The sequence below is a fragment of the Tachypleus tridentatus genome, chromosome 11 (assembly GCF_004210375.1).
Source record: "Tachypleus tridentatus isolate NWPU-2018 chromosome 11, ASM421037v1, whole genome shotgun sequence".
Taxonomy (NCBI): domain Eukaryota; kingdom Metazoa; phylum Arthropoda; class Merostomata; order Xiphosura; family Limulidae; genus Tachypleus; species Tachypleus tridentatus.
Genome location: NC_134835.1, coordinates 59,807,666 through 59,911,656, shown reverse-complemented (window position 1 = coordinate 59,911,656; position 103,991 = coordinate 59,807,666). Strand labels below are relative to the sequence as shown.

Sequence of the window (103,991 nt, the reverse complement as noted above, 5' to 3'; positions counted from 1 at the left end):
TTTTCAGTACTGAAATCTAACAAACACACACGTATATACATACATATATATATATATATTTTAAAAGGTTTAATATTTATGTTTCTAGAATTAAAACAATTTAGGATTCACCCTTTTACCTCTGTTGAGATAACTACATTAGACATATATAGTTAATGAAGACATCAGTAGACTTCAACAAGAAAACTCCTATGTTTTGAAACTAACATTATGTTCTTATGGATTAAGAAAGAGCAGTCTGCAGGCAGTAAAGAGTGATGTGGAATGTTGTGGGCTTGAGCACCCATATCTCACTCTCCTAATTTCTAATTTTATATCTGTTGCTTTTCTTTATTTCTTATGTGAGACTGGCAAATGGAGATTAAGACTGATAGACAGTGTATTTCTAGAGCTATGTGGGTCCTACTTCAGCAGTCACCTCCAAAACATAGGGCTCATTTTATAATTCCACACTGTAGCTTGTGCCCTGGGATCTTTTCAATTGATGCAGCATTTTGTATTTAGTTTGTTTTTGTTTTGGCTTGTTTTGAGTTAAAATAGCAAATTATATATATATATATGTGTATTTAGATGGTGCAACCCTTCTGATAATTTAGTTTGTCTGTCAGTTTTCAAGTTAAAGCTTATATAAAGTTTTTTTCCTGTAACCCTTGGACAAAAACTTCCAGAGGTGCCATATTGTAGGTACCTAATGTGTGAGGGTGGTTCAGGTTTTTACAGGGTAGATACTGAAGTATTGTACCTAAAATTTTAATCTTTTTGAATAATAGATAGAAGGGTTTTACCATTAGAATCACAATGTTAATTTGCCAGAGGTGTAATAAATAATAAATAAATGTAATAAGTAATAAATGTTAGAAAGTTTTAAATATTTTATTGCTATCTGAGGGGAAAATTTGAAGAACTGAACTATTATCCTAATTAAGTATAAGTAATTTTATAAAATTACATTACCTTCATTGGTGTTTATATTTAGCCTTTAGTTACTCTAGTCTCTATTGTCTTTTCCCAGTGACATATTTTCTGTTGTTACTTGCTTCCCATAAGAGACAATAATATGTATTTGCCACTAAGAGTCTCTCTTTTTCCTGAAGTACTTTGGACTTGGATCCAAATATAATAAGAAACAATAAAAATAAAATAGCTAAATGTTGTCTCTTACATATTGAGAATCTGTATTTATATCGATACATTCACTTAGGGTCTTATGTGTTCTTTAAATCCCCACATTTATTTGAGGCAACCCAATAATATATATATCTTTTTAAATCATTGCTTCTTTTTGTATGAAACTGTGTGTATCAATTTGCTCAGTTGGAATTTTTTTGTGTATTATACCTCTGTATTTGCATTAGACAAAATTCCACCCTCTATGCTTAAACTCCATGAGTGGGTGTTTCCCCTTGTAAATGTACCAAGGGCATCCTTTTAAAGCTGATGGCATCTCAGCAGTAGTTTTCTGCATGTTTGTACACAGATTAGAACTATTGGAAAGAAGTCTTTTCATAATATACATCTGGGTAGCTTCTTTGAGAACTTTCCTATTTATGCTACCACCTTGTGCCCCTCTGTTGACTCCACAAGTTTAATGTACCATTACAGCTCACATAATTGACTTCTTTTCCTGAATTAAAGGGCATTATCTGTGAAGTTGTGCCCTGTTGAGAATAATGAATTCTTTCTGAGCCATTTTATGTGGTTACTATACTATACTCATTCTTCCTTATTCCTCTATTTTCTCTAAAGTTCATCATGTTTTGGTTCTGGATTCTATTGATACTTTACGTAATTAAACATTTCTTGTAGTCTGAGTTATCTTTTAGCCATTTAATTTGTTGCTTTATATTTTTTGTTTCTTTTCACATTTGACAATTCTTACCTTCTTTATTATGTGGGTTTTCTGGCGTGTAGTATTTCAGTGGTAAGTCTACGTAATAAGAATTCTATGTTTTTAGAATTAAAATAAATTTGAAACAGGAAATTACCTTTGCAAAACATTCCCTCTTACTTGTCCACAACCAAATTCTCCTTTTGACTGCATCAATCAATAAATCTAAAGCACAAGAGAAAGCAACTTGTGCACATTCTCAAAGGAAGTTGTGGATTTATGGGCTGGTGACACATTTTCTGCAATGAACAAAGAACATGAAATTTTGAGTCATGTTTCTGTTTATGACGTTAGTTTAAACTTAACAAAGAAAGGCTTCAATATTTCAGAAGTACCAATTTAAAATTCATTTTACTTCTAAAACTGTTATATTTAAAACTAATGTCCTTAATTAGATTAATGATGATATACTGTCTCCAAGCTAAGTTTTTCTATCTAATTCAACAAAATCAATGAAGATTTGTGGTCACAGAACAAATTTTATTTTCCTTGTACCCCTGAAGTGAAAAGTTCCCAAAGTTCAACACTTTTCAAAAGTTTCTAAATTTTGCACTGCTTGGAAGAGTGACACTTACCTTAGTATTAATATCTAATAGCTATAGTAAACAATCAGTATAGGGAATATTTATTTTATTCATTTGGATAGGAGAATATTTACTGTGATTAAAATTCTTTTTCCAAAATGTATTTGACAAACTTGTGTTTTATTTTTTTTTACTTAAAATTGGTGGATTAAAAGAAGCTTGTCGTTCAAGAGTAGACAGAGAATGTAAATATGTAATGCACTGACTGAATGAGCAACAGCTCAGAGCTCAAATAACCAAATCAATGTTTCACTGAAGAGGTCTATAACACTTCTAAAAACTAAAGATTTATCATGCAGACCCTTCTTCATATTGTGTGTGTAATGCATACAATATTTTGGATATATAATAACACATCAATTGCCCTCTACACTCATAAAGAGCACTGTAGACAGTGTTGATTATACCAATTATCATTACGTCATTTTTAATATCCAAAAATAGAGCTACTAAACATGAACATGTATGTTATTCTATCTCTGCTTGTAATAGGTATTATCTATCAATATTGACAGTAAAAATAATTTTACTTTTAATTTTACAGACTACTCATAAACAAAATGAATGTTTAACTTGTTTTTTGGAGGTTGATGCACTAAGCACATTAAAGTTGTAATAAAATGTAAAAGAACATTAATGAAATAAGTTCCTTTTAATTTTTTAAAATGTTTCTTGGTGCATTTTACAATTAAAAGAGTTTTATGTCATCATTGCTACTCAGTTTGATCCATTTTGACAGTTATGAACAAAACTAGTCAGATATTGAAGCAATTCACAACATTGCTGATGGAAGATGTTAAATTTCTCCAGAGATGAATCAATAGAATATATTAGTGAGAAGAGTAATTGGCCATAAAGTTACAGCAAGATTACAGTTACAGAAAGCTGATTAAAAAAAAGTATCCATTGTATTTCTATTTAATTCAGTAATACACATATAAGTTGCACATGTATACATACCAGTGATATGTTTGATATAAAACTCTTGTATCATGTTAAGAAGCAAAAACTGGGTTGAGTAAGTTTGTCATATGTGATTAAATAAATGTATGAGAAACTTCAGGTATTTATTTATGTTACACTTGATCTTGTTTTCAGTTACTTATTTTTAAAGTGTTTTTGATAAATTGTTTTTGGAGATTTCCATACAACATTCCATTAGAACTGAACAAGTCCATTAATAACCATGTAATAATAAGCTTTCAGGACTGAATCTTATGCTTATTATATCCAAACAATAGATTTTACATAATAGGGAAGGGAACTCCATTTTTAGATTAACTTCAGCACATAATTAAGAAAAATAACAGGCAACACATACATATTTATATAGCTCTATCTCACTTTCTTCTACATCAAGGTAAATGTAAATTGTCTCAATGTATGCATAAAAAATCTATCAATGGTAAAAGTGCAAATACTTTTACTTTTTGTCTACTACCTCCCTCAATGGACAGAATTAAGTCCCCTTGGTGTGGATTCCTGTACTTGGTGAGGGGACCTCCCAGAGAAGGTTCTGTATTTTCAATTTTACCTACTCTGGGATCTAAACATCTATTCACATGTTTGCTGTGCATGGCGACCCATGAAAGGGAGGAGAGGATCCTGGTGGTTAAGGGAACCAACCATAACACACCACTTTGGCCTTGAATTCCTGTAGAAGGGTAGCCTTGGGGTGGTCCCTACTAGGGTCAATAAGCTGGTCTGTTTGGCCTTGGGTCAACCAAGTACCAGTGTTGGATGTTTTCAATGGGTGTTGTTGACATTGTATCTGATGCTGATGTTTGGGTACAGTGCTCACGAAACCATGGCATTGCTGCAGTGTCCTTATTTGGCATTATATTGCATCCCCTCGTAGAGCTCCATGGTGGGTGGAGTCAGTGGGCATTGAAACATTCTTTCTTTATCATGAATTCCCTAAATAAGAACTTAAATAAAATAGTGAAAAAACAGTCCATAGGCAAATGTCCACATCTTGAAGATTCTGAGCAGCAATCTTTGACATCTGTAGCACCTGTACCTCATTTTCTTACATTACATTCTCTTTCAGACAAATCTTTAGTGCAAATGTCTCCCTTTTTTTTTTTTCAGAAGGGACTAGGGAGACTTGTTGGCTTTCCAAAATCAGTCAAAAATCTTCCCTCTGGTGACATATTGGTGAAAACATTTACATCTAAACAGTGAACTCCTTTTACATTCAAAGGCAATTGGGGATATACCCATTGAGGTTACTCCCCATGCTACTTTGAATTCACTATCAGGAGTTATTTTTGAGAGGGATTTGAAGAACATTTCTGAGTTGGAGATTCTTGCTGGTTTCTCCACCCAAGGAGTTTCTGCAGTGAGGCATATCTCCACTCACATAGATGGAATTATAATGCTGACCAATGTCTTCATTCATTTTAACATTTACATAACTGAGTTCACCTGAAAACATCTAGGCAGGTTATCTTAATTGCAAGGTACAGCCTTGTATTCCAAACCCTCTCAGATGTTTCCAGTGTCAGTGGTTTGGTCACTTAAAAACATCATGTCATGGTTCTTCTGTATGTCTATCTTTACAGGAAACATTTCTGAAACCTGCTGAGACAGTCACCTTTCAGCAGTTTTCTTTGTACAGAAATGATAGGTTGTGTGATGGACAATTGTATGGAGAGGTGGTGTTGCTGGTTAATCAGCATGTGCCCACCCTGTCTTTGCCATTTGACACACCCTTGGAGGCAGTAGCCATCTGTATTTCCTTGGATCATATCGTCACTGTTTTTTCTCTATACCTGTCTCCTGAAGAGACCTATGATCAATCAGACCTAGATGCTCTCATTGAACAGTTGTCATCTCCATTTTTAATCCTGGGAGACTTTAATAAACATAATCCCCTAAGGGGAGGTACTGATATTGATGGGAGGGGTAGCTCCGTAGAGTTTATGTTCTCAAATCACAACCTTTTTCTTTTCAATACCGGTTTTTATACTTATTTTTTTGATCTAATCAGTCCTTTACTGCTATTGATCTCTTAGTTTGCTCCCCTTAACTATTCTCCCACTTTTCATGGAGGGTTTACAATAACCCACGAAGCAGTGATCATTTTCCTATCATTTGAGAAAGACTGGCCATGGTTGATGCCACCCAACCCGTGTGACTCGGTGGAAGCTGGATCAAGCCAACTGACTTTCTTTTACTGCTCTTGTGGAACTTGATCCCACCATTGTCTGTAAGCCACCAGTAGACGACTGTGTGGCAGCAGGGACTGACTGTTGTGTACAGGCAGCTCTTCAATGTATTCCTAAAACCTTGACACATTTTCCATGATATCCTCGTCCATGGTGGAATCCTGCCCGCCACATGGCACGGAATTCCCCAAAAATGTGCCTGGGATACCTTTTGTATGTATCCCACACTCTTAAACCACATTGCTATCCAACAGGTCCATGCACATGCAATAGTGTCAAGGGCTGGACAGTCTGAGCTCTGAAACATGAGTTGCACAGTTTTTCCTGAGTCCATCCATTCTAAGTGGTAACGTACCTGAAATGTTATCCCCTGGAACACTGGGAAAATGATCTGCATGGCCACACTAACATGGACCAGTGTGCCTGGCCAAATCCTCTCTCTCTCACGCAATCACAATTGATGCCAGAAGTAGATACTACTAATATTCTTAATTCTGGAAGGAAGCAATTCACAGGGACTCCTATGACAGTTTCTCTGCTATTTTACTGCTCATCGTTTAAATATGCAATAGTGTCAAGGGCCAGACAGTCTGAGCTCTGGACCAGAAGTTGCTCAGTTTTTTCCTGAGTCCATCCATTTCAGGCAGTAACAAAGTACCTGAAATGTTATCCCCTGGAATATTGGGAAAATTATCTGCATGGTCACACTAACAGGATCCAGTGTGCCTGGCCAAATCCTCTCTTTCTCATGCAATCAAAATTGATGCCAGAAGTAGATGCTACCAATATCCTTAATTCTGGGAGGAAGCCACTCACAGGGACTCCAACATTCCAAAAGTCCCTACTCGAGGTGGCTTGTTATACAGCTCCTCTCAACACAGGTATCATAAGCTGCTGTTGATGTCAACAAGACTGTAACAAACTTCACTGTACCTACATACTTTGTTGTCCAGCAACAAGACTATAACATCTTTGGCCAAAAAGTTATCATGGTCTTCACCCATGGATATCTATTACTTCATCTGCTAGATAAACAAACCAGCTCTGAATGGTGGAAATTATCTGCGAGTGACATGTCTAGGTTTTCAGTTCTTTAGTTGTTGACGTTCTTTACTAAAGTTAGTGCTGCTATGCTTTAACTGGTGACAGCCTAGGAAATCACTAATTATATCCATTTATGTTCTCATATGTGTCAGACACCAGTCAATTGTTGTAAACCATAATAATTCACACTTTCTTCCTAATGATATCAACCTTTATGAGTCTGAGTATATCAGTGCACCAGATTGGAACTTTATTCATGAGTCAGCAATTACAAGTTGACCAATGTCATAGACCTTAACAGCACTGGTGAAAGTCTTATGTTCAAGAGGAGTTTTCTTGTAAAATAAACATCTGTACAACCATTTGTATCTCCAAGTAAATTTTCCCTCTCAGTTGCGAGTATTTATATAACTGATAATACCATTGATGTGAGAAGTATTATTTTAAATTATTTAAACTAAACATTAGGTAAGGGTTAGTATGCAAAATATCATTTCAGAAACTATATAATAAAACCTTAGTGAGATGAAGGCAAAATTTCTCTTTTCTATCTATCTGTGGTATTTTCAGGTAAAAATAATTTTTCTGATAAATTTCAGATAGGTAATCCCTCTAATAACAGCAGATTGGATTAAAAATAAGGGAAGTATTTTGTATTTAATAATTTGACTGAGTTTACTTCAAATGTTCAGTAATGAGACTAAACAAGTGAGAACAAATGAACGAAATATTTATTATAACAAACAAACAGAAAGTGCAGTTTGTGTATAGTGCAGACAGAATTGCAATTGATTCTATTAGAGTGTATTTAGTTTCACAGCTGTTTTTTTCCTTCAGGATTAATCTTCATCGAACTAAAACTCTTTGATCTTATAATATGAATTTTATTGGACATACAATACTACTTAGTTTAATAGTTATTATTTAGCTCATCTGGTAATTTAATATTTACTAACAAGGGAGTTCAAAATAATTATTTTAAAGGCGATAGTTATGAAAGTTTGATTGTGTAACTCGGTAAGAATCGTACGTTGTGTGTGTAGTTCAATTATTATAGTGTGTGTGTGTTTTCTTATAGCAAAGCCACCTTGGGCTGTCATCTGCTGAGTCCACCGAGGGGAATCATCCCCTGATTTTAGCGTTGTAACTCCGAAGACTAACCGGTGGACCAGCGGGGAACAATTATTATAAAATTGTTGACGCAAGTTACTTGAATTTTAGGTATTTTACTCTTCATATAAAGTAAATATTGTACATTATATTGTCGCCCGCATAATTTATAGAAAGTTAGAGGCCTCGGTGAACGATATATATTTAGATTAGTTAGAAAAAGTTAGAAAACGTGAAGTTAATTGGAACGTGAGTGATCAGTCATAACGGGCAATATTTCAAAGTGATCTTTACAATTTGATAGAGATAATGAAAATAATTTGTCTTATCAAAGGGTGTTTTAAATTAATTGAACCTGTCTGTGTGGACCTTTACAAAATGGAGACCATTATTTAAATTTTGAGACACAACTGTGATAACCAACGAGGTAATGTAAGTGGATTTATCGCAGGTTGTGTAGTAAGAAACAGAGTAGAGAAAAAATAATTTGTCTTTTCAATTGGATTATAAAGTAATTTAATCAGCCTGTATGGATTTTTACAAGAAACTAGAATTGTTTAGTTCCAATACAAATGTGATATCCTTTAGTGTAGAGAATGTTTGTACAAAAATTTGACTCGTTTTGAGTATATTATTTTAAAACAAGAATATTGTGCCCTGTATGTTTATTGCTAAAATTTACAACATACACTTACTGTAGAAGAATTCCAACTATTCATATAAAAAACAATAAACAAAATCATTCGACAAACATCTAGTAGAACTGGCAAAAGAAAGCACATCTGAATTCGACAGATAACTTGCATTGTTTGTCCAGTCGACAGCATTACCTCGTAACTTCTGTTCTTTAACAGCGTTGGCTAGATCTTCCATTAAGGCAACATCAACTCGGCCAGAAAATGATGTTACAGCCTTGTCTTTTCAACCTATACGCTATATACTACTGTAATATTTTGTAAAGCAAGATAGATATTATCTATTATAGAAAACAAAAAAATAAAGTTACTAGAACTACTCAACGACCTTCTGGACCATATATTAAATAACTGAAAAGTGTATTAAACAAAAAAAATTATATATCTAAAGCAGGCAGAAAACGTTATACGCCTGAATATCATAATGATACATAATATTTCTCAATTGACCTTTTTTTCGAGTAAAATGCTTGCTAAATGATCTTCATTAAAGATTTTGATGTGATCCAAAATTTACGAGTGAATTTTGTATGTGATATATTAAATTACTCAAAGATAAAACAGTGGCATCGTTGTAAATAAAACATTTATAATGTGGACATTTAAAATTAAGACAACTTGTCTACTTGTGATGATGTGGGTTTCATTTTTTTCATTACAATATCAAGCTTCATTTGGAGATTAAAAACATGTAATTTTATGCACGGAAAGATAGTTTTTATCTGGAGAAATGTTGAAAGTTTGTGAGTTTTCACGTTTTTTTGCCTTTGTAGTTTCAAAAAGATCCATGTCTCTGAAGAGTGATTTAGGCTAATTGTAGCGTAAATATGGTAAAAGCATGTTTGTTTTTATTTATGTGTATATGACTATGTATTTTGTTGAACAGGACTTGTTTGTTTGTTTGTTTGTTTTTTTTGAATTTCGCACAAAGCTACGTGAAGGCTATCTGTGCTAGCCGTCCCTAATTTAGTAGTGTAAGACAAGAGGGAAGGCAGCGAGTCATCACCACCCACCGCCAACTCTTAGGCTACTCTTTTACCAACGAATAGTGGGATTGACCAGCCAATATTTTTATGACACAAGTTGAAACACAAGCAATTAACACAGCATTACATCCACCACTGTACTGGTACAGATATGTAGATGACACGGTTGCGGGATTCAAATCTACAGAACACATACTTTATTTTTTCAATCACATTAACTCTATACATCCCAACATTAACTTCACATGTGAACAGAAAGAAAGCAATCAAATATCATTTCTTAACCTCAAAATTACAAGAACCGAATTCAAAACAGAAATCCACCGAAAAATCACCCATACTGGACTATACATTCCTTGGGACTCAGCACATGAAACAAAACAAAAACTCAACATACTAAGAAACCAAATAAACACAGCCATAAAACTATGCTCACAAGATAAAATTAACGATGAATTAGACAAAACAAAACAACACTTCATCAACATCAATAAGTTTCCTCCACAAACTGTAGAAAACATTATACGCACACACTGAGACAGAAAGCAAAATCAACCAACAAAAGTAAATATATCTCACGAATCAAAAAATCACGAAACCATATACTGCTGCATACCATATATTCCTGACATCAGCAGACAAATAACCAACATTTGGCAAAAACTAGTAACAAAATATGACATTCCAGTTAATACCAAATTTATTCAAAAACCAGTCACAAAACTGAGGTCTATACTATGTAAAAACTACACTGACAAACACCACACCAACATTATTTATAAAATACAATATGATAACTGCCACGGCTTCTATATTGGAGAAACAAGTAGAAAAATGGAAACCAGATTCAAAGAACATAAAAAGTCACCTTCACACGTTTTCGAACACTGCAAGTCAGATAAACACAACATAACCAGAGAAAACACTCAAATACTAAATAAAGGAACAAACATAAACAAACGCAAATTTAAAGAAGCCTTACTTATACAACAACTTAAACCCAAAATAAACCAATATAAAGGAAAGCCTTTATACCTATATTAATAAAATAAATAAAATTATATATTCAAACATCTAACACCGCCCTCTACATTCCGACACTCAGTAACACAACCCCTTCCAAACATGTGGTCAGCTTTCGGTCAGTTACCTCTTTCTTTGTGAACCTGACGATGACCGAAGAAGATCGAAACGTTGTTCGCTTTTTGCATATATATTTCTCTACAAGTGGGTTTTCTCGACATAACTGATTATATTGCAAACTGCTTGCAACTTGTTTTGGAAAGACTGTTGTTAACTGTCAATAAATCTGAACTTCTATTTGTCACGTGGATACATCAGCAATGCAAAATATCATTATGAGGATTCATTATAGGCCAGAAACTACAGCAGATTTCGACACATCTTGCCACTATCTGTCTTATTCTAACGGTCGGCAGAAAACTATGCACGTATGGTGGTCGAAAAGGCAAACTAAGGTTTATCCGCGGAGAGGGATTCTCAGAAATGGTTAACAAGTATGTTAAAAGGATCCTGGTGCTTCAACAGCCTTTACAAGCTATTAGACAAGCTGTATATGAGCATAATAATTTTAATATGTAGTGCCGATATCTGCTGAGCATCTCTGGATTTACTTCTTTGCCCTTTAACTCGACTTATTAACAGTTTAATTTTTAGCTGGATATCATTTTAGTGTTTTTTGGCCATCATTTTCATTTTATTGTATTATTATTATGCCTCTCAATGCCATGAAGGAACATAGGGCCTCAATCACTTGCGGATTCATTAACAGGCTGGTTTTTCAAGTGAGCAGATTGTTAGCCAAGTGCACAACCCCCAACCAGGAGGAGAAACCTTAGCCGTCCCTAATTTTGCAGTGTAAGACTAGAGGGAAGGCAGCTAGTCATCGCCATCCACCGCCAACTCTTGGCTACTCTTTTACCAACGAATAGTGGGATTGAACGTAACATTATAACGCCCCCACGGCTGGGAGGGCGAGCATGTTTGACGCGACGCGGATGCTAACCCGCGACCCTCAGATTACGAGTCGCACGCCTTATGCGCTCAGCCATGCTGGGCACATTTTATTGCATGACTAATTTGTATTATATTTGATTTATGTATTTAATTTTAGATTATGTTCAGTTTGGTTTGTTTATAAGCAGTAAGTCGGAAGGCTTATAACACTAAAAACGTGTTTCGATACCTGTGATTGGCACAGTACAAAAACACATTGTGTAGTTTTGAGCTTAACAAAAACAAAAGTCTAAATGTTTGCTTTTCTTTCTGTTTTTATTTCAATTTTTATATTCATTTAGCTTCTATGGTTTATTTAATTTTTGTTTTTATTTTAGACTTATTGGAGTACGGTGAAATTTTATCTTTATTTATTGTATTGACTGTCCTGTCTAAGAAAGTCGCCCGACATGGCCAGGTGGTAAGGGCGTTCGACTCACAGTCTGAGGATCGCAGGTTTGAATTACCGTCCCACAAAACATGCTCGTCCTTTCAGCCACAGAGAATTATTAAGTTATGGTCAATCCCACTGTTTGTTGGTAAAATAGTAGCCCAAGAGTTGGCGGTGGGGTGTGATGACTAGCTGTCTTCTTTCTAGTCTTACACTGCTAAATTTGGGACGGCGAGCACAGATAGCCCTCGTGTAGCTTTGCACGATATTCAGAAGAGATGAACTAAGAAGGTTAATACTAAAAATTAAGGTCATATTAGTTAACCTTGTAATTTAGAATAGGAATGGTAAATTTTAAGGTTCAGACTTAAGAAAGGCCTATGATAAGAAAGTGAGAATTGTCGCAACATTTCGCCCTTTAATAATTAGTAAAGAATGTATATTCCTATAGGTTTGGTATTCTCATGCAAAATATGCAGGAATACAAAGGTATCCTTCCCTCTATAGTAAAATATAACTTTTCTAAATTATTAATTATTTACTTTCTTCACTGTCATAACAGTACAAGTGCTTCATTGTTGTTAACATTGTCCTGTTCTAGTTGTGTCCACCCATTTGTTTGTTTAATAGGTGACATCACCTGTCTGCAAGGATATTTCAATGCTGTTTTATGAGCCTGGGTTAAATGAGCTGAAATTGGAATATCCTTTACTGGACGATTGTAACGTCAACTGAAACTTATAACTGACCAATGGTGTCAATAAAGAAAGGTCACGAAGTAACACTTTCCACTAGATGAAGAAAGCAAGTTAATGTTCAAAATTCAAGCATTTTTCCTTCATGAAGTCCTCTTCTAGTCCGTAAATGGTAAATACCTTGCTTTACTTGAAGTAAAAAACTCCAACATTAAATACTAGTTTGGAAGAAGCAAGAACTGCCTGCTGTCGTCTGTGGGTGATTGTTTATCGAATAAAAATGTTCATTGTTTGTTTAAAACGCATCCACCCTCTTTATTCACACATTAAGAAGAACACTCAAGAAAAGTATTTCGGTCACAAGAGTTATTGTAAACTTCCTGGACGAAGTGTACCGTTATTTCTGAAAATTCTATCTTATACTTGTCGAAACATTGGTTTTTACTGAAAATAGGTTTACTGATAAATGAAAAACAAGAACTATAATTCCTGTAAAAAAAAATTAATCCTGACAAATTCGGAATAAAAACATATTTAATCAACATCAAACTAGCACAAGCCAAAGTCTTCAATGCGATCATACATGCGCATGAACACTAAAGTGGTTTTGTTCCTTTTTCTCCAAATGTTGAGGGCCTGGCATGGCCAGGTTGTTAAGGCGTTTGACTCGTAATCTAGGGTTACGAGTTCGAATCCCCGTTACACCAAACATGCTCGCCATTTCGGCTATGTGGTGTAATAATGTTACCGTCACTCCTACTATTCGTTGATAAAAAAGTAGCCCAAAAATTGGCGGTGGGTGGTGATGACTAGCTGCTTTCCATCTAGTCTTACACTACTAACTTAGGTACGGCTAGCGCAGATAATCCTTGTGTTGCGTTGCGCGAAATTCAAACCAAACCAAGTGTTGCGAAAACTTACGCCAAAAAAATTAATTTAGATAAAATTGAAAGAATCAACCAATTAATATATACGTATTTGAAAAGAGTCAAGCCTCTTATAGTATATTTATAACCCACAGCACTTGGCCATCCCATTAGAAAAGTCCCCCTCTCTCTCTCTTGTATAGGTAGTTGGGTATTGATGTTTGTCAACCCAGAAGAATATATATTCACTGGGGAAAGATGCTTAGGTCTATCCTCATCATGTAAACCGTACCTGTTAAGTTCGCTTACTAGTTCATTTTTCTCCAATTTTTGTAAAAATAGTTTATTGTGCTATGTAGGAGTATATCTGCTATTGTTTACATGTGTGCGTATTCATGCATGAATTCAGATGATGTTGTTCTGGGTAGTTTATAAGCTGTTGTGAGTAGTGTATTTTGTATTGTTTGTGGTTTTGTTTGAAGTACTGTTTTGCTTACGTTTATGGCCCGGCATGGCCAAGCGTGTTAAGGCGTTCGACTCGTAATCTGAGGGTCGTGGGTTCGCATCCCCATCTCGCCAAACATGCTCACTCTTTCAGCCGTTGGGGCGTTATAATTTAATGCCAAACATAATTTCGGCCCGGCATGGCCAAGCGTGTTAAGACGTGCGACTCGTAATTTGAGGGTCGCGGGTTCGCATCCAGTCGCGCCAAACATGCTCGTCCTCTCAGCCGTGAGGGCGTTATAATGTGACAGTCAATCCAACTATTCGTTAGTAAAAGAGTAGTTCAAAAGTTGGCAGTCCCTAATTTTGCAGTGTAAGACTAGAGGGAAGGCAGCTAGTCACCGCCACCCACCGCCAACTCTTGGGCTACTCTTTTACCAATGAATAGTGGGATTGACTGTAACAGTATAACGTTCCCACGGCTGAAAGGGCGAGTATGTTTGGTGAGACGGGAATTCGAACCCGCGACCCTTGGATTACGAGTCGAGTGCCTTAACCACTTGGCCATACCGGGTCCTCCCGCTGGGACAGCGGTAAGTCTTCAGATTTAAAATGCTAAAATCAAAAGCTCAGTTTCCCTCGGTGGACACAGTAGATAGCCCAATGTGGCTTTGCTATAAGAAAACACACACACACACCCATTAGCAAAACTAGAAAAGAGAGAGTCTTCAGATATTTTTAAACCTCTACACACCCATGCAGCTGGAGATTATATTAGTACGTGTCTAAGGAATTGTCCAACAACATCTTGGATCCAAAAGTTAAAAACAGATGTTAGAAAAAGAATAAACTCACTACATTCCAAAGTTAATTATTTGCTTATTAAATATACGAAACGTGTGTCGGTATACAAAATTTAAATGTATGTCAAAGAGAAAAAAAATGCCTAGTATGTTTCACATACCAATTCATACCCAACACTGGCATATTCTTGTAAGTTTTTTAGTTAGTTGGCATCCTTGTAAACAGACAAAGATTACACTCCATAGATGAGATATCTACTTGACCGATTTTGTTGAAAATACACGTTAATATCTCATGCCACATTAAAATATTGTGATTTTAAAGAGTTATTTTATCAATTTTCACTACTTGCTTAATTTGAAGGAAGTGGAAAACCGATGAGATAAGTTTGAAACTATCTCGTCTAAGATAAACAGGTAGATCCATGGTATGTTTATTTTTATTGGAGTTGTTCAAAAATTGGATTGACTTGGAATGTGTTTACCTGAAATAAAGCAGTGCTGTATATTCAATGCTCTTTTAAGAGTGAACTGTAAGGCTCGTGACAGTTTGTCTCCCATGGGGAGAGAGGGGCTTCGTATAGGAATATATACACATGCTAAATCCACTTGTCATAAATTATTACTTAAACCCTCACAGAGCTCAATCCAAAATTCACCTTCACGAAACAACTGTGGAGCAATCTTGCTGAGTTTAGACTCTTATCCAAAAATACCTAGAACACTTACTTAGATTAAGATTTCTTTGAAAGTCATTCAGATGTGTTATGCCGTAACAGAGAGATAGAATTGTGAAAAAATAATTATCATAGAAACGTAGAAACATATAGCCTGAGTATTAGCAATGATTAAAGATACTATATCACTTTCCGATCCATTTCCGTAAAATGCACAAATCCAAAATCCAAAATCATAATCAGGCATTGTATTAGGGTAGTTTTTCCAGTTGCATAGCTCGCCTCCTCTACTATCTTATTTTTCTTACCACATGGTATAAGTGGGCATGACAATACAAAGTTTAAAACTTGGGTTCCATCAAAGTACTGGAAAATGTGGAAGTCCTATTAGGGTAGTTTTTCCAGTTGCATAGCTCGCCTCCTGTACTATCTTATTTTTATTACCATATGGTATAAGTGGGTATGACAATACAAAGTTTAAAACTTGGGTTCCATCAAAGTACTGGAAAATGTGGAAGTCCTCAGGAATCAACTTATTCCTAAACTCCTTCTGAACGAGAGGTTTATGTTTTGTTTCTTAACATTGCAGCATTTAATTTTTAGAACCTCAGGCACGTTGTCATAAGTACGATGAATGATGCTACTACACTTAGAAATTAAAGCTCAGATGTTTACCTTAACTTCCTTTAAGTACAGAAAGATAAAAATATGAAACTGTGGAACGGGTGACAGAAACTTACAGGCATTTATTTGATACATCTCATATTAAAATTAAATGCAAATCTTCTTCACACCAAAACATGAAAAATGCAATAGTAGATTGTATGATAACCAATCTATTTACTGGGGAATACCGACACTTCCCAGTGACACATCGGTATGTGTTCAGATTTACAATGCTAGAAACTGGAGTTCGATACTCGTGGCAGGCAGAGCACAAATAGCTTGCTGTCTAGCTTCATGCTGAACAGAAACAAGGAATACGGACAGAAGTTTACTGTATGTATACTAAATGTTATTAATCCTGCTATTCTACTTGCTTGACAATGTTTCCCTGTCACGCCATCCTGGAATGAGATAGTATACATTTCAATGGGTAGTACAGAAACTTGCTAAGTTAGCATAATATGGTGGTTTATTTCTTTCGAAATACATTGTTTTAATCTACACTTTCAATGCTTTAATTCAAGTGTTAACTAAAAGATTGGTGACTCTAAAATAAAATGTTTGTAAAAGTAGCCAGAGAATAATCAGAATTTTCTAGATGGCGTCATGAAAATATTTGGGTTTGGTTTGAATTTCGCGCAAAGCTACTCGAGGGCTATTTGCGCTAGCCATCCCTAATTTAGCAGTGTAAGAATAGAAGGATTGTTTTGGTTGTTTTTGAATTTCGCGCAAAGCTACACAAGGGGTATTTTCGCTAGATGTTCCTAATTTTGCAGTGTAAGACAAGAGGGAAGGCAGTTAGTCACCACCGCCAACTCTTTTACCAACGAATAGTGGGATTGACTGACACATTATTATACCACACAGCCGAAAAGACGAGCATGTTTGGTGTGACAGATATTCGAACCCGCGACCCTCAGATTGCGAGTCGAACACCATAACCACCTGGCCATGCCTACACAAAAATATACTAATATTCACAAATATCAAGAAGTGAGACATCGGATAGAAATAATAGTTAGTTAGTTAGCTAGAAGTGAGCTTTGTTTCCTGTGCTACACATACAGTAATTTATTTTCGTCTCAGTGAAGTGTTTGGTTCAGTCTCAGTTGTCTATTAAATTCAGCAACTTGATTATTGGCTGTTAAAATGAACAACTAAGTTTGTTTTTATATTAGTCGTACTACAATTAGAGATGTATTGCCATTTGAACGTCATTATTAAACTTGGGCTCTAAGTTACAAGTGAAGGCTGCTTGTAAGAATGTTAAGGAAGAAATAAACTAGTTTATTAATGCTACGTGGGCTGGACCTCATATTATGTTCTCCAAGAAGCCACCCAACGAAAGAATGTTGTTGCGACAACAATATAATGGGAATAAATGTTGATGTAGGCAACCCAGACTCGTAGGATGCCACACAAGGATTTTCATCTTCTGGGTTGTAGGAAGCAGTAATGTCAGTCAGAGCATAGTCTGACCACTTTATTTTTTTATAACATGTATAGCCACAATTTATGTATTAAGACATGCTTCTTTTAATTCAAGAAATTAAGTATTTGTAGTTAAAATGAGTCAAAATTCAATCTCACAGCAATAAATTTTCCGAGGGCATGTCTCCCACTTCTCCTCTCCAGGAATAACAATGTGTCATTGACTTGACCACTCAAATATTGTTTCCTACGACAATAAAATTTAAAGTGTTGTTTGATCAGAAATCTTTCTCTTGCCTTTGTCTCATTTAGACCTGTTTCTTATGTGCTTCAGATAAAAACATAATGGGAATTAAAATTAGTTAATGCAAAGTGGCGGGCACAATGTTCAGCAAGTATTCCTTTTTTAAGGCATTATGATATATATCATGAGATGCTTTCTTTTATTTTATGGACAGGAATAAGCTTGGTTGGACCAATAGGTCTCTTATTGACCGTAAACATTATGTTATGTTAATTCATGCGTCATTTTGGTGGGTGGTATTTATTACAAAACTAAGCTTCAGGTGATAAAGAATAGGGGCGATGCCATGTCTCTCAACTGTCATTTCTTTCCTGAAAGTCTTTCGTCCGCCGCTTTACAATCCCAGTAATATTTTCTTTGTGTAAATTACACTGTTTAGTTTGTTCTTCATTCACGCGTTTGCTTCTTTTCTTTTGCTTAACATTTTCAAAATCTAATGTTATTTACGAATACTTGATTTTTCTGTTGGAAATTAGTGGACGTGAATAGCACATGTGCAAGTCGGCATTGCATTCAAATGTATTACTGAAATCAAATATTTTAGGAAGGCTGATTTTAGCAATTTTACGTGTTATGTAAACTGTCTGAGTTTCTTTGTCTTGTTGAAAATGTAAAGTTTTTAAAATTTAAATGTGAAATATTATAAACCAACAAAAGCAAATATTATGTATTATTAAATCTAAGTACTAAATTATTCGCCCCCTATGGGGTAGCTGCTTTTGCACAGGTTACTTACCTTTGATGAATAGGCCTATTTATATTACGAATTTAAAGTGAGATATTAAACTCTTCGACGTCTAAGTTTATAGACGGCAATAAGAATTGAGGTGTGTTTTCGGTATAAGTACATCTCTAAGTAAGTAATATAAATTATTTGTGTGAAATTTGCTTCTGACAGTACGTGTATTTATTTTTAGAATAAAATTCTTAAGCTTTACTCTGCTAATACTGTTGGTATTATTTATTAGATTAGGACTTTTTACGAGTGATTTTCTGAAGTTTGTCGAGTGTGCAGCATACGTAGAAGTTGTTCTACTACTAGTCATAATTAATTTTCGGGTAATTGCAACAAAAATTGCATGTAGGTTTTAGAATTAGTACCCATTGTTTCTCGATAAATAACGTAATATTATTTATGTTAGTAAGAATATCAATGTTATATTGTTTGTACGTTAAAATAAGGCGTGAAGATCAATTGTACAATCCTCTATGTTGTAATCCACTTTTAAACTTTTAATTTATTATTTGAAATAACATTGCTATTTACACTTTAGTACGTATAGACTTAGGGCGTGACATTATTGTTAGCTGTGATTGGCCTGTATAAAGAAAAGAGAACAGTTGTCAGACACACGTTTTAATTTATTGTTATAAATCATTGTGACTTTTAAGACACTCAGTTGTAATTATTGTCATAACATTCTTTTCAAAGATACCATATCAAATATATATTTGTTTGTAGTAATACTGCCAGTGCACTCTTAAAGTTTAATAAGAGTGATTTAAACTTTAAAAGTAGTGTCAGTAACAATTAGTTAAGAGTTATGGTAATGTGAACATTCATACCAGTTTATGTTTGTTACATTGGTCTGAGAATTGTCATCAAGTTTTACATTTATAATAGTTATGTATGTATCTTTCTTAGTGTTATATTTATGATGAGTTATTCAAATTTAGCTTTTGATTAATTCAACTTTAAGTTGGTTTCATTGTGTTGAAATGGTTGAAAGCATTTGAAATGTAATAACTGAAAGAAATAACTTGTAAGTGGGTGTGTGATATAATTTCACATAATACTAAGGTTTGATGAAATAAGTATGTGGTAATTGAGGTTGTAAGAAGTATTAAAACATTGGGGTGCACTTCTTAGCTGATAGTGGTTAATGAAATTATGGTTTGGTTTCTTTTTTTAAACTGAAACTGAACTGCAAGAGGAAGAAAAAATAATTTCTCCATGTGCCATAATTACTTGTGTGAAGAAATAAACTGAAATTCTTCTAAGAAAAACCTCTTCAAAAGTTAGTGTTCATTATGAATGAGAACCTAGTTTAATCTATTTTCACCCAGAAGATTTATTTATGCATATCATGCAGCACTGATGATTAGCAATATATTTAAAACAGATAATGAAAGTTAAAGTTTATTTTAGAATGGACATTTAAATTTAGCCTTGATCATCACAGCATGGCCAGATGGTTAGGGTATTTGACTTGTAACCTGAGTGTCATGGGTTTGATTCCCAATCACATCAAATTTGCTTGCCCTTTCAGCCTTTGAGACTCTACTCTTACACTGCTAAATTAGAAATGGCTAAAATGTCTTCCTCTCAATGTGAATTCCTGTATGTGGTGAGGGTATCTCTTAGAGTGGGTTCTGTCTTTTCAATTTACATCCTCTGGGATCTAAATATCTACCCACATGTTTGTTGTTCATGGCGACCCATGAAGGAGAGGAGAGGATCCTGCTGGTTGAGGGGTCCAACCTTAACATGTCACTTTGGCCTTGAATTCCTGTAGGCAGGCAGCCTTTGGGTGGCCCTCCAGGGTCAATCAGCTAGTCCATTTGGTCTAGGGTCAACCAAGTACCAATGTTGGACATCCTCAATGGGTTTTGGGGACATGGTGTCTGATGCTGGTGTTTGGGTATAGTGCTCATGAAATCCTGGTGTTGCTGCAGTGTCCTTCTCTGGCATTGTAGTGTATCCCCTGTTAGGGGTCCATGGTGGGTGGGGTCAGTAGGCACTGACATATTCTTTCTTTATTACGGATCCCCCAAATAAAAATCACAGTAAAATAGTGAAAAACAGACCGTAGGTTAACAATCATATGTTGAAGATTCTGAGCAGTAATTTTCAACCTCTTCAACACCTGTACCTTATACTCTCTTTCAGAGAAATCCTTTGGGCAAATGTCTCCTTTTTTATTCAGGAGGGACTAGAGAGGCTTGCTGGCTGTCCTAAGTTGGTCAAAAAGCTTTGTTCTGGTTACATGTTGATGTAAACATCCATTTCTGTACCTACTGAGGTTACTCCACATGCTACTTTGAATTTGCCACAAGGCATTATTGTTGAGAGGGATTTGAAGAACATCCCTGAATTAGTGATCCTTGCTGGTTTCTCCTCCCAAGGAGTTTCTGCAATGAGGTGTATTTTCATGCAAAGATAGAATTATGTCCACCTGCCACTATCAAGGCAAGTGATCTGAATTGCAAGGTATGGCTGTATATTCCAAACCCTTTTGAATGTTTCCAATGTGAGTGGTTCAGTCACTCAAAGACATTGTGTTGTGGTTACTTGGTGTGTGCTTGTTGCGGTGGCAAGGATCATGATGTTTATGAGTGTGAAATGGATCCTCATTGTGTTTAATTGAAGTGGCTCTTGCCCATCTTACTTTTGTTCATGCTCTAGGTAGTTGGAAATAAAGGAGGTACAGCATTTGAAAACGGTTTGCAACATTTCTTACACTGAGAGTTGAAAGTTAGTTCATCACTCCATCTTGGAAATATGCTGCTGCACTTTGTTCCACTGCTACAATGGGAGTGCAGATGGATCTCTCCGTGCTTCCAAAACAATTGTTCTCAAACCATGTGAAAAGTCTTTTGCCCTCCATGGTTAAGAAAGTTTATGAATCAGTGTCAACACTCATCTCTGTCCCAACTATTCCTTTCAGCAAATCCCGAGATGCACTTCCTGTGGTTCACTTGGTTCTCTTGGAGGGTTGACAGTAACCCATAGGGCAGTAGTCATTTTACCTGTTATTTTGAGAGAGACTGGCTATGGTGAATGCCACATGACCCATGTGCCCCAGTGGAAGATAAACCAAGGCAACTGCCCCTCTTTCACTGCTCTTGTAGAACTTGATCCTGCTGTCATTTGTAAGCCATCGATAGATGACTGCATGGCAGCAGTGATTGCCTGCATTATCCAGGTAGCTGCTCAATGTGTTCTTAAAATCTTGACACATTTTCCAAGGTATTCTCATTGCACTTCCTATGGTTCACTTGGTTCTCTTGGAGGGTTGACAGTAACCCATAGGGCAGTAGTCATTTTACCTGTTATTTTGAGAGAGACTGGCTATGGTGAATGCCACATGACCCATGTGCCCCAGTGGAAGATAAACCAAGGCAACTGCCCCTCTTTCACTGCTCTTGTAGAACTTGATCCTGCTGTCATTTGTAAGCCATCGATAGATGACTGCATGACAGCAGTGGTTGCCTGTATTATTCAGGTAGCTGCTCAATGTGTTCTTAAAATCTTGACACATTTTCCAAGGTATTATCATTTGTGGTGGAATTCTGCTTGCTGCATGGTATGGAAGGCTGAAAAATAGGCTTGGGATACCTTTTGTAGGTGTCCCACACTTTTAACTGTACCACTTTTCAGTGGGCCCATGCATATGCTCGACAGGTAAGACGTCAGAGTCGGAAGGAATCTTGGATTAAATTCACAACCAGTATCTCTTATTCCACCAGTTCCAAAGCCATATGGGAAAAGAATTGGAAGGTCAGTGAGCAGTGTATAATTCTGTCCCTCTTTTGATCTTTCTGTCTGATGGCCAGGAAGTTGCTGATGTGTAGAGCATTGCTGATACTTTTGGCAAAAGCTTTTGCCAGGTATCTAGCACTTCTGCTTCATCTTCCACCTTCTTAGCTATCAAGACTCAGGAGGAGTGATCACTTCTTTCCTTTTGGGCTGATTGTCTCTTTGACTGTAATTCCCCCTTTATGCTGGTGGAGCTCAAGTTGTCTCTTCATTGATCTGGCTGTACATCAGTTGGATCTGATGATATACATTATGAGATGCTGATTCATCACTCTCCTACTTCTCTTCTTGTTCTTCTGGTTGTTTTTAACCAGATCTGACAGGAGAATGTATTTTCTGATTTGTGGTGCCAGGCTATTGTCCTACCTTTCTCTGATTCTGGGAAGGATCTCAAGATTATTTCAAACTACAGTCCAGTTTCTTTGACGAACTGTTTTTGTAAGACCTCAGAAGGATGGTTAATGCTTGTCTTGTTTGGTTCCTTGAATCAAACAACCTCCTTTTGCTCACCCAGTGTGGGTTCTGATAACAACACTCCACTGTGGACCACCTGATTGTACTTCAAACTCCAATCAGGGAAGCCTGTCTCAAGCAACAACATCTTGTATCAGTATTCTTTGACCTTGAGAAGGCTTTTGATACTACATGGAGATATGGCATTTTGTGAGACCTCCATTTATGGGTTGTGGGGACTCTTGCCCATTTTTATTAACAATGGACAGGCAATTCCAAGTTTGTGTGGGTTCAACACTTTCCCATTCTTTTACACAGGAACTTGGAGTCCCTTAGGGCCATGTCTTCAATGTCACATTTTTCAGTATAAAGATTAATGCCATCTCTGAAAAACTCATTCTTACTGTTGCAAACAGGTTCTGTGTTGAGAACTTCCACATCTTATGTCAGTCATTGAACATGAGGTTTATTAAGCAGCAACTACAGACTCCCCTCAATCTTTTACTGAAGTAGATTGCAGCAAGCAGTGTTATCTTTTCTTTCTCTAAAACCGTTTGCATGCACTTTTGCCACCAATGGGGTATTCACTCTGGTCCTGAACTCCGTATCATTGAACTCTGTGTCATTGGTGATAGTGACACTGTTCACCTTACAAATGTATTTAGGTTTTTAAGGGTTATTGACCTTTTAAATGCTATTTAAGTTTTAGTCTGCAGCCAAGAGGTCTTATCTTATTAATATCCTGGAGCTTCTGGCTGTATGTTTTATTTTGGTTCAATTTCTTATTCTCCTTACAAATTATCTAATATTAACCAATTCTAGATATTCCCTAGTGTTTGCTTATCTCAGTCACCAGTATTACATCTGTTTTTGATCCCTGTGTATTTATACATTGGATCTTCTTGGGCCTGCAAACTTAATATTTATATTATTGTGTCATGTTCCAGATGCTTTTGGTTGTGTCACAAGTTGGACTTGTGTCCAGATAAAATTTATCCAGGAGAGTGGTCTTTCAATCTTTTCATTTTCCAATGGCTCTGACTTGAGTGGATTTTTCCTTACATCAAAGTTTTTGCTACATCCTTTAATCCAAATTACCTTAGTTTTGGTCTCCAGCCTTTCATCTTATTGTTCTGGCTATTGGCATTTGTCTTTTTCATACCTTGGAGGCACTTCTTCAGTTTGGCATGTGGACTTCCCATGATATGTTCATCTCTTGCTATTTGCAGTGGACTGTGGTTACTTCCATCTGCAGATTTAAGTGAGGCTTTGATTGGATTAAATATTTTTTCATATTTCCTTTTGAGGGGGCCATTTTCACTTCTATTATTGCTCAATGTATGGATTGTGTTAGTATTTAGTAGAGCAAATCTACACCATATAGCCATGTTAACTTAGTATAATATTTGCATGACCATGTAAGACCACTGAGATGGAGTGTTCTGCAAGATTGCTTGTAGGTTTATCCTTGTAGTGAATGTTTAACAAAAACTGTCCATTCCTGATGTGCTGTTATGGATTACCTCTGTAAATCAGAAGGGGATAGCTGCCCATTTCTGCCATGCCTTGTATTAAATAAATTAGTATGGTCTACTTTTAAAAATAGGGTTTCGTGAGCACTCATTGCACTGACACAATTCTTCTTTCCCCTCTCTTTTAATGGAGCTTGAGAGTTCCTTATCACTTTCCAATTCCAAGCTTCTGGTGTGGTGAACCATAGGGGCATCTTGTGAATGGGTTAATTAAATGTGACAGAGAAATTATTATAGAACTATTTGTTTGAGAGTAGGGCAGTGCCATTCTTCTGGTTATATAGCATGATGTAAAGCTTTCAAAATTGCAGTTCACCCGTTTCATTTGAATTCCTTATCCTACCTTCATGTGGATGTTGGTTCTCAGTTGCTGGGCTTTGGATTTAAAGTTGAAACAATCAACTCATGTCTTCACACATGTATTATAGATGTATATATTATTTCTTCAGTTACACACTTGTTGCTCCATCCATCTTGTTGGTCATAACAGAGAGTATTATGATTCTTCCTCTCCCTTTATCCTTTGATGCTTATTATTCTAGGGTTGTTATCGTGCTTGGGGCAGTTCCTGTAAATTTCACTTTTGTGGCAGATGGTTTACGTTATATCTTTTTTGATATCAGATGTTGGATTCCTGGATTGCTCTGTTCATTTCTTATATTAATGTGCTTTGTTCATAGTTCTGGGGGTTGCTAATTCCCTCTAGCCTTATGTGATCCTCATTCCTACCTCCACCATATATACATGATTAGTTCTCCATCTACCCCTGTGTAGATGTTGGTTTCCAGCAGCATGGGTTTGGATATAGTTGTCTTGCTCTGTGCTAGTTCTCCCATCAGATCATAGAATCTGGATGTTTCTTAGGGATTGTACTTTGGTTTCTTTCAAAGGATACTTCTTTTTGTCCCCGGCACTGGTCCCTCCACCTGTTCAGTGTGCAATTCTAGCTATTTGAGTGGAAGTAATGTACTGCAATGGTATTTATACTTTTCCTATACAGAAAATGTATTTCTGATAGGTATTTACTTCCTCTAACACTTCCCACCCTTTGTCTCTACTGAAAACTGGTGCTTTTATCTTCTGCCAAAAATCAAAGTGATAGTTTTTTTAGAATTCAATAGAAGGAGTTGCATGCATTATCAGAGTATGTCACACTTATTGGTGGAGGGTTGACATATGATTTGCATGAGAAAGGCACTGGAATCAGTCATTTCTAATGAAGAGTAGATAAAAGGCTTGTAGTAGGTGTAGGAAAATGTTTTTGCATATAGAGGGCAGGATTAAATGAGAATATCTGTTTGTGTGAGATAAGCATTTATAGGAAATACGTTTTCAGGATAGGAAAGTTATAACCTTTTTTTAATTTGCAGAATGATTTGTTTCATGACTCAGGTGTATATGCAGGTACAAATAATTCTGATAGTTTAAATTTTGTTGGATAAATACATGAATCTGAAGGACTATATTAGTTTTTTTTTTTGATGACTGATAAACTAAGTAGCCTGTTTGTAATCATGCTTTTTCTTATGATAAATGAAAAGTCTTCTGCAATATCTCTTGGAAGAATGTTATTTTACATGTGGTACATTTTGTGAGTAGTTATAGAATTTAATATAGTTTGCATATAGCAAAATAATATTAAATAATTTATCTTCAAGTGACTTTTTTTTTTCACAAAAAAGAAAAGGTAGTGGAGTTCTGAGGATGATGGAGAACCACAATTTAGATCTTCCCATTGGACCATCACAGAATGAAAAATTTCTTGACACACAAAGGTAAGATTAAATTAACTGAAATGTTTTTTATTTTGACCTTTTAGTTATTTGTTGAAATGGTGTTTTAAGTGAAAATTGTGTGTTTGTCTGTTAAAGTCCAGTGTTTCAAGCCTTTACTTTGTAATTTTTTGATACCATCTTATACAGAAAGTTTGTCCCAAAAAAGTTTAGTTTTAATTACAGTTCTTAAAATTCTGCTCTGATAAAAATAATTGGAATTCTATAACATTTGCATTTAGTTATTGGCAGTAATCACTATTTCATATCTATGAGTAGTAGATCTGAAATGAATGTCCATGAAGGGTAAAAGTTGTATATATTTTGACATAGAGAATTTTGTACTTTATGGAAAAGGTTTTTGCCTCTTGTTTTGGATTTTAATATTTCTTGAACAGGTTAGAAATAAACTTAGGTGAAAATATTTGGATAATTTATGTATATTTTAAGTTGAAGAATTTCAAGTTTCATTTTAGAGCATCTTAAGATTGTCCAAATTCTGTTCCCTGGTGAGACGGTTACTTGGCTTTAGATTTACAAAGCTAAAATCAAAGGTTTTATTCTCCTTGGTGAATGAACATGACAGATATCTTGGTGTGACTTTGCTATAAGAAAACACTGCTTCCAAGTTCCAGGCACCTTGGTCAATGTATTGTTTCCCATTATGGGTGCAGCTAGTTTTCTTGTGCACCACCAACTTATCCCTCTGCTGAAACTGCTCTAACTTGGTGAAAGTGACAATTAAAATGTTATTAGTTGTGGTGGTAAGGAAAAGAAGTTTCATTATTTTAAACAGCTCATCTGCTGACTAATTCTGAAGAACGAACCTGTGGAGACAGGCCAGTCAGTTTCACCAACCTTGTAACTGCAATGTAACCATGAAAGTTAACATTTTATAATTCTGAGTATACTAAGTGTATTTTCAGGAAATTTGGCAAGCTTTTAGTAGATGTTGCAAGTATATTGTACAAGTAACGTTTGTTTTTTAACAAAGTATTTTCCAAAATATATTTCTACTGTACTTTATCACTTATTTTCTGTACCCAAACACCAACTGCAGCAATGTAGAAACTGTAAAGTAAAATCAAAAATATTTTTGTATAGAATGACTGCAGATTATAAAAGTTATTGTTTATTTTGAACAGTTTGAGAACTGCTGTAATTTAATTTTATTACTCTTAGAACTAGAAAAAAATAGAATTTTCTATTGAGAGCTTGTGGTAAACTATCGAGTTCCATCAACTGGAAAGTCATACATTTTACAAGAGACTTTTATCAAAGTTTTTAAATGTTTAAGTTAACTAGCTAAATAAATTTTATTCTTATATATGAGTTTCTTGTGTTAAAAAATTATATAATTATAAATATATATAAAAACCAAGCAATTTAACACTATCTTTCAAGCCTTTTGCACTTGCATGTGTGGTTTATTTTAGGAAAAGCACTAGAGTAGAATATCCCAAAATGACTAATTTAATTAGGCTTTCTACCTAACCACTTGCAATACCAGAAACCAGGTTTTGATACTACTGGTGGACACAGTACAGATAACCCATTGTGTAGCTTTGTGCTTACACACAAACTAACTAAACCATAAATAAGTTAAATTTTATTACTGTTCAGAGAAACATCTTTAAGTACATTATTGTAAATTATGTAAATTGTAATCTGTAAATTATTTAGGAAAAAAACAACAATTATTTATGTAGATTAGAATATACTTTTTAAATTGGTTATGAAATGTCTACAAATAAGGTTGGAGAGTATTGTAGATATTTCTTAAAAGACAAAGAATATTGGGAAGATGTGTTGGTTGAACAAATATAATGATATTTAAATAATTCCAAGGGGATAGAATTTTATAATCTAGTCTCTCAGTATCAATAATGTTTTTAATTAGTTGATAAAGGGAAGAGAAAAATCTATAATTCAGTGTGCCACTGTGTTATGTGACTCGTCGGAAGAGATAGAGAAATTTTATAATTCATTTTGGTTTAAAGTTTAAATACATTGATAAAGAAATTCCAGTAAATTATACATGTAACTGTAAAAAGCTCGTAACATGCACACCTTGACCTTACCTTGTCTGCAGAGCAAGATTTCTGGAGTTACCTGGACATTTCTGGATAACTTTAACAAAATTCAGTCTTGAAAATCAGTTATTTTTTTTTAAATACTTTTCTGGATACTTTTTAATTAACTTGTTACATTTACTTTTAAGTCCCTACCCTTTATAAGTATGTTGGATATGAACTAACTCAATTTAGCTCACCATTTTGCCAGTCAAGTGTATTCTCATTGGAGTTTAGTGTTTGCCAGAGTTGGCTGGTGATGCTGCAGCTTAGTAATGGTTTAGTTCACTGTATGTTTAGGTTTTAAATATACTTTAAATTTACACACAACTTTCAGACAAGTGGTTTTTTAATGAAAGATGGCCAAAGGTTGCATTTATGTAAATTCTATATTATGTATTCTAAAAATTTTAACAAAACACAAATGTAACAGTGCTACAATTATGTCATATATAACAAAACCTATTGGTTCAAATTACAAATGTTTTTCACTTAATGCAGCATGAAAAACTTTCCAAGCATCATCTTTAAAAAGTAAAATCTCAAATAAGTATATCCAAAAAAACAAAACCTATGGATTAAAACCTGTTGCTGAACATACTTGCCCTTTTACCCATGGGACTGTAAAAGTGTGCAATCAATTTCACTACTAGATAGTTGGTATAGATAACCTTAGTAGCCTTACTACAAACAAATGTGTTTTTTAATGTTGTCCTATTAATCCTTTTAAGTTTTCAAACTTTCTAAGGTAAAGCTGTAAAAAAGTTCTTCTAATTATGTTATTTGACTTTAAATTTATATTACTTGTAAAATATCCAAAATGTTAGGTTTTTAGTTTAGATAAGCATTTGTTTGCTTAATAAACAAAATGAGTCATAACACTGGTTTACAAAAAAATATTTTTTGTCTGAGGCAAGAATGTGAATAGGTGTTTTTTACTAATTTGGGTGTGCTGAATTCAAATTTATAAACAGTTTTGCTCTATCACCTTTAGTTTTCTGGCTTTTAAATAGTCTCATTTTAGTATATACAGAGTATATACGTGCTTATTTCAACAGTTGCAGCAGGTTATTACAGATAAAACAGGATTGATAAAGAACATTGACGGAATAAATATACTTGGATGACACAATGTACACAATTCATAGTACCGCAGACAGTTAGAAGTGTGTTTTCTTAGATGATCTGGTGTATTTTGCCTCCGGGATGTCACGCAAGAGCATCCAGCAGAAGTCTCCCATCATGCTGGGGTTCTACTTGCCTTGGTAGTTGCTCTCCATCTTCGTAATGTCTTGGTGGAATCTTTCTCCGTGCTCATCACTCACTGCTCCAAGATTTGGAGGGAAGAAGTTGAGGTGGGAATGGAGAAAATGAATTTTGAGTGACATTTGGCATCCCATATCCTCATAAGTCTTTAGCAACTTCTCAATACAGGCTTGGTAATTTGGTACGCGTGTGTTACCAAGGAAGCCACTACAGACTGACTTCAATGCTTCCCATGCTCTCAGTTCCTTTAAGGTAAGAAGCTCCTCAAAATCGGTATCCTTCAGCATTTCTCGGGATTTGAGGTCCGACAAAGATGCCCTCTTTGAGCTTAGCAGCACTGAGACCTGGGAACACAGTAGACAAGTGTTGGAAGGCAGCACCATTTTTGTCCATGGCCTTCACGAAATTCTTCATCAAACCAAGCTTGATGTGAAGAGGAGGAAGAAGCACCTTCTTCATGTCAACCAGAGGATTCTCCTTGACGCTGTGTTCTGCCAGGAACGAAAGTGCTTCTAGACCCCAGTCTTTCTGCTTGTAATGCTGGGATACAGCTCGACTATCCCAGAGACAGAGAAAGCAACAGTACTTTGTGAAGCCCGCTTGAATACCCATAAGAAGACCAATGACCTTGAGGTCCCCACACAGACTCCACTGGTACTGGTTGTACTTAACAGCTTCTAAAAGAAGCTCCATATTGTCATAGGACTCCTTTAGATGGACAGAGTGTGCAGTGGGAATGCTGGGATATTTATTCCCGTTGTGCAGAAGCACAGCCTTGAGACTTCACTTGGAAGAGTCTATGAAAAGATGCCAGTCTGAAGGATTATGTGGCAAACCAAGGAAAGTGAACAAGCCAGGTACATTTGTGCAGTAGCACAACTTGTTTTCCATGTCGAAAAATGAAGCAAGGTCTTTGTTCCGATTCCTGAAACTGGTGATCCTTACATCTTCCTGGACTAGGTTCCACTGTTTAAGCCGAGAAGCCAAGAGCTCTGACTGCTGTTTTGACAGATACAAATCACGAGCAAGGTCATTTAGGTCTTCTTGCGTAATCCAGTGTGGCTCGTTGCCACTTGTTCCTGAATAAGAAGAGTCAATATCTTCGGAAGAGATTGACTTGGCAGAATCTTCCCTTGGAGGCGTTTCTTCATCTGATGAGGAAAGAAGATCCTTATTTACTGGAGGTGTTGGGACAGGAAGATCATCTGAATGGGGAATGGGTCTCATAGCAGATGGAAGGTTGGGATATTTGATCTTTTTTCTAGAAGATTCATTGAAACCAGTTATATTTGTTAGACAAAAATAACAATCATCTGCATGGCTTCGTGGCTCTCTCAAACCATCGGACTGCAAAGTTGAAAGCCGCTTTCTTGCCATTAAACCAAGCAGTTAGTCCATTGTAGCAGGGTTTACAACAGATGTGTGGAGCCCAAGATTTGTCCTGATCACCAATTTTACAGTCAAAATAATGAAAGTAGGCAGTTCTGAGGAGGGAAGTGATGGTTCGACGCTGTGCAACTGTCGTGAAGTCCCCACACACGTAGCAGAAAGAATTGGCCTTGTTGAGGCATCCTCGGTGTTTTGACGAGCTTGAAGCCATTGGAGAATCTGAAAAAAAACAAAGTAAAATTAAATCATATGTGAGGCAATAATAATTATGTGCGTCGTTGGAAATTGTAATACAAATATATACCCAAAAGATTGTGTAACACAATTGTCAAGGGACACCAACCTCCTGCGCTGACTGCCAGTGCACTACTGGCTGTTGATTGAGATGTGTTGGCTACGCTTAACTGCCAAAATCCGTCTTGATATATATATATATATATATATATATATATATGTAATGCTATCACTTACATTTATTGCATAATAACTAACAAAGAAGACATAAGTCACACAATATTAGAAATTAACCCTGAATGCATATACACCTTTATGTACAGTATGTGTACAAAATGTACAGTATGCATATCTAAAACACTAGAGGTGATGAGTAAAAACGGATTTCAAATCTGAATTCAGCACCCCCAAATTAGGTTAAAACAGCTATTTTTGTGCTTGCCTCAATTTCTTTGTAAACCAGTGTAATTATTCAATTTTCTTGGTATAATTAAAGAAATTTTTAGGCTGAAATAATGTGTTTAAATGACATTAAAACTTTTTTTCATTTGGTTGCAAAATGTGGTTATACATACAACACTCGGGTCTCCAGTATTGTCATAATTACTTATGAACATATAAAATATTACTAAATTGTCTGAAATAATGTTAAAAAAGTTTGTTGTTGAAATTTGTTATCACAAATTTTAGACCTGTTGAGATAACACTTCTGTAAAAGTGTACTTTATTTTTGCAGTAGATGACTACTAAACATTCAATAATACATAAGCTTAATTTATTTAACTTTATAGATGCTGAATAAACTTTTGTTTTACATCATAACAGAAATGGTAAATCTTTTAGAAAACTGCAGTATATGCAAAATTAGGAGATGTGTAATACAAGAAATTCACTGTGAAAATAACAAAAAAAAAAGCATGTTTTTGGTGTCAAAAGTTTTTTACCAGAATGTCTTATGTTGTAAAAGGTATTAAATTATCATAGTAAGCCTGATGAATAGCAGTTTTTGAAAGGTTTTTACATAAAATAAGCATTTTTATTTCATCTTGTTTTTACCATTAATTTTATTTTATTAGATTTAGAGATATCCAGTATCCTTCATACCACTGCTGTTTAAACACTGAAAGCCCAGATCTAAAAATTAAGATGAATGGGTTAACAAAAATACATGATTTACTGATTTTTTTTAATCATAAATTTAAGGTATTTTGGTTTCCAAAGTTTTTGGATTATTGCATAACACTATTTTTTTGGTCCTGGAAATATAATGTCTGATCGTGAAAAGTACTGCTCATGATTTCACTTGTGAAAGTAACAAACCATGGTAAGGTTATTAACAGTAACACTTCAGATTTTTAAAGTACCTGCGTAAATACAACCTCAATGAGGTGGTCGTAAAGCAATGCTCATGCCAAATATGTATTCTGTGATTTAACAACAAAACAGAGGTAGTTCAGATAATGTTCAATCTTTCACTTCATTCTACAGTTGTAAGCTAAAATTTTCCTTTTCTCATATTAAAATCGGCTTTTATTCCATCCAACATGATCCATCTAAGTTGCATTTGATTCAGAACAAGGTGTTAGGTGTGTAATATCTGTCATCTAATCTTATCTACATAACTTGTTTTTATATTTTACAAAGTTCTGAACAATAGTCAATCATACTTGTAAACACTTAGAAAATAATACCAGCTGAAAATCACATGCACAAATTATATTCAATTCTAATAATTTTTTTATATTGCATATTAGGCAGATGACAACACATATGGGTAAATCATAATTAATACATTACTGTAATGTTTCTCATTTTTGTCAGAAAATGAAAGGCAAGTGAAAGAATGTTTTAACTCCTTTCTTATGGGCACCTTTTTCTGTGCATGTTACAATATCTTACTTGGTGACATTCAAAATTTAACTAAGTTATATGATGATCAGTGTTTGTCAATGAAATCAGCATTAGATTTTAAATCCTTTAAAAGAAACCTTGAACAAAATTCTAAAAGTTTAGCTTTATTCTCACATGGTCCACAGGCTCACAGAATGTTAACATTGTTTTAGTAACATGAGAAAGCCTTTCTTTACACTGTACTTTCATGGATAGAGAAGAAACTGGTTTAATTATTTTATTTACACATTCTTCTTTCAGTCACCTTAGGGTGTGTTGATAGAAAGGAAAAATAAATTTATCTAAACTCTGTTTTGAAATTGGCACAAACAGTTCTATAGAGAACTTGTTAAGCCACTAAGCATCATCACTGTTTGTTTCCTTCCTAGAAATACATTAGTTACAGTTGCATTTTATTTAGGCTTTAGATTTATAATTTAGTTATTTATGTGTCTTTTACATTTTAAGAGGCATATTTTAAAAGATTAATAACTTTTACCTATATAAGCTGTCACCCCTTGGCATGGTTAGGTGGTTAAGACACTCAACTCATAATCTGAGGGTCACCGATTCAAATTCCCATCCCACCAAACATGCTCAGCTTTTCAGATTTGTGAGCATTATAATGTGATTGTCAGTCTCACTGTTCATTGGTAAAAAAGAGTTGGGGTGGGTAGTGATGACTAGCTGCCTTTCTTCTAGTCTTATACTGCTAAATTAAGGACAGCTAGTGCAGATAGTCCTTGTGTTGCTTCATATATGTAAAAATGGCTGGTTTGGATTGAGAAAATTTTTATGTAGAGGAGCAAACAATGTTTTGACCTTGTTTGGTCATCTTCAGGTTCACAAAGAAAGAAAGAAAGAACTGACTGATAGCTGATCATATGTTTGAAGGGGGTTGTGTAACTGAGTGTAGGAATGTAGAGGGTGTGTTTAGATGTTTGATTATATTTATTAATATAGGTATAAAGGTGTTCCTTTGTAATGGTTTATATTGGGCTTGAGTGGTTGTATAAGTAAGGCTTCTTTAATTGTGTGAAATTCAAACCAAACCACCTAGTTTTACAAGGGTTAGTGTAATACATGAATGGCAAAAAATTCTGCTGAAGGCTAAAGTTTCTCTGCTCACAAAACCGAAATATTTGTTGCAGGTTCCAGTTTATGTGTTGCAATAAATAACAATGTGACATAACAGGAAAGGATTATAAAACATTAAAATAAATTTTGAAAACATAAAAAGATATGCAATTAAGAATATAATTAAAAGATGTTTAAGACTGTCTGATGAAAAATTAAAAGATGTGTATCTTTTTCTGTGTCTTAATTTTAAACATTTCATTGTACAATAGTATAGTACAGGTTGATCATAATATCTGTGGTTATTAATATCAGAGAATATACATATATAAGAATTTAAATTAACTTTTGATATTTTATTAGCAGGTTCTTGTGGATATGTAAATGAAATTTGACAACTTTAAGATAAAGTATTTTTATACTTATGTTGTTTTGTTAGTTATGCAAGATGCTCCTTAAGTATAGACCAATGAACTTAGAGTTAAGGAAAATTTGCTTATTAATTTTGGTTAAAAAATTTTTTTTTTGTAATTTTCAGTGGAATTGCAAGCACCAGTACCTTACCTGCTTCTGATGAGAAACTGCAAACAAAAATTTCAGTTGAAGTGGACCTTCCCCGAAATGAAACCAAAACAAGGAAATTTAAGTCCACTGGATTATCTTCCATCTTTCTCAGAGCCTCCTATATTTGAAGAAATGCCAGAGCTTGAACCTCATGGAGAAACAGGTATTATAATTTCTTTAGCTAGGATTATTTTAGTTTCTGCACTGTAAAGAAAATCCAGCATGCAAAAGGTTATTAAATTTGCAGTAGAAAGTAAACTTCAAGAGAAATGTTGATATTTGAATAACTTTCCATTTAGTTATTATTCTGTTTCTTCATACTGTTTGCTAATGAATAAGATACTTTAATTTGCCCAAATAAAAGTTTTGTGGTTCCAACTGTAAGAAATACATGCTAACTCTAAACATTTTAGTATTCTTTTCAAAAACACATAATAAATCAACCTGTAGTTATAACAGGATATAGAAAAAAAAAAGAAATTCAAGAAGCAAAATGAATGTTTGTATATTAAATTTGTTTGTCTGTACCAACTAAAATTATAATTCTGTCCTACCAGATGTCTTTTTAAAATATGGACCTTTTCAACTTTATCTATAAAAACTGTGAAGTGTGTGTGTAATGCTTTTGAATTTCACCTCCTTAATATTTAAAAGATACTGAATTTCCCCTTAGTGTGATACTCGTGACATATTGTCTTTTAGCATATCATCTTGTATATTTTTACACGGTGAGGAGACCTCCCAGGGAATGTTCTGTTCTTTCAGTTTACCTACTCTGGGATTTAAACATCCACCCACGTGTTTGCTGTGCATGGTGACTGTGAAGGGGAGGAGAGGATCCTAGTGCTTGAGGGGTCCAACCCTGACATACCATTTTGGGCTTGAATTCCTGTAGAAGGGCAGTCTTGGGGTGGCCCCTCTAGGGTCAGTTGGCTGGTACACTTGGGTTAGGGTCAAATAAGTATCAGTTTTGGATGTTCTCAACAGGTGTTGTGGTCACTGTATCTGATGCTGGTGTGCTCACAAAACCCTGGGATTGCTGCAATGTCCTTGTTTGGCATTGTAGTGCATCCCCTTGTAGGATTCCATGGTGGGTGGGGTTAGTAGGCACCAAAATATTCTTTTTTTGTTATGTATCCTCCAAATAAAAACTTAACTAAAATAGTGAAAAGCAGTCCATAGGAAACTAACCACGTCTTGAAGATTCTGAGAAGCAATCTTCAACATCTTTAACACTTGTACCTCATTTTCTTTTACTACATTCTCTTTCAGACCAACCTGTAATGCAGACGCCTTTCTTTTTTCATTCAGAAGGGACTAGAGGGACTTGCTGGCTATCCAAAGTCAGCCAAAAACCTTCTTTCTGGTTACATATTGGTGGAAATATCTACATCTAAACAGTGAACCCCTCTTGCATTCAAGGCAGTTAGGGATATACCCATTGAGGTTGCTCCCCATGCTGCTTTGAATTCATCACGAGGAGTTATTGTTGAAATGGATTTGAAGAACATTCTTGAGATGGAGATTCTCACTGGTTTCTCCACCCAAGGAGTTTCTGCTGTGAGGCATATCCACTCACAAAGATGGAATTATGATGCTGACCGATGTCTTCATTCATTTTAACATTTACGTCACTGCATCCATCTGCAACCATCAAGGCAGGTTATCTTAATTGCAAGGTACAGCATATATTCCAAACCCTCTCAGATGTTTTCAATGTCAGTGGTTCGGTCAGTTAAAGACATCATGTTGTGGTTTCTTGTTCATGGCAGTGGCAAGGACCATGATGCTTATGAGTGTGAAACAGACCCTAGTTGCATCAATTGCAATGGCTCTCATCCATTCTACTTTTGTTCTTGCCATAAATGGTTGGAAGAAAGAGGTACAGCATTTGAAAGTGATTCAAAACATTACTCACCCTGAAGCTTGAAAGTTACTGTCCACCACTTCACCTCAGACATATGCTGCTGCACTTTCTTCCACTACTACAGTGGGAGTGCAGACGAATCTCTCTGTGCCTTTGAAAGAATCATTCTTAAACAATATGAAAAGTCGTTTAACATCCATGGGTAAAAAAGTTAATTAATCAACTTCAACACCCATCTCTGTCCCTTACATACATTCCAGCAAACCCAAAGATCCACTTCCTTTGGTTCCAGGTATGGGAATTTCATTGGGTACATCTTCTTCCACTGCATGATGCAAAACGATCATTTGTTCACATCCTCAATTGCTAGAATCCTCTTTCAACAACAAAGTCCTGCTCAATTGACCCAGAGCAGGATCTATGTAGGTCAACAGACCTTCCTCGAATAAAGACAATAAAGAAAAAAAGACATGGTCATAAATAAAAGGGCTTTCCACTCAATTTGCCTACACATAAATAAAAATGGCCACATTGATACAATAGAACTGTCAAGGTTTACATTCTAATCTGGATGACATCAAAGCACTGATTGCTTCTTACTGTCCTGTATGTCTTTCATCACAGGAAGGATTTCTGAAACCTGCAGATACAGTCATCTTTAGGAGGTTTTCTTTGTACAGAAATGACAGGCTGTGTGATGGATAAGTGCATGGAGGGGTGGCACTGTTGGTTGATCAGCATGTGCCCACCCTGTCTTTACCACTCAACACACCTTGGGAGGCCGTAGCCATCTATGCTTCCTTGGGTTATACCATCGCTGTTTGATTTCTCTACCTGTCCCCTGGAGGGACCTATGATCAATCAGACCTTTATGCTCTCATTGAATTGTTGTCTCCCTTTTTAATCTTGGTGGACCTTAATGGAATACATCCTCTCTGGGGATGTACTGACATTGATGGAAGGGTTGCTCTGTAGAGCATATGCTCTCTGATCACAACCTTTCTCTTTTCAGTAGTGGTTCTTATACTTATTTTCATGCACCTAGTCAGTCCTTTACTGTTGATGATCTCTTAATTTGTTTCCCTTCGTTATTCTCTCACATTTCATGGAGGGTTCACAGTAACCCACAAAGCAGTGATTGTTTTCCTGTAATTTTGAGAAAGACTGGCTGTGGTTGATGCCACATGACCTGCATGCCTCAGTGGAAGCTAGATCATTCCAACTGGCTTTTCACTGCTCTTGCAGAATTTGATCCTGCCATCATCTGTAAGCCATCAGTAGATGACCGTGTGGCAGCAGTTACTGATTGTATTATACAGGCAGCTACTCAATGTATTCCTAAAACCTTGACATGTTTTCCACAGTATCCTTGTCCGTGGTGGAATCCTGCCTGCCACATGGCATGGAAGGCTCAAAAATAGGCCTGAGATACCTTTTGTAGGTATTCCACACTCTCGCATCACATCGCTTTCCATCAAGCTTGTGCACATGTTCAGTGGATAAGTCATCAAAGCCAGAAGGACTCTTGGATTAAGTTCACAACCAGCTTATCTTCTTCCACCAGTTCAAAGTCATATGGGACATGATTTGATAAAGGTCAATGGGCAGTATCGTTCTGTCCTCCTCTCGACCTTGTTCTCTGATGGCCAGGAAGTAGCCGATACTCTAGGTGAACGCTTTTGCCAGATATCTAGCACTTTTGCTTTGTCCTGCACCTTCTTAGCCATCAAGACTCGGGCAGAGCGATCACCTCTTTTTTTTGAGCTGATTGTCTCTATGACTATAATCATCCCTTTACTCTGGTGAAACTCAACCTGGCCCTTCATTGGTCTGGCAGTACATTGGTCGGACCTGATGATGTACACTATGAAATGCTGTGCCATCTGTCTCCTGATTCTCTTGCTATTCTTCTGATTGTTTTTAACTGCATCTGTCAGGAGAATGTTTTTTCTGATGCCTGGTGCCAGGCTCTTGTCATACCTTTCTCTAAGCCTGGGAAGGATCTCAAGATTCCTTCAGACTACTGTCCAATTGCTTTGACAAGCTGTCTCTGTAAGACCTTAGAGAGTATGGTTAATGCTCATCTTGTTTGGTTCTTCAAATCAAATAACCTCCTCTCACCTATCAAGTGTGGGTTTCAATCACAGAGCTCCACTATGGACCACCTGAGTCGACTTGAAACGTCAGTCGGAGAAACCTTTCTCAAACGACAACATCATGTATCAGTATTCTTTGACATTGAAAAGGCTTATGATACAACATGGAGGTATGGCATTTTTGAGACCATATGTATTGGTTACATGGCCATTTGCCTATTCTTATTAACAATTTTTTAATGGACAGGCGATTCGAAGTTTGTGTTAGTTTGTCATTTTCCCGTTCTTTTCTACAGAAACTTGGAGTCCCACAGGACTGTGCTTTGAGTGTCACACTTTTCGGTATAAAGATTAATGCCATCACTGGACAACTCTCTCTTACTGTTGCAAATGAGCTCTATGTCGACGATTTTCACATCTCATGTCAGTCATCGAACTTGAGACATATTGAGTAGTAGTTACAGACTGCCCTCAGTTGTTTACTAAAGTGGACCACAACAAATGGTTTTAACTTTTTTCTCTCTAATATCATCTGCATGCATTTTTGCTGCCAATGGAATATTCATCCTGATCCTGAACTCTGTATTGGTGAAGTTGTGCTAATTGTGGTCCCTGAGACAAAGTTCTTGGGGCTTATCTTTCATTGTAAGCTGATCTGTATACCATAGATCAAACAGCTACATGTCAAATGTACAAGAGCACTGAACATCCTTCGATTCTTCTCTTCCACAACTTGAGGAGCAAATCGATGTTGTATGCTAAAGATGTATCGTGCTTTTATTTGATCAAAACTAGACTATGGATCACTGATCTATGGCTCTGTCAGGACCTTGGCCTTAAAGATGCTGGACCCTGTTCATCATCAGGAACTTTGGTTCTGCACCATGGTTTTCTGCACTTCACCAGTTCAGAGCTTATATGCAGAGTCTCATGAACCTCCTTTGCACCTCTGCCATTTGCAACTGTCTTTACTAAATGCTTTGAAACTTCATTCTGTACCAAAGCACCCCACCTGGGGTTTTGTTTTCCTTCCTTGGTTAGCCATGCATTTTCAGAACAGACAATCTGCCATTGCTCCTTTTGGTCTTTGTATCGAGAAGCACTTGGATGAATTGTCTGTCCTTGGATAACATTGTTGTATCCACTGGTCAGCCCATCCCACCATGGCTTCTTACAGGCCCCAAATGTGACGTTTTTTTAAGTCATCTGAGAAAAGCAGACCCTCCTGATTGGAAATACTGTCTGTTATTTGCTGAACATCTTTTGAACCATCCTTCCATTCCTATTTATACAGATGGTTCAAAATTAGGTGACTGTGTGGGCTCTGCCATGGTTTGTTGTGGGTTCGGTGGTTGCGCACAGAATCCCCTCTGCAGCTTCTGTGTTCACTGCTGAACTGTATACTATTTCTCTTGCCCTGGATTACATAGAAGCTGAGTAGTATTCAAACTGCATTATTTATACTGACTCGCTTAGTTCTCTACTGGTCCTGGAATCGTTTCATGTTGGTTCACACCCTGTTCTTGTCTATATTCAAAACTGCCTGGCCCATTTCTCTTTAACATCTACTTCTATACAGTTTTTGTGGATACTGGGCCATGTTGGTATTCGCGGGAACGAGCTTGCCGATACTGCAGCTAAGTCTATCTGTTCTGGCACTATCACTGCTGTGCCTGTTCCATACATGGGCTATGGTCCTGTATTTAAAGCTTGGCTAAGTGCCAGCTGGCAGTCGACTTGGAGTGAGCAATGTGAAAACAAGCTTTTCCAAATAAAACCCTATATTGGACTTTGGCCGTCTTACTTCCGTAAGGATGAAAAAGACAAAGTTGTTCTAACTAGACTAAGTATTGGTTGCACTTTTTTTAACTTATTTTCTTTTATCTGTAACTGATGCACCAGTGTGTAGAAGGTCAGTGTCATGTCTTCCTTGTTGGCATTTCTAGAACTCTTCTAGAAAATGTTCTACTGAAATTTCCATCATCATTAAATTTCTTTTGGTTGTTAACTTGACCACTTTCCTTTTATTTGCCATGGGAAGAGTACCAGGAGAGGGACATGTAGTGCTGCATAGGCTCACTTACAAAGTTCTTGAGAAACATGCCCATTGGTACATATTTTTGAGCCATAGTTGCTATTCCAGAATAAGCCTCCTCATACAAGAGATTTAAGAGATCTGCATATTTATAGCTCTCTCCTTATGAGGCCATGCTTTTAACCTTTGTTTCAACTTGACAGTATGAGAGGTTTTAGGTTGCACATGTATCTCACTATTGAGGACAACTCTTAACCTTTTTTTTTTGTAGAAGTCTCTGATTGCACAGTTGCACTTCACATTTATAGATATATTCTGATACTAGTGGGTTTACTGACCTCACTCTTATTGCAGAAGCTACCTCCTCTTTTTGGTTACAAGTTAAACATCTTGGAATAGGTAACAGTGTGTTCAGATTTTGGTTTTAATGAGTACAGGAGAATAAAAAGAAGAAAATAAGTGTTAAATTCTACAATAAGTTTGCATTATTTTAAAATATAACTGGCTAACAATTAAATAACATTATAATTGAAAGTTTGAGAGATTTGATAACTGAGGGAATTAGATTCTGTGCATTGCACAGAATAGATACAACTCTTTATTCACACAAAATAAATACTCTAAGTAAGAGACACATACTTAAAGAGTATGTATAATACTTTTTTGACTCTGGGTTGATTAACAACTTCATAGAAATGATAGTCAGTTTTACTTTATCCAGAGATTACATCAAAATAATAAAACACTGAAGAAGAAAAGTTTGAAACATGTTAAAGAAAACCAAGTCTAAGTCAAAGAACATTTGATTTTAGATAATATCGGAAAAGAAAATCTACCTGACAGAAGCAAAATGTCTGTCATAATAATCCTTTCACAATGGGTCAGCATTCAAAGGCATGTTAACTTGCATTTAAAAGTTTATTGAACTACTATTTTATGAATTGATGTCATTAAGTTTGGAATCAAATTAAAGATTGTAATTCAAACTTTTATATAGGAGTTAATTTCTTAACTTAAAAGTGAATATTAAAAGAACACATCTAAATATTGATTTTAGTGAGTTACGTGGTATGCTGAATGCAACACTGCTTAAAATTAGATGCTTATGATGTCAAAATACTAAGTCTAGTTTTGTACAAATTAGGAATGCAAATTACTAATGTTATCAAGCTATAGTATAAAATAAGCACATTGTATGTTTTTATTTTGTTGAGATGTGGCTTATGTACTGAAACAAATGCAGTGGCCCTGTGCAACTCTTTCTGTGTTTTGACATGGTCCCTTTTATACTTTGCTACAATACATGATGTTCTCAGCCATTTGAATCTGTGAAAAGGCTACCATGTTCTTTTGATCCAAGTTTTCAAGAATGTAGATTGTGTCTTTAGTCTGCTTTATGTTTTGTGTGTGTCATTTTATATATATAATGATAAAACTTAAATGCAATTTAATTACTAAGCTTAAATTATAGTGGAATTCTATGGTATCAGTATAGTTGTTCATGATTTTTTTGGTTATTCTATTTTATATATCAAAACCTAAAAAAATTTTGTTTGATATTCTTCACATGCAAAAATTTAAAAGGCTTAACAACCAATGTTCAGCAGCAACCAAGCTCACAGGTCGTAGCTGGAATAAATAATTGTTTGTTTTACTTCTTTATTTATTACTCTGTATTTCAGGAAAAATAAGTTAAATAACTTATTTCTAAATATTAACAATCTACATACATGTATAATAATTTAATTGTTTCTGTATAATACAAAATACTAGTCCAATAAAATGCAGCCAAGATTTTGTCAGTTTTATATTATTGGATAAGGAAATATGAGTCCATGTGCACTGCATCAGTGCAAGTTCTGTAATGTTTGGTAGACATGAGTGGAAGGTCAATATAATAACAAGTATGTATGTTTGTATATAGCATTATAAGACTTAAGCTACTCAAACTAAGCATTTATATTTTTGCATTATAATATGTAGTCATTTAGCACAAAAAAGCATTTAATACTGTGCCTAAACAATCTATCAAAGAATAAGCATAATTTATATTTTCCTAATTTTTTCAAAATGGTTATAAGATTTGTTAAGTGACGTACACCACATAGAGTATAGAAAATAACAAAATATAAAGTCTTACTGAAAACAAGTGTTTGAAATGTATTTCTGAGGTTTTAGAGATTATGCAAATAATATTTGAGATTTTTGGGATGAAGAATAGTTGTTTAATCATAACATGAAATCTCTGCACTCAGCCTAGTAACAAAACATTCTATATTCACAAACAAATGTTTAGTAAAAATATTTCAGTAAAAGATTGAATTTTTTGGTTCAAAATACTTGTAATTTTTACTAAAAGCCCCCCAAAATTTTGTAAAGATACAGACACTGTATTAAGAAGTATAGTATGAATGCTTAACCTGTGGAAATGTGTAGATGAACTTGTCTATGTTATACCAAATCCATTGAAAAATGGTAAAAGAAATTTTGTTAAAATTACCATGTTTTTATAAATGTGGTGTTTATGTTTATACTGTAAGACATGTTAGATCATTTTTGCACACAATTAAAAGGTTGTTATGTGAAAAAAAACATTCTCTTTTACTTTGGAATTATGTATTTCATATGTCTTACAAAGAAAAAATATTTGTAACAAATGAATTAATATTTTATTACACAAAACTCTCTTTCAGAATTTTTTGCTATTCTTCAATATATAGATAATTTCCAAACAAAACCAAATTTGTAACTTCATTCTTTGGTGTAATGTACAATTTTAACAATATAATTAGTCCATTTAAAAACATATATAGTTTCAGCTCCTTGCTTCTTAATTTATTTCATACAATATTTTAGATATGAATGTGATTTGTTTTTTTGTAAAATTTAATTTACAAAAGATGAGATGATTAGATTCATATTTAGTACTGTTGAAAAACTTCTACTTTAAAATTAATCACACTTTATAGAATAGATGTTCCAGGTGGTCATACTCAATATGGTGCATGATTATGCACTGTTGCTTAGCCACTCTTTCTACAGACTCAACTGTACTTAGACTTTAGATACCAGTTCAAACTTCCCATTATAGAAACACCTGAAACAATTGTAAACCAATATAGACAAAACTTGTTTTTATATTTTGTACCATATTAGACAGTCCTTAATTTTCTAGTTTGTAGCAAATATTTTCTTATTATAGTTTTATAAGTATACCTAAGTCCAGTTTAGTGTTGGAACAAAATTTTATTTTTATATAAAAGGCAGTTTCCCAAGTTTTTTTTTTTTCTTCCCAATTTATCTTTCACTAATTATTTGGAAAGCAATAATATATATGCTCATGGCTTGCTTCTTTTCAAGGGCAAGAGATTTGTGAATTATTTTTTGTGTAGTTAATGGGTATATGTGCATTATATTAGGAATTATGGCTTTGTGAATGAACTATCATGCAAACTTTAGTAATGGTAGTTTTGCATGGTATAAGATGCTGTTCAGGTGGTTTTTACCTCCTGATCTGGATGCTTTATTCTCTTCTCATCAGTGCTATTGATTGTAAGTTCTACTGGTAGTAGTTTTTGGAAAAGGTGTATCCTGGGATTCCATATATATTGTTCAGCTCTGTGAATATCTTCCATTATTTTAATGTTAAATAGTTGAGAGTTCCCTGTAACACAAACATGTTGGTGCTATAAACCTGCTGCGTGTAGTGCACAATGTTCTTAAAAAATGCTATTAGTCCTCTATACAACATTTATTTAGCCAAAAAAGGCTTAAGATTAGAAGGTGGAATCTTTTCCAAGTGAAAAGTACTAGCTTTTCAATATTAATTGTTTTTTCTTTTGTATGCTTAGCACATTACACAAGTCCTGTGGACCCTAACCTGTTTTCTCCAGGTTTGAATCTGACATCTGATAATGATGTTAAAGGTAAGATTTAAAGGTTTTTTAACATATGATTGTACTTGCAGCTTATAAAAATGACATATTGTGACAAATTAGTGTTATTTCATAGTAATACATGTTCTATAATTTGTTCTTTGATAAATTAAATCACTTCAATCAAACTTGAATAAAACGTATCTTGGATAGCTTGTTTGAAACATTATTACTTAGGGGTAAGTCAGCTGTTTATTTCTAATAATTTCACTCATTTTAAACTTTCTTGTAATTAACAATCTGTTTACAAGTAAGAAACACTAACCTGTATTTAACTGTTCATTAAGATTTCTATAGGAGTAAAATGTATTTTTTCATCTCTTACTCTTTACCTTAATCTTTTAAATAAATTTGTAGTCCATGTTTTACTGTGATGTCTTTGTTACTTTTGTCTACTGAGTAAAACATTGCTCGAGTTAACAACTTTTCATGTCTTCATTGTACTTGACTTTTGCTGTAGTTGCTATAGTAGAGCAGATTGTGAAATATCACCACTAATAAAAGCTTTTAAGATTTAAATGTCATTCTTGGGGCTCTTGTATGTTTAATGTAGCACTGGTTCAAATTAGATATTTAAGATGACAAAATAAGTCTATAGTTTTGTATGAATTAGGAACTCAAATTATTAATGTTGAGAAGCTAGAACATATAAGTTCATTTTATTTTGATGAGATAATGCTTATGTACTGAATCAGACACAGTGACTCTGTTTATCTCTTTCCATGTGTGGAAACAGTCCCTTATATACAATTACTTTGATGTATGATGTGTGGATAACCAATCAACAGCTTACAATATCCACCTATTTACTTTCTCAGCCATTTTAAAGTGCTTGGAGCCATTTTATTCTTTCAAACCAAGATTTCAAGGAGATAGGTTGCATCTTTAGTCTGCTTCAAATTTCATGTTTTCTTTAGTTACTAAGCTTGTAAATTATGGTAGAATTCTGTAGTGTGAGTATATTAATTTTTAATTTTTTGCTTTACTTTTTTGATTTACTGTTTTATATTTTAGAAATAGGTTTAATAACTTATTTCTAAGTAGTAATAAGCTATACACTATAATGTATAATAATTGAAATGTGACTGTATATTGCAAAATATTAGTCCATGAAACACAGCCAAGACAAAGTCACTTTGTAAAGGTTAAAGGTCAGATTAATGCTATTGGATATTGTAACATGGATGCATGCAAGTCACATCAATGCAACTTTGTTAGCCAGGCACATCTGGAAGGTCAGTATAATAAAAAAAAAAATAAAAAAAAAACGTTATGAGACTTAGTCTATTTAGACTAAAAATTTACATTTTCGTGTTATAATTTCTAGGCATTCTAGAATGAAAAAAGCATATTTATTTTTTAATTTTGTTTTTTGAGGTAGTTATGAGGTAAGTCAAATTGACAGCCCCCAGGTAGTTAAGGTAGAGAAAATAATTTTTATATTAATAATAGTATTTTTTCTTTTTGCTATTATGCTATTTTCACATTTCATTTGCATAAAGTCTAGATCTCCAAAATGAATATGAAATGCTATTTTTCAGTCAAACTGTTATTTCTTGACCCTAATACTAATTGTAGTGAAATTGTCAGTGTTGTGGAGAAATGTGAAATTGAAAATATTAAATAAACAGTATCCCCCCTTTTTTGATATATGATTTTGTTGGATTAATTATCTTACTTTCACAGTTTCAGTTGTTAAGCCTTTCATGTCTGTTTAATTTTATGGTTTTATTGCTTCAGTTAGAACTCATTTGAATGGTATTTTTCTCATCAAAAGCAAAAAAATTAACTCATATCATAAAAATCACAAGTAAAGTCTGTGACTTGCATTGTTATTTTTTAAGTAAGCATTCAGTGTAGTTTTTAAATGTGTATTTTAGAACAAAGAATATATCAGGCACCAGAACTGAATATTCAGAAGCTGCCATAATTTAACTAGCTTTCTAAAACTAAGTTATAAATAGGTTGAATGTCTTTTAGCTGCTCGATGCTGAACTGAAGTGGTAACATGTACCCCTTTTTATGTAACTGTTTCTATCTGTCTGCCACAAATATATAATTGCAATAAAATTGTTTGCTGTAAAATTGATCTTTCTTTCCTTTATAAAGGTGTGTATCTATAACAATTCCTCATTTGATAAATTAATTCAAAGCTGTGATGCTGTGTAAAAGATTTACTTGGTGTCCCAAATATATTTGTCTTAGCAATTCAAGAAGGTAGAAGGTTCACATTTTTTATTCTGGCCTATTAATACATTAAATTTATGTTGTTTTTTTATAGATTGTAAGCATTAGCAGCCTACTTTGACTTTAAAATATTCAGTGTTCTGATGTCATGTGGCATGGAAAGAGTGAATGTTTAAAAATTTCATGATTTTGCTAATTCATCATTTGATTAGAAAATATTGGTTTCCAGCTTGATGTGTTTAAACCTGTAGTTCATGAAATGGCCATAATAGTAGTGGAAAAGTAACTAAACCATAATTAAAACCTGGTGTTCACATTTTGGAAAGATTTCAGAACTGATTTGTTTCCTTCTAACTTACAGTGGATTGTTTTATATTTATGGTTAAAAATTATAGTAAAATTGATTATGTGGCTAAGTGCCATTAATAAGCACATATAATTAAAGTTTTATCCATGTTACTTCTTTTCCAGTGTTAGGAAACTGTTGATAATCGACACATTAGAATATCTTATTTCAGTTGCTGACATGTTCTGCATCTTACATAAATATGTTATTGTTATTACCAGTATAAATGCAACTTTTTGTTAAGAAGCTATTAATTCTTAGTTCTTGTAAATGCTTGATAAATGTCTAGAAGTTACTGATGCCAGGCAGTTGTTTCTACTGCACTGTGTTATTTCCTTAATGCCTGTACTTACTATTCTTTTTGCACTAGGCTTTTAGCCAGCAACTTATCCACCCTATTTTGGATGGGCAAATGTCCATTAAAATGTATAAAGACTTGAACAAATAGATGACAAGATGAACAAATATATCTTCAGCAAAACTACAATATCTTTATATGCAGTATATAAAAACAAAATTTTGTTATCCTTTGCAACTTACTAAACCATTCAATTCCTTTTGTTATTTCTTTGTGTGTTGTTGACAAACATCAATGTCAGTTATTACTTTAATTGCAGGCATTTCAGGATATGAAACAGTAACCTAACCATGAATCAGCTAAGTGATTATGAATCATAATTTTTGAATGAGAACTTTAACCCTGCCTTGAATAGAGGTATGCCACTGATATAACCTAATTTTTCTTCTCACAGCGGTGATACTTAACGAAGTTGCATGAAACTTAAGTAATATATAATTTTGGGTTAAATAAAATAATTTATAATTCTATACAAGGTTTCCATGATATTTTAGGTTATGAAATTTCTGAACTTTTGATATGAAATATTGTACAAGTGTTAAAAATACTCATTTTTCATTTTAGAATTTTTTCTTTGATTATAAAGTTTCCATTTTATGTTTCAACTAGGTTGGTAGTTATTAGTTTCTTTCATACATTATTTTTATGATTAGAATAGCTCTCACTTCTGTTTATAAATAATAATTAAAAAAAAAATGCAAAAACTGACATGGATGTACTGATGACCCTACCTGATTTTTTTTCCCAAAATGTTGTTGTTACTTTTATTAGACAAGATACTCTTGGTTGAGATTATTTTTATCTAACAAATAGTTTATTTTCAGTGAATTATTAACTAATTTATTTGTACATGTTTGAATGTGATACACTTAAAAAATATTCAATACATAAGGATTTGAATCAATGTTTTGAAGTTGCTTTCAATACATAATGAACCTAAGCTTACCTGATGTCCTCTCATCAAACAAAATTTGTGTAGCTTTCAAAGAGATGTTATTTAATACTTAAACTAAAATGAATGTCTAAAGAAACTAAAAACTTCCCTGCTGTGTAGTTTATTTTGAAGTCTTGAAGCTTCCCATTGAACGCATTTGATTGATGCTGTATGAGCTCCAACAGTAACTTTTTCCATGAAATTGTACACTGATGCTCACATCATCTCAAATGCTTGCTCTTGTGATACACATTTTGTGTTCTTACCATTTTTTCAAAAAAAAATGTCATTAACAGTTTTCATATCCTGGTGAATACCCTATTATATGCCTTTCTTTAAAGGTAAATTCATTGAGCAAAGTTAGGCATTTTTAGATCATTTGTAACTTGTATACAAATTTTAAGTTGATTTAGTCATCATTTTTTATTACTTGTATATTCTTTACTTGATTTACTAGATCTTACTGTGTTTTTCATGAATACTGTTTTTGCTGATCTGGTGGTGTCTTTTCTGAAAGTTTTCTGTTATCCACTGTTTTTATTACTTTTTTTTTTCATTCCAAACATTCTACTTTGAGGCATTGCATTATTATACTTGTTAATGTTGTAACTGAGCAATCTATTCAAAAATATACTTCTCCTTTCACAAGACAGCTATTGCTCATCTGCCAGGGTTTCTTCCTTTGCTCATCTAAGCATTAGTCTGATTTTTTTTTTGTCACTTCAGTCTTTTTCACCCCTCTGAATTGTCTTTAGCAATATTTGTCTTGTAACACATTCTACCTAATTTAATGCACCATTTATCCTAGTACTTTTTTTTATGGCAAAGCATCCCTAATGGGTTTCCCAGTTCTATGATTGTTCAGAAATACTTTGAGCATTATCAATGTTACCTAACTGATTTTTGTATGGGGGTGGGAGGTACTGGGGGAGTGATTTCCTGTGGTGGATACAACAGATAGCTCAAAGTTACTTGCTCTAACAAAACAAACTTAACCAACTAAACATTGTTCCAATTGGCAGCAATTGACATAGTCTTTATATGCAATGAAAAGCAAAAGGAGGCTACTTTAGAATAAGCTACTTTTTGGTATGTTTTCTTCAATTAGTATGTGTGTGATGTCTTGGGTCTTTCACAATTGCTTGTGATTTTGCACCTGACTCTATGGCTGAAAGGACTGGGAGAGTGAATATTTAGTTTTCTTTCCATTCACAGATATTGTGGTTTGTGTAGGGTGGTTTACTTCTCAGCTGAATGAAGGGACAGTACTATCATATTTGACACAGTTGTGAGAACCTTTGGCTTTTGAATTTAATCTTCCATTACCAGGTGGAAACATATTCTGACTCTCAAATGATGCAATGTATTTGCTTCTTGAAATTAGGGGTTCTGAGGCAGAACATTGTAGTTAACCTGGATAAACTAATGTCATCTGATGTGACAGGTTAAGTCTGTGGACTTGTGTTTTTTAAACTAATCTTTGTTGGAAGACTCTTGATTTCCAATTTCATTGATGATGAGGTGGAACCATTATTAGCAAGTATATTGGTGTAGTTGTTGGCTTCTATATTCATCTGTGTTGTTTTTGTTCTACTCCTGTTTAAGGGCTATGAACCCTGACATCAGTCTCTTAGTACATTGGTATACAAAGTAGATTTTGTTTATATCCATGGGCTCTGGTTCTTGGTTGGATTGCCACCAGCAGTGTCAGTGATTATTGTATATGTTAAGTCTATGTGTGCTCAGCTTGTAGAATCTCTGGATGTGTGGCAATTTTAACCAAGAATTCATGAGCACTACAGATTCTTGAGTTGGGATAAGATGTTTAATTTACTTCCACTGTAATCCACCCAACCTGAAGGGTTTCTGCCCCCTGTCAATTTATGTAATTTGTAGCTTAGTTCTAAGGCTATCAGAGTTTTGTTGGTATAATGATAGTGAGAGAATCATCCTCGTTCATTTGGGGTTTTATTCTTTTTGATAGTTGAGCCTAAGAAGGCAGGAGATTGGTGACCAGTCCATTAGTTGTTCTCATCTATATCAATACCTAGATTCTCTAAAGCTCACTAGTTATTCATTCTTCAATCTAAGTTGGCATTCCTTTACTAGGACTGTGGATATCCAAGTTCATTGTAATTGACTTCTATCTTCACCATTGCCACAATGGTGATGTCCCTCCAGTATTGCTGTTTTTTTGTGCACTAAGGTCAGGCACTGCAGTTCAGAGCCCTTAACCTTTGGATTAGCATTAGCTTCAATGGGTTTTGTTGAATTATACATGTTTTTTTGTCATTATCTTCATTCCATAGCATTGTGTACACATCATTCCATTAATTACTGCTGACATCAACTTGTCAATATTTGGTATGTCAAACCCTGATTTAACTTTCAGAAACAGCCAAGGCAGGCTTCATTATTATAGCTGAGGCATTTGTTCTTGGTTCAGTTCTATATGTCATCAATCTGGATTTTTTTTTTTCCATCATGTCTCATTGTAGGGCTGAGCTGAGCCCTATCCAGCTCTAAAATATGGAACAGGAATCTTGACCCTTACTCAACTCTCCTCCTCTTACTGCACAAATGGTTCTTTCTCTTTTGGGAACATGGGCATCACTTGAATTTCTAATGTTTTTGGGACAAGAACACAAGATTCTTTCATTATGTGACTAAGTGACTATAAACATCAATTCAATGGATTCCTTAGTTTCCTTAGTTAGGATAATTTTTAATCTTGAGGGGGTTGTTACGTCAAGACACTATTAAGATACCACTTTGTTTAGAATCCCATTTCTACATGAATTTCTCATTTGAGGGATTGGGTGCATATACCAACAGTATGGAATTTCAGGCTCTATGCATGGATGATGAGGTTTCCCTACACAGTGAAGTCAATCCTTCATGGTGTGGGCCTATCAAGGAGAAAATCATCAACCTTCACTCTGATAGTTCTGTGGTGTTGTATTGCATTTTTCATCAAGGAGGCAGTTCATCTAGGGCTCCTTGTTTTTGAATATTGGACTTCCTTTCTCGGGACCACTCTTGTCATGTTGCCCTACTATCTTGTCATGCTTCATGGGTGATGAGTGTGGTAGCAGATCAATTGTTTCAATTCAGATTCTTGCAACAGAATAAATGCTGCATTGCAAGTTGAGTCCTGTTGATAGCACTGGATTGGCAGCTACAGCCACCCTGATTTTTACTTCTGTAGTACATTCAGGAGCATCCAGTTATTCTTAGGCCATCTTTATGGAAGGAGCCATGATTTTTTGTGATATATTTGGCCAACCAGGAAGTTGAACTATAGACATAGAGATCATGCAGTCATTCTCACAGTATCTGGGTTTAATTTCTATGGTTGCCATTTATCTGACTTAGTCTTTGCTACGTTTCATAATGTATATTTATTAATGGAAATGACACATATCAGCAATAGTTGTTGATAGGAGGAGGTTGAACTCTCTTTGATCAGAAGTGCCAACCATAACTTTTTGACCTGACTCTTTGGCAAAGGTTTCTGCATCTTCCACAATCATCCTGTATGAGGTGGCCTAATCAACTGCAATTCGATATTCATGACAAAATATTCAGCCCCACTATGCTGTGGATTCCTCAAGTTGCTATAGATCCTTTATCCCAAATGACCATTCCATTTACTTACCTGATGTATTAATGTTTGATGTTGCTGATCTTCTTATTTTGATTCTGGTGGCTCAAAATACATCACTCTATGGCTACAGGTTGGGATCCACTCATAAGTGTGAACGTGTATTTGGCAGTCCAATTGCCCTAGCCACCAATTGAACATTTTCTTAAGTTGAAAATGTATTTTCAATAATACTCTACTCTCCTACCCTATTTTCATATTAAGAGTCAGTCTTGAATAAGGGATAACATTATTTGAATGAAGTGTTTATATACAGTACCAAGACAAGGGTGCATTGGTCTAGATGGAGAGTGTCATGATATGAATATTGCTAAGGACCATTACATGGGGTGTAAAAGACTTGCACAACTAAAAACAAAATGAGACCATTGATTAGATGGACAAAGAAAATTCCTGACAGTTGAGTAATAGCTGTAATATGAGAAAGGTAAATGCTATTGGAAATAAATTTTTGATTAAAAAAAAAGTTAACTTATGCTAAATTGATCTGTGTAAGATCTTGTTATAACTTTGGCCTAACAAATGAATTTTAATCTATTTGTTAATGATATTTAAAATAGTGCAAAACTCTCACATTTTTCTGATATTAATGGATTTTTATACGTTATTGAAAAAATAGGGTAAAATGTAATAATGAATTTATTCAGTGAAAATGAAATGTTAAGTGTTTTGTTGCTTTCTTTTTTTCTATTTATTTGTTTGTAAATTTAATTATAGATTTAAAGGCAGTCCCTGGTCTTTGTGGTCTAAGAAATTTAGGAAACACCTGCTTTATGAATGCTGGCCTTCAGTGTCTTTTCAATAATAGACAGTTACTGGAGTTTTTCCTGGAAAAGTTTGATGCTGATGAGACCTTGAAAGATACCCTTACAGGAAAATTTGCTCATTTGATAGCCAAAGTTTGGAGTGGAAACTATACTGTGCTTCATCCTTCTACATTTAAACAACTTTTAGGAGATTACCATCCACAGTTTAGAGATTTTAGACAGGTATATTAAATTTTTTTCATATTTATAGCAAATGCCTAACTTGAAGTTGTGTGGATTTTATAAAATCAAAAATGATAAACACAAATACAGGTGAAATTTTATTTGTGCCACAAAAATTAGGAAGGTCTGTAGCTGTGACTGAATTTTATTTCCATCCTCTGAGCTGCAATTTTAGATTTGTTGTGCCAAAATTAGAATGTATGTCTATGACTGCATCTTATTTCCATTAATACAGATTGTTGGATTGTGTGTCACTGTATCAATAAGAGCTTTTGATCAAAAGGAAGTAGATTTATAGATCGGTAATAAAAAATATCATTTATAAATGAAGCCAATTCTACATATGTGTGACTAGTAGTAGTTAATTTCATAATTCAGTATATAGGAATACTAAAATCTGCAATTTTGATTTTTTTCTTCAAGAAAACAGCAGTACCTCAGCTGCTTGGAAATTTGGTTTAGGGAGAATGTTATGGTTTGTAGGCAATGTTCCATGAATTCACATTTTTTGTAGGTTAACCACCCAAGATATTATTAAAAAAGATGTGTGAAATTTTTCTTAACTATGGGAAGCATTACCCCTGTTGTATCATTGGTTTATGTGGCAATCAAGGGATATTAAAGTCTGGATTCTACATGGTTAATTAGAATATTGCTTCTGCTCAAATTTGTTTCAGGTAAATTAGTGGGAACTTTGTAATGTTGAGGTTGCTGGAAAAATTGAAATGCCACCAAAGAAGACAACTGTGTCTTGCATCGTGTAAGTTTACTTGACTGGATAACCTTTATGGGTTTTGAGTGGCATCTGTATTGATTTTTGTGGTGGTGGGTTATTAGTTATCAGTTGTTTCTCGGTTTTGACTAAAAGTTATTGGTGCTGTTGTGGTGGATGATTAGAAGTAGTTTAATCTCTGGAACAGGAAGCTCTGCTGTGGATACTTGAGACTTGAAGTAACAAGATGTCTCCTCTTTAGGAAACAATATGAGGATCTCCACAGTTATTGTATTGGGTTTTCTTGCATTGTTTAGGATGCTAGACAACAGATTGATAACATTAACAGCTGGTGTACTTGCTGCAGGTGTTTGTGGCTACTCTAGTGTGCTTGTACCATTGGCAGTTAAAACACTGCAGAACTGAATTCAAAGTGAAGTTGAATTTTTCTGTGCTGTATCTTGCATAACACAGGACCATCTCAGTCTTGATGAGTTGCTTGTGAAGTCTCTTGAGAAATAACCCATTTGAGAGGGTTTTGAAGGATTTGATCCTAGGTAACTTCACAGTGACATATCTTTGACTGGACATCTGGTTTTTTAGAATTTGTCACTGGTGATGTCCAAAGGGACTTCATGAAGAACAACAGTTGTCTTGAATGGGGAAGCTAGGCACTTGGACAGTGAGCATTATCTTATTAAAAGTTGAGACTGGTAAGAACTTGTTGGTGTCTTGAGATAAACATAGTTGTGCAGCTTGAAAAGAACAATTTATGGCTAGTTAGGATTGTTGTTGGTGTCCAGAGGCAGACAGAATTATACAACTTGAGGCAGTCAGTGTTGTCATTTCTGTGAAATGAATTTACATCATAGTTAGGGATGTTGTCCAGTGATATTTATAAAGCTTGGAGCTACTGATTCTTGACATGATGAAATTATTGATTTGGTTTGAAATCCCTTACTGCATTGTGGCTTTCTTGAAATAGATTCTTTTTCATTTTTAGAAAATATACTGAATTGAAATTCTGTTATAATTGCATGTAACAAAAATTGTATTTTTCTGGTATAAGTGTGAAATTAGTTAGTGGAAAGAGAAATTTTTTATAAAGCTTAAATTTCAACATCCATGTTTGATCCATTTGTAAAGAGAAAAATGTTGTCAAGGTTGTATTAGATTATGATTTAGGTTTTGTTAGTTACTTGTAAATTTCTCAATTTTTTGTTCTCTCACTGTGTGTGAAAAATAAGTATGTATAAAATTTCTGGTATTCTATCGTTGTTGGTCGTTATAGTAACATTCAACTTTTGTATATTTACTTGTGATTGTTAATGGTAATAAGCATTTATATTTTTTAAATTCACTCTTGTTTTTTATATTAAAACTAAAGTGTACTGTTGTAAGTATAACACAGTTTAAAGTAATATCTGTGTTTTTCATGGGGATATTAGAAGGTAAAAATATTTAGTGCAGATTAACATTATACTTGTGGTTATATAGGAAGCTGAATTGTAGCTCCTCGTAATCAGAATGACAGACCTAAAAATGTTGATAAAATTCACATGTTTTGAAACCTACATTGAATAGTTATCATTCAAGTTTCAACTCCCCTCTTAGAACTCTTTGTTTCCTTTACTTCAAAATAATAAAACTTTATTAAGCAGTTTCAGTGTACAATATAAAAATTTTTAACAAATCAAAATAATTATTTAATTTTTGTAGTACATATTGGAGTATAAGAATACATATTAACACAATAAATAAATGACCTCATAACACCAAAATGTTGTTTTTAATTAGACACTCAATGTTTTACTTTTCAGTTTCTTCAGGGTTGTCCACTAAAACACAAACAAAAAGTCAATGACTATCATACAGTCGTTTATTTCTAGAACCAAAATAAACATTTCTTCTTGAATAAACTACTTAAAATGTCTCTGAAAAAATATACAAAAACAGTACTTTAAATTAATCAGTAAAGTAGTTCTTTAAAAATATAATAAACAAGTACAATAAAGAGCATTCATGAATATCAAAGACACTACAATGTAAAGTCCAGGCACTGAATTCTAAAATAAAAGCACATTAAGAACTTACTATTTAAATACCTTAGATATCTTGGTTATGATATATTTGTGTTAGCAGTTTGTGGTAATGATTTTGAATTTTATAATTTGACTTGCATGATTATATGTAAGCTAATAATTAACTTGTACCTATCATATTCCTTCTTTGATTCATTAGCAAGTAAAATTAGCAATTATTATTTTAACAGCATGACTGCCAAGAGTTCCTAGTGTTACTTCTGGACACTCTCCATCAACAACTAAATACTGCTTCCAGCAAGAGTATTCAATCAGATATTTCAGTGGAATGCAGTCAGTCAATGGGTTCTGTAGATGATAGGACAGTAGAGGTGGATCCTGATGAACAGAGGTCAGATACTGAAAACCAAGAAGATACTGAAGAACAAGAAACTAATGAAGACAGTCATGTTATGGTTCAACCACTTGAAGTTCCAACAACTCAACCTCACCTATCGGAAAGCAGTTCTCATTCCGCTTCTCCTCGTAGCACTGATTCATTCAGCTCTTGGGATGCAGCAAGTATTCGTTTGCAACCTATTCCTGAAAATGTCAAGTCTTTCAGTGATGTAAATATTTCAAGCAGCTTAAATTCATCTCAATCTGAAAAGAAGCTTAAGGTAATACAGGAGTCTTCTGAGTATGGTGACTTCAATCAAACTTCACTTGAAAACTCAAGTAATAATATTACTGACAACTCTGTCAACATTATACCTACAGAAAACTTAGTTACTACCTTGAAGAAGTCTGAAACAGTTGACAATATTCATGAAGAGAAAAAAGAAAAATTAATGGAAAAGAACATTCTTGCTAGTCAACTTAACTACAGCAGAAGACTTCCAAACTTTGAAGATTTTATTAAAGAAACCAAAACTCTGAATACTAATGTACTTGTCACAGAAGAAATTAACAACCAGTTAAAGTTTGACAGTGAAAAATATCCAAAACTAGAGCATATCAGACCTCGTGAAACTTTAGATAACCTTAGTTTTATAAACTTTGATCCTAAGGTTAATAACTTAAAGCGGGTGAAAGAAACCAATGTTCTGTTAGAACATAAAGAACTGAATACTTGGCAAAACTCGACTGGGGAATGTAGTAGTATTGTAAAGAGACAAAAAATGGAAGAGAATCTAAGTAGCTTAAAAACCAAAGAAAATAAAAACCCTTCAGAACTGATGGAAACTGAAAATCATAATGGAGAAGAATCAGAGACATCAAGCCAATCAGGTGATGTCCCTCTTCCTATATGTCAACAGGAGGGCCCATCCCTAGTGAATGATGACATGTTAGCTTCTAATGAATGGGAAAAATATTTGGATAAAAATCAATCGGTGGTGGTAGATGTTTTTCAAGGCCAGTTCAGAAGCACAGTAAGTTCAAATATTCCTTACATTAGTGTTATGGATTATTACTCAGATATGTACCAAAACAAATGCAAGAAAAAGTAAAATACCTTTTGATATGAGTAGTAATGTATAAAATTTCATAAGATGTAACTTGCATCAAAAGCTGGGTTACTCATTTTAAATTCGTTTTTGTTTTTCAGTTTATTCGACTTGTTATTCTTAGTAATTTGTTTATGCATTTTTTTCCTTCAAGTTTTTTGATTTAGTTGTTAATGTTGTATATTTAATCTTCAACACATTTTTGTGGCATGTTATGACATGTCTATTAAAGTTAATGTTTTTAATCTCTCAGTAATGCATCCTTTTTTATTACAGTAAGGGTTTGTTACATCTTGTTTTTGGTAGGTTTAGTTCTTTGCTAATTTTCAGTTGCTTTTTTTGAAAACTCTTATACTTGTGTAGTTATGTGTTTTATGGTTATTATTGTGTTGAAAAGTAACTTAAGTAGAAATGAATTAAATTTACAAAACATATGTACTTCCACTACATTTGTTACTCAGCTGCCAGGGTTTCTTTCTTTCCCGTCTAAGTATGGGTCTGATTTTTTTTGCTTTCTCCAGTCTTTTATACCCCCATTTAATATGGTCTTGAAAATATTTGTCTTGTAACACTCTCCACCAACATTGTGCACCATTTTTCCTGGTACTGCATATAAGCACCTTAATCAGATAGTGTCAATTTTTCTCGACAGAGCAGTCACTAAAGTTTCTCAGTGTTATGATTTTAAGGAGATTTTTTGAGTGTTCATGTTATCTAGTTGAGTTGCATGAAAAAAGAAAAAAACTTTTTGTTTTGTTTGACAGGCCGATACATGATATTAATAGTACAATTTGACATTTTTTAATTACTGGTCAGATTAAACGTTTTCATTACATTTGACCTGAGTGGATTAGTCAGTGTGTGTGATTATCCGTGTAATATAATTTTTGTCCAATAGCCAGTGTTTATTTAAATTGGATATTTGGTTTTGTATATGGCTGTATTTTATTGAGATGTATAGTGCCATTGGATAAAAGTCCTACAAAAGTTTTATAGCTGATAACTGATAGGTTTTTTTCAAACTTGTGGTTAATTAGGATACAAATTATTTATTTGTACCTTTACAGGTGCTAAAAACCATTAGTATCATCTATGAAGGGCATTATTTCACTTTCTACTTGTTAAAACACATGCTTTGCAGTGTTTTAATGCACATATTCTTGAGAAAGAATAAAACAGAAAAAATTGTGGAAGGCATTCTGGATTAAAATAATTATTTAAGAATAGAAGTACGTAGTTAAACTGTATTCTATATTTTTTTCCTATTTACTAAAATCACAATAGACTGACAAAAAAGGAATCAAATGTATAATTTAGCTACTGGTAAGTTTAAAAGGTCTTGTAAATGCTTAGTGGCCCTGGAAATCTCCTCAAAAATGCCTTTTAATTTTATAAATCCAAAGTTGTGGGAAACAATAAACCTAGCTCTAGAACACAGGCATATTAGGTATAAAAATGACTCAAAATGAGTAAAACAAAATAAATGAAGCTTATGGGGTTGTGTAAACTTTGGAACAAAGCTGAAAGAAGATTGAGTAGGGAAATGCATACATTGTTATTGCAATTTCCATAACAAGCAAAGTTATTGTGAAATGTATATACAAAATTAGAAGATTATATGCTCAAAAATGAAATGTACTAAATGTTATTTGAATAAGTGCATACATGAAAAAAATCTAGTCCTGTGATATGACAAAAATATTTTAAGATAAAGAATGTAGAACATAAGGCTTCACTTTGTACATTACAAATATTATGATATTTTAATTACATTAAATGCACATAAATTACTATTGCATGGATACTTTACTGTTTAAACTCTATTTGACTTACCTAGACTCTAGAAAAAAGTAACTTTCATTCTTGTTATTATCAACAGTTCCTTTTACCTTAAATAAATGTGCACTTTATTTTAGTAATGTTATACATCAAACCTTCATACTTCAAGCATAATACCGTGTAGACTGGCTGCCTCATGGGAGATGGGAGGTAGAAGAGCTTCTTTACTGATGTTACTTGTGACCTGGATATATACTGTCTACTTGGTTCTTCATCTATTGTTTTTTCTAGCTACAATGTTTTTTCTTTTAGTGGGGGGTCTCTTATTTCCTTTTGAATTTTGATAAATATTTTTCATTGTTTTCATGTTTTTGTTTTACTAGCACAGAGGAGATTGATATTCTGCTGACAAAGCTGTACTGGATTTATTATAAGTGATTTTTGTGTAAGTTTTCCAGCATCTATATCCTTATTTCAGAATAGCCTGTCATGTACATTCAGGTGGTGGTCTTACTATGCAGGTGTTTTTTGTTATCCATGTGAGAATGAATCATTGTTGCAATATTTACTGTCTATGAGTCAGTTGCAAATATAATGTTGGTATCATTGTCTACTTCTAACTTATTGCTCTTGGCAATCCAGAGAAAAGCTTTTATTATAGTTTTAAGTTATGTCTTTGTGTTGCTTATAGTGTTGGGAAGTTAGAGTACTTTAGTAGTGGATATAAGAATTGAACAAGGCACTGCTTATAATTGTTTTATTGTAAGTGACTCAAAATACTATGAAAATGTTGAACAGTTTTAAACAAGTCTTTCAAAAATATTGAAAAAGGAATTGCTGTTTTAAATGATTAATTAAATGGATAATTTTAAACTAAAAATCAATTTTGGTTATGAGAAAATGTTATTCATGTTTATCATAAATATATAACATAGTTTTGACTAAAACTAAACATTACTATTTTTTGTTATGCTTTTTTTTAATTATTATTAGACTGTTCTTTGTACATTTGGAGGATTAATTGTAATTATATATTTTATGATATTAGTCTAAAAACACAAATTTTTGTTATAATGATATTTCATTCATAAATACTTAACAGGTTATTTGTTCTGAGTGTGGACATGTTTCTGTTACCTATGAACCTTTTATGTATCTTCCTGTGCCACTCCCTTATGCTCTAGAACGACAGATAGGTAAGTTAATTAAATAATAAACTTATTAACCAATGACACTTTGAATTATAAATGTGTTCTTGAGGTTAAAAGCTATTTTATTTGTAATTCTTTGTTTCATTTTGAGGCAGTGCATGTGTGATAAGTTTGAAATTCTTTAGTTCTTTGATATGGCACAAAAACTAAGTGCTCTTTACTTAATTATGGATTTTGAGATATGTTTAAGAGAAGTCATGAGCATTTTGGGACTATTGAACTCTTGACAAAAATTTCAATAATGGTTTTTTTTCAAAGCATGCAACTGTCTTTCTCAGTTGTGTGTGTGTGTGTGTGTGTGTGTGTGAACTTTTGGAAAACATAACTCCTTGAAGTTGGAGGATGGATGATCATTCTTTATAGGTACACTAATAGTGTTAACTGATGTCTTTGTTTTTGAGAAAAAAACACAAAAATACTACTTTCTCTCTCCTCTATTCTGTATTTCAGTTGGTTAAAATACACTTTGTGAATTTATGAAAAATAACAAACAACAACCATAGGTTTGATTTTTGAAAATAAACTACAAACATGTTTTATATCAGAGATTCCTTATGGATGATGATGTTTGTTTTTCCTTTGCTGGCAAAGATAAGTCAGTTTTTATGGAAGATATTTAGATTTACTTATACGTGCATGAGTACCTATTTTGACAAACATGATAAGCTTGGCTCTATTCCCTCTATCTCCCATCATCTCTTCACAAATATTAATTTCAAACTTGAAAGTCTATATCGTATTATGTTCTATTTCCTTTAATGTAAATTTGAAACCTTTTTTTTTTTTATAAAAGTTATACTGTATTCACATGATGACATTGATGTATCAAATATGCTACAAACAAAATGTAATATTGTATATGAATGCATAGAGAGGGAGAGAGAGGGAAATAAAATCTATTTACAGGTATTGAACCATTTGGAGAGAAAAAGCAGAATAAAGTACATTTACAAACTTGTTTTACACAAAAGTATTATAATTTTAGCATTTTACATTTTACGTAGTTTATGGTAGACAGCGTAATTTTATTTTATATACTAGATTTGCTGTTTGTTTTTTTTTTTTAAATGCACCATTTTAATTCTATATATATTTCTTTTGTGTGGGGATTTAAATATATTATGTATTAATAGTTGTTTACAATCTATAACTAAATAGGCCTATATATAATGCTATATTCTAACTTAAATGGTAACTGAAACTTACCAAAAATTGTGAAGTATGCATAGAATTTATTTATGTAATGTATACTTTAACAATAAAATGACTGAATTTGCTAGAAGATGATCAATTCATATATCAGTGAAAAACTGTTTCCTGCACTTTTATATAAGGGAAATGTGATTTGTGCAGTGAAAGTGGCAGGCAAACAAGCGAAGAGACAGTCAGATGTTTATTTTTATATATAGTTCCCTTTTTTGGGAGAACTATTGATTTAGAGGTGTTAGGATGTGTTAATTTGGACACTTGTATTTATTTGAGACTTAGATGAGAAAAAAAGAGTTTGTGGGTATTAGTTTCAGAATCTCTGTTTGTCAGAGCTGCCAGAAGTATACAAGTTATAGTCACTAAAACTGACAATTAATTGCAATTAAAGGTGTCAATAAACTTTTAGAAATAAATAATTTTTTATGTTGCTTGTATGATTTGGTATACTAAATTATGAAAAAGTCCAACATAAACATTGACTTAGGATGTGTTTGGAATAAAAGCTGAAGCCTCATTCTTTAAATAATTTCAGAGTATTATGTTAACATTATTAAAACAAATGCTTTTTAATAGTTGCACACTCTTCTTCAGATACAAACAGGCAGTTTTTGAAAGTGCTTGTGTTTTTGAATGGTGTTTTGTGATTTTATAGTCATGGAGTGGTTTTCAGTGTTAAGTTGTGGTAGTTATTGTTATTTGTATTCTCATGACAAAAGTTACCCTTTATACATAAAGAAATAATCTGTTGTATAAATCATATTACTGCATATTTTTTGGCAGAAACTCTGCATTTATTAAATGAATGTCAGATACTCAAACTTTTCTAAAAACGAGTTTTTATTTGTATATTTCATAACACCAAAATATACAGAACATATATTTTAGTAATTAAAGAAATTGTTTTTATTTTGTAATATTTAGGATTAAGTTCATTATTTACACAAGTATGTCAGTTCCAGATTTAATAGAATTGTCTAAATGTGGTATATATCAAATAAAACTTGCTGTGCATTTGCTTTCAGGCAATGTTTTGTAAAATTCCATGATATTAATATTTAGGGATTTTCATATAATATTGTAAACTATGATCTTCAAAATATAACAGTTGAATTATCTTCCATTATTTTTCTGTTCTTCATAACTTCCATTAGAAGATAGATATACAATTTATTGTAATGTTAGTCACCAGTGTTAAGTGTTCTTAGTTAGTTAGACTGTGTATTTTGTTTTACCTACTGTTATGCCCCAAGTTGAACAAAACAAAACAACAAAAAACAAGTGACTTGGGTAACTAATGAATGAATAGTTGTTGTTAACCTCGTAACAATGCTATATGTGTAGCTATCAGTTTGGTCCAGGTTTTGAATTAATTCCTTTAATCTCTTTTTGGCTGCATCTATTTTTCACACCAAAGTGTTTTTGATAAGATGTCATAATGTTTTGTCAATATTCACCAACAAACTGCAGCAAGTAAGAAAGTGATGCTTGATAGTAACCAACTTTAGCTTTAGGATTACAACTGTGTTATTCAGAATGAAACTATACAGAACTAACTGGATTCTTTAAAATATATGGCAGTAGTTTTTACTTTCTAAAACAGTGTTAACTTCTTTTATAGTAATGTCATGGAAATTACATTAACAGTTTCTTGTCATCACCCATATGCACTCAGTATAACAGAATAAAGTATTATAAGTTATGCTAATGTAATGTAATGATTTATCAAAACAAATGAAGAACCTTTTGTGTCAAGACTGCAGTTTTGATTTTCCATTTGTAAATACAGTTACCAAAGTTGCATGATTATCTGTTGAATTTTTGAATTGTTAGTGAAAGAAGTTTTGCTGTCTAAAGTGGTTAGATTATTGTGTTTAATATGTAATTTTCTGTTACTATATGCATTTCAAGTATTACAAGTTAATTTTTATTTTGATACACCTGAACTTTCCTTTTGCTAAAAGTCAAACAACTTTTTAGATAAAGAATTAGCTGTTATGCTGGTTTGAATTTATTTCTCTCTCTTACTTGAGGACATTGTGCAAAAAACCCATTGATTTTGTGTTTTGTCTACTTTAATATTTCTTATTGTATAGTTTTAAATTTGAGCTATTATAAGAACAAGCATAACATTTTAAGTTTGATATATCTTGCCTCCTTTCACAGAAAGCTTTCTTGATTTATATTGCCCTCTTTTGGCATAAAATTTTGCTTGTCACTAACATTGATACTCCCACTTATTCTTGCATTTGTTAATGTAAGATGTCTGCATGTTAACATGGAAGTGATTATGCAGCAATCCACCAACAATAGGAGTGACACTACCAATGTTGTAACTGGCTCCCTCTTTAATCTTTGAGCTATTATCCACATCATGATTGAAAGTCTTATTGAATAGACATGTTTTTAGTATGATTCCATTAACTTATCCACTTATCCCTGTTTTGGATTCACAGCATCTAAAGTCACTTCTTCCTTCCCTTTGTGAAATTTGAATCCTGACACTTTCTTTTCCCACTGCAGTTTTCCTATAATTGTCTTACACTGACCATTCTTCTCAATTCTTTATCCAACCTTCACCTTTTCTCTAAGGCCATTTCTGACGTCTTTCCAAATGATGCTCAGAATCTCCTTTTTTGCTACCATGATACACTTTTCCTCTTCAATCTTAACATTACAGTGTGGCTACTATGTTTTTGGTATCATCATGGTCAAGACACTATTTTATCTCCAGTTTGTTTATCTTCCAGCTTACTGGGTGTCTCATAATGAGAAGCTTTTGGAGGTATCTCCAACTCAAAGTCTAGGATTGAATTGGCTGATCTGCATACCTCCCTTTCATCCCTGTATCTTTTCTTCTTTCTAGTTTATTACTTGTTCTGATTGCTTGGGTCTGTTGTTTGTCATAGACATGCTGACGAGCATAATTTTCAGGGAATCCAATGTTAGTGACAATATATTCAGGTAAAGAGTGGTGGGGGCCAAACTCTTTCAATTTGTCCACATTTTGAGGTCTTTTTCAGTTGTTGATCCACAGGTTCTGAATATCATCTTGAGTCTTCTCACACCCATACGATATTTAGTTCATCTCGATGTGTTTTCACCTTCTGCGTTAGTTAAGTCCAACCTTCTCAACTGAAGAGTTGTTGAACATTTCATGTACAGTATTTCATACTCTTGTTCTACGACTGCACAAAAGATTCTCTCTTGGAAATGTGGGCTTTTCTAAAAGCCCTCATTCCTGCTGGTTGAGGCCACATGTGTCATCTTCAGTGGGTATTGATAGACCAATGGAACATTTTTCAGGATTCCTCAAATGCCTTTTTTATTCTTCCACTTTTCTTACAGACCAATTTTGCCTGGTGGTTGAATTGGAATGATATTACTGTGGGCGTTCCCCTTCCCTCTTCTCATCTTGAATGTCACCTTTTTATGAATGCTTATTTTTCTTTTTGTGACGTATCTTGACATTCAGAAGGTTTTAGAGTGTTACTTTTTTGACTTCTCTCTTTATATCCACCTTTTGGACCTTCTTGCTGTTCATCAAACTTCATTTCATTATTTCATTTTTTGTATGATCTTCATGTCATGTTGATAATGGTTTACTTCAATAATTTTTCAGTGGTCTGGTACCTCTCCAGGCAAAGGGGTACTTGTCAAGCAACCTCTGTTTTCAAACATTGGAAATTCTGTATCGGGTCCACAGCCATCAAGTCATTTTGGTGGCATATCATAATCTGCATGCTCTGAAACTGGTCAAGGATTGATTATGCTGTCCCAACAAGATTTTCCTTACAGAGTGGAATTTGAATCCTTACATTTTTGGTCATTGTTTGTTCTGTTGACTTTGCCTCCCATCTCAACAAATATTTTTTTCTGATTTTGGTCTTCTGCTCCTCATTGTTGGGCAGGAGCATTTGATGCTCTCTGTCAGGATTGGACAGGTTGGTACCTATGTACATATCCTTCTGTTTGTCTCTTCTCAGACCATTTTGTTTCATATTCTGTTGGTGGCTCTGTATTGGCTAGCTCAGACGTGGCGCACTAACTTTTGGTGTGTCTCCTTTCTCTTCAACATTCTTTTATCATCTGTTCATTACCATGGTTTGTCTTCACATGTGGCTTTTATCCAGTCCCTCAACAGAAGGGCTGGACTTTCGAGATGAGTAACTTCCTTGATTTACCATACAGTTAGTTCTTTCTCCATGGCAGTATAACAGTGTACCACTGTTGACCTGTCTGGTGGGGTTATCTTTCCTGTCCTACTCTTCCACACATAACATTCTTTTGGGCTTTTTGACAGGGTCTTTTGGTTTCCCTCAGTTTCAAGCTATTGGTGGTGTTATCTGCCACATTTAGTTTTACCAATCTGCTTGTGCTTTTCAGTTGTCAGTCACTTCCTTATTGCTTCATTTTTTCTGATTGGAACCTCAATGAGGTCCTACATGCTCTTTCTTGCCTTCTTCTTAAGTCTGTGTTTCTGCTGTTGTTGGTGCATGGACATTGCTATTCCAATATGTTTGTGATTGCTGCTTGCCATCTTTTGTTTTGTAATACCTGTGTTTTCCTCTTTCCTTATCATTTCTTTATTTTCAAAACTGTGGCTTCTCAAGAAGGCAGTTCTACCTTTCACACCTGAATTCATTCTTTCCATATCCTACCTTTATGACTGTTCTGATCCCAAATGCCTCTTTTGTTTGGGTCATTGATGGTATATTACATGCCTGCTGCCTTCCATTATTCTTGAGTCCATTTGTTTACTCCATTGAAACCTAACCTATCTCATGATCTTTCTCTCATTACTCTTGAGGATTGGACGTGCCTAACCCAATCTTCCTTTTCTTTTGATGATTGTTGATTTTTCAAGTTTTTTCCATCAAATTCATCATCTTGCTATGTTCCTGATTGCATGTTTCCATTTTCTCTTGAAAAACATCATTACTGTTGGTATTTGGACTACTGCAACATACCTTCACAATGTATTCTCCATCATGTGGTTGTTTCATGCTCTTTGGTGTTATTCTCACCTTCTATTGCTATGTTGTACTCTATTTCTTCAGGGAGTGGTAAGTCCTATCAATATTTTTTATGATATATTTGACCAAGTATGCTTAGTCTTAAATTTACACTGAATGATCTGTGATCATATACCATGCAAGATGAGTGTGACTTTGAGGGTCTTCCTACCACTGATCTGATGTACAATTCCAGGGACTACCAGGTGTTGGTTGACCAAATGTCACCCTGTTTTCTATGCTTTTAAAATTTGATTTTCAAACATTTCCATTGAGATAGTTTTCTGCAGGGACCTCTCATGTGATTCTGGTCTTTTGCTTCATAAATATGTTCATCCTGGACTGTATACTCATGGACTAATGCAAATAAAACAGATAGGATTGCTTTGATTTTCCATGACATTTGTTGCACACATCCCACTGCAGACCTGATGTATAATTTCAGATGCTTCTAGGGGCTAGATTATGCACTATGTCAATAAGCTCACTGTCCTTTTTAATATAGGGTTTTGCATTGACTTGTGCTATCTCTGGTGTTACAGTCCTTCAGACTCTCCAATGCATTATTTTCCTCCTCCTCCTAGTGGAGTGTTGTAATCCTTGTCACTTACCAGTTCCTTAGTGATGGGGTGGTGGACTTTGGAGGGCTGTCCTCTTGAGTGTTCATAATACTAGTCAATGAGAGTAGGGTGGTGGCATTCTGTCAGTGTAGATGATATGAAACCTTTGCTACCAACAACCTGATGTATAAATACAAATGCTGCTAGGTGTTGGATTACCACTCTGCTGTATGTATATTGCAGTTTGCCCCTCCAGGGTGTTGGTTTGAGCTGAATCAGCCAGATAAGTCCTCATGTGATGGATGTTTGTCTTCATCCTACCAGGGACTCTATGATAAATTTCCAATGCTGTCAGGAAGTATCAAGTGTAATGGTTAGCAAAAGTTTGTGTCTGTAGATGGTAGTATAAATAAGTTTTTCAGTTGAGATTTCTATCAGAAATGCATCTGCAGCTTAAGAAAATGTTAACTTTTTTACTTTATCAAATACAAAAATTATGTTCTCTTTCAGCTATCACCTACATGCCTGTTGGAATTTCACCACCTGTTAGGTATTTGGTGACAGTTCATAAGAATGCTAGAGTCCAGCAGCTTCGAGAAGTGCTACTCTCCATGATCCAACAAGATGGTCAAGCACTTGATGATGTAATTCTAGCTGAAGTATTTGATAACCATATCTCCCGTATATTAGTAAGTTGTTATTGTTAGACTTATTTTTATACCAAGTTTAGCTTTAAGTATTTTTTTTGCAGAAAATATTTTTTATCTTATGTTAAGTGTGGTAAAAAATAGTTTTGTTTTTTCAACCTCAGTTTTCATAAAGAGAAAAAAAGTATACATACAATTATTATTTTGTGTCATAGAGGGATAGAATTTCTCAAAAATATTTAAATAAATATGAATAGCTGTTGTTGAAGTATCTGTTTGAATTTCTTTTCAATGTTAAAGTATTTGTTCAATTTTAATGACAATTTGACATTTTTTAATGCTGTTAAATGTTTTCTTTGCTTTTCTTGGCTTATACAATTTTCATTCTTATTGATACATTATAGCCAAAAATCTCTCATTCAGGTGGTCAAGTCAATTTCAGTTGTAAGGAATGTATACTAATATGCTACAATTTTGTCTTACCAAGAAAGAGTACTTGTGACAATATACGTGAACCATAAATCATTATTTATAATATTAATATGCTTTGTAGGAAAAACAATAGAAAAACCTATACAGAATATAAAGTGGCCCAGGTCTCATACTGCTAAAGTGAAACTGCCTGATGTATTGAAAATACAAGTTCATCGTTGAGTGCTAATGATTCATTATTATTTGTCAGTTTCCAAATTATTAGCTAAACATAAATTTTTGAAAAGCTCTTCAGCTACTTCTGTTCCTGGAGCTGCAGTAATTATGCAGTGTATTTACATAATACACTTAGTCTTAAGAAAATATTTAAAACTTCAAAGACTTTAGAGCCTCTTAAAAACATTTAAATAAATCATTATAACTTACTTAAGGAGATTAAGAGAATGCAAATACTTATTGTAACAAGCAAGATGTATTTGAAACTAAATTTGAGCCAAAGAAAAGTACTTTTTTTAAAGATATTTTATCCATATTTATTTCAATTTTGAAAATAGTCCAGTAGAGCTAAATATGTATTGGAGTAATATATTCTAAAATTAATTTGTATGTAAATAATTACTGCTTTATTATAAAAATGTGTTTTTTAGGAACACTTACATATGCATACAAATGTCATTTGTAAAACAGTGTTCTTTGAAACTTAAATGTTACTTTGTGATTTTTCAAATACAGCTTACACTTCATTAGTTCTGAATGTAATATTTAATACTTTATTTGAAGCTTTGCAATTTTTTTCTTGTAAGTCATTCCTTAAGAAGTTTTTGTGAATGAATATTTTAAAGATAAATTTTATGTTTAATTATGATTAACTTAGCTGCAGAAAAATGTATACATTAGTATATCATTAGTTGCTTTGTGGTCAACTGGGGAGTAACATGAAGAAAGTTATTGAACTGTATTTACATATTATTGTCTGCGAATTGTACAAATGCACACTTTGTTATGGAAAACTTAATGGAGGACTGAAAATACATTTTTTTTTTTTTTTTGCTTTTAAGGAGGACAATATGTTGGTTCAGTATATCAATGATACTAACAGGATAGTATATGGTTTTCAATATACATCTCCTCCAAAGATTACATCTCCAACAGAAGTTTGTAACCTAGAACTAATGCCTTTATCACATGGTACTTCTGATGATGCATCTTACACAGTGGTTAATGCACAAAGAAGTGAAGATCTTGAACCTGATAAAGGTGGGGGTGATGACAAGTCAGATGAATATGATAGTAGATCTGCAAGGAAAGCAAAGTGTAATGAAGTCAACAATGGAAAGTGTGATGAAAATAAAGTGAACAAGCAGTCAAATGAAAATAGTCAAAAACTGAAACAGTGGTCTTCCTGTACTATCTGTTTAGAAGAAATGGCTGATAGTGACCTGATGACTCATCCTTCTTGTCAATGTATCTTGTGTCACAACTGTATAGAGGTAAAGTTTATAAGTTTTAGTTTCAGTTCCTTTTCATCATAACTGCATTAAATTAATGCATTGTTGACATGTTAGTTTTGATGTTGGAACATCCTCAAATAAATCATTTGTAAAAACTAAAACTGTTATTACAGTAACTGAAATTTTAATTTTGATAAGTGTTATAAAACCAACATGAAGAATGATGTAATTATCATAATTTACCAAAGAAATTCAAAATACATCATTTAAGCATCATCCGTTTTGTGAGAGTAATTTCTACACAGTAAACTAGTTTATTGAAACCATTAATTACAAAGTAAATTGTTTTTTACAAACTAAAGAGTTATTAATAAAGTTCTAGTTTCTAATGTTCAAATAGGCATGATCATCTGTATTGTTGTATTTAAGAAGGTTATTGTACGACAAACATTAAATTCTTATGTTTATTGTGCAATGTACCACCACAGTTCATTTATGAACATTATAAAGTTAATGGTGAAGGACCACTGTCTTTTTCAGAATTACCTTTTCTCTACATATTTCATGAAATGGGCTAGGAACTCTGTTCACATTATTATTTAATTTTCTAATCTCCAAGTTTTTATATTTTTATTTAAAGAACAATGATGTTTCAAGCTAGTGCTCTTTAGCTTACCAACAAAGGCATGTGCTTGGAATTCAAAGAAATTTTGTGCATAGTATTTAGAACATTGAGCATGAATTTCTATGCAGAACTACATCTGTTGCAGATTGCAATTAAAATTTAAATAGAAACTGGTAAAACAGAAATGTATAGGAAAGAAAAGCAATAATTTAATCTACATGGTTGTAGGGACCCCAGACTGTGTATTAATCTCCTTTCCAGTTATTCTCTCTTATGAATGTATGTTGGAGTCTGATAAGACAGTTTTTTTATATGTTGTACTTAATGTATCATTTACTGTATAATTAGCAAAAAATGGACAAACAGCTCATTGACACTGTTCAACCACAATAACATCTAAACCATAATAAACTGCAGAACCAGACACACCATAGGTAACCATCAACAACCATACAGTTGATGCATTTTTATTCTTCATCTTATTAGTGCTGCAACTAGTCCTCAAATTGTTAATATTTTTTGTAGGTTAATTTCAAAGCCACTTTCATATAAGTGTGCTGTATAATCACACATTTGGAAAATATTTGAAAATAATTTCCTTACTTAGACTTCCATTACTAGATTATTTCAAGATATTTACTTTATACAATATTCTTTTCTATAAATTTAAGTTTACTCTCTCAAATAGATCAATGTTATTGAAGTCTGCATGTTTGCTTAACTGACTTGTATAGAAACTCAAGTCTGCCAGACAGCACACAAGGAAAATTCATGACATCAAACTGTGCGTTAAAAAAAACAACACAGACACTAAAATAAAGGAAGCTTTAAAAAGTTTGAAAAGATTAAAACTAAGGAGTTAAAAACATTCAGAAGAAAACTATCTTTAGAATGGAACACTGAAAACGATGTATATTCAGCAAAGACTGTCTTGCATGTACATAGTATCTAAAAACCCTAGTGACATGTGGAATCTTGTTCTATTCCCCAATTACTTTAATGCTAGTGTAACTGACATAATTTGGTGGATTAAGATATTAATGTACAAAGTGTTGAAGGCAGTTCCAGCAGTAGTCCATGGTATTTACACTAAAATTTTTTATTTATCAGTCCATGGCTGGTATGGTTTATTATTGAGGGCAATCTATCACAGTTCTAAAACTTGAAATACAGAATATTATACAGTATTATAACAAGTCCAATGCTTCCTCAGACCTCCCTCAAAATGATCATATTCGATAATGTATGGCTATCACATACAATCTTTACAACAAAACATGTAAAATGACACGTGTTATGCTTTATTTTAAGTTGTGTTAATATATTTATTCCAGACTGTTATAAGTTGTTTCTTTAAACTTTCATGTAGCAGTAGTGAAACACTTGTATACCATGTGTTATCAGAATATTAATAATACTCAACATGGTGTTAAAAAGTTGTATCAAATTGAATGTGTATTTTGGTAAATACATTTAGTTAGTTTTATACATGTTGCTAATAGGTGTATATAATGTAATTGAACTAATTCACAACCGTTTCTTTATTTTAGATTTCTTGCAGACATTATGGTGGAGATTCACTGATATGTCCAGTAAGTATGCAAGGTGATAAGCTCTGTTATGTGAACTTGTTTGGGTGTATGTAGGTATAGATAATTAAAAAACGTATGCATTGGCCTGAAAGGTGCGTTTTCAAAGTGGTTAAGTTAGTGACAGCTTTTACTTCCAGCTTACTATTATGTTCTATGGTCTTGCTGTAATAATAAATAAAAAGTTCTTAGTTAATTAGTTAGTTTTCACATTTAACATTTTTATTTTGACTTACTGATTAGAGGAAAAGGAACACGCTGGCATCACCTGATTAATTGGTTAAGAAATACTCCTAAGTGCTCAGCTGCTCTGTGAAATCTGAGATCTTAATTCACGTAAAGGCTCTATATTTTAAATACATGAAAAAAATATCCTTTCCTATGACTTGGAAAATATAAAACAATATAAGTATAATAGCATGTTTTTCATATTGAAGTGGAGAAAATATTCTGTTTAATTTGGCACAAACCCTCATTCACTTATCTGAATCTTTTTTTTTCTCCAATATAAACCTAAAAAACTTGTTTAGCACTTGCATCCTAGTGTTATTACTGTGGATTGTTTATAAATCTTGTATATATTATGTTTGTTTCATCTAATATCAATGCCATGCAACATCTGCCACAAGTTGCAGTACCACATATGAAATATTTGGGGAAAAAGATTAATTCGATAAATATTTTTCTTTTAAAAAGTACTTCTGTATTTACTATATGAAAAAGTCCCAGATGCTCTTATTTTCTAAAGCATGAAATATGACCAGATTTATTTGTAATTTTACAGATGTCTCACAGAATTAGCACTTTTTTGTCTTAAAAAATTATACTTTGAAGGAAACAAAGTTTATTTTAGTGTGGTATATTTATTTTAGGAGCTGAGGCACACCATAAAGGTATGTGTAGATAATTTATATTGCACAATATATAGCAGAATTTTGTAAGAATATTAAATGGGAACAAAGAAGAGTTAGGCATAATAGTGACAGAGTATTGGTATATTAGGTCTAGTTTTTTTTAATGAACAAATTAAAGTGGAGCCTTTTCTTTTTATTTGTCTTCTAACCTATTAAGCTGTTTTATTTAAAAAGAGGAAGTTTCATTAATTTGATAAGTATTGAAAAGAAATTTATTCTGGTTTATTTAAATACAAAAGTAAACATCTAGGCACTGAATTAGACCCATGCAAGCTCAATGGATAACCTTGACAGTTTCATAATTCTTCCTAAGTATGTATGTGCTGTATTAGGTAACAAAAAATGCAAGAAAAATGTATATTCACCGAGATGAAATATGGTAGAACATAAATGAAAATGATTTCTACTGATTTGTTTAGCAATTTTTCTAAGTAGTTACAACAGAGAGAGAGAGAGAGAGAGAGAGTGTTTCAAGAAAAGTTTTAAACCTTCAGTTCATTAGTCAATTGGATGACAAAAACCCAAAATAATAAAATAAAGAACTTAAGTCCAAATAATATTTGTTGAAAATGAACAATAAAAAGTTGAAATTCAATAACCACTGAATTATTTTCTGAACTTGTGTTTTTGTTGAACAAATTAACAGGTGGTGTTATAAGTTAACATGCCTTTTCACTGTTAATTTCTGTTCCTATAGACACAAGCATTGTGTACACCATGAAATGTGTAGCATAGATGATAAAAAAAAAAAAGGAACATTTTTGAATCTCAGTATAGAAATTGTTTTTGTTTTAAGAAAGAGTTTATAAATATAATGTTTGTTGTCCAAAATTCTTGTGGATTAAAAGTAGATACCCAAAAATTGCTCAATATTTTTTTCTTATAACATTGTACAGAAGTTAAGAATCATGTTTCACTTAATTGAACATTATGGTTTTAGTGAAACATCATTTCTGGTGGAGTACCAAAGTAGATATTGCAGCATGAGTAATTGTCTTCTCATGCTGGAGCATTGTAATTTTGGACATTTTGTACTTACTTTTATTCTTTATTGAGTATCTTGTGTCATTTAATTGAACAGTAGTATAATTTTTTTTAAAAGTTTGAAATTCATTTTTTTAAATTTATTAAGAGTTTCATTTTTGTATTTTTGTTTAAATTTATTATATGCAGGTTTGTAGTGTACCTGTTAAACCAGAAGAAGAATTTGTTCCTAACAGCGTAGCTTCTGACTATAAATACAAAGTTAGGTGAGTTTTGAAAGTTTATCCACATAATGCATTTTCAGATTTTTTTATAGTTTTTAGGTAAAACTTAACTTTCTAACTAATTTATTTCCTTATTTGTAGGGTATTAATACTGTTCTAGGTTCTGACATGTCTGGTAAATGACTTTGAAACTGGAGAGATAGATTAACTTATGAAAAATAAAGTGCAGCATCTTCAAAACACTAGAAAAAGGTTCAGTTTATCTGGATAGCTTTTAGGTTTATATCTGATAAATGCAATGTATATGTTAATAACTTAGCTGTAAAAAAAATGTTAAAATAAGTAAATCAGGAAGAGTTTTTTGCTAAATTAAAAGTAACTGTGTAGAATTTGATCTTTTTTTTAAACTGTGCTTTTGAAATGAATTTTTTCCTTATGTCATTGAAGATACTACAGTTTTATCACCCAACTGCATGTTTACTGTGTTGCAAGTTACACACATAAATTAAATAAATGTTTCATTGTCTGACTCCCCTTGAAGTGGATTCCTGTACATGGTGAGGTGACATCCAAAAGAAGGCTCTGTATTTTCAGTTTACCTCCTTTGGGATCTGAACATTCACCCACGCGTGGCATATGAAGGGAGAAGAGGATCCTGGTGGTTGAGGGATTTCATTGATGGGTCAGTTTGTCAGTGGCACTTAAACAACACTTTGGTTTTGGGGTGGCTCTTCTAGGACAGTTGGGTTAGGGTCAAATCGTGTACTAGTGTTGGATGTTCTCGGTGGATGCTATGGATATTGTTTTTTAATACTGGCATTTGGGTATATTGTCTATGAAATTGGGATTTCTACAATGCTCTTCCTTAGCATTGTAGTGCATCCCCTTCTTCTTGTAGGGTTCCATGGTGGGTGACATCAATGGGCACTGAAGTTTCTCTATTTTGTATGGATTTTGCACCCAGTGACACGCACCATCCCAAAAATCAAAGCATGCTGATAGGAAAGCAACTATGGTTTGGAAAAATCTGAACAGCAGTTTCCACCCCATTCTACACCTTTAGCTCATTTTTTCATCATGCATTCCTTGTCAGACAAATCTTAGAGCAAATGTCTTTTTTTTTTTATTCAGAATTGGTTAGAGGAGCTTGCTGGTTCTTTCAGAGTCATTGAAAAATCTACATTCTGGGTACATCTTGGTAGAAATATCTACACCAAGATACACTGAAATTCTTCTGAATTTGAAGTTCATTGGGATATACCTGTTGAAGTTAATGTGTTACTTTGAATTCCTCCTGAGGAGTGATTTTTGAGAGAGGTTTATGAAATATATCTGAGTCAGAGGTCCTTGCTGGTTTTCCAGCCAAGAAGTTTTTGCTGTGATATTTATATACACTCACAAAGAAAGAATTATGCTGCCTGTTTTTGTATTGATTTTTACATCACCACATATGTCAGGGCAGGTTATCTGAACTGTGAGGTATGGCCTTATATTCTTAATTCTTAAAGGCATCTTATCATGGTTATTTGATGTGTGCTTGTTGTGCTGGCAAACACCATAACACAAGTGTCAACTAGATCCTCATTGCATCAATTGTAGTGGTTTCCACCACTCTTGCATTTGAGCTTTCCCTAAGTGGGTGGAGGAAAGAGATAAAATGTTTATATACTGTAGACAATATTTCTTACCCTGAGGCTTGGAAATGAATTCCCTGTTCCATCTCAAACATATTCTGCTGCTTTCCATTCCATTTCTACAGTGATAGTGCAGACACATTTTCTGTGCCTCCATCAGCTACTGTTTGTTCCATCATTACTTCCACTTGCCACTGCCATTGCTTTCAGTGACTGCTCAGGTCACCAAGGGGCAGGACCATTATTCATTCACACCCTAAATCACTGGAGTCTTTCTTCCAACAGAAATTTGTCCAGTTAATCCAAGGCAGGTTCATGGAGGTTAGCAGACCTCTTTATACTGAATAAAACCATGGTAACTCAGTCCTTCACATGAATAAAAGTGACTAATTTTATACATTGGAACTGTCAAGGTTTTAGTTCTGATTTGGATGGCAATAAGGCCTTGATCAACTCCTATTGTCCTATGTCTCTCTCTTTACAGGAAACATTCCTGAAATCTGCTGATACTGTCACCTTTCAAAATTTTATTTTAGAATGCAGTGACAGGTTGTCTGTCAGGTGAGTTCATGGAGGTGTGATGACCAGAATGTACCCATCTTGTCCTTGTCACTCAATACACCCTTAGAAGCCATAACCATCTGTATCTCTGTGGGTTAGACCATCACTATTTAGTCTCTACCTCTGTGCAGGAGATACCTTATTGCTCTCATACAACAGTTGCCATCTCCCCTTTTCCTTTTGGAATGCTTAAATGGTCACCATTCACATTATGGCAGTGTTGATATTAATGGGAGAAGTTGTTCTGTTGAGCATAAGATCACAGATCACAAAAATACTGGTTATTTTACCAATTTTCATATACATAGTCAGTGTTTTATTGCTATTGATCTGTGTATCTATCCTTTCACCTTCATTTTTTTTTTCTCAATTTTCTTGGACAGTTGACATTGATCTACAGGATAGTGATAATTTTCAATCATTTTCAGGGAAATTGACCATTGGCAATGCCACTCAACCCAAGTGCCACAGTGGAAATTCAAGCATGCTGGTTGGTTCTTCTTCACCATTCTCTTGGAACTGGATCCTGCTGTCATTAGTATTCCATCTCTTAAGGACTATGTGGAAGTAATAACTGATTGTTAATTGTATCCCCAGAACCTCAACATGTTTTTAATACTATTTTCATTCATAGTGGTTTCCTGTCTGCTAATAGACACAGAGGTTCAGTAATGGGCCTGGGATACTTCTCCAGGGTATCCCACTCTTTTGAAATGCATTGCTTTCCAGCAGGCCTGTGCCTATGCATGGTAGGTTAAACATTAAAGTCAAAGGTGATCTTGTATTAAGTTCACCACCAGTATCTCTTCTACGACCAGTTACAAAATCATTTGGGACAAGTTTTGAAAGGTCAGTGGGAAGTATGTTTCCCATCCCTTTTTCATCTTGCTTTCCAATGGCCAGGAAGTTGCTGATGTAAAACAGTATCTTTCCAACACTTCTGTCTTTTCTTCTGCCCTCTTGGCCATTAAGTCTTATGCTAAGTGATCACTCCCTATCCCTTTGGGCTGATTGTTTTTATAATTATAATTGGCCATTAACATTGGTGGAACTTAAACTCATTCTTCATTGGTCTAGTAGTACATAGCTGAACTCGATGTTCACTATGAGATGCTATGCCATCTCTCTCCTACTTCTCCTTTTGGGTTGGTTTTAAATAGATCTGAATGTAGAATGTTTATCCAGATGCTTGGTGAAATCCTATTGGGCTTATCTTTGACCATAAGCTAAATCTTATTTCTCACATCAAACAGCTTTGTGTCAAGTGTATAAGGGACTGATTATTATCCTGTATCCTCCCTTTCACTGTTTGGAGAGTAGTGTGGCGTTCTGTGTTGAGCTATCATGCCCTCAAACATTATAAGCTGAACCATGGGTCTGTGACTTATGGTACTGTAAGGCCCTCTGTCTTGAAAATGCTGAACCCTGTTCACCATTTGAGGCTTTGCTGTTTGCAATTTTCTTTACAATATGCCACTAAGCTTTGATCATTACTGCATCATCTCACCTGGAATTGCCTTTCTTCCTTGTTGGGCTGTCCTCTTTTGGAATAATGTTCTGCCATTCATCCTTTTGGCTTTTATTTCCAGGCACAGCTGGCTGAGTTGAGTCTGTCATTGGATGATGTTGCTGAGTTTGATCAGCCCATCCTGCCATGGCTTATTACAATCCCCACCTTTGACCTTTCTTTAAGTCATCTGATGAAGGCAGATCTTCTATTGGAAGTACTGTTTTCTCTTTACTAAACATCTTATCTTACTAATAGTTCTTTGTTCTTATTTTTATGGATGGTTCAAAATTAAGTGACTCTGCCATGGTTTATTGCAGCTCTGTGATTGCTTACAGGATCCTCTCTACAGTTTCTGTGTTCACTGCCAAGTTGTATGTCATTTCTCTTGCACTGGATTACACAGCAGCTAAGCAGTACACTAACTGTACTATTTACATTGATTCTCTTAGCATTCTATTATCCCATAATGTAAGTTATTCCTGGCCATATTGGTATTTGCAGGAATGAACTTTGACACTGCAGCTAAGTCTATCTGCTCTGGTTCTGTCACAGCATTCCTGTTCTGTATGGGGACTATGGTCATGTGAACAAAGCCTGGCTTTGCAACAGTTGACAGTCAACTTGTGGTGACCAACTTCACAGCAAGCTTTTCCATTATCAAACTTACTGTAAGTTTTTAGTTTCTTAGTTTCTTTAAGATTTAATAGGAGGAAGTCACCCTATGTAGGAACTGATACATAAAGGTGTGGCTTTTGTGACATTTAGATCACAATTTTCCCACATTTTACTTTCATGCTACTGTTGTGAATGCCAGTGGTGGAACTACTTTAGAGACATTTTTAAAGGTTTACCCTTGATACTGGACTAGGCCATTGAAGATAACTGTCCAACTTGACTGTGTTTTTAGTTTTTATATGTCATTAACATTTTAAACTTTTATGTAGATTTTTACCTAATATTTGGGTATTGTTTCATTTTTAACTTTTTTTTTACATTACTTTTCTTGCAGCTTTTTTACCAGTTGTTTAATGATAGCCTAGTTGGTTTGCACAAATAAACACCAACCAACCAGCCCACCAAACATTGTGTTACTAAACTTATATTCAATGGGAACTTGGTTCATTGTTTTATAAGTGTTTTGTACTAATGAAATAAATAAATGATACTTTGGTATTTACTACAATTCTTAGGCTTTATTATTATTGACCCATCTGCAGAGTACTTTGCCCTGGTTGCATGCACAGATGAAATAAATAAGGAGAGTATAACAAAATAAAAATATAAAAATCATATAAACTATGTTAGTAGAGAAAGACAAAAAACTTTATATTTGGTATCTGAGTAAGATGGAATGACATTTAAGCATGCCATAAAGTTAAGAAATAATGTGTACTGATCTGTTACTTGTAAAGTCCTGGTTGGTATGGTTACAGTTTGTCAAGCAAAGGTTATGTCTATCAGTTTTTGTTATGTTTCTGTTTTGACTCAACTGTAAGTTGATAAGGATAAAAGTACTGAAGTGTTTACTTGTATTCTAGGTCTGTTCTTGTTCCCGTTGTGTTTCGAATGGACACAATAGAAACAGATGGTATGGAAAGGAAAAAGCTGTTTACACATCCAACTGTGTTAAGCCTTCCAGCTCTGGTACCTGCTAATACTTTGTATAAACATATCCAGAGAAATGTGCCTTTTTTTTCTGATTCTTCCTCATCCTTGCTTTTTGTAGATGGTCAGGTAAGACATGAACTTCTCTAACATATCAGTTGTATGGCTTATGCATTGTAATAATACTCTTTTTTTGTCTGTCCTGAAAATGCATGTACACTTCATTTCAATAGATTTAAAAAGAAACAATCCAACGTGCGCGCATGTGCACACACACACACACACACACACACACACACACACACACACACTTGAGTAAACATTATTTATAACATTATGTTAAAAACTTGCAGTTTTTAAAAAGATCTGATGGTAGGTCTTCGAGTAGTATTATAAGTTTATTTATTGATAGTGTTAAGTAAAGCTCATTTCTAACTAAACTAAGTCAGTTTAATTTAACTCTTAAAGGCTTAAGGCAAGTGTACTTAGTAGATTTCTGTGTATCGAATTACAATTCTTTTGTTTTGGTCTAAATTCTGTATTTAAAGAAGTACTGTTGCAAGAAAGGTGCCAGTTTGGCTTCATGTTTTCTGGATCTCTGCTAATTGTTTAACAATAGTCAAGACTTGTATCTCAATATAAAGTAGAGAACTTGCAAACTCTCTTTGTTAACCTGAAGATTACCTAAGAATGTTGAAATGTTGTTCTGTACTTTTTATTTTAATAAAAGTTTTAAAATTCATACCGGCCATCTTGAAGATACATTGTTACTTCAGGTAGATTTTTCATCATCACGAATAGTCAAGACTTCTTTGTTGACTGTTATTTTTGTAAGCTTTAAAAACTTTTACATCATCACTGTTTTGTTTAAGATTCTGTGAAGTGAAGGTACAATCTGAATAGTACAATTGATCCTTTCTGGAATGTGAGGATACAGAAAGCATTCCAACTGGTCTTTTAAATGTTCTTAGTGAAGACATTTGACCATGTTGCATGAAACTAGGTTTAAAAAATATTTCCTTTCTACTTAGACTTCTGTTGAGGATTGAGTATAAGAAAGTTTCATTTTAAATATACACTCAGTTGTTACTTTAGTACTTATTAAAGCAATTATGTTGATACTTTATTATGTCGACTTTTTGCTGTAAATCATGTAAACACAGTAAGTGTTTAAATGTAACTGTGACTAGTGATCCCACGTTTCACAGTGGCGTCACTTGTTTCATAAATGCTTGTCATAGCATAATAGTTTAACAACAGTGAATTAGGTTAAGATCAGTCTTAACCTGTTGACTGCCAAGTATTTCAGCTGTTACAGGAGCTGTGCTGGGTTTTTTTCAGAAAAATTGAGTAATTTTTAAAACAAAGGAAATAAGCAACAACTACTATTTTTTCTCTAAGCCAAACTTATAGTAGTACACAAAATGAAGAAATATGAACAAAACATGAAACAACTCGTCTGTGGCACTGTGTTACCGATCGGCTTGCATGAGTTATCTTGTGTACGGCACTAAACAGGTTAATTATGTGTTTTTGATGATTAACAATTTCTTGTATTTGTGTGTGTCATTTGAAAACAATGAAATGAACAACATATTCAATAAATTTGAATCTTAATATTTTCTGTCACAAACCTAGCCTAACATACTCCCTAAATGTAAGTGTTCTTACCTGAGGTACTGTCATAGAAGATTATTCCTGTAGTTATCCAACAGTCATAATGTAACAAACACATTTTCTAGTATGTAAAGAACATCATCAGGAACAGCTATGAAAAATCTGAATTCTAAGTTTTTTGGAAGTATTTAAAAATTTTGCTTTTAGATTGCTTTATCTAAGTTTACTGCAATATATTCAAGTTTTCAAAGGTATGACTAATTTCAACATTGTATTATTGTATTCTTAACTACAGGGCTTAAATATCAGTCTTCTCTTTCTGACAGTAGTTTAAGATAACAGTTCTTTTTAAATTTAATAACTATTTAAACATTTTCAAGAACTTGTGTAATGGTACAAAAGAGTTCAACCAAAACCCAACCCTAAAAGTATGAAATTTACAGTTCAGACATCTAAGCATACTACAGAAATGAATGTTTGAATGTTTTGTACATAAGATAAACCAAGTTAGTGTTAATCTTAAATATAAATTCTACAAATCATGAGTAGAAACTTGTTGAAATAGAAGTAGAATTATATTTTTATTAAAGTTTTTAATGTTAAGTTTTCATTTTATACTTAGAGAAATCAAAATGATCACTTAGACTGGAAATGGTAAAAGGTTAATTATTTCTTGTATTAGCAGAACTTGTGTCTGAACCTGGCAGTTCAGGTTCTACTTATTTGCATTTTCTGTAACAAAATACAGTTCTTGCACTGAGTAGTGGATATAGAGTATTGTATTTAACTCTTTCTTATAAGAGACTATTAAGTACAGTGTTAGTTTATTTGTAATCACTTTGTTTACTTCAATTTTTTCAATATAGGGTAAGAACTGTTCACGATGCTTGTTTGCTCAACAATGTCCTGGCTGTGAAGTGGCAAAAACAGGAGACATAACTTTTCATCCCGGTGATAGCTTAGCAGTTCAAATAAAAGAGCCTCTTCCTTCGAGTGTTGACATTAAATCTGTTGCTGACCATCAGTCATTTAGGTTGTGGAGAAAAGAAGAAAGCCTTACTCTATATGACTGTTTAAAAGCCTTTAGTGAATGGTAAGAATTATATAAGAAAAAGTCTTACATCCATAAATTGTCACTACAAATGGGAAAATTGCTTAGATTGTACTTGCTCACTTATCCATGTATAAAGCCATTAGTGATCAGTATGTTTTTACATACTTTGCAGGATTATATTTCATCATTATTCATAATTTTAACATATTTTATAACATATTGACTATGTACTAACTTTGTGATTATTAAATATGGTAATGTAGTCATGTTTAGTTTAGAATTGTATTATTTCTGTTTTGTTTTTTTTCTCTTGTTTTTTCAGCCAATAGTCCTGTCACTGTTAAATTTATTTTTTCCCTGTAGCAGCCCAGTGACTCTTATGTCATTTACAACTAGCTTAATAACCAGCAGCAGTTTGTTTTGATATTTAAGCACTGCTATTGTTTCCAGATACACATATGGCTGCTACATCATCTGCTTATAATTTACCAGTCAATAGCTCTACCAACTGCACCTTTATCTGCTATCTATCAGTCTGTTTTAAGTATTGCAAGAGTTGATGATTGTTTAATTTTCTGCTTTTAATAAATATAGCAGCCAATAGCCATATTTCTTTTATACTCATCTGGTTCTAGTGTAGCAGCTGATATATTTATTATGACATTGTTATGTCACAAACAATGTTTTCATCTTAACAACCAAATAACACTGTTATATTTGATTTCTCCTGCCTTTATTATTCTACATTACATCTTAGTTGCTAGCAGTACTTTCATATTTTCTTTTTGCTAGTTTACCAACCAATTGACCCATCACCTGTTAGTGTAGCATCCATTAGATTTAAATCTAGTTTACCAACCATTAAACTTGTTGACTTTACATTAACTTGATATAGCAGGTAACAGCATTGTTGCTGCTTTATCTGTTTTTTGTTTATCAGCCAAAAATGGTACGACTACTATATTCATTTGGTTGTTTAACAGCCATTGGCACTGTCAGTACAAAATCTACTTACTGCTTGTCTAATATAAACTTTTTCTTAAACCAGTTTTGTTTACCACCAATTTCTAGATGATATAACTCTCACCACTTAATTCTTGGGCTCCTTGTGGTTAAATGGTTGACAAGCTGACTGAATTTGAGGATATGATTCCTCAAATTCCATCACCATAAAGTATAACTCTGCACTTGTGGATCAGGGTGCACTGTAACAATGATGCTAAAATCTCATTATTTGATTAGAGAAGCCAAGAATTAGTTCAGGATATTGTTGACTAACTGCTTTCCATCTGGTTTGTCAGTTCCAAATTAGAAGTGGCTGGTGTAGGTAACCTTTGCATAGCTTTGCTCAAATAGCTGAAACAAAGCTTAGCTGTGGCTATTATGAACTGAGTTAATTAAATGATAATATATTTTCACCTCATTATCATAACTTTCCCCTTAATTGCCATTTTCCCACTGTTAATGTTGTCAACAATGTGACAATAATGTAAAGATCAGTTCTAACAGTGTCATAACAATTTTAATTGCATGAGAGATGTCTTTAAATTATCCTTCCTATTAAATATAATCGTTACACATCCAGTAAGAACTTTGCACAACAAGAAAAATTATCCTGAAGCTTGACCCCTTTAATGGTATGCAGTGTTTCCAACAAATATGGCTTTAGAAGAGCAAAATGCTTTTTATGAATGGTTGTATCAAGAGAAGGGGGTGTGGAGCAGGATTTGGATTGGGTTATAGTTATTGTATAACATTTTATAATTTATCTTGGATGAGTCTCCAATTTACTATGTTAGGTATATTATGTCATACAAGTTTCAAAATGTTGTAAATTTGATTTGGATGTTAACTGAATTTTTATGTATCAAATTTATATTTGCCAACAAGGTTGATACACACAATTTTCTTTCTTAACACTAATATATTTTAATATAAAACAACAATACAATTTATAATAACAGTTGTTATAAATAATTATTTATATACAAAAATTTTTATAAACTTGCAAATGGTATACTGTTTTCTGTCTGGTATGGAACTGAATATTTTATCATCAGTCCAAGTCCATAATGAGCAAATTAATTTTATGTTGATGCTCAGATATACTTTACTTGCTGGGGATACTGGCTAGCTCTATTATTGTTTGGCCTTATACAATTTAAAAGCTAACTTTTTGCAGAGGAAGACATATCTAATGTTTTTGTAGAAATACTAATGTCCAAAGTTAATTCACTGAAGTTTGTACCTTTTCGAAATGTATAAATGTTTCTGGTCAAATATCTGTCACAATTATAGCTTTATGAGGCTTTTACTATACTGACTGTAGTTAACCAACAGTATTTTATAACTGTCTCCTGGCTAGCGTTTATACTCTAGGTGAGAATTTCTAACGTTCAACAGTATTCAAAGATATGCTATTGTTTTCATAAAACGTATATTGTTGATTCTTACACTCAAGAATCTTCTGCAAATTTAGAGAACTGGTGGGACTTGTATAATACACATTTAATAATATATGTTGCATGCATTAAACTGAAACAGAAGTAGATATTAGAATAAATGTACAACACTAAATCCATTACATTTATCAAGTTTCAGAGAATACACCTCTAAGAATGTTTCTTCTGATTTTGAAATTTTTTCACATTGTGAACAAGAAGAACATGTATCAGGAAACTGTACTATTTTGAAATTTTTTAAGACTTTTTTATTTATTTTTATCCAGTTTATGATAATAAGACCACCATTAACTATTTCTGGCTCTGATCAACTTTCAGGTGTTTATTGCACATCTGCCTAACAGATTTTAAAATTTAAGTTAAAAATCATAATTCTTTTTCCATTTCAAACATTACTCACTCAAAAATATTTTACAATTGATTTTTTATCACATTTATTTAGTACAATTTGAAAACAAAAATTTTCGAAGCTTGAACCTTTCTTTCTGCTAAGTACTAAGGAGTTTTGCCTGTAAACAATACACTTATTGATTTTGTTTTTAGAATTTTTCTTCCATTCATAGAGCATATATTTTTCTTTACTTAAAAAAAACAACAACTATAATTGCATGAGAATACCATAAGGTCTTTTGTTATTAAATGGTGGGAATGCCTATTAATGAAGAATCACATTGAAAATAGCTATAGGCAAAGTTTTAATACCTTTTGGAGAGAGTAAGATTGTAAACTATTTTTGTTATTGCAAAATGACTGGTCCGGCATGGCCAACTCGTAATTTGAGGGTCACAGGTTTGCATCCTCATTGCGCCAAACAAGCTCGCCCTTTCAGCTGAGGGGTTGTTATAATGTGTCGGTCAATCCCACTATTCTTTGGTAAAAGAGTAGCCCAAGAGTTGGCAGTAGGTGGTGATGACTAGCTGCCTTCCCTCTAGTCTTACACTACTAAATTAGGGACAGCTAGCACAGTTAGCCCTTGAGTAGCTTTGTGCGAAATTCAAAAAAACAAAACAAACAAGCAAAATGACTAAAGTGGCATGAGAAGTAATTTGTGCTTTCTGTGAAAGATGAACCTTGTGCTTGAAATTTAGAAAATAGGAACAAACCACAGATATGGGAGATTTCTTGTAATTACTTAATGTTAATTTTATTTGTGAAATTAATTAGTGCTAAATTACATTGCTCTGAAAGTTATTTGGTTTGTAACCCATGACTAGAACTTGGGTAAGTTTTATTATGTACAGAGTTTGGTAGCATTTGCCAAGTATTCCAGTGACCTTCAATTTTTATTTACTGAACATTGTAGTTTAAGTTCAAATAATGTTTGTGTGTGTGAAGAAATTATAATAATAATTTATTGAAATCAAAGTATATTTTAGATTGATCTTGACTAAGTCTGGGAAAAAAGAAATAATCTAATCTGACTTTTACACTGTTTTGAAAGGTTAGGTTTTGGGTCATCATTAATCTTTGCGAGTTTGTTGTTTGCTATGATTTAGCCAAAACGTGTGACCACTGAATTTATCAAAATAAAGTGTAAAAAAACAATTGCAATGGAAACCAAAATAATTGATGTTGATTGGATATATAAAATTGAACTTTCTGATCAACAATTAAAAAAAATTCTAAATTAAAGTCTTTTGGACATTTTCCCAAAAACAGTGTCACAATTTTGGAAAATTAAAAAAAAATATATATATCATTGAAAAATTAAACTTAACTAATGAATTTTTTAAAGCCAATACTAGAGATACCATTTATTTGAGTTGTACTAAGTTTAATATAAATATATTTATATTGTGAAAAGGAAAAATATTAATAAGTATCAGTTACACCTGTGATCCAAAAAGGGGAATTTCTTACTAGGTGTATATACATGTCAGCAAACATTTGGTTAGTTTCTAGTATTTTACATTTGATTTAAGTTTAATGTTGTTCCAGGTTTCTGGGTGACCACCTTTTAGATATGCACACTTTATAATAAGCTACTGGCTCTATTGAGATAACATAGTAAGTGCTATTGTATATCAATGAAGGAAGTTCTAATGAAAAACTCATTTGTTGTGAGAAATAAAATGGGTTGGATTGTTTTTCATGATTAGCTGGTTGGATTCTGTTATTAAGCATTTTAAAATTTTACCTAGGTTTTTTTTGTATAGATGTAGCTGTAACTATGATTAGAGTAATGAAAAATATGAAAAAAAAAAAGGTTTCAGGAATTAAAATTTATTTTAGTGAAACACTGGATGATGACAATCCGTGGTTTTGTCCAATGTGCCAACAACATCAACAAGCCAGGAAGTCATTGTCAGTTTGGAGAAGTCCCAATACTCTAATGGTTTATTTAAAGAGGTTTGTCAGTTTTTAGTGGAATTAATGTTATCTATTGTATCTCAGGATGGCTGGTATGGGTATTAAAACTTTTATTAAATTAGAGAATAGCATTTCGACCTTCTAGGGTCATCTTCAGGTTAACAAAGAGAGTTTGCAACTGGCCATTGCCAGACACGTATTAGGAATGTGAATGTAAGTGGGTACGAGATTGTATGAGGTGTTGCAGTATATGTTATATAATTAATTTAATAACCTAAGTGTATAAAGGTGTTCCTCTATACTGGTTTAATTTTTATTTAAGTTACTGTATAAGTATGGCTTCTTTGATGCTTTTGAACACTGTAAATTAAATAAACACAATATAACCATAAGAAACACCCAGATACTAAGTAGGGAAGCAAACATAAGTGTAAAATTAAAGAAGCCCTATTTGTACAACAATTCAAACCAAAATTAAGCCAATAGTGTGTGTTCTGTAGATGTGAATCCAGCAATTGTATCATCAACATGCTTGTACCAGTATAGTGGTGGGTGTAAGGCTGAATTGATCACTTGAGATTCAATCTGTGTCATAAAAATGTTGGATAGAACTGGTGATACTAACTGGATTCCCCATACTTGGGATGTTTATTTGTAGGTAGTTTTAGATATAGAACACAAAGTTAGGTTTGGTGGTAGTAAATTCTGTAAGGGTTGCTAATTGGTTGCTGGGGATGTGTATCAATGGGTTGGTGTATTAATAACATAACATTTACTGCAACATCTAATATATATATATATAGACTGTTAACCTGAAGATGGCCCAAGAAGGTCAAAATGTTGTTCTCTACGTATTTTAATAAAAGTTTTAATCCCTATTTCAGTTGTCTTGTGCTACATTTTCACTTCAAGTGGGTTTCTTTTAATCATGAATGTTATACATTATTTTCACTTGCCCCACTGAGTATTTACTGAAATAAGTTGTACCTTTTTCTAAATGCAAAGCATAAATGTGGTGTTTAATGTAATGATTCATATTTTCCTTATCATATCATGAAATAATTAACTTGTGCCTTCAGCAGACTTTCAAAAGTATATTTAAACTAAGAAATGTTAAGTGAAATGTGGTATAAAATTTGACTGTTAGTGTGGCCACAAAGGTATTAAAGTTGTATGTTTTTGTATGTCTCTCACTTGATTTAGTAAATTTGTGTAAAATTAAAGATAATTTCTTATAAAAGTTTTTTTATTTGAAAATGACTTAACATTTGGACTAAGTTTTTAATTTTTGTAAATAAGTATTCAGTTTACTTTTTGTACAATTCAAAACAATAAGACACAGTAACTATCTTAAAATTTTGCTGAAGTTTGTTCACTAAAACAAGATTTGTGAGTTGAATCAATAGGATTTACAATGTAGTGTTTGAAAAAAAGTAATGTATTTAATTCTCACAAAAGTGTTTGTAGCCATTGTTCCAAATAAACTATTTTTTATACTTTATGTGAATGTTATGTTTCTTTTAGATTTACTTGTAACACTAACAGTGGTTTTTCTATTCCAGATTTGTTTTCTCAGAATTTGCTAGCATTAAAGTAGATGATCGGGTCAGGTTTCCCTTAGAAGGTCTAGATCTAACAGACTTCATTTCAGGTCCTTGCTCTGCAAGTGACATTTACAATTTACAAGCTTGTGTTTGCCATTTTGGTGGTATGTGTTGTCTTTCTTTTATTCTTCTTCCTTAACATGTCAGTATTTTATTATCACCTCTCTAACCTAAGAATAACTTGGTTTGAAACTAAATGTAATTGAGAACTATTTTTATTTTCAGATAAGAAAAACAGAAATTTAGAACTGAGTTAATTTTTTAGGTCAGTTTTAAGTCAAATGGAGTCAGAATTATTCAGATACTGCTTGTTAGAATGAACAGTGGTGGACAAGTAGAAAATAATGTTGTAGCTGGTATGATACCAACATTAGGCTGTTAATTCATTGCTGGATAAAAGAGTGATGTGGAGTTTACACTTACTGTAGAAAAAGACAGTTGGGTAAAAACTGTAAACCAGGCCTTAATGTTTGAGATTTGGATGGAACTGAAGAACTATACCTATTCTTGTTTGAATTAATTTAGTCAAACATTTTTCAACTTTCATTTTATGATAAGATAATTAAGTGAAAATATTGACCAAATTTTGAGTAAGGCTCTTGGTGTGATTTGCTTATCCATCACATGTGGGATAAGATGCTTAAGCAGATAAGTGCACTTAGTGTATACACTGAGAGTTGAGGAAACAGTGCTAAATTTGTAGACTTGTGATATTTATGGTCAGTTATTTAAACAGAGCTGTAAATAAAGTTATTGGTGAATAGGGATTTGACTTGGACAAAGATTGAATTGTTTAATTTATTTTGATTAGAACACTGAGATGAAGCTGCAAAGTTTTTTTTTAAATTTAACAAGACACTTAAAATATGTTTGTTGAGTTAACTCATTCAAGATTGAACATTCAGGTAGAGTTGTACAAACATTCTGTTAATATTGGCTAATCATGCTGTTTGAAGCTGCAGATCTTTCTGTACTGTTAGGCGGGTTACTCTAATGTTGCTGAAGACACTATTAGTGTAAAGTAATATTAAAATGAAACAGTAGTAGGTCCTTTCTTAGTAGTGAATAAGTTACCAAAATGAAATGTACAATCTTTGCATGAAAACTGTTTTTTGTGACTGAGTGAAGCTCTTCATTTGAACTGTAGACAGTTGAACAGAGCTTCCATTACATACATACATCTCTCTTCTCACAAGATAAGCTATTCTCATTCATTGGTGTCCCCTGTATGAGAACTTTTTCTTTATACATGCCATATGCATTCTGCTTCCACCTATTGGAATCAAGTGACTTTAACGTCTCATGTAAATAATTATGCATCACCTCTACGTTAATAGGAGCATAGTATACTGCTGTGCACCTCTACCAAACTATCACTTCTAACTTGGCAGTACTTGCAGTTGGATGTGTTTTTTTTTTATGTGATTTCAGTTTGAGATAAAGTTTCTTCATGAAGTGGATATACTTTATAAACTACCCAGTTTCCGTTAGAATTATTTTAATTCTACCTCATTATAGCCACCTTTTTGTTGACTCTTGAAGCATGAATTCCAAAGTTAATCTAATCATTTTGGGTGTCTCAACTTTATCTAAGGTAAATGGTACAGTCAACCCTACAGAAGATTAATCTACTTTTGTTTGCAGGGAGATTAAATGTTAAATGATTTGGTCTTGATATTCACATGTTACCCAATTTCCTCCAAAACATGCTAGCTGACAAGTTCTTTGATCACATGTTTCCACATCCTGATTTTTCTGTGTCTTCTCATATTCTTTCATGAGGATTCAGTTCAGTCTTCCATGGCTTTTCAGAGTTTCAGAGTTTGTTATAACCTACATCCTTCCTTACTACACAAACATTTGGTTTTTCTCCTCCTCCCCTTACATTTGAGTCCATACTGAAGAACTTGTGACCCAATTTAACATTGGCATTAGCAAGCCTTGTCCCCATGGGTATTGAATCATCATGCAGAGTATCCTTATTTTCACCAACAATTGTTGGGTTCTGTTTTACTTATTTGGAGCACAGGCCCTAAAATGTCTAAGTTTAACCCAAACCCAATTTTTCCACTCACATCTTCAGTCATGGCTATTGTGCAGTGTCTTTGCACTATTCATCTCTTATCTGAGGCTCTTTACAGGAATTCTGAGGGGTTTTTTGGAAACATCCTTTCCCTCTTTACCTCCCCTTTAACTTGTTTGTTGTCTTTGATTCAGGCATTATATATATGGTTTTTGTGTGAGAATGCTGTCTCATCAAGGGCCCATTTATTACACACCTTATCTCCAGGAGATATATATGGTCCTGTTTTTATGGCATTTTGTTGTTGATACGATCCCATCTAGTAGCCTGTTCGTTTCAATCAGAGCCAAGTGTGGCCCCTATTACAGTTTCTCATTCTTTCTCTTCCCAATCCTTACCTGTTTTCTCCTTTTCCTAAGGTTTCATAGCCCATTATTTTCCTCAGTGGTGCACGTCAATGTTGTCAACAGTACTGTGACTACTCGATGGGTTCTGGTCCAGTAGGAGCTTGATTTGTGGTCTTTCTCCATCAATGTTGCTCTTTCATCAACAAAGTTTAAGTTCTTCAAGCTTTGTTGGTAGTATTGAAACTCCATTTCTTGCTTACACCTCTCTTGTCTCCTGTACCTATTTATTTTCTTCACCTTCATAACATTGCTTTTCAGCATCTGTCAGAGGTGGTTCAGGACCACTTCCTTCAACAGGTGATTGAATATGTTCCCTCATTAGTCATATGGAGTTTACTCCTGATTATTTATTGTTTCCAAGAAAACTGGGGATTGGAGACTTTCCATAAATTTGTTCTGTTTCAGTTGCTTTGTTTGCCTTTCTTGTTTCACCATGGTGTCCTATTTCATCCTCGAGTGGGTATTTTCTCCAGGTAAATGGATGACCAAGGTTGACATTATCAATCCTTATCTGCATATTCCCATTTTATCATGGTCTCATTCATGTTTTTATTCATCTCTCATAATGCAGTGTGTCAGTTTCATGCTCTACTCTTTGTGCTTGCTTCTGCATCTTATGTTTTTTGTTTTTCATCTTCCTTTCCTGGGGCTGTATTTCCATTATTATAGGAACGAGTTGCTTTTACTGGCCTATTTTGACCTCGTATCAGTCAGTCATGTTTGTCAGCTCTTTTAAGAAGCTACTCAGAAAGGCTGGTCAATTAAATTGAAGACGTTCTATCTCTGTTCTACCAAATATCTTGTCTGTTTTGGTGTTTTTTTTTCCACACTGTTTGCAGGGGGCCCAACCATCTTCTCTGACTCTGTTCCATGGGAATGTTAGTATTTTACACCCTGTCGGCTCGAGCACTTTCTGCGGACAAGGTTCTTTTGCTTTTGGAGAAGTGCATGTATGCATTCCCTACAAAGAACTCTTTATGATCAGTGGAACTCTGTTTGAGATCCCTTGGCTGCTTCTATTATACTGCCTCATTTCCTAGTGGACAATCTGCCTTGGTGGTTGGACAAGACTCGTACATCAGAAGGTGTCCCATTTCCTCCACTTTGTTGAGATTTGTATCCATTTACAGGTGTATTGCTTCAGGGCTGGGGTGCATGGGCTGGGCACTGGAAACTTTGGGTTGTTGGTCTGTCATTGAGCACTCCTTATATGTCAACATCCTTGAGTGTCTGGTCATCCATTGGGCTTTGGCTCACTTCCTGCCTCTAACCAGACATTGTTTAATGATAATTCATTTCAATGGTGGTAATGTATATCAATCATCAAAGTGACACCTAGTCAATATCCCTTTGTTTTTATACATTGAATCTCCTTTGTTGGGCCCACTTAGTTTCAGACAGTAAGGTAGCCTTGTCCCATACCTTCTGTCTTTCCTGTTACTGTAGAATTTTTGCTTCAACTGTCCTTACCATGTTTATTTGTTATTTCTTCATATTTAATTCTTCCCAATGACTTTCTCTTTTAGAATGGAATGTTTATCCAGAGGCAGTCTTCATCCAGAGATCTATCCTCTTCTATTCTCACCAGTTGGGTTCATCATTTTATCTAGTTGGCTTATTTCTCATTCTCCTCTTCTAACATGAATTTGTTCAGAGTAACTTTTTATCAAATTTGACACTTCATCTTTTTCTTTACTTCTCATCTTTGTTAACCATTGGACTAAATCCCGTAATCAGCCATGTCTACTGCATGTGACACGTTTCCCATTATTTACATCATATGGCTGTTCTTCAAGCTTTGGCATGACTAATACTGGGCAAATGTAAGTCTATATTAAAGCTTTCTTTTTTTTTTTTTTTGGCCCTTGTCCTTTATACTTTCATTATCTGAATTCCGTTCTGTGATAAGTGTATCTGGCCATGTATTCTACAGTTCCAAATCTGCACTATACAGCCATATTAACTTGTTTTCCATTCCACTGCTTTGTAGTGCTCATCATTGAGATGGGATGTTTCTCAAGTCTGCTTGAAGGTGTATAACCTTGCGACGTTGCTACATAAACTTGCCCTTTTCCAGACTGTACTACCTATCGACTTTATGGTTAAAGCAGAATGGGATAGCTGCCTGTTCTTGCCATCGAGTAAATATGGAATGGTTTTCTATTCAGGTTTGGGTTTCACAGTCACCTATTGTACTGTATCATGTAGTGATCTTTCTCTCGACTTTCCTATACATTTTCATCCTTCCTTCTTTCTTTAAGGGGAGTATGGGAGTTCTTACCACTTACTAGTTTCAAGCTGCTGGAAAGAATAACTGTGGAAACACCACAATGCTGAGTGTGTTCCATAAAAAAAGGACAATAGTTCAGTTTAGACTATGGTGGGGGTGTTCTGCTAGTGTAGATCATGTGCTATCATCCAATATGCATTATATAATTATTACAGAGTGAAACATTAAATTGCAGTTCACCCCTTTTATTGGAAAATCTCATCTTATGCCTTCCCCTTGCATGAATGTCAGTACCCCAGAACTAGTTTTTTAGATTTAAGAGTGAATGAATGTCCTTGTGCATGTGCAAGATTGTCTATCTTCCTCTTTTGATTGTGCACCTTTTGTGTTGTTGGTCACAACAGGGGGTAAAGGGAATTGTTCTGGCTTTATCCTTTTGCTTTACCTTATGTACCTTTGTCTGAGGATGTTATTGCTTATCAGATGGTTCAATTTCGTGTTTAGATATTCTATGTTGGATTCGTGGATTGAGATATTCTTCAAATAATAAGTTTCTTGTTTTGGGGTTGGAGTGGTTCATGATTCTCTCCAGTCACTAGGGCTTAAGATGAAGATTGCATGATCCTCATCCTATCCCTTCATGGATGTTGGTTCCCAGAAGCATGGATTTTAAATGTAGCTGACTTACCATTTATGATCCATTGTGCCGTAGTCATTGTACACTAGTGCTCATTCTTTATTTATCCAATTTTCTGCTTGGTTTGATTGACTTGCATATATCTTTTTAAGGGTTTAATACTTATCGTTCCTCAATTCTCACCCACTTGGATGTGCTCTTATCATTTTTCCACTTTTTATGGATGGGTCATTAGTGGTGTAGTTTCCCTCTTCAAATCTTCCGATTTGGCTCTCTCATCTACGTTGGTATCTTTTGGACACTTTTAGGAGATAAATCTGTTCTTCCCTTCTCCTAGTCAGTGTTGGATTCAAGCTAATCTTGTGAGTGAAGGGGAGTACCCATACTGAAAATGTATTTCTAATAAGTACTTCTCCATACTCACACTCCCCCACCCTTTGTCCTCCCACTCGTATGGTACTTCTGTCTTTTTCCAAACTTCAAAGTGATAGTTTGGTAGAGGAGCAGAAAGGAAGTTGGATGTGTCATGTAAGCTATTATCCTTTTTGTGGAGGGGTGAAGCATGATGATTTGCATAAGAGAATGTTGGAATCACTTGATTCCAGTAGGTGGGAGCAGAAGGCTTGTGGCATCCATAAATAAAATATTTCCATATAGGAGACAGCAATGAATGAATATGGCTAATCTTGTGAGTGGAAGGGAGGTACCTTATTTGAAGCTCTGTTTAATTGTCTACAGTTGAATTTAGTAACTTAATTTTCCCATACTCATTGTGTATTATATCTTTCAAGTAGAACTATGGGTTAATTTCTAACCTTAATTATGTATAAATCACAAAGCTGTTTACTTTATGTTGGGAAGACATTTGGTTGTAGGTGTAAATTATTATTATAATACTTTATTTTTTTTAGAGGTTATCTTTCTCTCTCTGAGAATATTGGCTTTACAACAGTCAGTCATTTTTGCAAAGTATCTTGTCTTTTTATTAGTTGAATTTATTCTTTTACATATCTGTGCAGGAAAATATTGAATTCAGTGGTCAGTCAGAATTGTAAGATAGTGTATCTTTCATTCTGTAGGTCATCTCTTTTAGTGTAGGAAAATGTTCACAATAGTCAGTTGGTATTGTGTGGTAGCAAGTGTCTTATTATTATTTTGTTCTTCTGTAGATTGTCTTGATATATGAAAATGTTTGCTTCAGAGATACAAGTTGGGATTACATAATAGCATATGTACATCAGTATAAATAACTAGCTTGTATTTGCTTTGTATTCTGTACATACATAAGTGTATCATTTAAGTGGTATGTATGTTGTTGCATTACTTTTGTTGTTCTGCTATTCCCACCCAAAACTATATCTCATTTTATACTAGTCATTTAAAAAATAACAGCAGTTGTATCTTACAACTGCTGACTTTTAAATGTAGTTGTTGTACATTACTTTTACTGAGTTGAATGATATTTTGTTCATTCCTTACTCACTTGATAGTCAGTTTTTTTTCTTGTTCTGAAGGTGTTAGCTCAGGTCATTACACTGCTTACACAAGACATGCCATATCAGGACAGTGGCATCATTTCAATGATGAAGTAACGAAAAAACAGGCACCACAAGAAGAGGACCAAACCACTGCTTATATTCTGTTTTATCAAAAACTAGGTGAGAAAATACAAAGATCAACCTTTGTTTTTCATATTGCTAATATTTCCATTATAATTGTATAAAATAAGAAAATGTTTCTGAAATATACTGGGTGCCATTTGTTTGTTATGCCTTCTGAAAACAAAACTATTTTACTTCTCCAATAACATCTGTTTTGTTATTGCTTCCTTCCTATCTTTGATCATATTTAGTTTGATAGCTACAAGTCTGCATTGCTGCCTAATGCTAAACTTTCCATTGTAACAACATTTAACAAAAAAAAACACTGATGTAATATAGATAAACCTTAAAAATAAAGTGCAAGTAACTTCTTTTAATATTTGAAGAATATTTTTGTCTAATATTTCAGTTTTTATATTTTAGTGCTAAATTGTTTTGAACTATATGATAATTTTATTTTTTACTAGAAAATGTAGATGTTGTTAACAGCTTAAAATGGCCAATAACAACAAAACAATGCAGTGGATATAGGTAATCTTTAAACCTATTATCTCTTAAAAACAGTAGCAAAAAATGTTCTTTGTGTTATGCTGGTAGTAATATGCTCCAAAGTGTTGCTTTAACTTGTTAGGTATTGGGTAAAAGTTATATGACCTGATTTAGAATGATTTTTTGTTAAGTGTGTATTTATAGAGAAGTTTGTGCATATGAAATAATATTTGAATTTGTATAGAGTAGGGGTAAGGGAAATAACACAAAATATAAAGTGTTTCTGAAAGAAATGTTTAATACTCATTTAAGAGGTTTTAGAGGTTATGAAAATAAAACTGAAAACTAAAAGTGAATAAAAGTATTTTTAATTGTAACATGAAAATTACTCAGACTAGTCAACATTTTGATTCCATATACTCATGAACAAGTGTCATAAAGGCTACACATTGGTGGATCAGTCCCAGATAAAGGAAAACAGTGAGTTAAACTGTTACCAATGCATGTATAGTTAGGACAATTTTTTTCTTTTCAATCCTTAAAAATACAAAATGGCCAAAGAACAACAGAAGGTTTGATCTGGAAAGCTTTTTATAATGTTGCTTACTCCAAACTGACTTCCAACAGACATGAAGCCAAGCCTTCAATACAAGACCATAGTCCATATATGGCTTTGATGGCACCAAAGCAGATGGAGCTAGCTGCAGTTTTAGCAAGCTTGTTTTTACAAATACTGGCATTTCCAGGTTTCCAGAAGAACTAGACATGAATAGAAGAAAAAAAGAAACAACAATGGAGTAGCCATTGATGAATATCGATGAGAACAGGATGAGAACTAATGCTAATTGATTCTAATGCCAATAGAGAGCTAAGAGTTGGTGTAAATAGTACAGTCTGTGTACTGCATAACTTTTACGTGATCCGGGGCAAAAGAAATAGAATACAACTCTGCTGTGAACACAAACTATATAGGGGTTCCTGTGAGCAACCACTGAGTCACAGAAAACCATGCCAAATCCCACAAATCACTTGATTTTGAACCATCTGCATAAATGGGAATGGAAGGATGGTTTGAAAGATGTCTAGTAAAGAGAAGACCAGGAAGTTACTGATGTGTAGAACACAGCTTATGTTCTTGGTGAGAGATTTTCTTGTGCACCCAGCATTTCTGTTTCTTCTCCTACCTTCTTGTCTTAACTTCTTTTTACCTTTTATGATACTTTAACCTTTTCCTTTTTTTTGCTGGTTGTTTGACACAGATAACCTAGTTCCTTTGCACCAATAAATGTCAAACAACCAACAACCAAACAACTGATTAAAATATAACAGTGATGTTAAGGATTATTATTTTTACTCATACAGAGAAGGCACTTGAGGTAAAATGTTTTATGATTCAAGAGTAAGTTAGATAAAAATATTGATTGATTTTTTTTTTTTAAACAGTGATACTCTACACAGTAAGAGGTAGTTAGAAATGAAAGCACTCTTAGGAACAAGAAAAACCCTTACTTTTATAAAGCATACTTTGTTCTTGCTTGTAGTGTTTAATGCTTTTGTGCTTTTAAATGGAATAAGTTTTTGAAATTATGAAAAAAAAATTTGCATATAAGTTTTTATAGTTATGGAAAATGTATGTATTTTTCCATTTCCTTACTGATTTTAGTAGTTTTCCAGGTACAAAAATGGATGAACAGTTTTTAGTTCCTAACACAGAAACAGGGTCGTATACAAACACTTTCATGGAATATAGTGTTTTGGGTTCTCTGTGGTTAAAGCCTGAAATTTTCAACCGTATTCTGAAACAGCTGGAAGATCCTCAAAGCCCTGAATCAAAGGCCACTTCTGAAATATGTCATTCTGAAGAGTGGTCACAAGTGTATTTTTAGCTGTGCATTTTCTTAGACAGGACTTGTTTCGTGAAATCTGGTGGACTGCCTATTTAAATCATTCTTCTTCAAAATGGTCATTGTTTAAGAGAATAAACTTAGTAGACATTGTCCTAGACAGTGACCAAATGTAATCTTTAAACCAATCATGCCAAAATCACATTCGAAATTTTGATTTTTGAGAGTGATTTTAAGATTTGAGTTGCTCTGAGACAGACTAAAGCCACATGTATATAAACAGGTTTGAAGTTCTTTTGACCTACAAGGTTAGAGGTAACAAGGTTATAAGATGTTTTTCTAAACTTAACAAAATTAATCAGGCTTGATGTACTGAGTCACTATTTCGCTATGTTTCAAATGTGAATAAAAGATATGGTTCTTTTGATAACTGATAAGATTTTTACAAGCTGAAAGTATGTAGCATGGATGTTATTTATAGGGTATGTAAAATCAAATGGCAATATTGCTGTTGTATGTTTATTTTTTAACTTCTTAAAACAGAGTTTTTGCACAATGAAGAGAAGTTAGTGGAACTTATCAAGTACTTTGAAATAAACATTGAGACAGCAGTTACATTATTTGTATTTCCTTGTGATCATAGTTTTGACTAATTTATTGAATGAGCCATTGAAAAGCTTAGAAATCCAGGCAAAATTTGTAAGGATTTAAAATTTCTAAATCGTTTTAACTTGAATCATGCATATTTAAATTTGTTTGTGAATAAACAATTACATATAAATAAACTTATGAATTTCAAGTATGGGATATGGGTATAGTAGGATGCAGTAGTAAATCTTTGTGCTTGGGTTTTACAGTTTTAATCAACTCTCTTAGACATTCTCTGTTGTTATAAAGGTTATAAGACTCACAATATATATTTTTAATAGTATAACTTAAAATGTTGTATAGCCTTTCAGGACCCACAGTATGACTTATGATATTCATCCTGCTACATTTATCATGAAGGATGCTTTAACTTTACTTAAAAAAATATTTCCTTACACTGGTGTAAGAAAAGCCATTATAAACACTTTTTTTTTTTTTTTTTTTTTTGTGTATTTAGGAAGTTGAAGGAAAACACCTCATTTTTGATAGAGGAAATTCAGCAAAAATTCTTTAAAGAATGTAAAATGTATTTGATATGATTTTAAAGTGTAATGACTTTGGGGATATAAAGTACCCTTTTTCCTGTATTTCAATATTTTCTTTTGTTGTAGTTCAAGTAGTTTGTTTTGTGGTAATCTCTATCCTTCAGTGTTACTTTTAAGTAATTCTTTCAGTCGTAACTTGAATTTACTCAATTTTTATGAAGGAAGGGTTTCTTGAATGGTAAAAGGCTTTATCATTTAATAATAATAATGTATTTGGGAAAATATTAGGTGAATTGCTCCCAAGTATATTTTACACATAATGTATTTCTATACTAACTTATTCTGTAGGTTTTCTTAGGAACTGCATGAAAAGTGTTTAACACTCCTACGAAAAGTGGGGCCTAATAGGCCCCAGAGCAACTTGAAAGGTTATTAATATTAGGCTAATAATTTTGTATTTAAATGAAATTGCCATTTAAATCCATTAATGAATGGATTAACGAGATTCCCACTGTCCCTATCTACTATCTAGCGAAACCACAGCCAGGGGAACGGGCTTGGAGAAATCAGGACTAGAAACGTATTTTCGTAGGAGTGTTAAACATTTGGTATTAATCTGTGATATTACTGAAAAAAATAAAAATTACACTTAAAAAATTGAATAATAAAATATAAGAAATGTCTTTACAGTTGAGAAATGGAAATAATTATAGGCTGGTTATCCAAGTGTATCACAAATAATTTTCAGTTTTTTTTTTTAAAGAATGTTTAATACAATTATTTTTTACTTTCAATTGTAAATGCACTGTTTTTCAGTTTTAGTCGATCATGTGTGGACTAATGCATTGTGAAGTATTATTTAAAATAAGTTTTGTGCTGTTTGGCTGTGAATCTAGTGTATGTTAGTGTTAAATGATTTTTTATTTATGTTTTTGTAATGAATCATTTTACTCTTGTGCCACTTGTAAGAACCCTGTGTATGTGTTCTAAGGTAAGTAATGTGTTTCTCACCTTAGTGAAATACAGGTTTTATCTTCGAGTGGACAACTGTTGTGTACATAAGACAGATTCAAGTTAGACTTTTGTTTGTGCAGTGTTATAGGTCAGATTTGGTTAAAGACTGGACAATGAATTAAAAACACATAGATCCAGATGAGGTTCTTGACTATACGGAAGTTAGATCAGAATGAGCATTGTCACTGGATGGTGTATTTTACACGTAACAAATCAATTTGAGCATCTTTACTTGGCAAGAAAGTAAAATATTAAACTTGAATGAGGAGAGAAGTTGAGCAGTGTAGAATATTGAATATAGATGCAGATTAGAGCTGTTAAATGATAGTTCTTAGATTTTGAAAGGAATCAAGTAAACAATAGTGAACAAGTGTGTTGTAATTTCACAGAACAATTGTGATTAAGCTGTGTAGTTTTAAACAAAAGAAGCATTATTTTATATACAGGACTCATTAAGTAATATGTATTCTTTTTATTCTATTTATTATTGCATTTGATAATGATATTATTCACTTAATTGGTTTAAATTGCTTTCTAGATTAAAGATTAAGAAATGTACATTTTTTTTCATATTAGCTTTGGTACTGATATTTGCCTATTATAGGTTGAATGGTGAAAAGTTGAAATATTAAGTACAAATACTCTTAGAAATCATAATTAGACAAATTGTACAGTACTAGAAATGACCACTTATGAAAGTAAACATGATTTTCAGTTTTTTCATATTAAGTCTGTTCTGTATTTAACAGAGAACAGTAGATTTTGATTGTGAAGATTCTTTTGTTCCTTTTTTTTCCCATTTTGATGTTTACTAGATTTTCAGTGTAACAATTATGATAAAGTGAATGAGAAATAAAATGACATTTGCTTCAAATTAAAAACAGGTGTATTTGCGAGAGAGAATGTCTAATCTTTTACATCTATATTAATTGCATGTTAGATCAGTGTTTCAGGTTCTGTGCTGCATCAGAAATGTCTTCAGTTGTTGCTTATGGTTGATTGAACTTAGTCTAACATCAGTAATTAAGAACTACTGCCAGAAATTGCTATTTTCATTATAACCATTTTTTGGAAGGTCAATTTTTAAACCACACCTGTTGACATACCCAGTGGTGGATTTGAACCTAAATGCCCAGTCAGCTGAAAAAAAAAAAAAAAAAGGGGTTTCAGTAGGCTCTATTCATACCAATATTGTACATCAAGCAAAAGCAAGTATAGGGTTCCAGTCAGCGTTAGTTGATCGTTAAATTTTCCCCTAGACATAATTTCCACTGTATGTGAATGTTGACTTTTAAGACTGTGTTTTGTCAGGCTAAGTGTACAAAAATCTATTGGAACTGTACTAGGGGTCTCAATCCTTTTTACACAGATGTTTGAACTGTCATGATTCTTGTATCTTTATCATCTTTCTCATGAAACCAGTCGCTGATTTAAATGCATGGCTAGAAGCTTTGTTAATGTCTTATGTTTCAGGAGATAAGTCCAGCTTCATTATAATGATTTCATGAGACAAAGAGCTCGTTTTGTAACCATTACTTTCAACTTGCAGATGAGGTTGTTGCTATGAATTGGGTAAGGAAGAAAGGTTTGTTTTGAATATTGTGCGAAGCTATACGAGGGCGATCTGCAACGGTAGACTAGAGGGAAGACATCTAGTCAACACAACCTATCGTCAACTTCTGAGCTACTCTTTTACAAACAATAGTGGGATTGTTCGTAACATTGCATAGTCCATATGACTAAAAGGACAAGTATGTGTAACAAGGATTCGAATCCGCAACCCTCAATTTGGAATCGGGCGTCTCAATCATCCGGACGTGCCAGGCCAAGAAAGAAAGAAAAATTTCAAACTTATGTCGTTACAATTTAAACTTTAATTGTCAACTTTTATTTAAAATTTTCATTTGAGTTTGAAATTTATAATTACGACACAGAAAATGACTAGATTTTACTTTTGTCAAGGTGAAAAAACAACGTTGTTCATAACAAGTTTACATCTTGCTTGCTTGTTTGTTTTTGAATCTCGCACATAGCTACTCGAGAGCTATCTGTGCTAGCCGTCCCTAATTTAGCAGTGTAAGACTAGAGGGAAGGCAGCTAGTCATCACCACCCACCGCCAACTCTTGGGCTACTCTTTTACCAACAAATAGTGGGATTGGTCGTAACGTTATAACGTCCCCACGGCTGAAAGGGCGAGCATGTTTGGCGCGACGGGGATGCGAACCCGCGACCCTCAAATTACGAGTCGCACGCCTTAACACGCTTGGCCATGCCGGGTCCTTACATCTTGCTCTACGCAGTTATCTTTCGCAAGCTCTTATCAATCGATTAAGTATCACCTATGCTAAGTTTTGGAGCCCTTTGTGTTTTTGGAGTTCAAATGTTAAATTCGACAAATCTTTCTTTTTTGAAAAATGTGCATTCCATTATTTTTCTTGATTTTTTTCGTAAATAACCATAAAAGTGGTTATTCTCGACATTGAACCATTTGCCTATCTTGTCCGAATAAACATTGTATCAATTACAATGAAAATAAAACTGGTTTTTAACATTCATTTCGGAAACGAACGTGGTAGGATGACATACTGGTTGTGTAGTGAAATAAACTTAGGTTGCAGCTTGTCTCGTTGAAAGATGTATGTCAAGTGTAGAATTAGAAATCTATACTGACCCCGCGTGAAGCACTATACATTAATTTTGTCTAAAGTGACAACGTAGCAGGTTTAGACGTTACTAGAAGGAAATGTTTTGATTTATACTCTAAGGCATCACTCTTTAAGAATTTTGGAAATTATCTGCTATTTTCACCGATCTATTAATCACGTAAGGGAGAGAACTGAACAATTAATCATTATTGGTTGCAAAACTTTACCTCTATTTATATAATGTAGTTGTGAAACATGTTTCTTCCACAAGATTGTTTGCTGGTATCAGTGTATTGGGCAGGTTTTATATTACATGTAGCGTTAAAAAATGTATTAATTATTTTTGAGAAAGTTCCAAGTTCTTAAATATGAAATATTTAATTTATTCATCAGTATATTTGAAAAGATTAATGTTATGAAAACAGACCCTTCTTTAGCGAGTAGACAAGTTAAGTAATTGTTCCAGCACTTTGTATTAAATTTATATCGGTTACAACGTGCTCTCTTTACACCATTTGCACACAGTTGCGAGGTCAATGAATATTTAAGTTTTATTTATAATCTTAGTATGTTCTGTTTGTTTGTTTTGAATTTCGCGCAAAGCTACGCAAGGGCTATTTGCGCTAGCCATTCCTAATTTAGCAGTGTAAAACTAGAGGGAAGGCAGCTAGTCATCACCATCTACCGCCAACTCTGGGGCTGCTCTTACCAACGAATAATGGAGTTGATGGTAACATTGTAATGTACCCACTGCTGAAAGGCGAGCAATTTGGTGTGACAAGGATTCAAACCCGCGACCCTCAGAATGCGAGTCGAGCAGCCTAACCAGCTGGCCATACCGGGCCGTAATATGTTCTGTATTTTACTCATCACAGGGACTAGAATCTTCTCCGAAAACCATGTAATTATGGTAATGGTTTCTAAAAAGTTTCGGGCTATCTATTATATTACATTTTTTTTTTAAATTGTGTCTGCAATGGCACAAAACGAAGAACAGATATTGTAAGTTGTCCAACTCTGTTCATAAAGCAGTAAAGCTTTTACTTCCAAGTGAAAAGGGAAGAAATGATTATTATTCGCTTTAAAATGTAAACTGTATTCTGTTGTATAATGTATATTTGTTTTTCTTACAGCAAATCAACATTGCTATCCATTGGTGGACTAAGCAATGTAAATCCGTAGACTTAGTGCTTTCCCAACTGGGGATTCTGTTATCTAAAAACTAATTTTTTTTTTTTTTTTTACTTTTAAACAACAACAAGAAAAATCGTGAAAAGAGTCTTCTAGAACTGACTCGTATTTTTATTATCTGCGTTTTATTTTGAGGTACCTTAGGTAACACTAATATGCAAAGAAAAAAAGTTCTCTAATATAGGGACTGGATAGCTCACACATATATACATCTTATAAATTACAAAAAAAAAAAGAGCCTAAGAGTAGTTTCTTTATATCTTGCCGTGCTGCTGAACAAACTTGACATTTATAGTTGAGGGTATGCTATAAAACTGACAAACATTCGTGTTACAGAGCTCGAGGCTTTTAGCTGTCTGGCTGCATTCCCTTGGATGTTAAGCCTATTTATGCCCAAGTTGTTATTGTTTTATCAGAGCAAAACTACAAAGTTTCTGCACTCTGTCCATCAACGGGGAATCGAACCGCGAATTTTAGCTTTGTAAGTTCGTAAGTCTACTGCTGTTGCACATTAAAATAATGTTGTTCAGATGTTAGAATACCAATACACTGGTTGTCTTGTAACTTCAGC

The 103,991-nt window shown here is 33.7% G+C and overlaps 1 protein-coding gene across 9 annotated transcripts; it reads left to right on the top strand.

Annotated features, from left to right (window-relative positions):
* The first annotated feature begins 18,473 nt into the window (after positions 1–18,473).
* LOC143232244 (uncharacterized) lies at positions 18,474–100,464 on the top strand. 9 transcript variants are annotated; one of them, XR_013017461.1, is made up of 19 exons: positions 18,475–18,626; positions 25,978–26,070; positions 34,534–34,722; positions 44,409–44,483; positions 52,699–52,970; positions 55,955–57,136; positions 60,093–60,186; positions 67,493–67,671; positions 69,120–69,551; positions 71,688–71,729; positions 72,599–72,619; positions 73,814–73,890; positions 79,092–79,287; positions 81,642–81,868; positions 86,524–86,640; positions 88,164–88,309; positions 95,017–95,160; positions 95,571–96,730; positions 97,267–97,404. XR_013017461.1 is itself a non-coding variant. In XM_076467407.1 (18 exons), exons 2-18 carry the CDS (start codon positions 26,046–26,048, stop codon positions 97,476–97,478), a joined length of 3,630 nt encoding a protein of 1,209 aa, XP_076323522.1. In that variant the 5' UTR covers positions 18,475–18,626; positions 25,978–26,045; the 3' UTR covers positions 97,479–100,464. The 9 variants fall into 9 exon arrangements, 8 of the variants coding, with proteins under 8 accessions (XP_076323524.1, XP_076323522.1, XP_076323528.1 ...); XM_076467407.1 differs by lacking the exon at positions 95,571–96,730 and having other exon boundaries at positions 97,267–100,464; XM_076467413.1 differs by lacking the exon at positions 95,571–96,730 and having other exon boundaries at positions 97,259–97,427.
* Positions 100,465–103,991: the final 3,527 nt, after the last annotated feature.

Coding starts and splice junctions, on each gene's coding strand:
- LOC143232244 (XM_076467407.1), top strand. CDS start 26,046: ATGAAAAATTTCTTGACACACAAAG. Junction 26,071..34,533: donor AAATTTCTTGACACACAAAG/GTAAGATTAAAT, acceptor TGTAATTTTCAG/TGGAATTGCAAGCACCAGTA. Junction 81,869..86,523: donor TTAAAAGCCTTTAGTGAATG/GTAAGAATTATA, acceptor AATTTATTTTAG/TGAAACACTGGATGATGACA.